At 39.1% G+C, this 144,179-nt stretch overlaps 3 protein-coding genes across 3 annotated transcripts; 2 read left to right on the top strand and 1 right to left on the bottom strand.

Moving 5' to 3' along the window:
• The first annotated feature begins 20,846 nt into the window (after positions 1-20,846).
• On the top strand, positions 20,847-42,273 carry LDHB (lactate dehydrogenase B). The gene is made up of 8 exons (XM_030321914.1): positions 20,847-20,944; positions 24,029-24,163; positions 31,509-31,626; positions 32,850-33,023; positions 34,680-34,853; positions 38,638-38,755; positions 40,211-40,334; positions 41,901-42,273. The coding sequence occupies exons 2-8, from the start codon at positions 24,035-24,037 to the stop codon at positions 42,066-42,068; spliced, it is 1,005 nt and encodes a 334-aa protein (XP_030177774.1). The 5' UTR covers positions 20,847-20,944; positions 24,029-24,034; the 3' UTR covers positions 42,069-42,273.
• Positions 42,274-72,227: 29,954 nt separating this feature from the next.
• Positions 72,228-128,256, top strand: GYS2 (glycogen synthase 2). The gene is made up of 16 exons (XM_030322088.1): positions 72,228-72,628; positions 86,259-86,440; positions 90,588-90,779; positions 92,916-93,098; positions 99,522-99,666; positions 103,108-103,225; positions 103,637-103,757; positions 106,891-106,997; positions 107,899-107,958; positions 108,894-108,972; positions 109,726-109,839; positions 119,198-119,324; positions 122,634-122,729; positions 123,900-124,063; positions 125,785-125,865; positions 128,038-128,256. Exons 1-16 carry the CDS (start codon positions 72,508-72,510, stop codon positions 128,254-128,256), a joined length of 2,109 nt encoding a protein of 702 aa, XP_030177948.1. The 5' UTR covers positions 72,228-72,507.
• A 4,830-nt stretch (positions 128,257-133,086) lies between these two features.
• On the bottom strand, positions 133,087-142,102 carry SPX (spexin hormone). The gene is made up of 6 exons (XM_030322236.1): positions 142,097-142,102; positions 141,617-141,697; positions 141,394-141,451; positions 140,698-140,760; positions 139,615-139,698; positions 133,087-134,429 (listed from the first exon to the last, which is right to left on the bottom strand). Exons 1-6 carry the CDS (start codon positions 142,100-142,102, stop codon positions 134,383-134,385), a joined length of 339 nt encoding a protein of 112 aa, XP_030178096.1. The 3' UTR covers positions 133,087-134,382.
• Positions 142,103-144,179: the final 2,077 nt, after the last annotated feature.

Genomic DNA, 144,179 nt, shown 5'->3' with positions numbered 1-144,179 from the left:
TAATCACCATACTCTACCTAAAGAAAAATATATTTCATAAATCAATATAATCCATGAGATGATAATTCATTCTTGGGGTGTTTTAGAAGGGAAAAGAAAATTAAGTTGATAATAAAGGTTGTTTCATAAATACAGGCAAGCAAAGAGGAAAGGAAGATTTTACCAAAGAAGAAAAGTGTTTGTTCATTACAATGGAAGGCCGTTATATTCTTCTTTACTATGGTCTCTTTTAAAATTAAACTATCCATTGTACTATTTTCTTTCTGTCTGTTTCATTTCAGGACAAATCGAATCACAGTAAACTTGAAGTGCTTGGACATGATTAACTGACTTAGTAAAGGAAGAACATAAGAATCAATTAATTTAGGAAATGACCTGTGCTCATTATCTCTCTTGGATAATGCATTTGTCCATCTCATACACCTTTTCATTTCTCCTTCCCTGTAGGTGCACCATGTTATGGAGAAAAACCCAATCTTCCACTAGAAATAATACTGTAATTTTTTTTTTTCAAACTAACAACAACAAAAAACCTGAAAGAAACAAAAAGTGCTTTTTTTTTTTTTTTATTCTCAAGTTAGTTAACATACAATGTACTTTTGGCTTCAGGAGTAGAACCCAGTGATTGATCTCTTGCATATGATACCCAGTGTTCATCCCCACAAGTGTGCTCTTTAACGTCCATCACCCATTTAACCCACCCCCCACTTCTCCCATCAACCCTCAGTTTGTTCTCTGTATTTAAAAGTCTCTTATGGTTTGCCTCCCTCTCTGATTTTATCTTATTTTTCCTTTCTTTTCCCTATGTTCATCTGTTAAGTTCTTCAAATTCCACTTATGAGTGAAATCATATGATATCTGTCTTTCTCTGACTGACTTATTTCACTTAGCATAATACCCTCCAGTTCCACCCATGTTCTTACAAATGGCAAGATTTCATTTTTTTTCATTGCCAAGTAGTATTCTATTGTATATATAAACCACATCTTTTAATCCATTCTTCAGTTGATGGACATCTGGGCTCTTCCCATAATTTAGCTATTGTTGATAGCACTGCTATAAACATTGGGATGCATGTGCCCCTTCGAATCAGCATTTTTATATCCTTTGGATAAATTCCTAGTAGTGCAATTGCTAAAAAAAATAGAAAGTAAAAGTAGAACTACCCAAAAAGTGCTATTTAAAAAATTGGCATTGAAAGAAACTAAGTGTCATCTAGGCTGGAAAAAAATAAACTTTTGACCTAATTTATGTGGTACAATTTTCCTCCAAGATTACCTATTAACTCTTAAATATGTGCTATCAGGCTGAGTTTATGCAGCCTACACAGACTACACATGAGGTAGTTGCATAGGAAAGTCCCAGGCAGCCAGGAGGATTTGTGGCTGGGTAAAAATGACAGGGGTTCTGTGGGACCACGTAGCTCTACACCCTAAGCACCTTTAGATTCGAGGGTTTACATGCATTTGTGAATGGCTGTGAGGTAAAAAATAGTATTGTCTGTGCATCTGTACATCCAGGAAGTCCTAATCTCCCATTATGGAGCCACTAGAAATTTCCTTCAGATGGGCAAAGTGATGTTTACCCACTGCCAGCAGTTGCTCAATATTTGGGAATTGCTGGAATAAGTGTCTCAGGTCATGATCTTCAGAGTTCATGAGTTCTAGCCCCACATCGGGCTCTGTGCTGATAGCTCAGAGCCTGGAGCCTGCTTCAGATTCTGTGTCTCCCTCTCTCTCTGCCCCTCCCCCCTCTCTCTGCCCCCTCCCCCGCTGGCATTCTGTCTCTCTGTCTCTCAAAAATAAATAAATATTTAAAAAATTATTTTAATAAATAAAAGCTTATAACTAAAGATGTATTTACATTTTGAGTAGTGTGTGTGTGTGTGTGTGTGTGTGTGAGAGAGAGAGAGAGAGAGAGAGAGATTGTCAAAGAAAGAGAGAGAGACCCATTGGAAACTACTGATGAGATACTTGGCGTTCCTCCCTTGGAAAAATGTTCAGGTGCATGGACACACAATTTTATGTAAAAATTCAGAAACTGTATGGGTTTACTGAAAGGTTAGGAAATTTTACATTAACGAATACAATTTTAGGCAGTGTAAAAGGAAAAACAAACACTTTTCAGAAAATAGGGAATGTTAGGAAAGAGGATACTCCCTGGTTCAAACACAGACACACAGCCTGAGCTCCTGAATTGGGTTAAGGAAGAGGCTGTGTCTAAAATCACCATTTAGCTACCTCGTACTTCATGCTCCGATGACTCAAAATCACTTGCTCCAAGCTTACGCTCTGCCATTTCATGTCTCAGGGTCTTTGCCCTGATTCACTCCTCTCCCTCTCCCCTCTCCTCTCCTCTCCTAAGGTTGAGCTGAAGTTTATTCAACTCACTCTTAGAAGTGAAGACAGACCTACATTTTTTAGGAAGCTTTCCCAGAACTCCTAAAACCTCTACTCCTCAGCGAGGCCAGAAGCCCCAAATATCCCCTCTGGTGATCTCTAGACCTGAAGCGATTTGAGCCCAGGAACTCTGAGTGATTTAACTTTGTGTCTTCAGGTCTCAACACAGTGCCTGGAACTCAGAAGTGTTTTTGAATAAATGAATAAGAGCTTAAAGTTCAGACACGCTTGAACTAATTTTCAGAAGAACTTGAAACAATATCCCTGCCTTGAACAGGCTTGTTTTAAAAGAGCACGCACCCATGAATAAATTATCCTATCTTCTCTCTCACTTACAGCAAAGCATACTTTGAAAAGGAATGAGGCACCTCCTTCAAGGTGAGCTCCCAAGAGTCAGTTTTCAATAAGTGAATTTTTATAGTAAACATTTCTCATTCCTTTCATTACACTTTCCATGATTATTCCCTAAATAGATGTACAGTATATGGTATAAATTTTTAACAGCTACCAAAATATATACAGTGGAAAAAAACTTTTCTTCCCACCTCACCCCAGTTACTCAATCCCCTTCCCAAAAGCAACCACCATAAGCAGTCATAGTCTAAGTATATAAAAATATTTTCCATTACATTTTAAGACATACATTCAAGAGAAAGAATTTGCTCGTGGCTAAAATATTCTCAATCTCTGACAACTGCTGAAAGAAAAGAACAACATGGTCTAGAGGCCTTTCACAGATGGATGAGTGAGTCTGAGGTATCTGGAAAGGATCCAGGCAAATCTATCCGGGAGATGGATGGACACAGAGGTCCCAGTCCCAGAGAGAAGAGCTCTGGGCAGGAGATAAAGATCACAGGTAAGGAATTGTTGATGTCACTGGAATGATGCTAATAGCCCAAGCAGCACAGGTAGAGGGAGGTGAAATTCTGGCATCAAACTGAATCCTGGGAAGCACCAATACTAAGGACGATGCAAAGAGAGCTAATAACCAGATTCAGGAAGGACCAGTTAAGGATTATCATAGTCAGTTTGGGTTGCTATAACAGAACACCACGACTGGGTAGCATATAAACAACAGAAGCTTATTTCTCACAGTTCTGGAAGCTAGGAAGTCTAAGATCAAGGCACCAGCAGATCCAGTGCTGGTGAGAGCCCATTTCCTGGTTCACAGATGGCTACCATCTTGTTTCTGTGTTCCTCACATGGCAGAAGGGGCAGGGAGGTCCCTGGGATGTCTTTATTAAGAACACGAATTCCAGGGGCGCCTGGGTGGCACAGTCGGTTAAGCGTCCGACTTCAGCCAGGTCACAATCTCGTGGTCCGTGAGTTCGAGCCCCGCGTCGGGCTCTGGGCTGATGGCTCAGAGCCTGGAGCCTGTTTCCGATTCTGTGTCTCCCTCTCTCTCTGCCTCTCCCCCGTTCATGCTCTGTCTCTCTCTGTCCCAAAAATAAATAAACGTTGAAAAAAAAAATTAAAAAAAAAAAAAAAAAGAACACGAATTCCATTCATGAGAGGCTCCAAGCTCATGATCTCCCAAGATCCTCACCTCCAAATACCATCACACTAGGGATTAGGTTTAAATATGTGAACTTTGGAATTCAGTCCAGAGCAGTGATAAATTAATAATGTTTGATTTTGAAACATCAAAGTATCGGCAAATTTTGTACTGTGGACATTTTAAATTACATTGATACACACTACGAAAGCCAGCCCTGTAGGATACTGTAAATACAGAGATTCAAGAAAGTGTTATCAGCACAGTGAGAGATGCAAAATAGTTTAATCTAGCAAATATTCACTGAGTGGTTTCTGTGTGCCAGGACCATGGGAATATAACAATGAACGATACAGGTTCTTGTTCTGTCCTTCTGCAGATCCATATCTTGTTGCAATTGTAACTCTAAGAGAATGCCCTGAGGGGACCTTTCCTCCTCACGTTAGTGGAACATTCAAAGTGGAGACATATGTCTCCAGTTGCCCTGATATGTAAATCATCCACTTGAACTTGGGATGATTTTGAAAGTCCTGTAAACATCTACTGCCGGACCTGCTCAAAACTTGTGCCTAGAAAGCGAGATCAGGAGTGCAATAGGGAAAGCTTGCTACAACAATCCGAAGATGAAGACAAAGATGAAGATGAAGGAGGAAGAGGAAGATGAGAAAGAAGAGAGGAAAAAAAGCAGCAGCAGCAGCAGCAAGAGCAGCTCAGAGTGTCTGAGGCTTCCATGTTTTCATCTAATTTTCATTTGTGTATCTATTTCTTTGATTGTTTCTTTTAGAGTTTATTTATTTGTTTTGAGAGAGAGACAGAGTATGAGTTGGGGACGAACAGAGAGAGAGAGAGAGAGAGAGAGAGAGAGAGAGAGAGAATGCCAAGCAGGCTCCTCACTGCCAGCCCAGAGCCACACGTGGGGCTTGAACCCATGAACCATGAAATCACCACCTGAGCTGAAGTCAAGAGCTGGATGCTCAACCAACTGAACCACTCAGATGCCCCCATTCATGTATCTATTTAAAAGTAAAAAGAAATCATTATCTTCCACATTATGCCTTAAATTATTTTAGGCTCTGAGAATACAGAGATGAAAGATGGGTCTCTACAAGTTTGCAGCTCACTGAAATTCACAGGCTATACCTGTCGATTTAAGTACATAGTGTGAATAGATAGCACTTTTCCAGAGAGCCCCTTCCACATGCACAGCTGCACCAGTGCCACGGCCCACACATGCTCAAAGTAGAGAGGAAGCAATAAGAGGGACTCTTTCTCCTGTTTGGGTTAAGAAAAGACTTCAGAAATTATAGACCTGGGGTTATTAGTTCTCTCCTGGTTGCTGTTATAGGGATTATCCTGCACTTATTGTATCTACTTTCAGCTTCACAACAATCTGATGCCATTTTTATGTCCATGTTACAGAGGAAAAGCTTCATAAAGATTACTCTGCCTACTACCTTTGACATAGCCAATAATGGAAGACCTGGATTCAAGCCCAGATGATCTGAGAATGTACCCTTGTGATCATCACCCTTGTTGCCTCCTATACTTGCCTATCACCTTGATCAAAGCATTTGGCAATGAACTGTATATGCCTTCTTTTGGGAGTAAAGGACTCAAAGGTAAGCTCTGAGACTTTTTAGAGGTTTAGAACAGTTTTCCACAAAATGTGTGCTATAGAAACCTGTATCGGAGTCACTTGGATGTTCATTAAATACAGACTCTCCAACACCAGGCTTTACCTGCTGAAAATTCAAAATTCAGAATCTTCCATAATGCTTCTAAATATACAATGCCATGAATATCAGCCCACTCGTTAACCATTTGAAGCACCCATTTTATTCTGATATAGTAGGAAATTGAGAATTTTCCTCAGCCCTTGCCTATGAAGAGGATATGGGGCCACGATAGAGTAAAATGATTCTGGACTTGCAAATGTAAACAACTGGAAAACTAAACAAAACAGGAGAAACAACAGTTTTTAGACATTGGAAAATAGGGGCACCTGGGTGGCTTAGTGGGTTGAGCATCTGACTCTTGATTTGGGCTCAGGTCATGATCCCAGAAGCGTGGGATAGAGCCCCACATCAGGCTTTGTGCTGAGGGTGGAGCCTGCTTGAAATTGTCTCTTGCCCTATTTCCTCTCCCATGCTCATGCACTCTCTCTCTCTCTCAAATTAAAAAAAGTGACGGGGGGGGGGAGGGGCGGGGCGCCTGAGTGGTTCAGTTGAGCATCAGACTTCAGCTTGGGTCGTGATCTCTCAGCTCGAGAATTGGGGCCCCACATCTGGCTCTCTGCTGTCAGTGCGGAGCCGGCTTGGGATCCTCTCTCTCTCTGTCTCTCTCTCTCTCTGCCCTCGCTCATGTTCTCTCTATCAAAAATAAACATTTCTTTTTTAAAGAAAGAAGAAAAGACATTGGAAAATAGACATGACAAGAACATAATCTCTGAAAAACAGGAAAGAAGATGAACCATAGCATTGCCCTAAATTTCTTCCTGGAAGCATTTTTTGGGGTTATAATGTAAGTAGAGAGAGTTTGAGCAAAGCCTTGGAGCCCTGGTAAGTGGAAGAGAGAGGGATTGGCATTCAGGAAAGCTGAGGCAGCTGGAACACGTGGGGCATACATAAGATATAAGGTCAGCAAAGAAAATCTGCTATGGAAATGTAAACTGAGTGACTCCCAGAGCCCAAATGATATTTGGTGATAATCTGAATTCTGACCAGCCACTGTATAGGCATCCTGTTGAAGACCCCAGTCTTCATGGTATACCCCAGAAGTGTAACACATTATTAATATGTGTAAGCCAACCACAGAGTAAAATTACTCTAGAATTGCCCTAACAGAGCTTAAGAACAAGCCTCAACAGAATCAAGCTGATCCACAAGTGACTTAATTGCCTTCCAAACAAACTTCAACTCTCTCTATAGAATGCAACAAAATCTAGCCCCTTTAACATGACAACATTCATGGGGTGCCTGTGTGGCTCAATTGGTTAAGTGTCTGACTTCAGCTCAGGTCATGATCTCACGGTTCGTGGGTTTGAGCACCACGTTGGGCTCTGTGCTGACAGCTCAGAGCCTGGAGCCTGCTTCGGATTCTGTGTCTCCCTCTCTCTCTGCCCCTCCCCTGCTTGCACTGTCTCTCTCTGTCTCTCAAAAATAAATAAATGTAAGAAAAAAAATTTTTTTTAAAAACATGACATTCACAATTACAATCTCCAGCATCAAAAATAAAAAGCTAGATATGGGAAGAAGCAGGGAATTGTGACCTATAAGTAGGGGAAGAATATTAGTCAATACAAACAGAAGACAGAAATGACAAAGATAGTTGAACTTTACACACACACACACACACACACACACATACACACACACATACATACATACAGAAACACTTAAAGATGTAAAGGAAAATATGAATATTAACAAAAGAGCAACTTAAAGTATAAAAAGAACAAAGTGGAATTTCCAAAGATGAAAATATTATTTCTAAAATTTTAAATATACTGGGTGGGGGGCACGTGGGGGGGGGGTCAGTTAAGCGCCTGACTTCGGGTCAGGGCATGATCTCACAGGAAAGTTCAAGCCCCACTTCAGGCTCTGTGCTGACAGCTCAGAGCCTGGAGCCTGCTTCAGATTCTGTCTCCCTCTCTCTCTGCCCCTCCCCCACTTGCACTCTGTCTCTCTCTATATTTCAAAAATAAATAAACTTAAAAAAATTTTAAATATACTGGGTAAACTTGAAAGCAGATTAGAAACTACAGAAGAAAATTTCAGAGAATTAGAAAACATAATATAAAACTATACAAACCAAAGCACAGAGAGAACAAAAAGACTAACTTGTGGGACTTGGTCCAGCAGACTGGCACTGATGATTTCAAGCCCTCCTAACCTTGATTCTTAGCATCACCAGCAGCATCAAGTGGACTTGGCCAGTTGGTTTGAACTCTCTGTGCCTCAATTTCCCCAATTTACAAATAGGGAGAATCATAACACATGGATTAAAGCATTCTCATGAGAATTAAATTTAATATATGTTGATATAAGTAAGGTACCAGATACACATAATAATCATATACTGTGATGAATTTTAACAATTTTTATTAAATACCAAACAAGCAAGAGAAAAAATTGATCATGGAATTATTCCTAACTGATGACCTAAGATCTTCAGTATTTGAAATTGGAAAGTATAATTTGCTACAAGTAAAACAATTATAATGAATAATAAATAACTTACTTCTGAAAAGGAGTAGACTTTATTAGTCATGTTGTATGATAAAAAAATTTCAACTACAGATTTTCCTCCACTTATGATGGGGTTACAACCTGATAAACTCATCATAAATAGAAAATATCAAAAGCCAAAAATGCTGTTAATATACTAATCTACTGAACATCACAGTTTAGCCTCACTTACTTTAAATATGCTCAGAACACCTACGTTAGCCTGTGGTTGGGCAAAATCATTTAATACAAACCTATTTTATAATAAAGTATTGAATATCACATGTAGTTTATTGAATACTGTATGAAAGTAAAAACAGAATGGTTGTACAGGTGCAGAATGGTTGGCAAAATATATTGGTTTTTTACCCTTCTGATTGTGTGCCACTGCCCAGTATCATGAGAGAGATCATACTGCACATGGCTAGCCTGGGGAAAGCTCAAAATTCAAAATTTGAAATATATCTACTAAATGCTTATCACTTCTGTATAATTATAAAGTTGAAAAACTCTATGTCAAATACTGCTGAATCAGTATACCTTTTAAGATGTAGAGACAAAAGGATGCATATTAAGTTGTTAAGGGTAATTACCTCTAAGGAGAAGAATGGGAGATGGGGAAACTGAGGACTTTTGCTTTCTACTTTGTATATTTCTATATATTTTCAATACTTTCTAAAATCATGGACTCTTTATAGAATGAAATTAAGGGAGTTAAAAAGAGATGACCAGACAGTATAGTATTGATGAGGTATGAAAGCAGAAAAATGTTCACCTTTAAGCAGATATCCAACAGCTTCACACAGCAAAAGCGCAGCTCTTTCTGCCCAAGGGTCTTGTCCCTGTGCTACTCAAGTAAGCTTACTAAATTGCACAATACAACATCTCAAGAATTCTTTCTTGACCTTTGCACTCCAGAACCCCGCAACAGTATCAATTAGCCGGAATTTGACTGATGCTTTCTTCTGCCTCTGGCTTTACAATGGTTCTGTTGCCTCATTAAATTGTTACCTTTCTACCTTAAAAATTATTAGACAACTGTCTTAAGGTCAATATGCGGTATTGAGTATACTGTCAAGGTGACAGTGGGCCATTTAAAATACCAGTATCACATCTAGCACATAGCAGGTCTCAATAAATATTAGTTCCCTTATGTCCCTCTCCCTAATTAGTTCCCATTTTCATTTAATGAGCAACATCAGGATTCTGGAATTCAGTGGTTGCTTTTGGTGCACCTTTCTGTCTTTCTATATATTGGTTTTGTTTTTACTGTTGTTCTTTTCTTTAAAATTTATTTTTTAAGTAACCTCTACCCCCGACTTGAGGTCAGAACTTACAACCCCAAGATCAAGAGTGGCATGCTCTACCGACTGATACCAGTCACCCCCACATTTTTCTTTTTTTCTTTTTTTAAGATTTTTCTCCTATAGGCTAAGATCGGAGAAAACAAAATGAGAAATTAAAAAGGGGGCTTTTTTATATTCAAGTGCAGAGAAGAAAAGTATTCCTTCTGGTATTTTTGCCTAGGAAATACCAAAGAGCATTTGAAGTGAAGGGTAAACACAGCTGCAGGGAAATGGCTTTTCAAAAACCCATTAAGCTAACCGGTTTCAAGCACTGGTGATGGATGATTGATAGAAACAAATTCCTTTGTGGAACACAAGAACACTGCAGGAAATTGCATTTTAACCTGCCTTAAATAATGAGCAAGACAGAATAACTAACTTAAATACACAGTCTGCAGCCAAATGCCTGAGGCATATGTTCTCTGCAACATTTTCTATCGAAAAGTGAAAGAAATCCCTGAGTCCATAGACACTGCCTAAAAACCTACATAGTGCTTGATATATTTTAAAATATTTATACTGCATGTTTTCTATTTAGAAAAATGATCTTTGCATGTTGCACAAATTGTTTAATATAAATAAGTAAATTTAAAAGAAGTGTATATTTAAAGTATATATATTTTTAAAGAACATTTTACTCATATGAAAACTGGTGAAATCTGAATAAGGTCTATAGTTTAATTTATATAGTAGCGTATCAATTTCAATTTTTCATTTTTTTGTTTTTTGGGGGCTTTGGGGAGGCAGAAGGAGAAGGAGAGAGAGAATCTTAAGCAGGCTTCATGCTCAGTGGGGAGCTCTATGCAGAGCTCAATCTCATGATGGTGATACTATGACCATGAGATCACGACCTGAGCCAAAATCAAGAGTTGGGCACGTAACCAACTGAGCCACAAAGCGCCCCTCAGTTTCTTGGTTTTAATAGTATACGGTAGCTAAGGTGTTATTATTGAAGGAAGCTGAGTGATGGGAGTATGGCAACTCTCCAAACAATTTTCGCAACTTTTTGTGAGTCTAAACTATTTCAAAATAATAAGTTTGTAAAAATTCCTCGTACTTCTAATATTTTGGTTTTAAAATAAAAAATGACACTGTGATTTAAAAATAGGCAAAAGAATATGTCATTGAGGACCCTTTCTGTGGTCAGTGATCTCCATACCTGAAAAAGTCCAGAAGAACCTCAAATGTTATCACTTGGTCTCTCTCTGGCCTGCCTTCCACCAGTTCTTATTTCTCTTGGCTGGTTCCAGTTTCAGACAGGTTCTCTCCAGAAGCTACAGTGAGTGTATCTAAGGTGAGAAAAACATTAGAAAACAGAAAATTCTTGGCTGTTTTCACATCAGGTGAAGTTGCTAAGTGAAAAAAAAAAAAAAGAAAAGAAAAAGAAATATCTACTGTAGTAGATGAACAGATAATGGAAAGTCAAAAAAGAAAAAAAAGCAAGTGTTCTATAAATATTTAAAAGGTATAAGGTATAGATTTTTACCAATAATCAAAGTTATACAAATTTAGAAGAAAGTACCATTTTCATCTAACAAACTGGCAAAAATAAAACATCAAGTAAAACAAACATGGCTAGGAGACCTAAAAGGGTACAATTCTGGAAATTTGTTCCTATGGTTTGTCCCAGTAATCTCACCCTCAGAGATCCTAAGGAAGGAATAAAAAATACAGATGATGACTTTGTACAAGGATATTTATGCAATGTTATTTATCTCAGTAAAAACTATAATGTGTCTAAATATGGGAATAGTTAAATGAGTTATATTTCTGAATGATTGAATATTTAGTAACCTTCCTGACTTCTTGTAATACTTTTTAAAAGGAAATAAACATACATAAACCTGCATCTTAAGAATGACCTTTAGATTTTAAAACAGTTTTCTTACTAGTTATGTGATCTTGGGCAGAGAATTAACCCTCTGTGCCTAAGTTTCCTCATCTGTATAATGGTACACCTGGGTGGCTCAGTCAGTTAAGCGTCCTACTTCAACTCAGTTCATCTCACAGTTCATCTCACAGTTCGTGAGTTCAAGCCCTGCATGAGACTCTGTACTAATGACTCAGAACATGGAGCCTGCTTCACATTCTGTGTCTCCCTGTATCTCTCCTCTCCTCTGCTCATGCTTTGTTTCTCTCTCAAATATAAATAAACTTAAAAAAAATTTTTTTAATGAGGATAATAAGGATGCCTTATATATATTTTTAAGTTTATTTATTTATTTTGAGAAAGAGAGAGAGAGAGAGCAAGTTTGGGAGGGGCAGAAAGAGAGGGAGAGAGAATCCAAGCAGGCTCCATACTGCCAGCGCAGAGCCCAATGTGGGACTCAAGCCCCTGAGCCATGAGATCATGACCTGAGCTAAAGTTTCATGCTTACCCAACTGAGCCACCCAGGTGCCCCACACTTAGTACTTTTTTTTTTTTTTAATTTACATCCAAGTTAGTTAGCATATAGTGCAACAATGATTTCAGGAGTAGGTTCCTTAATTCCCCTTACCCATTTAGCCCATCCCCCCTCCCACAACCCCTCCAACAACCCTCTGTTCTCCATATTTAAGAGTCTCTTATGTTTTGTCCCCCTCTCTGTCTTTATATTACTTTTGCTTCCCTTCCCTTGTATTCATCTGTTTTGTATCTTAAAGTCTTCATATGAGTAAAGACATATGATATTTGTCTTTTGCTGACTGACCAATTTTGCTTAGCGTAATACCATCTAGTTCCATCCACATAGTTGCAAATGGCAAGATTTCATTCTTTTTGATTATCAGGTAATACTCCATTGTATATATATATATATATATATATATATATATATATATATATATACATCTTTATCCATTCATCCATCGATGAGCATTTGGGCTCTTTCCATACTTTGGCTACTGTTGATAGTGCTGCTATAAACATTGGGGTACATGTGTCCCTTTGAAATGGCACACCTGTATCTCTTAGATAAATACCTAGTCACACATGGTACTTTTTTACAGTAAATGAAACCAGTTGGTGCAGCATGCCTCTTTTGATCTCAGCGTGGTAAGCTGAAGTCCCACATTGGGTGTAGAGCTTACTTACGAATTAAAAAACAACAACAACAACAAATACACACACACACACACACACACACACACACACACACATCAGTGACAACACTTTCCTGGGCTTTAGCACTACAGTTCGAGAAGTCAGGAAGCATAAGTGGTTGCTCTGAGGATCCAGACTGGCATGAGAGAAAAGGAGAGGAGACTATTTTCATTCTATTTGATTCTTAATCTTTTCATTTGCTAAAAATAAAAAGTTAGTATTTTGAGGGGCATCTGACTGGCTCAGTTCGTAGAGCATGCGATTCTTGAACTCAGGGTTGTAAGTTCGAGCCCCATTTTGGGTGTAGAGATTACTTAAAAATAAAATATATTTTTTTAAAAAGTTCATATTTTGAAATGTACAGGACCAGAGCACCAAAAACTACTCATTTTCTTCATGGTCTCTAAATTAAGAGAAATATTTGAAGCTACTGAAGAAACTTGGCACCAGAAAGAATAAGAGGCCAGGGTTCCAGGAATGGAGAATACTGATGGTTATCCAGAACTTCTCACAGGGAAGATCTTTGTAATGTCCTGAGGGCATGGGGGATGGGCACATCTGTTCCCAGAAGCACTGCCCAGCCAACCTCAAGAACATCCCACTAAAAGCAATAGGAACGTTCTGCTTTCTTTTCTTTTTTTAAAAAATGTTTATTTATTTTTGACAGACAGAGAGAGACAGAGCACAAATGGGGGAGGGGCAGAGAGAGAGAGGGAGACATAGAATCTGAAGCAGGCTCTAGGCTCTGAGCTGTCAGCACAGAGCCCGACTTGGGGCTGGAACCACAAATCGTGAGATCATGACCTGATCCGAAGTTGGACCCTTAACCGACTGAGCAACCCAGGAGCCCCGAAAGTTCTGCTTTCTGATTGGCTCTGCTGGAGCCAGCCTACCTGAAGTTCAACTTTGGACAAAAATTGTGAACTTTAATCTGCTGTATATTTCACTGTGTGAACACTTTCTCCTCTATCACCCTGAGGACTGATCCCTTACCAAGACAAGGCTCACCTGAGGTATCTTACAAAGACTTAACATCTCCCCCAGTAGGCAAGAGCAAAAAGGCATTTTTTTCATGAGTGGGTCATGTTAGTCAAAGAGTTTTCCACTGCTGCTTTTTAGACACCCAGAGAAAACAGCCTCCAAATGAGTAGGGAAAGGGTTATCAGTAGGCAGGGATAGATGAGACTCTGGGGGAGCTGACTGCAGCTTTGGGTGGGAGGCTGCAGCTCCAGAGGCAGGTTTTGGTGGGGGGAGGATAAACCCGTTACAGACTGCCCATGCTAGGTGCCATGAACAGAGTCTCACAAACTGTTATCCAATTCCTGATAAGGTCCTAATAAAATGTCAAGGACAAAAATACTTGGCAGCAACCCAGTCAGGACCACTCTCGCTCTTGAGAGCTTGGTACTTTTGCTCAATAAAATATCACTTTGCTCACTCTCTGCTCTCTGCGAGATTTATTCCTCCACTCTGTGGGACAAGGACCAGTGTCTCTTCCACCTACCTGTAACACAAGGACAACAGAAACAAAAATCCATGCACACTCGGGGCACCTGAGTAGCTCTGTAGGTTGAATGTACAACCCTTGGTTTCGACTCAGGTCATGATCTCATATTTTCTTGAGTTTGAGCCCCATGTCTGGCTCTGCACTGATACTGCAGAGCCTGCTTGGGATTCTCTCTCTTTCCCTCTCTCTCTCTGCCCTTTCCCTGCTCTTTCTCTGTCTCTCAAAAAAATAAATAAATAACTGAAATTTTTTTTTTCAAAATCCATGTGTATTTTTTGACTTAAGCTCAGGAACTTTAGCACAGTAATTCTAAACATCTATCAGTCAGGCCCACCAGGGGCCTGATACCTCTTAGCACAGACTAGTCCATATTCTTCTCATTCCATCAGGGTCATTCCAAAACTCCTGGTATAACTCAGGATATCATTACCTCCCTTTAAAAAAGAGTAGCTAGGGGTGCCTGGGTGGCTCAGTTAGTTGAGCGTTAGACTCTTGATTTTGGCTCAAATCATGATCTGATGGTTTGTGGGATCAAGCCCCACATTGAGCTCCACACTAACAGTGTGTGGAGCCTGCTTAGGATTCTCTCACCCTTCTCTGCACTCCCCCCTCATCTCTCTCGCACTTGTGTATGCTCTCTCTCTCTCAAAATAAATAAATAGACATTTAAAAAATTAAAAACAGGGGCCCCTGGGTGGTGCAGTCAGTTAAGTGTCTGGCTCTTGATCTTGGCTCAGGTCACAATTTCATAATTCATAAGTTCAAGCCCCACAGTGGGCTCTGTGCTGATGGTGTGGAGCCTGCTTCTGATTCTGTCTCTCCTTCTCTCTGCCCCTCACCTGCTTGTGCTCTGTCTCATTCTCAAAATAAATAAATGAAACTTTAAAAATTTTTAAATAAGGGGCGCCTGGGTGGCTCAGTCGGTTAAGTGGCCGACTTCGGCTCAGGTCACGATCTCGCGGTCCGTGAGTTCGAGCCCCGCATCGGGCTCTGTGCTGATGGCTCAGAGCCTGGAGCCTGTTTCAGATTCTGTGTCTCCCTCTCTCTCTGCCCCTCCCCCGTTCATGCTCTGTCTCTCTCTGTCTCAAAAATAAATAAACGTTAAAAAAAAATTTTTTTAAATAAAAAGCAAATAAGAGGTGCTTGGATGGTTCAGTCGGTTGAGTGTCCAACTCTTAATTTCAGCTCAGGTCATGGTCTTGAGGTTCATGGGTTCCAGCCCTGCGAGCCCTGAGTCAGGCTCTGCACTGGTGGCTTAGAGTGTGATGTGATTCTCTCTCTCTCTCCTCTGCCCCTCCCCTGCTAGTGCACACGATCTCTCTATCTCAAAAATAAATAAATAAACATTTTTTAAAAATTAAAAAAAAATAAAAAGGAATAGCCAATATGTACACAGAAAAGGTACTCTAAGTTACAACTATCCAGTGAACAGCTAGACAACTAAACCTAATTATTTTAAAAGATTTCCAAGACATTAAACCTTCACTACTTTCTCCTCTAATAATTGAAGGCCTTGTTTGTTGTTGTTGTTGTTGTTGTTGTTGTAATTAATGATACCTACCAACATCAGTTTTTCATTTATAAGGAAACATTGCCATCATAGTTTCAACTTGAGTAACAAGTCACCCATCAGAGCTTGGCTTCAAGGAGCCTCAGCTATCTGCAATATATGTAAGAATTAGGAAATAAAGAACAGTGGGGAAAAATGCAAAAATCAACAAAGAAACAAACAAAAATCTGGTATAAAAGAATCTGTGAACCAAGAGATGCCTCTCAAATCCTAACTCACAGAGCTTATTTGCATATATTATGTCCTACGTTTCTGGGAGAGAAAAAAGTGTCTTGTCAGATGCTGTGTTACCTGAAGATATAAAGATGAATAAAATACGCTGAAGGAATTTACAGTTTTAATAAGATTAGCTAATCTGGTTTTATAACCACAGAACAACAAAAACGAAAAACCAATTAAAAGGATCCCCACAGGGGCGCCTGGGTGGCGCAGTCGGTTAAGCGTCCGACTTCAGCCAGGTCACGATCTCGCGGTCCGTGAGTTCGAGCCCCGCGTCGGGCTCTGGGCTGATGGCTCAGAGCCTGGAGCCTGTTTCCGGTTCTGTGTCTCCCTCTCTCTCTGCCCCTCCCCCGTTCATGCTCTGTCTCTCTCTGTCCCAAAAATAAATAAACGTTGAAAAAAGGATCCCCACAGGCACACAGGGGTGAGATCAAAACTATTTCTGGTTCTATTGGTAACACATAGAGTAATATGAGGTCAGGCACTCAAACACTGGGTATCATTAGGATTAGATTATGTCAGAGCTCCTATTCTGTCCTAAAACTCCATGAATATAGTTTTAAAAGAGTTGATAATCTGACAACAGGAGATAATATTTTTAAGGCATAAGATGAAGAAAGAAAGAAAGAAAGAAAGAAAGAAAGAAAGGAAGAAAGAAAGAAAGAAAGAAAGAAAGAAAGAAAGAAAGAGAAGAGAAAAGAAAAGAAAGAAAAAGAAAGAAAGAAAAGACCAGCAGTTTGGGGTAATTTACTATAGAAACAAAGCACTACCCCATAGAGTAGGCTTCATCATGGTTCATGAATATCGTTCACAGGGGGGTCTGGGTAGCTCAGTCAGTTAAGCATCCAACTTCAGCTCGGGTCATGATCTCAAGGTTTGTGAGTTCCAGCGTCACATCAGACTCTGTGCTGACAGCTTGGAGCCTGCTTCAGATTCTGTGCCTCCCTCTCTCTCTGCCCCTCCCCCACTGATGTTCAGTCTCTCTCTTTCTCTCTGTCTCTCTGTCTCTCTCTCTCTCCCTCTCTCTCTCTCTCTCTCTCAAAAATAAATAAATTAAAAAAAATTTTAAACAATATTGTTCACAAAGGCCCACAAGTAGGAGAAGAACAGACAGTGCAATTGTATATTATTATGTTTACAATCTGTATTCTACCATTTTTACAAACTTGTTTATTAACATGATATATACTCACCATTTGAGGGCATCTTGTCCATCTTGATCTCTGAAACAGTGCCTGTCACATATGTCTCAATAAATATTTTTTGAAAAAAATAATCTTCTCTTTGGATGGGTTTTTGACTTTTGCATTCAGTATTATAACCAAATTTCTGGGAACTATTTAGTTTTATCTCTAAATGAACTAGCTTAGCATTCACTGCTTCTGTTACCCACAACACCAAGCAATCTCCAGTTCTCAACAGACGTTGACCAGGTGTCCTACAAACTTAACTCATTCCTGACACTGTCTATGTAGAAATAGCATCACATTCCACAGGTTAAGTAAGGGTTCAGTGTCACAAGATTGTCCTCCCCCTCCTACTTCAGATACCAATCACATGTCCAGGTTGTCACCTGTGCTTCTGACTGACTGGCTATAAGTCACAGGTTCCCATGACCCCTTCCTTGGGTTGGATTAATTTCGCCAGAGCAGCTCACAGACTTCAGAGAAACACTTACATACAAGATTATCATTTTATTATTAAAGATATTGTAACAGATACAAGATGAACAGCCAGATGAAGAGATCCATAAGTGAGGCCAGGAAGGAGTCCAAAGCAGGAGTTTCTATTTCCATGGAACTAGGGTGCACCACCCTCTCAGCATGTTTACTAACTCAGAATCTGATAAAATCTTGTCCAAGAGGTTTTTGGTTTGTTTGTTTTTTTTTTTTTTTAATAGATTTAGTCTTCAATCTCCATTCCAGAGGTTGGTGCATGAGCTGAAAATTGCCCCCTTCTAATTACCTGGACTTTCTGGAGAACAGCCTCAGCCTGATGCTAGTAGGGACCCCACGTTAAATCACCAATTACCATAAACTCAGGTATGCTGTAAAGGTCTTGTTATGAATAAAAGATACTCCTACCATTTAAGAAATTATAGGGGTTTTAGGAGTTCTGTCCTGGGAACCAGATGAAGACCGAATATTTTTCTTATTATACCATACTGCCTATACTTTATGCCTTAACTTCCCCCTTTCTTGGATTCCTAATTTTGCTTATTTTTCAGTGAGTTTGGGATATAGCTTCTAAATGATTTCTTAAAGAATGGAATCATATGGGGTGTAGGGAAGGAGAAAGTTTTCCTTGACCCTGGTAGGGTCTCTGGCTAGGATGGAAAAGTTAACTGATAAGAGACAGATTGACAGGACAGAAACATGCAAATTTTATTATTTTTTTTTACACATACATGGGAGCCTTCACAAAAGAATGAAGATGGTAAGAAGTAATCAGGGCAGGAAGCTTTTATATCTTTCAGACAAAGAAACAATAAATTTGTGAAGAATTTCACAAGACAAAGAGATTTGAGGTTTAAGGGGTAGTAGATAGGGAAGAAGTAACTAGGAAGATAAAGGTTAGTTTAACAGAATTGTTTAACCAGATTTCTGGGTCCCAAATCTCTGTTTCTGGTGATAAGAATGTCTCTCTCCTGGCACAGGGAGGGTACCTTTCACGTGGGAGATTTATCTCCTGATTTCTGGAGTAGGGTAAGGGCAAGAGTGGATGGAGGTCAGAGTGACCTTCTACTTTTGCTGTTATCTCACACTTCTTCAGCTTAAGATAGATATTCAGTATGTCAAGGTGCCACATTTTGGGGTAGCATGTCCTGAACCCCATTAAGGGAATATATTGTTTGAATCATCGCATGTATAAAATTGTCTTTCACAATTCACACTTTAATTTTTTTTAATGTTTATTTTTAAGAGAGAGAGAGAGAGAGAGTCAGAGCACAAGTAAGAGAGGGGCAGAGAGACAGAGATGGAGACATAGAATCTGAAGCAGGCTCCAGGCTCTGAGCTGTCAGCACAGAGCCAGACCTGAGCCTGGAACCCATGAACCATGAGATCATGACCTGAGGCAAAGTCAGACACTTAACTCACTGAGTCACCCAGGCGTCCCTCACACTTCATAATTTAAAAATAAGTTATCTAGCTATGTAATTCTCAAAAATCTTTAAGACTGGTACTACGTGCTGTCCTGGTATCCAGAGTTGCATACTGGTGAACTCACTTTGATCAATCAGATTAAATGACTGATTGTGAGGGTACGAAGATGAGGCTAGAGGAAAGAAATAGAGACCTCTTCTTATTTTTTCCTGTCCCCTTTTCCCTCCACCCAAAGACACACACAGTAATAGAGATGGCAAGAAGGAGAGAAAATAGGGAGATATTTAGAAGTCTACAGGACATGTAGATTGTTTCAGAAAGTAGGTGAGAAAGAAGTCTTTCTAGGATGATTTTCAAGTCTTGCTTCAAACTTGGATTCAAGGTGAATGGAATACTTTTGAGATTATCCACCAAACTCTTCTTCTCCTTCATTACCCAAGTTTGAATTTCTAACTGGACCAGGAACTGGTTGCTATAATCCTGGAAAGTTGGAGATTTTTCAGTTCATCTGGACAGACCCCTTTCTTAGTGGCCTCTGTCTTTGACTTTTTTATTGTACTTTAACCAATCACATTGTAGTCTAATTGAAAGAATTTGCCTACTTGTCTCCTTTGAACTGGGAGCATCTCAGGGGGGCGTGGTGTTATATTCATCTTTGTACCTTCAATGCCTGGCACAAAATGAAATGCAAGCAGTAATTGGATTCATGATCATTTACATAAAAACAAACACAAAAAACTTCCCTTCACACACAGGGTGTTTGCTAAACCTGAAAGCATTTTATTTTTTTTAAAATTTTTTTTTCAACGTTTTTATTTATTTTTGGGACAGAGAGAGACAGAGCATGAACGGGGGAGGGGCAGAGAGAGAGGGAGACACAGAATCGAAACAGGCTCCAGGCTCCGAGCCATCCGCCCAAAGCCTGACGCGGGGCTCGAACTCCCGGACCGCGAGATCGTGACCTGGCTGAAGTCGGACGCTTAACCGACTGCGCCACCCAGGCGCCCCAACCTGAAAGCATTTTAAAACACACACACACACACACACACACACACACACACACAACTGAAGCTAAATCTTCAGGATGCCTTCAACTGCTCATTCATTCATTCATTCATTCACCAACACTGTATTGTACTAGGCACTGGGCTGGGTGTTAAAGACACAGAGATGAATAATAACACTCGCCTTGGCAGTTGCTCAGGGACTAACAGAGAAAAAGCATGGTACCCCATTATCTTTCCTTGAGGGCAAAGCTGCCCTTGAGAGGATGTACATTTCTAGAGGAACTTCAGAAGGCAGGCACCAGGCCTTACAGATCTTGTCAGCCAACTAGTAGGAAATGGAAGGATATTTCCTGAATTAAGACTGGGGGCTTGGGGATGAGGGGTGGGGGTGGGGGTGGGGGTGGGGGGTAGTCATTGTCGTAGCAAATGAACTTCATCACCAAGAAAGCTGAAAATTGAAAATGCAGCCTTTCTTTCTCTCTCTCTTTTCTTTTTTTCAGTTTTATTTTTAAAAAACATTCGGAAGCACCAATACTATTCCAGGGGAACGTGCCACCAACATCTTGGCTAAGAACGGCGGTCCTCTAAAGTTTATTTCTATTTGGACTAAATGCATCCAAACGAGAGCATGAGAGTCCAGAACAGCCAAAGATGGGCAAGTTGCAGGAATAACGGGGCTTCTGTGTTGAAGAGTCCGTAAACTGTGAGGCTGCAAAGAGCAGAGGCCGCCCTTGCCATCGGAAGGTGACCTCCTCACGTGGGGAGGGAGAGAGCGTGAGCACACTGGAGCCCTTGTCCTTGAAGGGGATTGAGCGAGCCGAGGGGAGGGGTAGGCGGCGATCGGGTTTCCAATCACAATAGAGGAAGCTAAGAGGCTGTGGGGCGTGTGGGCCCCGCCTCCTCCTCTCTCCTTGCAGATCCTGGGCCGGAGGAGACGCTTGCCTCTGACGGTGTCTTCTTCACGCGACCCTTACAGCCGTTTCTCTCTGGTAGGTTTCAGCCCAGGACCCCGAGCCCTCGCTCAGGGACACCGGGTGGGGCGTGCAGGGGAGTCCTTGCGTAGCGACACTAGGGAGAAGGACCAAGAAGGACTGCCGCTTTCTGGGGCCTTTCGCCCTGAGCATCCGGCCTGGGCCTTGCTCAACCCCAGGGCGCGGGGCGGCAGGCCGTGCCTTTCGCTGGGGAACGGGAAGGCAGAGCGAAGGGGCTGCCAGAGCCCCAGGCCTTGTCCTCACCGCCGCAGAGCTCGCCTCCAGCCTGCGCTGTATCAGGGCAGAGACTTGTTGCATTTGCAGCTTGCCCTTGACCGGTTTATGGCGGCCGCATCACCCCCAGTGCCTGCTGCTGGCCGGAGCCCGGACACGTGCTTAAGGAACTAGGGGCGGGAGAGGGAACCCGACAACAGTGAGGGCTGGCTGGGTATTGGAATCCTCCAGCCTGGGTATTGGAATCCACCAGCACGGTAATGGACAAATGCCCCTGCTTTTGCGGGGACGGGGGTGAAGGATTGGCCCTGCGCTCCAGTTTTCACCCGGCCACAGATCCAGGCCTTCTTGGCGATGCAGGCCTATTCTCTTCTTCTGGCCTCCTTTCTTCATGCTTCGGGTGCTTTGTTTACTTGGCCAGCTTTGGGTGTTGAGAGTAAGGAAGGGCTGGAATTTTCCCTAGAGACCTCCTGGGAGCTCTGTGTTTGCCGCCTTCCCTTGTGACCTGCTGCTCTCCGGGGGCCCGCGCGGGGAGGAAGAGGTGGCCTGTGGGCGGCGAGCGACGCAAGCTGCAATTAGGGCCCCGGGAGAGCTGGCGGGGGCGAGCGGGCGGGCTGGGGCTTGTCTAGTGGAGGAATTATATGGCAAAACATGGCTTTTTAACCGGCTAAAATGGAGGGGTGGCCTCCAAAAAGGACCTTTTTACCTGAACCAAAAGCTGTGGTTCATTGGCTCATTTCTAATGATTTATATGCGCCGGGAGGAGGTGGGGGTGGGAAGGATGTCCACCAGCGGAGGCGCTGGACCCGAGGTTGGGATGGAAAGGACGAAGAGTCAGCGACTGTTACCCTTTACCATTCTGTTTTTTATTATTATTTAAAAATTTTTAATGTTTATTTATTTTTGAGAGAGAGCATGAGCCGGGGAGGAGCAGAGAGAGAGGGAGACAGAATCTGAAGCAGGCTCCAGACTCCAGAGCCCCACGTGGGGCTGAACCCACAAGCCCAGGAGATCATGGCCTGAGCTGAAGTCCCAGGCTTAACCGACTGAGCCACCCAGGCACCCCAACCCTGTTTATCATTCTTTTTCCTTGCAGCCACCACTCAGATCTTGGCACAGACCTGCATATATAATAGAGAACATTTTCTTCTAATTTCTTATAACTCCTATTAAGGAAAAAATTTTAAAGCACTTTTCTCCAGCAAGATCTGAAAGAAAATATGTACTGGCTTCAGTCTCTAAACTGTAGTTTCTGAAGTTTCCAAAATTAATTTAAAAGGTTTGTCTGAACAACTAATCTGTATATAGCAACCGTTTCTGGGTTTTTCCTTCCCACCCTTACTGGATTCTATATACAAGGATCTTAAACCAGCTAGATGTAACGGAGAAAACATGAGTATTTTGTGTCTGTGTTCAACAAGAAAAGATGTGGTATTCATCAGATTCTGCTCAAAATGCAGGACGTGTGTGGATTTCTTTGTAAGACCATCCATTTGTGGAGACAATTGCACTAGGTTGACTATTTTTTCTTTAGCACCGGTGAGAAAACTGCAGATGTACTCTGCAAAATAATCACTAAATGTAGTTCCTACAGATGGGGTACAATATTTTGGGCAGGAAAAATAGCTATAGAACAAAATAGTTGTCACATAGTTGTCTTCCAAATTCAAGTACTTTATACCAACTTAGAGCCTTACGAACTCAATTACTTAACATATACAGTTACTAAATGAGGTGTTGTTCCTTAGTCCACTGCAGATGTGAAACAAAAAAGGAGACTGGAAAGCAGGGCACGGTTTGAAATAGTTAAATAGGTACAGTGGACCTGACAATCTAGCATAAAAAGTAAAGAGAAAACTAAAATAATAATGGGTTACTATTATAAGTGATTGTTGCACTGAAGAAAGGGCTTTGTTGAGACCTGTACTCTCTCTCTGTTTAAGAAGTCAGGGCAGAATATTTTGTGTCCTAAGTTGCCACAGAACTGGCAAACAATTACTGAAGTTTATTTCAGTAACTTTTGCCATTTTAGTTATCCAGAAAATGCCCCTGATTATCTGACGTCACAGATAAATTTGGTGTTACCAGATGGAGTTTTCCAACAGATTTTCCTTTCTTTTTCTTTCTTTCTTTTTTTTAATGACTGGAACAAAATTACAATTCAAAGGCTGATATTCTCCTAATGTGACTCCCTGGAAGGAAAATGTATTAAGCGTGTACCTGCCTTCCAGTTAGCTTCCAAGGTGCACTAAGCGGAATTGAGAGTAATATTTCTGAAGATTTTACGTAAACATTCATCACCCTTTTCCTATCACTGTATGGATGTCCAGTACACTGTAACAGGTTTTAAGTGAGGCTTAAAGTAGAAGAACCATTCCCTATCTTCAAAGAGTGATAATAATCATTAGCAGTAGGAATTATATTCATGACTGGCCATTAATTCTTTTAGACCAAGCTTACATATGGGTTAATATGGGACCCTAATTCCGTTTACATAGTTACATATAAATTCTTTATGAGGGGAATGGAAACAAGTAGGCTAATCTAAATGTAAATATTCATGTCTTTCAGCCAATAAATGAACAGCCACAAGACAAAATTGTTGCAACTTGTTAAATACTAGCACAGAATCACAGGCTGAAGAGAAGGACCCAAATTCTTATGGCTTCATGGAAATTTTTGTTTTAATGAAATTCTCTATTAAGCAGGCTACATGGTTCTTTAAATAGATTTTGTGTTGGAGAATGTCATTAGGGTAGTTTTCAACCATGCCATAGTTCAGAATTGCAACAGTAACATTTTATGGATTATTCCCATCTGGGCTTCACATGTGGGTGTATGTATAATGTTTTGATTCTTTTCTTACAGGGCACAATGGCAAGTCTTAAGGAAAAACTGATTGCACCAGTGGCAAAAGAAGAGGCAGCCATCCCAAACAATAAGATCACTGTAGTGGGTGTTGGACAAGTTGGTATGGCATGTGCCATCAGCATTCTGGGAAAGGTACATTTCAAGAACACCATGCATGATAATTTCAGCTTGTGTATACAGTCTCTTTAGGCACTTCATGATTTTATTGTATCTTTTAAAAGATTTTTTTTCCTGAACAATTTTAAATAAGTTATAGACCTTATGACACTTCACCTTTAAATACATGAACATGCATTTACTGAGAATGCTTTCCTTTTGTGACCACCATAGAATTACTATACTCAGGGATGTTAACATTGATACAATACTGTTATCTACTGCATAGTATTTGGAGTTAAAATTCTCCCAACTGTTTTATAGCTTCTTACAGTTGTTTTCACCCCAATCCCAAATCATATATTTTATATACTTGACATGTCTCTTCACTCTTCTTTAGTTTGGAACTGTTACTCAGCTTTCTTTGTCTGTCTTATCACTGACAATTTTGCAGAGTGCAAGTCAGTTTTGTAGAATGCCCATCAGTTTATGTTGGTCTGATGTTTCCTTGTAATTAGGTTCAGGTTAAATTTTGGGGTTATCATTAGGTGACGTCATCTTCTTCTTGGGGCATCACACACATCAGCACGTGACGATCAGCTAGTCTTATCACTGGAAGTGCCCAAGATGCCCTGGTTTGAAGTGATGAGTACAAGATTTCTCCATTGCAGAGGTCCCTTTACCCTACATAATTAATAAATAATCTGCACAGGACTTGGTGAGGTTATAGAAATAACCTTCTAAGTCCTTCAGAGTACATTTCCTAATAGGACATAAATTCTCGCATAATCAATACGGTTATCGGCATCAGGAGATTTAACACTGATGTCATACTGTTAGCACCTTCCACCCCTGCAGACTTTTCCCTATATACCTCCATAGATGTCTGGCTTCCCGTATATATACTCCAGGTAGGTCAGGCCATTGCTTTTTTTAGTCTCCAAGGACTTTTGAGGAAAGCGGTCTTTTCTTATTCACCTCACTGGATTGATTCCTTGAGCTTTCTGAAGGCTGCCTTAAATGTAGGAACCCTGCCCTCCCTAAAAAATGCTGCTTTGCCTTCAGTAGAGTACACTGTCCCTTTGTGTTATATCTGAAGGCTGCCCGAACAACCCTAGCCAAGTATGTTTCTGTTGCAAAGCTTAAATTCTCAAGGAACAATTGTATGCATTATCAAATAAAACAACTAAAATATGTAGTACACACCAATGAAGGTTTTCTGCTTTTATACTTTTCTAGGTAGTATTGACTTGGTGCCTGTTATTAGGATGGCTGCTTCCCAAATTGCAGGGAATTGAAGCAATCACAGTTTAGTGCTCACTGTTCATGCCAGTTAAAATGAAAAATATTCCAGCTTACATGTCTTTTAAAACATTTATCAAATATGTACCATATTGAAAGTATTTTCATAAAACCCCTCATTTTAAACAACAGCCTCAGAATGGGAGTTGTTCATATCCTGTTTTCAGATGAGGCAGCTGAGGTATAAAGAGATCAAGCAGCCTGCCTGCTGTCATAGAGCCGAAAGGTAGAGGTGTGTTTGTGTTTTGTTTTTTAATTTAAGTAAACTCTACCCTCAACGTGGGGCTCGAACCCTCGACATGGAGATCAGAGTCACATGGTGCACTGCCTGAGAGAACGCAAGTTGCCCCAGTAGAGATGTATTTTGAATGCGGGCTCTGGACTCTTGACCATAGCGCCTCCAGTTTCTTTTTATTCTGTGCTAGTATGTAGGCAGTTAAGAACATAAAGGTGTTAGTAAAATACGAGCTCAAGATGTTTCTTTCCTCCTGCTGATCGCAAAATTTGGACTTTTTGGGAAACAGCATCTGAGCCATCATTCCATGAAAAGTACCTCTGGTTTTCATTGCAAACTTAAAATCCCCTTCAGTCAATAGCTTGTGACTGTTTGCAGTTATGTAACACTTTGGCCCAGTTCTAGTGCTTGGGAGAACAGCCCCAGCTGCTAACACAGTAGGAGTCTTCTAATTTCAATGCTACGAAGGAGTGGCTGCCTTTATTCAGAGACCATTTTACTAATTAAAAATGTTTAAATCTCATTTTAGTGGGTGAGGATTAAAGTGCTTCAGAATTAGGATTCATAGTTGGTAAGGATTATAAGTGCCACTAATTTAATAGATGAAAAGAACGGTGCCTACTCTGTCAGGGGTTCATATATGACTTCATTTACTCCTCAAAAGCTGGTGGGGCATTGCCATCTCTGTATTACAGTTGGAAAGAAACAAACTAGAAAGGTAAGCCACTTGGTTAAGATCACACAGAGATAGTAAGTTCCTGATCCGGTTTTGAGTCCATCACTGGACTGGTGTGCTTTACAGAGAATACGCATTGCTTTCTCCCCAGGAAGTGAGCCAAGCTGCGGCATCAGAGATAGAGAGGTGAGGAGGCCCACACCTTTGCTAGGCCTGAGAAGGCAACTGAGGCTCCCTAGTACAGTGTCCCATTACCACCAAAAACTCAAGTTATTTTTTGCTTCTTTTGCTCACTTTCCCCATCTTCATTGCCTTTATATTAAATGTAGTAAGCTTTGATAAAAATTGTAGCTTCTGTACTTGAACTTTCCAGTAGCTTCACAGGACACAGGATACAGTTCTCAAAATCTGAAACTTCACAGAGCAAGTTGGTGGAGAGCACACACATCTCCAGGGGGTACCATTCACACACTGTTAGCAACACTTTTCCCATCTCTGAGTTTATCATTTACCATCTGTCATCTTTCTCCAAAATACCATGCTTATTTCTAAAACCCTTTTCCAGGAGTGCCTGGGTGGCTCAGTTGGTTAGATGTCTGACTTCTGCATAGGTCATGATCTCATAGTTTGTGAGTTTGAGCCCCACATTGGGCTCTATCTATGCTGGCAGCTCAGAGCCTAGAGCCTGCTTTGGATCCTGTGTCTCCCTCTCTCTCTGCCCTTTCCCCACTCTCTCTCTCTCAAAAATAAATGAACATTAAAAAAGAGAGAGAGAGAAAAAAAAAGAACATTTTCCTTCCATTTTCTGTCAGCTGGAATGTTCTACCCTAGACCATCAATGTTGACTTCTTCCTTTTTGATATGCCTTTGTAGGCAGGCAGTCCCTGACTATCCAATATCAAGTTAACTTCCTTCCCAGAAACTTTATTTTATTCATTTATTTTTAAATAATGATCCTAATTCATCAACTACAGTAAATTTTTTTTAACATTTGTTTATTTTTGAGAGACAGAGTGTGCATGGGGGATGGACAGAGAAAAAGGGAGACACAGAATCTGAAGCAGGCTCTAGGCTCTGAGCTGTCAGCAATGAGCCTGGCGTGGGGCTCGAACCCACAAGCTGTGAGATCATGACATGAGCTGAAGTTGGACACTTAACTGACTGAGCCACCCAGGTGCCCCCCTCTTCGCAGAAACTTTAACATCACCCTTCCTTATGGTCTTTTTTAAATGTTTTTATTTGTTTTATTTATTTTGAGAGAGAGAGAGAGAAACATGAGAGCGCCTGCAAGCTTGAACGGGGGAGGGGCAGAGAGAATTCAGAGCAGGCTTCCCACCATCGTGGAGTGAGGCTGGATCTCACTGTGAGATCATAACCTGAGCTGAAAGAGCCACCCAAGCATCCCTGCCTTATGGTCTTTATAGAACTTCACCCTCTGTTAGAAATCATCTCAAATTATTTGCTTAGTTCCTGTTCCCTTTCTGAGATATTCCATGAGAGAAGCGACTTTGCTGAATTTGTTCATTACTGTGTTCCTAATTAGTAGAATAATGTCTGGCACATTTAGTAATAAGTATGTATTACACAAAAATAAATGTTTCTGCTATTCCTAGTAATCACTTATATTTTGTCAAGTTTCAATCGTAGCTTTTCCTTTTCCATGGCTTCTATTGCCAAATAGAACTCCTGCCCTACTGCCAATCACAGGCTCTCCATGTTAGCTGCCAAGGGGAGGCTGTGAATATTAACTGCATCATGTTGTCAGGGTTTTGGAGAACTTTCATTCCACGCAAGGTTATCATAAACCCTTAGCCTCAGTGTTCAGCTGCCGTGGAGTATCTTTCCTCACTTACAGTCAGCTAGCCGTGTTCTGGTGGTACAGCTACGGCCTGAGAAGTCTCCTAGGAGCAATGCAGTTACAGGCCTATTGTGAAGTAGTTTTAAGAGAACAGGACTTGACTTAAAAGTAGGACATCATTGGGGCGCCTGGGTGGCTCAGTCGGTTAAGCGGCCGACTTCGGCTCAGGTCATGATCTTGCGGTCCGTGAGTTCGAGCCCTGCGTCTGGCTCTGTGCTGACAGCTCAGAGCCTGGAGCCTGTTTCAGATTCTGTGTCTCCCTCTCTCTGACCCTCCCCCCTTCATGCTTTGTCTCTGTCTCAAAAATAAATAAACGTTAAAAAAAAAAAAAAAAGTAGGACATCATTAAAATTTGGTACTTGTATTAGACCGATGAATAACATAGACTGAAAGCCCAGAAAAAGGCCCAAGCAGTATTTATTAATATAATATAAGTGGCATTCCACGAATTACTGAATAAATGGTGCTTGTCCATTTAGTTCATTATTTGGAAAAAGTTATACCTTTTCCTCCCACAAAATTTCATGCAGATTAAGGACTTGAATGTAAAAATGCAACCATCAAATACCAAGGCATTGATGGCAAGTAATTTATTGGCTAAGAAGGTCAAGAGGCAAATATGGCCACCTCTGTCCACACAGGACTTTAGATTAAAAGGTATTTTTGTTGTATGTTAAACAAAGGGTCAGATTCATCAGTGATGTTCTTGCCTTCTACCTGACCTGTTCCCTTAATAAGATTACTGCTTTCGCAATTAAGCCTTGCTATTTCAAACTATTTTAAATATGTTAACAGCTTAAGTGAATTCATAGGCTTTATATTACAGGTTATTCCCTGCTTTTTGAAAGCTCCTGTTCCGCCATTTTGCTTTTACTGAAAGACCTCCATTAGTAGCTGTTTTCGCTAACCAAACGAAATCCCAAGAGGGAAACCCTTTTACCTCAAAAAGGTAAAAAAGCAAAAAGCAGTCAGTTTATTTTGTTACAGAGGCAGCACACACCCCAAGCAGTGAGTGACCCCACCAAGCTCCTTCTCTGGGAACCACACCCACTCAGCATCTCAGCCTCAAGCTGCTCAGCTTTGAACTGAGCATCTATGCTGTACCTCAATTGAATTCTGTGCATCTGAGCAAAATGTGTCCTGAGGTATCATAAAAGCCTAAGAGAGGCTATTTTGGGATTTGAGAATTCTCAAAATTTCCCCATATAAGTTAATGGTAATTGCTTCTGTTTTATGCCGTTTCTGCTTACAAAAGTGTTGATAGAACATTCTACTTTATGATAGCGGGGGAAATCTGTGTATGAACACAGAAGGAGATTTATTTCAGTCCAACAAGGGTCGGTACTTAGTCACATATCTTCTGTTTTGCCTGCCCCCACACTCGGAGGATATTCAGTCGTGCAGATGCAGCTAAATTCAGTGCTACGATTATTTTTTTCAAGTGTTGCATCTCTTCCTTCCTTGCCAGCTGAGGATGAGCTTCTCAGCCAGTTCTCTACACCCACTGGCTGAAACAAAAGACAGGATCTGAGATCCTGTGACATCCTTTTCCACTTAAGCCCGAAATTGTTTTGCCATGCTGACTTTAGCAGCACACATGTGGTGTTACTAAAATAAAAGTGATATTCCGAGTGCTTAGTACTTTGACAGAATATTATGGCTATTATTAATTTATAATGTATTGATTTAAGGTTTAAAAAACACAAATGAGGGTTTGTGGGATCTTGTCAGAGGCTGCAGAGGAACAAAACCATTTAAAAAGTATCAAAACCTATTTTTAAATAAAACTTGCTACCAATCAATGCCAGTATTTGATAGATGTGGAAATGAGAATATAGTTGCTCAGTAATCCCCAATTCACAAAATGGTTACTTCATAAATTTGCAAGTCAATCTGTTGCTTGGAATTAACACATTGGGAGGTTCAAGTCTCAGAAACCCTCACAAGCAAGCCTATTATAACTCACTTCTTGAGGCTAGCAAGCCACTGGGATTCTAGATACTGCACGGTGCTCATTTGTTGGCTTCTACAGGGAGCAGGACCTGCTTTGACTGGTAAACTAAAGGAGGTCAAGTTTTCTTACTGGTTTCTCCCTCTGCTGGCCAGCCCTCCAGACTCCCTGAGTTCCACCCTGGACTACTCTACCTTTCCCTTCAAAGTGCTTTCTGAACCCAATTACCTACCCTTTTCACTATCAACACCCCTCTCCTGTATATCTGATGACACTATCCTTAGAAGCAGTATCTGCATTTTTAAGTGGGCTTCAGTCTTGATATATCATATTAAGCGAATTCTTTTGCTAACAGCCCTGAAGACAGTAAAGGCAAGGACTCTAGTTAATTTTGGTGGGAGGGATAACTACTTTTTACAAAGGTTTCACAAATTTGAAAGCTGAAAGGTTGTTTGGATACATCTAGACTGACAACCTCCCCCCTCCTTACATTTCCAAGAAGAGATCAAGTTCTTACTAAAGTAAATATCATACATGTTTGATAAAAGGATAACCCAAGGCTTTGTTTCCTCCCATTCTTCATGTAAAGATATAGAGAACATGTAAACATAAAACATGTTACATATAAAACGTTTTATGGAATATAAAATTATGACACTGGATCAAGATTAGATAGTATATTTGTTGACTTAGACTTTTATTTTGAATGAGTAGCAGAGGATGACAATTGGAATAGAAAACAGAGCTTAGAGAGTGGGGAAGTTTGGGTTGATCACAGGAGAATCTGCTCCTCCTGGACCCTCCCATCCATAGGATGCCTCTTCCTTTCCCCCTCATGACAGGTCAGTTCAAGACAACCTGGGGAGTTCAGGCTCCAACCAGGGCTTCAAATTCTACTCTATGCTCAAATTATTGATGGTTTGAACCAAATTTTTCCTCTGAAAAACCCTCCAAACTGGAGGTGACTTTAGGGATGGACACTGCCCAGGGTTGTTTCTGGGTCTGGGTGAATCTTCACCACCCCTCACTAATGGGAAGTCTTGTATATTCTAAGACTACTGTTTAACTGTTGGTTTCATGAGGAATCTTTGTCTACATATGCTTAAAGTGATTTGTATCATGGTAATTGAATCCTAGTTGAGTACTAGAAGGTAAAATTTAGAAAAATCAATGTTTTAAATCTTAATAATCATAATTCAAGACTTTTTCATGCAGTTTAAAGAGCACACCTAACTCCATGGTAGAATTCTCAGGGTTTTTAGACACTTGGTACTTAGCCATTTAAAAGGTCCCTGTTGCGCCTCTGCTGAGGTGCCCTCAAATGGCTTAGGGTTATAACGCCTGTTCTTGTGTTTCTAGTCTCTGGCTGATGAACTTGCCCTTGTGGATGTTTTGGAAGATAAACTCAAAGGAGAAATGATGGATCTGCAACATGGGAGCTTATTTCTTCAGACACCTAAAATTGTGGCAGATAAAGGTAGTTGCATTTCATGCCCAAAGTGATCTAATAATAGATGCCCTTACTCTAATATAAAATTACTCTTCTATCCTGCTGAATCTAGTGTTGGTGGTTTTTCTTTCCTTCTCAGTTCAATTCATCCTCAAGGACAAACGCAAGTATTACCTCTATGAATTCTTCCCACATGATTTCCACACATCTGATGCATAACATTTTAGGAAATTGTATCATAACGCTTGTTTATGTGTATCTGAGAACAAGAATGTTTTAGACCCCCAAAAATATGTGCACAGAGTAATTGGAGTGCTTTGAAGAAGCAAAATAAAATTAATATTTTGTCCCTGTTCTGGGTTAACACATGTATGCAGTGACATTGCCACCATAGCAGTATCTAAAGACAGAAATGTGGGCCTCAAAATAATTTCTATTACTAATAGCTGCTCTTCATTGAATTACTAGTGTCTGGGTACTGTGAATTTTTTGAATATCACATTTTACCTCATTTTCCCAACCAGCCTATGAGAGATAGATCTTATTACCTCCTTGTTATAAGAGGAAACTGATAAAAATATTAATAATCATCAAAAGTCACATAGCAATACAGTTTATGATGTGACTCAACCATAGCTATTGAATCTAATGATCACAATCAGGTCAAAATGTCTACATTTTGGGAAGTGTGGCACACTTCCTTGAGGACGAAAATATTCTCCAGAGAAACACAGCTGCTAAAAGTGAATAGGCTTCCTCAAAATATTGAGTATTAGAAATTAGTTTCCAGCCAACGACAAATTAGTTTCTCTGCCTTCCTTCCCCTTCATAGATTGGATTAACATTACAAACCTAAAAGTGTCCTTAAGTCCCTTTTTTTGTTGGAGGGCTGCCTGTTGAACTTTGGACTCGCTGTTCCTGTTTTATCAAATTACTAGCAATCTAATATTCTCTAAAGTCAACAGCAGCATTTTGAATTTGTTAGCCAGAAACATAATTTAAGGCCTTCTTTATTTCCCCGGTCCGTTCTCCGAGCCAGTTGGATTGCTTCTACATAGCTCAAAGAGGAAGAAGTCATTTCTCTTGAGCATCGGACTTCAAATCCTTAAAATATTGAATTCTTGCATACGTAATTCTTATATAAGTTCTAGAAGCTTCTGTATGTTCAGTTTCTAGAGTATCTCATATATGATGTATTTTGATGCAGAATTGTATTAAAGTACCTTCTCTTTTTCCTCCTCTTCTTCAAGATTACTCTGTGACTGCGAATTCTAAGATTGTGGTGGTAACCGCAGGAGTCCGCCAGCAGGAGGGGGAGAGCCGGCTCAACCTGGTGCAGAGGAATGTTAATGTCTTCAAATTCATTATTCCTCAGATAGTCAAGTACAGTCCTGATTGTATCATAATTGTGGTCTCCAATCCAGGTATTTTATTACAGTGATGTCTTCAGGTTCATTCCTGTTAAGTTAAATGTCTTGGGGTTTTGTTTTATTTTGTTTTTTGGCTTAAAAAAATATGTTCTAGTATTTGACTAGCAGAATCAATTCTTGAAGTAATACTTGTGTCTTCTGTTATTGACCACAAAAGACTAGTGTTTTCAAAACAAATGGCAGAGTCCGAGGCCAAATGTTTAAAACTGTGAGAAGAGTTCTGTATAAAACAGTTGCATCTGTTTCTTTCATCAGAGTTTGTTGCAGCGTCTAGAAGCTTTTTAAATTTTCTAGGAAGATTATCCTGGGATTTGTAATGAAACATTGAAAGGTGGCTTCTATTTGTAAGAAACATTTTAGCATATTTGACCTTCTGCTGGCCAAAAAGTGTGTTCTAGTGGCATTGAATTTGAGAGTAGCTTAAAAGCCATTAGTCAGTCTAATTTTAAAGGTAGAAATAGACTATCTTGATGGACAAATACATGCTAATGCCAAATGTTACTTGCTTTTTTCGTTAAATCAACATTTGCAAAGTAAACATTAAAACTTCTGGTTAGAGAGAACTAAAACTTCTGGTTAGAAAGAATTGCATTATTTCATCTCAATAGTCAGAAGCCACTCTCTGTTTCACACTTGTGTCTATAATTTGCCACCAAACATACTGTTTATTGGTGGGCATAGTAGATACATTGATAAAATGATAAAACCAATGGTTTCTGACAGTTCACATTGAAAAAGATTGTGAATAAGAACCAGGGGAATCCTTATGGCTTAGGGAATATTGAGACTTGGGAATCAGCAAGGATAGAGATTCTATTAGTATTATTGTCGGCAATCCTGGATGGGGGTTACTAAATAGCTCACTCTTATATATGAAACTTGTTGCAAGTACATAGTGGCAGATAGGCTTGGAACAGGAGTAGCAGATAGCTGGCACTCAGGAAGTTGCTGCATCCTGTGCCTAACGCAGACATTATTAACTGGTTATACAACTTTCCAGGTATAGCTTCAAAGTCTTAACTCTCCAGAGAGTTACTCCCACCCAATCAAAGTTGCCAAGGAAGAGTTTATAATATCCCATCCAAAATGACCTTAAAATATCATAACCAAGGTCTATATATGTGTGGAGGTGGAGATTGCAAGATTAACCTCTTGCCTTCCTTGTGTGCACATTTTATCCTTTTGACAGCTTAGCCTGTAAGTGCTGTGCTCCTGTCTAGACCAGTAAGTTTTACTCTACGAAGTCTCAGGGCTGTGCCACATCAGGATAGAAGTTCTATCCTAGACGTCCTTTCATTAAATACTACAAAATGTAAATCCCTTGTATTATCACAATTGCTTACTGATTAGTATTTTGTGCCCAGGAAAATGTGTAGTAGTGTGTCTTAGTAATTTAGTAACCCATGGTTTTTGGGTTACGATGACATTTATTACTGTCATGGAACATTACAATCGGAAGAAATTTATGGGACGATCTGGTTCTCTCTTACCTCCATTATCCCCCAACTCGGTAAAGTCCATGTTCACATCTTTCTGGCTGCATCTCAGTTGAAGGCTGGAAAAGTTGGGGAGGAGGAAGCTCCTCCCCATAATTGATGTAGCAGTTGAAATCAGTTTTGATTTAGTCACGTTTTTTTTTAAACCTTTTAGTGGATATTCTTACATACGTTACCTGGAAGCTAAGTGGACTGCCCAAACACCGTGTGATTGGAAGCGGGTGTAATCTGGATTCTGCTAGATTTCGTTATCTTATGGCTGAAAAACTTGGCATTCATCCCAGCAGCTGCCATGGATGGATTTTGGGAGAACATGGCGACTCAAGTGGTAAAGAAAAAATCCATAATATTCTTATGTGTACTTATGGTATTATTCTTGCCATTCTGAATTTTTTGTTTTTCAGTTTAATTTTTCTATTATTTTCACATACTTCATGTTACAAATAAGTAATTTGTAGGAGAATATTTTGATAGTGACTAGGTAAATATGTATACATTCCTCATCAGTTTTTTGCCTTTTAAGTTTAATATTCATTGATAATTCTTTATTAAATAAATTGTTACTATAATTGTCAGACACAATATTCAATCATTCCTTCTCTATTTATTATGTTCTACTGTAAAAGAGAGCTTTACCTTCCCCAGTTATGTGTTCATTTACTTATATAGATGTGAACTCATATTTTTTTATTTTATTCCACAAATGTTCTCTTGCTGTCATCGTAATGCAGAAATTGTCCCAGATTAGGCAAGTAACAGGCTCTTCAAACTCGCTCCTGTGTCTTTTTGACATATCCCAGCATTTTTTGAGCACTTCTTTGTGTCTGGGACAGTAAAGTACACCATATTGGTGTTATACTTATTGGTGCTATACCTCCCTGTTCCCTGCATGTGCCGTGTTTCCTTCGAAGAGGAATGGTGTTTAGAAACCAAGATCTCCTAGGTTTGCTCATGATCCTGGTATGTCTCTGCTTCTAGGTCCTTTCAGTGGACAGAGGTGTTATATCCATTATTTTTATTGAAGGGGGAATAAATGGGTAACAAAAGCTTTTACATAACCAGTGTACTATTCTATAGTGTAAAATAAATCTTGCTTTAAATTAAACCTGATTTGGGGGCACCTGGTTGACTTTGTCGGTAGAGCATCCAACTCTTGATCTTGACCCTGAGGTCGTGAGTTCAAGCTCCACAGTAGGCATGGAGCCTACTTGAAAAAAAAGAAATGAGGGAAAAAAATGAAATCTGATTTTTAATAAGTCATTAATAACTGTCATTTAAGTAGTAAAAGATCATTTGGTAAATATCTCAAATATGTTTTTAGGAATTTAAAAAGAATTGTTGGACATAAATTAATCATTATAAAAAGACCAACATTAAAGTTATATTGCACTCCAGTTCTTTTATAATGCTTTTTTTGAAACAGTTAAAAAAAACATTTCTTTAAGTTAATATTTCTCCTTTCATTTAAGTTAATAATTCTGTTCCATGGGATACAGAAATATTAAATAAATAGGGCTGGTTCAGTCGGAAAAGCATCCAACTCTTGATCTCAGGGTCATGAGACCTGAGTTCAAGCCCTGCATTGAGCTCCACTCTGGATGTGGTGCCTACCATATATATGTGTGTGTGTGTGTGTGTGTGTGTGTGTGTGTGTGTGTGTATGTGTATACACACACGTGTCTATGTATATGGCATATACATGTGTGTATATATACATATACATACGTATATGTATCTAAAATATATCTAAAATTTATTTCTAAATTTAAAATTTAGATATATCTAAAATTAAAAATATCTAAAATTTAAAAATAGGGGTGCCTGGGTGGCTCAGTTGGTTGAGTGTCCGACTCTTGGTTCAGCTCAGGTCATGATCTCACAGTCCGTGAGTTTGAGCCCCACATTAGACTCTGTGCTGACAGTGCAGAGCCTGCTTAGTATTCTCTCTCTCTCTCTCTCTCTCTCTCTGCCTCTCTGCCCCTCCTCCCCTGCTCACTTTCTCTGTCTCTCTCAAAATAAATAAACTTAAAATTTTTAATTAAAAATTTAAAAAATAGTAAAATAAAATTTAAAAATAAACTTAAAACATTTTTAAATGAATTGATATTTCTATTCCAAACAATTTGATGTAAAAACACTTATGAACAATTCTGATTTTATCTTATAACTTTTAAGCCTATTAAACTAAAATACATTGTGTAGACTAATGGTGTAAAACTGTAAGTGTCCACAATACTTTAATACTGATGATCGTCTTTATTTTACTACATTCATATCTGCCCTATATGCAAGGAACTATTTTCTCCCTAAAAGGTTAAGGTATAAATTTTCTTTTGAATTTAGTGAGAGTATAATGTGATTTTAGTTAAGCATTTGCTTTGGTGTAAGAATTTGGACTTGTGACTGTTGTATTTGTGCTTTTTTATATAATCATGCTAATTATTATTCAGGCACCTTGTACCACTTCATTCGAGAGTTCCTTATATCCAAGGATTTGCTTGAATTTACAGCCTATATAAAAAACTCTCTAGTGTACAGTGAAAATTCAATCAATGCTAGTTATTATACTGTGTGGTTATTAGAACCACACATCTAGAAGTGATAGTATGTGTCCTACAGTTTAAGGCTTGCATCATAATGAAGAAGATAAGGCAAAGCAGGAGTAGTGGCTTATTAAAGATCCTTCAGCGGTTAGTGGCATATCCAAAAGTAGAATCATGGCTTCTGACTCCTATCCAGTCTTCTATTCACTCATCACTGTCATTTTTTCTGAAACACTTTTTTTTTTCTATTTCCACATTGGACCTGTATTGTGTACAACCCTGACATTGATTATGTAGATTTCATAGTTTCATCAAAAGCCATGAGAGTACCTTAGTTTTCCCAAGAATTAGCCTGAGTTCACAGAAGTGGTGGACTTAAAAGGGAGTCTTGTTTGGGCATGGGTAGCTTTGCCCTTCATAGCTAGTTTCAGCCATACTAGACTTCACCCATGCTTTTGCTCATATTTCCTGAGTTTACAGTGCTCTCCTCCAAAGGTCCCTGAGGAACCATACTTATTTCTCAAGCTCCTCTTCAAATGCTTATTTTTTGTAGCCCCCTTTTTTTAATGTTTATTTTTGAGCAGGGGAGGGGCAGAGAGAGAGGGGGATAGACGATCCGAAGTGGGCTCTACACTGACAGCAGAGAGCCAGATGTGGGGCTCGAACTCACGAACCATGAGATGAGCCAGAGTCGGATGCTCAACCAGCAGCCATCCAGGCATCCCTTTGCAGCCCTTTCTGACACCCTTTATCCTTAAATTAAAGCAGACTCTTATGTTTTATTATCCTTTCTCCATACTTCCGTGATAGCTCATCCCATTGCTTTACTTTCCTTTACCTGCTTCTCCCAGTAAATTCTGAGCTTGTCGACATCACAGAACACGTCCTCATTCATTTTTGTTCATCTACCTCTTTAATATAATATATACTTTTGGCTGGGTAAAGGTAAGGCTGGCACAGGTAAGGGTGTTCTTATGCATCAAGCCCTCCAAAAGATGTAGTCAGTCACTGATAGACCTTTGCTGTGCCTCTGGAGGCATTCCTGGAACTATTTGATCCAGTTAGGACCAGAAAAATTCACTGTGGTTACATGGAGTTTCGTTCAAGGGATGGACTAAAGTTGGGACATGAAAAGAGATAATTAGAGTATATTTGGACCTTATCATAGGATTTTTTTTAAACTTTGCTCCAGAAGAAAGAGGTTTATTATGTAAGAAAAATAAGTAGGAAGTTAACAATTTCTCAAATCTGAAGTTTAGGGTAGTCCTGAACTGAAACCCATTGTGATTTCACAAACCTAGAGGGAGGCAAGGAGTTTCATATTCTCTGTAAGTAATGACACAATAATTCTGTGTTGCACCAAAATGGTTGAAAGTTGAAATGTCAAATGTGTGGCTGTTTGAAAGCACATGTCTGCCTTTGGGGGAAAGTTTACCGGGCCAGTTGTCTTGGGAGCAGTTTCAGGGGGAATTCACTAACTTGCCTCTGAGGTGAAATCTGAGCTAAGAGAAGAAAAGAGGTTTTAAAATAGTGTCAGAAATCTATGAAATGTTTATCCTTTTTCTCCAGTGGCTGTTTGGAGTGGAGTGAATGTGGCAGGCGTTTCTCTGCAGGAACTGAACCCAGAAATGGGAACGGACAATGACAGTGAAAATTGGAAGGAAGTGCATAAGATGGTGGTTGAAAGGTAAGTAGAGAGGGGTGGATTTAAAATGGTTAGTTTCATCTTTATTCAGATAAAATTAAGCTGCCATATAAGTCCCCCTAGGGAAAGCAAATATTTTTCTGGAGAAATTCTGTTCTATAGGGAACAGGAGCAAAATGTGGAATTAACAAGTGAGAAGGGAGAAAGGCTTCCCAATTGTCTCTTATCGATAAATAACGTTGACTTTACCTAGAACCTGGACACTGTCTTGTCATTGCCTAAAATGAATGCTTTCTGATTGATTGCTAAAAGTATGAAAGCTGTGCTGTATTTACCTTTCCACACTTAACTAAAGAGGTCTCCCTCTTTTATCTCTCTCTCTCTCTCTCTTTTTTTTTTTTTTTTTTAACTAACCATCTTCCCTTCTGTGACCTTCATGCTTATAAAATAAGGTTTCATTCTGGAATAGAGTAAAGGATTATGAGCTTGGATTCAAATCACGACACTGGCACTAACTACAGTCTTGCACAAGCCATTTAACTTTGAAGTTAAATCTCAGTTTTGTCCCCTGTAAAGTCATATGGTAATAGAATTATTATAAAAATTGAGTCACAAACACATACATAACACTGGTGAGCATTTAATAAATGTTGGCTGTTATTATTTGCAGAGAATTGCTACAAGACTTTCTCAAACATGGAATTGTTTTGCTTAGTTTAAATGTAATGATTTTTTTTTTGGAGGAAAAGATTATTTAAAACTGTGAAAAGATTATTTAAAACTTAGCATTTCAGTTAACGTAATCCCTTTATTTTACAAATGAAAAAACTGGGACTCACCCTGGTAATATAACTTGCACAAGGTCTCCTAGCCAGTGATCGCATTAAATGCCAGTTTCCTAAATTCTAATCTTGGTTACTCCTGCTACACCATGACCAGAGCCATTGTGGGTTTCAAGGTGTAAATTTTAAGCTCAGAAAATTGCCAAGCAAGGTATTGTCTTCACTGTGCTGTTACCTTAGTTAGTCATAGTATTCTAGGTGACAGTAAGTGGGACCTCAAAATCAAGGTATATTTTGTCCTTGGAATATGAAGGTCCTTTTATTTTCATTGTTTCCTGATTTCCTTAATAACTTTGGGAATATTTATGTTTATGAATATGAAAACTTGTTGGAAAAAATATTTTTACCACTGTGACTTTGTAAATATTCATGCATATAATAAGCTGTTTAAATTTATTGAAACATTCATATAAGAGCCTTCTAGGTAGTGTTTATAACTTTAAACATTTTTACATGTATGTTAAGTCATTTAACAAACTTGTAAAATAGATACCATTGTTATCTTCATTTTATAGAAGAGGACACTGAGATAAGAAAGGTTTACTGAAGATTGCACAGTTAATAAGAGACAGAGCAGAAGCCAAATCCAGAGTCCAGTTTCAGTAGTTATTAAGTCTGATTTCAATGATCTCTTTATGATTCTTTCTTTCCTTAGTGCCTATGAAGTCATCAAGCTAAAAGGATATACCAACTGGGCTATTGGATTAAGTGTGGCTGATCTCATTGAATCCATGTTGAAAAATCTATCCAGGATTCATCCAGTGTCAACAATGGTGAAGGTAAGAGAAACTAACAAATATAATATAATTTTTAGTATTATATTCTATGAATAGATTTATTTAAAGAAGGACAAGATAGTCTCTGATTTTTTCTGAATCTCAAAAGTTTTATGGAAATTTCTCTTTTTTTCCCGTTGTTATTAAATATTAACTGTGAATCTTTTTTGACACATTCTCAAAATGTATAATAGCTCAAGTTGACATATTAATCTATAGATTGCCTTTGCAGTATCTGATACCTTAGCAAATTTAGTTCAGTTTAAAAGCTATGATATACCTCAGTAGAAAATGATTATTTTTCAATGAAATTAAGATTGTATTAAAACATTGTGTGACTTAACTGATTCATTTTCCACAAGTTAGTGGCAGGGGTGAAAACATAAGAGGAAAATGCAGTAGATTAAAAGAAATATGCAAAAGAGAAAGATATAGAAGTATTTAGTGGTAAAATGTGGTATCAGGTGTTTGTGGTTTTTTTAAATACTATAGCAAAACTTTAAAATAAGTATGGCAAAAATTTGATAACTCCATTCAGAGTTGGAGTGCATGTTTGGAATTTGTTTATCTCTATTTTGATGTATGTTCAAAAATGTGTTTTTATTTATTTTTTAAATGTTTATTTATTTTGAGAGAGAGAGAGAGTGTGAGTGGAGGAGGGGCAGAAAGAGGAGGGAGAACCCCAAGCAGGCTCCATGCCACCAGCACAGAGCCCAACACAAGTTTCAATCTCACAAACTGTGAGATCATGACCTCGAGCCAAAATCAAGAATCAGATGCTTAACTGACTGAGCCACCCAAGTACCCTGTCTATACAAAAATTTTGGAATTAAAAGTTTAAAAAATAGGATCACCTGGCTGGCTCAGTTGGGAGAGCATGTGACTCTTGATCTTGGGATTGTGAGTTCGAACCCCACGTTGGGTGTAGAGATTAAATAAATAAACTTTTTTTTAAAAGTTTAAAAATATATATAAAAGTAACTTGTTTGATATAATTAAATAATCCAGTTAGTTATATGGTTAAATTAACCCTGTGAATAAATTGATTGCTTTATAGAAACTGATAAAGTATTTTGGAAATTGTACTATTTTTTAAGCAACTCTTGGATGTTGCAGAAATCTTGCCTCTGAGTGGCTTCCAATTACTTCCAATTACTTATTCTTGGTCAGCTATCATCTGAAATTCCTGAACTAAATAATTTTTAAAAATTTAGGATTTCATGAAAAGCAGCCCATTAAGAAACACATTAGAGTGCAATTTAATGTGAAGACATATATGAAATTTTATTAAAGTATATCTAAGCAGAGAGGGATGTGTCAATAAATGTAATAAAGTACTTACTACTTTCTTAGAAATTTCTAGTTTTATCCTTTATTTTGTATATTCTTTGTATAAAATCAAATTCAAAATGTAAGTATTTAGAAAATATAGGCCTGTAAGTGTTGAAAATTAAAGGATGAATTTGTGTTTATCTTAATTCCTACATTTCTTTCTGTTTAAACATAGGATCTGTGATCATTCTTATCTGTGGTTTCATTTCTTAGTCTGTATTTCTCTTGTTCTGGCAGGGAATGTATGGGATTGAGAATGAAGTCTTCCTGAGCCTCCCATGCATCCTGAACGCTAGGGGATTAACCAGTGTTATCAACCAGAAGCTGAAGGATGATGAGGTGGCTCAGCTCAAGAAAAGTGCCGATACTTTGTGGGACATCCAGAAAGACCTAAAAGACCTGTGACTTCTGGCTTCTAAGCTATAGAAATTTAAAACTACAATGTGATTGGCTGTGAGCCTTTAGTTTTTCATCCGTATACATGGATCACAGTTTGCTTTTATCCTGCTAAATATGTGAATCTGGGCTCACAGAATCAAAGCCCATGCTTGGTTTAGTGCTTGCAATATGAGCCCTTGAACAAATAAAATTATCTTAGTGTGCTTCTGTTTCTGGGATTATTTCTTTAGTGACTTCTGAAAGATTTCAGTCAATATTTCAAATAATTCTTCCCCCCTCATAAAATTTCCTAAATTTGATCATCTCACTCCATTTTCTACATTTGTTCCTCCAAACAGCATGCTCTTTGTTACAATATATGACATGATTTTGTTACTGTCATCTTAAGAATATGATTACCCTTTTATTTTTAAAGACATATTTTTTTTAGAGCAATTTTAAGTTTACAACAAAATTGAGAGGAAGGTATAGTGATTTCCTGGATAGATGATTCCGGACTGCTGTGCATTGTATGATGGTTAACAGCATCCCTAGCATTTGCCTATGAGATGCTGGTAACCCATCCCTCCCCCTAGTTGTGTCAAACCCAAATGTCTGCAGACATGCTAAATGTCCCCTGGGGAGCACAAAATCACTGCTCTAAAGTATCTGGATGCTCATTGTATAAATGAGGAAACTGAAATATCGGTACACAGATGGGCGCTCAGCTACTAAGTAGCAAAGAGTTGGGATTCAACCCACGTATTATAGCTTCTTAATCCCTCCCTGATCACAGTGTACTATACTGCAGTAAATACTAGTTACTGTTACATTTTTATATCTTTAGGGTTTATAAAATAATCTCAAAATCATTCTCACATTTAATATTCCAGCATGTTATGAAGGTATTCTGTATTACAGAAAGGTAGACAAGGAGTTAAATTCCTTTGCCAGTCACATTTCCAAAGTGAGTCAGTCTTGGTATAATGATCATACAGATGTAAGAAGAAAGGTGTTAGAAGGTGAGGGAGAGACAGTAAAGTATTCCCCAAACTGAGAAGATACTTTGAGACCAGAAAACAAAGGCAGTGACTTTATACAGTTTATACAGTTTTATTCAGGGTGACTTACTATTGGCGGGGGGGGGGGGGGGGGGGGGGGGGGCGCTCCAAGCAGAGGATGATCCACAGCAGCTGCATAACCATTCTTTGTAAGATCTGGACCTTAGTCCTCTGATTTAATAGAGCAAGGGGACACACAAGAGCATTGTAGGGAGATCAAAGGGTTCACACACACACCTACCTTTAGTTAGGTCTTGTGGTACCACCTGTGCTTCAGGAAGGGGAAAGACATTGATTGTTACCTTTAACAGATTCGTGGGGGACCAAAACAAGCCTCCCCCATTCTGGACCTGGCAGGCATTTCTGAGGTACGTATATTAATCTCCAAGGGGCCTGGAACTTAGAACCCCAAGAGAGGTCATTGAGTGAACATGAACAAGATGGAGGGCCTGATTTGGAGTCAGAATTGTCAGCACTCCTACAAAGGTTACACATTGTTCCAGTTTCTATGTGAATGCTGAATTTATAATAAGCCAGAAGTTTCCAAGCTTAGACTTCATGGATCGGTTTAAAAATTTAATTTTGTGGAGTGCCTGGCTGGCTCAGTCAGTGGAGTGTGTGACCCTTGATCTCAAGGTTGTGAGTTCGAGCCCCACGTTGAGGGTAGAATTTGCCCTCACATGAGTATGTGTGTTGAGTGACGTAGGGCATCTCGACATGTTTGCCAACTTTTTATTTTGCCAAATAAGGATGTGGAGGAAAAAAAATACAACCATATAATCTCACCATCTTACAGACAGACATTTTAATGCCAAAAGAATGGAAAGGCCATAATCTCAAATTTATCAACTGTCATGGACCATGAACAGAAAGGCAAAACCATTGGGATGCAGAGCCAAAAGCGGGAAGGAGTCTCGGTCCTTGGTTTTCATAGAGATGTTATACCAGCTATGCACTGTCTGCTCCAAAACTGCTTTTACATTAGAAGTAAATAAACTCCTAGCACTGTTATTTTGGGTATCTCTTTCGGCTAGCCAAAGCTCATTCTTAATGACAAACTCTGTAAGACTTTATTGGAAACAGGCAGTGTACATGTTAGCAAATAACTTTGTATCTAATGGAGATAGACACAAATAAGAATAGCAAAACAAGGTGCTTTATTTTTTACTTTTTTATTTAAAAAAATTTATGTTTATTTATTTTTGAGAGAGACAGAAACAGAGTGCAAGCAGGGGAGGGGCAGAGAGGAGGACACAGAATCTGAAGCAGGATCCAGGCTCCAAGCTGTCAGCATAGAGCCTGATGCGGCTCGAACACACAAACTGTGAGATCATGACCTGGGGCGAAGTCAGATGCTTAACTGATTGAGCCACCCAAGTGCCCCAAGGTGCTTTATTTTTTAAAATATTTATTTTGAGGGGGGCGCCTGGGTGGCGCAGTCGGTTAAGCGTCCGACTTCAGCCAGGTCACGATCTTGCGGTCCGTGAGTTCGAGCCCCGCGTCGGGCTCTGGGCTGATGGCTCGGAGCCTGGAGCCTGTTTCCGATTCTGTGTCTCCCTCTCTCTCTGCCCCTCCCCCGTTCGTGCTCTGTCTCTCTGTCCCAAAAAATAAATAAACGTTGGAAAAAAAATTAAAAAAAAAAAATATTTATTTTGAGAGACAGAGAGAGACAATGAGCAGGGGAAGGGTGGAGAGAAAGAATCCCAAGCAGGCTGTGCTGTCAGCACACAGCCCGACTCGGGACTCAATTCCACGAGCTGCGAAATTCTATCCTGAGCCGAAATCAAGAATCAGATGCTTAACTGACTGAGTCACCCAGGCGTCCCAAAATAAGGTACTTTAAATCAAGAAAAAAAAAAAAAACTGAGTTCTCACTTGTTCGACTGGGGTACTTCAGTTATTTTCTTATTCTCTGGGGAAATATGGAAAATGGAACTGCTAATATTCTCTAGGAATAGAGTAACAAGTAGTTAATACATGGGTTCAGATATTCCAGAGGTCAATATCCAAAATGCAAAACTCACCACTGTTTGGGACCAACATAGTATACTCATAAAGGAAATGTTATCCCATATAATTTTAACATTGGAGGTACCCGTGTTGCAAGTTATTTTACGAAGGAGAAACTGAGACCCAAGTACGAACCTGATTTGCCTAAATGCAACCAGGTTAGTCTGTGGATTTATTGGCTAGTACTTCTTCAAACCGGCCAAAACCAAATACAAAAGAGGAGGGAGAATTTATTGGTGTACCTCACTGAAAAGGTCACCAGAATTACCAAACTTCTCTCCAACTCCCTGCTTAATTCTTGTCTCCTTTGTATATTTAGATTCTCAGGTTCTGCGGTGAATTGTTTATAACAACTTCAATCTCATATCCTCTTGTGTTCAGCTTTCCTAGAAACTCCAGAAAAATATCTCATTGCATCCTGTTTATCTCACTGATTAAACGCACATTCTTGAAACTATCTCCATGGCCTGGGAGGGACACTGTTCTTACTAATAACTTGATTTTTCTGGAGCCAAATAACTGAGAAAGGTAGAGGGGGTGGGTCCCAGCAGAAATTTAAGTTACCAGACACTGTGAGAAATAACATGCTAGTTGAAACAATAACAACAACAGCAACAAAAACAATAAATGTCTTTCAATCTTGACATTCCAATTTCTGATCCTTTCCATTCCCCCATTTTACTGCCTAGCATTACTGTCCCCCAAATACCTATGTAATAACTGCTTTCAATTTTATCTGGATTCTGCCTTAAGTGAAGTTTTTTACACCAAATGTAGACCTTTTGAGGGGAAAACCACTACATTTTGCTTCCTAGAATCTGGCTTAACTTGGTTCCTGTTATTGAAACTCCCACATAGAAACATTAGTCATGGGGCGCCTGGGTGGCTCAGTCAGTTGAGCATCCGACTCAGCTCAGGTCATGATCTCACAGTTTGTGAGTTCGAGTCCCGCATCAGGCTCTGTGCTGACAGCTTGCTCAGAGCCTGCAGCCTGCTTCAGATTCTGTGTCTCCTTCTCTCTCTCTGCCTCTCCCCTGTTCATGCTCGGTCTCTCTCTGTCTCTCAAAAATAAATAAATGTTAAAAAAAAAATTTCAAAAGAAAGAAAGAAATACTACTCATTACTTTCGAAAGCTGAGAGACGAGAGGAAAGTAGGAATCTTGTATCTAGTTTTGGAGCAAGCAGGTCTATGTGAACATAATTAAGCAGAGAATTAAAAGGGGAAGTCATAAAACACTAAGTCAGCCAATAAACAAATATTTACTCAGTGTTTGGTATAAATAACTCTTCTAGTTGTTGTGGGAAGTCAGAAGACACAGTCCATGTCTCCAGGAAAATAAAACCTTTAGAAGTGCAGTTATATGACATTTGTGCGTTGAGTACAGAACACAGAGTTATGCCTGTGTCCTAACATTACACTTACTGAGTCACGGCTCTTCTTCAAATCTTTGTGATCAGAATGTCAGATTCTTTTCTTAAAATGTAACGAATAGGGGCAGTTAGGTGGCTGTCAGTCAGTTAAGTGTCTGACTTCAGCTCAGGTCATGATCTCACGGTTCATGGGTTTGAGCCCCACATCAGGCTCTGTGCTGACAGCTCAGAGCCTGGAGCCTGCTTTGGATTCTGTGTCTCCCTCTCTCTGCCCTTCCCTCACTGGCTCTCTGTCTTTCTATCAAAAATGAATAAATGTTTTAAAAAATTTAATGTAATGAATAAAGATATAAATGAGATTACGTGTAGAAGATGTCTTTGTAAATGATAAAACCCAGGGTGCCTGGCTGGCTTAGTCAGAGGAGACCATGCAACTCTTTTTGTTTGTTTGTTTTTTACTTGTTTGTTTGTTTTCAGAGAAAGGGAGCTTTGGTGAGGGGCAGAGAGAGAATCCCAAGCAAGCTGTGTGCTGTCCATGCTGTCAATGCAAATCAAGAGTCAGACACTTAACCAACTGAGCCATCCAGGCACCCTGGAGCATGCAACTCTTGATCTTGGGATTATGAGTTCGAGCCTCATGTTAGGTGTAGAGATGACTTAAATAAATAACTTTAAATAAAGTATAAAACCCTACACAGGCACATTATTTTGATAAAAGTACAGTGGTAAAATCCCAAGTGCCATGGCAGTTCTGAACAGTAAATCTTTGTGAACTGAAAGACGCTTTATGGGGATGATTTAGAAAAAGAAGATAGAGATATGCAGAAAGAGTTATGAATAACCCAATAGCATGATTGAAAAGGAATTGGTGTTTGTGCCTCACACTTTGAACTAGAACAATTTTTAAAGTGAATCAAATTTAAATGCAAAAAGAAAAAAATACATTAGTTATAATGTGTATATATACACATATGTATATATATGTGTATATACATAGACAAATTATATATGTATATGTATATATATGTATATATACAAATTATATATGTATACACATATACACAAATTATATATGTATATACATATACACATTATATATACATATGTACTACATTCCTTTACTACCTGGACCTTGGAAGCACCTTTAAAACTAAGTCTCCAAATCCAGAGTCATTAAAAAAAAAAAAAAAAAAAAAAAAAAAAAAAAAACTTGTTCAATTCAACTACAGAAAAAAAAGAACTGCCTGCCTGGAAAAACAACATAAGAAAAGTCAAAAGGCAACAAAAAGCTGGAAGGAAAAATATCAACTCATAAACAGGCACAGGGTGAATCTCCCGATAAGGACTTCTTAGAAACTGAATTCTTAAATTCCATAGAAAAATAATTGAAGTTATATGAATAGACAGCACAGGTAAAAAGGAAGAAGATAAAAAATAAATAAATAAAAAGAAAGCAGATTACTATGAAATATGTGAAAAAAATTCTCAACTTCTTTCATAAGAAATACAAGTTAAAAATATTTGGACATACAATCTTTTACCTAATAGAAATCAAATGTTTGATAATATACTCTAATCCCATGCCTGTGGGGAATGGAGCTCATACATTGCTGCAAGGAGCATGAATTGATATAACCCTTATAGAGGGCAATGGAACAATAGTTATCAAAATTTAAAAGCAAATGCTTTTCATTCAGAAATTTCATTTTGGGGAATGAATTCTACATGTTAGCATAAGAATGACATGATTGTATGTTTTAGTTTAGTTGGGCAGCATTGTTTATAATAGTACAAGACAGTTAACAATTGAAATGTCTATCAATAGAGGACTATTGGGGCGCCTGGGTGGCGCAGTCGGTTAAGCGTCCGACTTCAGCCAGGTCACAATCTCGCGGTCCGTGAGTTCGAGCCCCGCGTCAGGCTCTGGGCTGATGGCTCAGAGCCTGGAGCCTGTTTCCGATTCTGTGTCTCCCTCTCTCTCTGACCCTCCCCGGTTCATGCTCTGTCTCTCTCTGTCCCAAAAATAAATAAACGTTGAAAAAAAAAATTAAAAAAAAAATAGAGGACTATTGAAGTATATCTACACACTCAGTAGAATATTATTCCATTGTGTAATAGAATGACCATGTTTTCCACATAGCAAGACAGAAAGATGGATTGATAAGTGAAAAGAATAGCCTGTAGAAAATGGAGGGAGAAAAAAAACCACATTTTATCCTTAATGGTATGTACATTGAGAAACTATGAAAAAGCCAATGTAGCTTTACAGCTAATGGGTGGTAGTTGGGGAAGAGGGTGTGGTGAGAGCTGGGCATGAGGAAGGGGACATTTTAGGGTATAATTTTTATTATTGATGGTTTTCGAAGCAGGCAAATGTATTACTTATTAAAGTTTAAAAAAAGATGTTGGATGCATGGATCGCTCAGTCAGTTAAGCATCTGATTCTTGATTTCAGCTCAGGTCATGATCTCATGTTTCATGGGTTCGAGCCCCACATCAGGCTCTGTGCTGTTTGGAGCCTGCTTGGGATTCTCTCTCTCTCTCTCTCTCTCCTTCCTCTCTCTCTGTACCTCCCCTGCTGAAGCACTTCTCTCTCTCTCCAAATAAATAAACTTTAAAATATTAAACATTGCTTTTAATGTAAAAAATAACAGCAAGGACATTAAAATCTTCAGAAATTTCGATGGGTTAATTTTGTCTGTTTCACCTTTTCCTCAGCCTCTGCAATGTGGAAAAATAACAAAAACAACTTATTTCATGAAGTGTCCTTTGCAGACATTTTAAATGTTCTAGTAAAAAATTTCTTTTAATGTTTTCACCTGCATCATAAAGTAAAGCAACCCATGCCAATCAGGTCATTAGACTGTACAAGCTATTTACTATTGTTCACAGAAGTCAGATTTCACAAGCTTTCTCAAGATCTATTATTTTCTCTTGAGAAAGTTTGAGATTCTACTAAATTACACTGTATAAGATATTTTCATTGTATAACACAGAATAAGCATTATTATAAGAAGTAAATTCTATGTCCCTTTTCAAGCCCATGGTACAAGTTTCTGAATATACACTGTGTTTCAGGGAATCTGAATCTAATATTGAGACATGTTTCCTTATCTCCAGATTATTAGCTTGAGACCCATAGGAGCTAATGATGAAAGAACCACCATTCCTTTTTATTTTTTTAATTTAAAAAACAGTTTATTCATTTTTGAGAGAGAGAGAGTAAGAGCATGAGCAGGAGAGGGACAGAGAGAGAGGAGGACAGAGGATCCAAAGTGGGCTCTGCACTGGCAGCGATAAGCCCAATGTGAGGCTCGAACTCATAAACCATGAGACCATGATCTTATCTGAAGCCGGATGCTCAACCAATTGAACCACTCAGGCACCCCACCACCATTCTTCTTAAATGCCCTATATTACTTCTTGCTCAGATAATAAAGGACAGGTGTTACAATCTTAAAACCAATAGATTTAACTGGGTGATATGGAGGAAAAACAAATTCTTTTTTTTTTTTAACGTTTATTTATTTTTGAGACAGAAAGAGACAGAGCATGAACGGGGGAGGGGCAGAGAAAGAGGGAGACACAGGATCCGAAGCAGGCTCCAGGCTCTGAGCCACCAGCCCAGAGCCGGACGCGGGGCTCGAACTCACAGACCGCGAGATTGTGACCTGAGTTGAAGTCAGATTGTGACCTGAGTTGAAGTCAGACGCTTAACCGACTGAGCCACCCAGGCGCCCCAGGAAAAACAAATTCTTAGATCCCTAGAAGACAGATTTAAATTTTTTTTTTCAACGTTTATTTATTTTGGGGACAGAGAGAGACAGAGCATAAACGGGGGAGGGGCAGAGAGAGAGGGAGACACAGAATCGGAAACAGGCTCCAGGCTCTGAGCCATCAGCCCAGAGCCCGACGCGGGGCTCGAACTCACGGACCGCGAGATCGCGACCTGGCTGAAGTCGGACGCTTAACCGGCTGCGCCACCCAGGCGCCCCACCTAGAAGACAGATTTAATTTAACTTCTTTTAAACCAACCAAGAAATTGTATTACTAAGGAACACAGAAGAACAGACATATAGGTGACGAGATCATTCTGAATCTGGTTTGGCATGAAAACAACTTTCTAAAAATTATAGAAAACCCTGAGGTTTTGAAGGGTTAAATAACACGGGGAATTTTTCTCCCAAGGGGAAAAAAAAAATCAGACAGTGATGACAACTCACTTCTCAGGTTATCTCTTGTTTGTTCTACTGACATGGTATTTGCCACTCACATTACAAAACATTCATGGTTACCGGGCAAGTCCTCTTAGCAATGAGGATCTAGAAGGCTGCCTGGAAATTGTGACTCCCACCTGACAGCAGGCAGCTGGTGCTTTCAACTCATGCCAACATCGTAAATGGTCCTTTCTAATCAGCTACATAATTCTAAGAACAATGCACAAGATATTTTTAACAGTAGACAAAAATAACCCCTATATATTAGCCAAGGGCTTTGCAAGGCAACATCATGAGCTTACTTCAGATTTAAAAATTTATTACTCTTTGTTTCTACCCTAATAATAGTGTGGGGGGATGGGAGAGGGAAGTGTGCTAGCATAATGTGTTTGACACAAGCATACTTTTCATGCAAATTAGTTCAAAAAAAAAAAAAAGAAAATTAGTTCAACTGTGTATTTGCAGAACTATTTTTAGGTTAAAAGACCTATTTTATACTTTATTGTATTTATGCAAGATGCATAAGAAAACATTTTTTTCTGTATGTTAATCTTGAATGTGTTGTAAGCTCAGTAATATATTTACATCTCATTTTAAAATTAAATATCATTTATTTACTTTAAAAAAAGGGGGGGTGCTTGGCTGACTCAGTTGGTAGAGCATGAGACTCTTGATCTCAGGGTCGTGAGTTTGAGCCCCAAGTTGGGTATAAAGTTTACTTAAAGTACGTAGATAAATAAGTAACTAAATAAATGTCACTTAACACTTTCCTCCATGCCTCAACCCATATAATAAATAGTAAGGTCATTTGAATTTTAATAATAAAAATATATTTAGGGGCCCTGGGTGGCTCAGTCAGTTAAGTGTCTGACTCTTGATTTAGGCTCAGTTCATAATCTCCTGGTTCATGAGGTTGAGCCCTACATTGGGCTCTGCTGGTAGTGTGGAACCTGCTTGAGATTCTCTCTCTCTCTGGGCCCCTCCCCTGATTGTACTCGCTCTCTCTCTGTCTCAAAAATAAATAAACATTAAAAAAATTATATATATTTATAGGACCATAAAATCCTTTTAAATGTAAAAAAATTGCTTTTGCTGCTTATTTTGTGAACATTAAGAATGGAATAAGAGCAAGGATGGTCATATTTGAGACAGGTCCATACTATAAGAAGTTTTACGGCAGAGAGAGGGAAGATGGCGGCGTAGGAGGACGCTGGGCTCACCACGCGTCCTGCTGATCACTTAGATTCCACCTACACCTGCCTAAATAACCCAGAAAACCGCCAGAGGATTAGCAGAACAGAGTCTCCAGAGCCAAGCGCAAACGAGAGGCCCACGGAAGAGGGTAGGAAGGGCGGCGAGGCGGTGCGCGCTCCACGGACTGGCGGGAGGGAGCCGGGGCGGAGGGACGGCTCGCCAGCCAAGCAGAGCCCCCGAGTCTGACTTGCAAAAGCGGAGGGGCCTGACGGACTGTGTTCCGACAGCAAGCGCGACTTAGCGTCTGGGAGGTCATAAGTTAACAGCTCTGCTCAGAAAGCGGGAAGGCTGGAGGACAAAGGGAGGGAGAGCTGCTGAGCCCCCGGATGACAGAGCTCAGTTTGGCGGGGAACAAAGGTGCTCGCCAGCGCCATCTCCCCCGCCCATCCCCCAGCCAAAATCCCAAAGGGAATCAGTTCCTGCCAGGGAACTTGCTCGCTCCGCGCAAACACCCAACTCTGTGCTTCTGCGGAGCCAAACCTCCGGCAGCGGATCTGACTCCCTCCCGCTGCCACAGGGCCCCTCCTGAAGTGGATCACCTAAGGAGAAGTGAGCTAAGCCTGCCCCTCCTGCCCCCGTGCACCTTGCCTTCCCACCCCAGCTAATACGCCAGATCCCCAGCATCACAAGCCTGGCAGTGTGCAAGTAGCCCAGACGGGCCACGCTACCCCACAGTGAATCCCGCCCCTAGGAGAGGGGAAGAGAAAGCACACACCAGTCTGACTGTGGCCCCAGCGGTGGGCTGGGGTCAGACATCAGGTCTGACTGCGGCCCCGCCCACCAACTCCAGTTATACACCACAGCACAGGGGAAGTGCCCTGCAGGTCCTCACCACTCCAGGGACTATCCAAAATGACCAAGCGGAAGAATTCCCCTCAGAAGAATCTCCAGGAAATAACAACAGCTAATGAACTGATCAAAAAGGATTTAAATAATATAACAGAAAGTGAATTTAGAATAATAGTCATAAAATTAATCGCTGGGCTTGAAAACAGTATACAGGACAGCAGAGAATCTCTTGCTACAGAGATCAAGGGACTAAGGAACAGTCACGAGGAGCTGAAAAGCACTTTAAACGAAATGCAAAACAAAATGGAAACGACGACAGCTCGGATTGAAGAGGCAGAGGAGAGAATAGGTGAACTAGAAGATAAAGTTATGGAAAAAGAGGAAGCTGAGAGAGAGATAAAAAAATCCAGGAGTATGAGGGGAAAATTAGAGAACTAAGTGATACACTAAAAAGAAATAATATACGCATAATTGGTATCCCAGAGGAGGAAGAGAGAGGGAAAGGTGCTGAAGGGGTACTTGAAGAAATTATAGCTGAGAACTTCCCTGAACTGGGGAAGGAAAAAGGCATTGAAATCCAAGAGGCACAGAGACCTCCCTTCAGACGTAACTTGAATCGATCTTCTGCACGACATATCATAGTGAAACTGGCAAAATACAAGGATAAAGAGAAAATTCTGAAAGCAGCAAGGGATAAACGTGCCCTCACATATAAAGGGAGACCTATAAGACTCGTGACTGATCTCTATTTTGAAACTTGGCAGGCTAGAAAGAATTGGCATGATATCTTCAGTGTGCTAAACAGAAAAAATATGCAGCCGAGAATCCTTTATCCAGCAAGTCTGTCATTTAGAATAGAAGGAGAGATAAAGGTCTTCCCAAACAAACAAAAACTGAAGGAATTTGTCACCACTAAACCAGCCCTACAAGAGATCCTAAGGGGGACCGTGTGACACAAAGTACCAGAGACATCACTACAAGCATAAAACATACAGACATCACAATGACTCTAAACCCGTATCTTTCTATAATAACACTGAATGTAAATGGATTAAATGCGCCAACCAAAAGACATAGGGTATCAGAATGGATAAAAAAACAAGACCCATCTATTTGCTGTCTACAAGAGACTCATTTTAGACCTGAGGACACCTTTAGATTGAGAGTGAGGGGATGGAGAACTATTTATCATGCTACTGGAAGCCAAAAGAAAGCTGGAGTAGCCATACTTATATCAGACAAACTAGACTTTAAATTAAAGGCTGTAACAAGAGATGAAGAAGGACATTATATAATAGTTACAGGGTCTATCCATCAGGAAGAGCTAACAATTATAAATGTCTATGCACTGAATACTGGAGCCCCCAAATATATAAAACAATTACTCATAAACATAAGCAACCTTATTGATAAGAATGTGGTAATTGCAGGGGACTTTAACAGCCCACTTACAGAAATGGATAGATCATCTAGACACATGGTCAATAAAGAAACAAGGGCCCTGAATGAGACATTGGATCAGATGGACTTGACAGATATATTTAGAACTCTGCATCCCAAAGCAACAGAATATACTTTCTTCTCGAGTGCACATGTAACATTCTCCAAGATAGATCATATACTGGGTCACAAAACAGCCCTTCATAAGTTTACAAGAATTGAAATTGTACCATGCATACTTTCAGACCATAATGCTATGAAGCTTGAAATCAACCACAGGAAAAAGTCTGGAAAACCTCCAAAAGCATGGAGGTTAAAGAACACCCTACTAACGAATGAGTGGGTCAACCAGGCAATTAGAGAAGAAATTAAAAAATATATGGAAACAAACGCAAATGAAAATACAACAATCCAAACGCTTTGGGACGCAGCGAAGGCAGTCCTGAGAGGAAAATACATTGCAATCCAGGCCTATCTCAAGAAACAAGAAAAATCCCAAATACAAAATCTAACAGCACACCTAAAGGAAATAGAAGCAGAACAGCAAAGGCAGCCTAAACCCAGCAGAAGAAGAGAAATAATAAAGATCAGAGCAGAAATAAACAATATAGAATCTAAAAAAACTGTAGAGCAGATCAACGAAACCAAGAGTTGGTTTTTTGAAAAAATAAACAAAATTGACAAACCTCTAGCCAGGCTTCTCAAAAAGAAAAGGGAGATGACCCAAATAGATAAAATCATGAATGAAAATGGAATGATTACAACCAATCCCTCAGAGATACAAACAATTATCAGGGAATACTATGAAAAATTATATGCCAACAAATTGGACAACCTGGAAGAAATGGACACATTCCTGAACACCCACACTCTTCCAAAACTCAATCAGGAGGAAATAGAAAGCTTGAACAGACCCATAACCAGCGAAGAAATTGAATCGGTTATCAAAAATCTCCCAACAAATAAGAGTCCAGGACCAGATGGCTTCCCAGGGGAGTTCTACCAGACGTTTAAAGCAGAGATAATACCTATCCTTCTCAAGCTATTCCAAGAAATAGAAAGGGAAGGAAAACTTCCAGACTCATTCTATGAAGCCAGTAGTACTTTGATTCCTAAACCAGACAGAGACCCAGTAAAAAAAGAGAACTACAGGCCAATATCCCTGATGAATATGGATGCAAAAATTCTCAATAAGATACTAGCAAATCGAATTCAACGGCATATAAAAAGAATTATTCACCATGATCAAGTGGGATTCATTCCTGGGATGCAGGGCTGGTTCAACATTCGCAAATCAATCAACGTGATACATCACATTAACAAAAAAAAAGAGAAGAACCATATGATCCTGTCAATCGATGCAGAAAAGGCCTTTGACAAAATCCAGCACCCTTTCTTAATAAAAACCCTTGAGAAAGTCGGGATAGAAGGAACATACTTAAAGATCATAAAAGCCATTTATGAAAAGCCCACAGCTAACATCATCCTCAACGGGGAAAAACTGAGAGCTTTTTCCCTGAGATCAGGAACACAACAGGGATGCCCACTCTCACTGCTGTTGTTTAACATAGTGTTGGAAGTTCTAGCATCAGCAATCAGACAACAAAAGGAAATCAAAGGCATCCAAATTGGCAAAGATGAAGTCAAGCTTTCGCTTTTTGCAGATGACATGATATTATACATGGAAAATCCGATAGACTCCACCAAAAGTCTGCTAGAACTGATACATGAATTCAGCAAAGTTGCAGGATACAAAATCAATGTCCAGAAATCAGTTGCATTCTTATACACTAACAATGAAGCAACAGAAAGACAAATAAAGAAACTGATCCCATTCACAATGGCACCAAGAAGCATAAAATACCTAGGGATAAATCTAACCAAAGATGTAAAAGATCTGTATGCTGAAGACTATAGAAAGCTTATGAAGGTAATTGAAGAAGATTTAAAGAAATGGAAAGACATTCCCTGCTCATGGATTGGAAGAATAAATATTGTCAAAATGTCAATACTACCCAAAGCTATCTACACATTCAATGCAATCCCAATCAAAATTGCACCAGCATTCTTCTCGAAACTAGAACAAGCAATCCTAAAATTCATATGGAACCACAAAAGGCCCCGAATAGCCAAAGGAATTTTGAAGAAGAAGACCAAAGCAGGAGGCATCACAATCCCAGACTTTAGCCTCTACTACAAAGCTGTCATCATCAAGACAGCATGGTATTGGCACAAAAACAGACACATAGACCAATGGAATAGAATAGAAACCCCAGAACTAGACCCACAAACGTATGGCCAACTCGTCTTTGACAAAGCAGGAAAGAACATCCAATGGAAAAAAGACAGTCTCTTTAACAAATGGTGCTGGGAGAACTGGACAGCAAAATGCAGAAGGTTGAAACTAGACCACTTTCTCACACCATTTACAAAAATAAACTCAAAATGGATAAAGGACCTGAAAGTGAGACAGGAAATCATCAAAACCTTAGAGGAGAAAGCAGGAAAAGACCTCTCTGACCTCAGCCGTAGCAATCTCTTACTCGACACATCCCCACGGGCAAGGGAATTAAAAGCAAAAATGAATTACTGGGACCTTATGAAGATAAAAAGCTTCTGCACAGCAAAGGAAACAACCAACAAAACTAAAAGGCAACCAACGGAATGGGAAAAGATATTTGCAAATGACATATTGGACAAAGGGCTAGTATCCAAAATCTATAAAGAGCTAACCAAACTCCACACCCAAAAAACAAATAACCCAGTGAAGAAATGGGCAGAAAACATGAATAGACACTTCTCTAAAGAAGACATCCGGATGGCCAACAGGCACATGAAAAGATGTTCAGCGTCGCTCCTTATCAGGGAAATACAAATCGAAACCACACTCAGATATCACCTCATGCCAGTCAGAGTGGCCAAAATGAACAAATCAGGAGACTACAGATGCTGGAGAGGATGTGGAGAAATGGGAACCCTCTTGCACTGTTGGTGGGAATGCAAATTGGTGCAGCCGCTCTGGAAAGCAGTGTGAGGTTCCTCAGAAAATTAAAAATAGACCTACCCTATGACCCAGCAATAGCACTGCTAGGAATTTATCCAAGGGATACAGGAGTACTGATGCATAGGGGCACTTGTACCCCAATGTTTATAGCAGCACTCTCAACAATAGCCAAATGATGGAAAGAGCCTAAATGTCCATCAACTGATGAATGGATAAAGAAATTGTGGTTTATATACGCAATGGAATACTACATGACAATGAGAAAAAATGAAATATGGCCTTTTGTAGCAACGTGGATGGAACTGGAGAGTGTGATGCTAAGTGAAATAAGCCATAGAGAGAAAGACAGATACTATATGTTTTCACTCTTATGTGGATCCTGAGAAACTTAACAGAAACCCATGGGGGAGGGGGAGGAAAAAAAAAAAAGAGGTTAGAGTGGGAGAGAGCCAAAGCATAAGAGACTGTTGAAAACTGAGAACAAACTGAGGGTTGATGGGGGGTGGGAGGGAGGGGAGGGTGGGTGATGGGTATTGAGGAGGGCACCTTTTGGGATGAGCACTGGGTGTTGTATGGAAACCAATTTGACAATAAATTTCATATATTAAAAAAAAAAAAAAGAAGTTTTACTTATGATGGCATCCAGTTTTAACTTTATTCCTAAGTATCCTTTATCCATGTTCTTATTATTCTTTTTTTAACCCTTCTTCAAAATTGTGGTATTTTCCTGTTAATGAATGTATCATTGTAAACCGTTTGAAATATTGTATAAAAATGTATATCATAAGTAAATACAACTGCATAAAAGGCCACTGCAAGCAAAACCTCCAGAATTCTTGACAATTATGCTCCAGATATTGTGCTCGGGACTGGGATTCAAAGATGAAAACAAGACAGTGCCACTTTCGACAGTCTTGTTAAGAAACAAGACTTGTTATGCAAACAGAAAAATGTTATAAAACGCAGTATGACAAATGTAGCCAGAGAATCGGCACAGGACATTAAAGAAGCATCAGGGAGGAATAGTTACCATAACCTAGGAAAGTGGAGCCTAAAAAAACGTTGGTCTAGTGACACCTAGAGGTTGAGAGAGGAGTTGGCCAAGTGCAGAATGAGCAGGGGACTCACTAAGCCAGCCAGAGGAGAGAGGAACTGGAAGCACACAGGAAAAGAAACAGGTCACATCACTGTGCGGGGGGGGGGGGGGGGGGGGTGGAGGGGGGGGAGGGGGGGGATTGGGGGGGGCTTTGAAGTGCAGCCTGGTGTCGCTGGAGCATCAGATTCCCAGTTCTGAGTGTTAGATGAGGAGACGGGAGCCAGTGGCAGGGGCTTACTTCCACAGAGATATTCGCTACAGGAAGTTGTGGTGGTGCAACGCACTGAGCATCTAGAAGTCTACAGTGAGGGGCGCCTAGGTGGCTCCTTTGGTTGGCTCCGGTCATGATCGCACCGTTCTTGAGTTCGAGCCCTGCATCAGGCTCTGTGCTGACAGCTCAGAGCCTGGAGCCCGCTTTGAATTCTGTGTCTCCCCTTTCTCTCTGCCCCTCCCTCGCTTGTGCTGTCTCTCTCTCTCTCTCAAAAGTAAACATTAAAAAATTAAAAGAAAGAAAGAAAGAAAGAAGGAAAGAAAGAAATCTACAGTGAATGCTGACAATATTTAGGCTATTTGAATAGTTATGATCTTTCAGGGTTTTTGGATGTAAGAATAACATACTCATTAAACTCTCTAAAGAAGGACATTCATTGACATAAATATGTTTTATAAAGATAAGTAATCTCTCGCCTCCTCTTCCTCAATTCCTTAACCTGAGAACTGACTGCCATGATGCTAGGATGTATGGAGATGCTTGTCACAGGGAAGAAATGCATCATTTCCTGAAGGAGGGATTGTCCCCAAGAAGGCAGAGTTTCTTGTCCTGAAAAGTGCGTTCGACTTTCTTCCATGATAGGGCTGGGTTAGAAAGCCTTCTTTCCCTTCTTCTTTCCTTCAATCCTTTCCAAATCTTCTATCTTTTCCTTAGAGAAATACTCAGTATTTTTGCAACTGTGACATTTCAACATTTTACCCATGCTTGATGACTGAAATTTTCCTAATCTTGCTTTAAGTGCCTAAATATGAAGAATTCTGCCTGTGCCCCCAGAAACAGGTACACATTCATGAATCTAGTCAGTAATTTTGATTGAGTGCTTATGTACCATGCACTGTGACAGGCTCTAAAAAAAGAGTGGAAGGCAACAGGCATGAAACATAGTAGGGAAAAAGACACTAATCAAATAATCACACAACTAGAAACATATAATCACAAACTGTGTTAAGTATTATGAGGGAAAATTGCAGGATGCTAACAAGGACTTTTAACAGAGGAACCTGCCCTATTTAGGGAACCACAGAAAGCTTCTCTCTGGGACAGTTACATTAGATCTGATGGTGAAAGAGAAGCAGAGCATTCCAGGAAGAGAGCACAGCATGTACAAAGGCTATGAGGTCAAAAGGGTCATGGCTTATTCAAGAAACTGGAAGAAAGCCAGTGTAGCTGGGATTCAGAAAAAAAAAAAAGAGAGAGAGAGAGAGAGCTGCAGAAATACGCATTTACTATATTCTACAAAATCCTGTCATACAGGTTTAGGATCTGAATACTTAGTCTAAGAATTTGGAGGCAATCGAGTGTTTTGAGTCTGAGTATGACTTGATCGGATTTGTATTTTCAAAAAGCACTTTGGTTCCCAAGTGGCAAGAGTGGATCCTGGAAACTATTACAAGAGATGATTGTAACTTACCCCGGGTTGTGGTGATGGAGAAGTAGAGAAATGGGAGAAGGCTGGAGATATTTGCAAGGCTGCACTGATAACACTAAGAGCAATGAGCAGGGGTTAGGCCACAGTGTCAGGAGTGCAGATTCTAGAGCCGGACTGCCTGACATGAATCATGGCTCTAACACTTGTCAGCATGACTTTAAACCAGTTCATTAACCTCAGTCTTGATTTTCATTTCTGTAAAATGTGCATGCATATTGGTACTTCCCACCAGGATTGCTATGAGAACAAAATATTCAAAAGACGTAAACTATCTAGCACATTGGCTGACACAACCAAGTTCTTTAGAAATGTTTGATTCTATGAGGTTTGGTATGGGGAATGTAGATGGAAAAGAGGAGGAGTCAGGGAAGACTGTCAGTAATGATATCCATTGCCTTCAAACCTGGCTGAACTTGGTTTAGAATGAATCATTCAGTGACATGAAATTGTTAAGCTCTAAACTAGTAATAATCAACAAAAGATGATTATGCTTTTGCCCAATGGGAGAATCTTTTTTTTTTTTTTAATGTCAGACCCCAGTGAGGAAATTATTCTTCTTTCAAAAAGTGATCCATTTTTGCCAAGGAGTGTTGAACACAAAAATGGCAAAATCACAAGAAGCTGCCCAGATATCACAGAGCACACATATTAAAATTACATAAGAAAATGTTCCTCGGACAATAATTAGCCGCAAACTCTTTAGGAAGCTATGGAGACCCTCATTCATCTGTTATTTCCGGAACTATTTCTGGAGTGCCTATAATAGGTCAGGTGATTTGCTAGGTGTAGAGATACAGAAGTGACCACAACAGATAGACATTAGATATTTTATGTTCCTGGGTGGGAAGACAGCATTGTAACAATATCTGTTCTTCCCAATATGAAATCACCTGAACTCCTAGCAGAATCTCAATGAATTGATGCTTTTGTGTGGTGGAATGAAGGTTTGAGGGGGTGGTGGTTGTTTTGGTAGTGGTGGATTTATCCTAGTATGTTAGAATTAGAAATTACTGCCTAAACGTTAATGTGGAAGACTGATGTTATTGTTATTGTTATTACTGTTTTAGAGAGAGTGTGGGCGCTCACATGTCAGAGAAAAGGAGGAGCAAAGGGAGAGAAAGTGCTGGGAGCTGATCCATTAAGCTTTCCTGATGGCACAGCCCGGGTGGTTGGCAGAAGGGCAATGCACAGCGCCCCTCCGAATGGGAAGCTACTGGTATCCCTCCTGTTACTCATCATGGCCATCCCCGTGGTCCAATTGACACTGATGATTCAAAATAAACCCATGGGGGCAAACTCGGGGATATTTTCTGGGGACGACCCCCAGGACAAAAAAGAAACCTTATATCCAGCCGGTGCCACCCCGCCTGCCCATCCCCTACCTAAAGAAGGGATAGCCCCCATATATTTCCCAGCCAAGGAGGGGGACAAATGGGTTCGAAATCCCCACTCCACCAACAAAGGAATGTATCCATGGATAAAAGTTACTCCAACCCCTAGGCCCACTTGGCCCCCAGGAGACATTCCAGATGATAATTGGACCTGGTGGGTGAAGGTACAGAATGGTTCATTAGTTCCTAGGTATACATTGTCTCTGGGAATGCATAAGGCGTGGGTTCCCAGGGCCCTCTTGGCTCCCTCCTGGCACCCCAGACCAAAGAGAATACTTTTGTTCCTTGTACCGCAAATGGTTCAAAGGAAAAATTAAGAAGTCATGTCCCTGTAAATGTTCCACTTGAGGTGTTGAGAGCTAGATGACCTTTCATGAAAATAGCAAAGCAAATGCCTTATAAACTATAAATAAATGTAGGTACATAATGAAAATAATATGAGGAAATTAATCAATAAACAAAGAGCAGGAGGGAATGTTACAAAGAAATAACCATGAAGTTCCTTAATGGGTGATTACACAAAGGAACATTTTTAGAATTAGGTAATGCCGAGAAACATAGATGACACACGCTACAAGGAAATTGCTAACAAACATAATGCCACGTTTGCCACAATAAAGCGGCCAGTCTAACACACTGCTGTTGTCTGTGTCCATTTGTTATTTTCATGGACACCATTCATCCTTCGGGAACCCCTGGACCTACTGGAGCTGGACTCTGGCAAGAAAGAATCTCTTTTTCTTTTTTTCCTAAGTCTTATTTATTTTATTTTGAGAGAGTGCGCATGTGCTAGCAGGGGAAGGGCAGAGAGAGAGAGAGAGAGAGAGAGAGAGAGAGAGAGAATCCAAAGCAGGCTCCATGCTGCTGTTGCAGAGCCCCACGTGGGGCTGAATTTCACCTTGGTGAGATCATGACCTGACCCGAAATCAAGAGCCCATTGCTTAACCAACTGAGCCACCCAGGTGGCTCTGGAAGATCGATGTTAAACACAACCCAGGAAATTCTTTAAAATAAAACGCTGTATCTGAAATTAACAAATTGAATAAAAGAAGCAGAATTGATACAGTAAAAATAAGAGAAAATTAAGTAAACCTACTCAACATGAAAAAGGCTATATTTTACAGGTCAATAGCAAATACTATATTGAAATACTAAAAGTAGTGTCATTAAAGTCAGTAAAACATTATAGATGTTTGTCATTGTTATTTGGCAATGTTTGGCATATTCCAGCTATTGCAACCAAACAAAAATGAAATGGGTTATAGATACTGGGAAGGAATTACTGTTTTAGATGACTGCCTACCTAAACAATCCAAGAAGCAGCACTTAAAAACCTATCAGTGCTAATATGACAATTGAATAGGATGGCAGATACAAACTATATAAACACTGATGGCTTTCTTTTATCCTAGAAAATTCAAAATGGAAGTGAAAAAAACCCTCCTCTCACATGTCACACTAATGATAAAGGCTTTAAAATACATATGAATAAATTAAACAAGAAAAGCAAAATAAAAGTAAAATCTCGTATAAAAATTATAAAATTACTATTATAAATTATAATGGAATAATTTTATGTTACAAAATTTACCAATGAAAAGACTTGAACACAGAGATATTTTATATTCCTGGGTGAGAAGACAACATTGTAACAATATCTGTTCTTCCCAATATGAAATTACCTGAACCCCCAGCAGAATCTGAATGAATTGATGCTTTTGCGTGGTGGAATGAAGGTTTAAAGGGGTGGTGGTTGTTTTGGTGGTGGTGGATTATCCTAGTACATTAGAATTAGATGAGATGTTGCAATTTTCCTATTAAAATGATCACTCTAGTTGCTGCGTAGAAAGTAGGTTGTGTGTATGCTACAGGAAGAAGAGCTGACATGATGTGTGTGTGTGTGTGGGGGGTGTAGGTGGGAGGAATAAGAAGTTAACAGGTTATAACTGAGGGTGACTTGGACCATGGTAGCAACAGAGGCAGCAGAGAGAAACAGGCTCTTGAGAGACGTAATGATCCCCAGTAGACAGTATCATGAGAGTAATTGATAAGAAACTTTAGGGAAAGCATCAGTAAAACCCAGGTATCTCAAAAGAAGATCTAGAAATAATGAGAAGAATGACTTTTCTACCAGCCACAACTACCTAAGGGTTTCAGCGTTTCTTGCAAGGAAGAAACTAGAAACTAATAACAAAATTATCATTTGTTTTTGCTGTATAGATTAGGCTTCAGTTAAGTGTTTAAAAATTGTTCATATTATTAATGGCATAATGTGAATTCACTCATTCTTACCTAACCCTGTTTTCTTCATTAAATCCTAGTTAGGGAAGCCCTCCAGAGGTTGATAAGCATTACGTATCTCAACTGGGTCAATGCTGTTTGATTTGCACTCAGTCTTCTGCTATCCAGAGTAAGGACACTGGGTTAGCAGTCTTTCTCAGAGAATTTTGTTTTCGCTAGTCCAATTGCGGTGTCATTTGCTGACTCTGGAGAATAAATTCATTGCACCAGGAGAGATGGATTCCTTTCTACCTGATCTTTCAGACAGTTTTAAGGTCAAGTCTCCATGAAGATGTAGTTCCAAAAATATCATTCTAGCAAATAATTATCAGAGTAAAAGCCTAGCCGTTAGAATCTTCTGAAGTCCTCAAAAAAAAAAAAAAAATCAAAAGAGAAAGAAATGTGTTTAGGATAGATAACTACTTTTTCTTCCTGTTATTCTACGAACTTCCCTGTTCCTTCCTGAAGAAGACAGCATTTTTTATTTTAAATGATGCATTTTGATAAAGGTGAGTTTCTAATAGTCTACAAAAATTAAGACAAAATTGTATCCCATAGACTGATACATATATCTCAGTATGTCCCCAGAGCTCCTGTGGTGTGATGAACGGTGCCAGATATTGAACCAGTAGTGAGCAAAAACTAAAAAAAAACTAAAAACAAAACAAAACAAAACAAAACTTCTTTGTAGAATTCATTTAGTTGCAAACATGTAGACTTTTTGCTTTATAAAATATTTAGATTTTTAAAATTCCTAATTAAGATTTGCATAGTGTGCAACTAAATAAACTTTCAAAACAACTTTCAAGGTCTTTTTCTATTTTTCCACAAATCTTCTTGTGAAAGCTGTATGTTCTATTCTTTTTTTTTTTTTAATTTTTTTTCAACTTTTTTTTTTTTTTTATTTATTTTGGGGACAGAGAGAGTCAGAGCGTGAGCGGGGGAGGGGCAGAGAGAGAGGGAGACACAGAATCGGAAACAGGCTCCAGGCTCCGAGCCATCAGCCCAGAGCCCGACGCGGGGCTCGAACTCACGGACCGCGAGATCATGACCTGGCTGAAGTCGGACGCTTAACCGACTGCGCCACCCAGGCGCCCCTGTATGTTCTATTCTTGAATCAAGTCCTAATTTTAGCCAGTTGTAAAGTTGAGATAATAAATGCTTTCAGAAAATAACAACAACAACAACAACAACAACAACAACAGTATCTTTGAATTTCAATCCAGACATTAATTTGGTCTAGGACTTAAGGACTCAACATCAGTTGTTTTTTAAAGTTTATTTATTTTTTAAAAATCTCTGTCCCCCATGAGGGGCTCAAACTCATGACACTGAGATCAAAAGTTGTACATTCCACTGACTGAGCCAGACAGGTGCTCCTCAACATCTGTTTTTAATTGCATAATCTAACTTGTCTCTGTCTATTTGCCCATCTCTCCCCTGAAGGTAAGAACTGCTAGTCTAATTGCCAGTGAGATAACAGATTGCTTTTAATTTTTAATTCTTCCTGTTTACCTTGGTTATTTCAGAAGATACTACATGCTGGGGCACCTGGCTGGCTCAGTCGGTTAAACAGTTCACTCTTGATTTCATCTGAAGTCATGATCTCACGGGTTCCTGAGATGGAGCACCATGCATGGGGCTCCCCAAGGACACAGCCTGCTTGGGACTCTTTCCCTCTCTCTGCCCCTCCCCGACTTGTGCTTCTGTGCTCGCTTGCTCTCTCTCCCGTGCTCTCCTCAAAATAAATTAATAAATTGAAAAAAAAAAAAAGAAAAGAAAAAGAAAAAAGAAACTGCATGCTGCACACTTTGCGCTGAAGCCAGCTTCCCAGGGACTGCTCCCAAGCCAATCACTGGTCACAGCACCTTCTTCTCGGGAGACACAAGATTCCTCTGAGGTTGGCCATAGACTGCATAGTGATCTTCCTCTTCTCTGTCTCAGGGTTGAAGTTGCCCTCCCTGACTTCTCCAGATCCCTCCATATTTCCCCTCACCTTTGTTTTGCCTAATAAAATCCTTACACACTTAATTCTGTCTTGGCACGTGCTTCTGGGAGTACTCAGACTGACACACAAAACATTCATCTAATAAACGGAATAATTCCTAAAAAAAAAAAAGAAACTGCATGCTTTATATTCTGATTATTAATTTCCTGAACTTACCTGAGAGATACCTGCTGGTACTGCAGTTACTTTGTATTTCCTGATTGGTTCACCCTAAGGAATATGTTACCCTTTATATAAGAACTACTATTTATCTAATTATGGTATTATATGATATATTTTCACGGAGAAAATATTATTTATGAATTATGGCATTTGGGGGAAAACTGAAGTCAGGGACACAAATCAATCCGTTCACCTTCCTTTGGTAAAAAATTAGTTGCATGTCTACACCTGGTCTGCAGAAAGCTGAGAAATGTGTTCTCTGTCAGGTGGCCATATTCCCAGGATTAATGGGAAAACCAATTTAGTACATATTCTAAAAAGGAAGCTTTCTATTTTTTTCACGTTTATTTATTTTTGAGATGGGGGGTGGGAGGGACAGAGAGAGAGGGATTAGAGGATCTGAAGCAAGCTTTGCACTGACAGCAGTGAGCCCGAGGCAGGGCTCAAACTTAAGAACCAAGAACCATGAGATCATGACCTAAGCCAGACACTCAACTGACTGAACCACTGAGGTGCCCATAAAAAGGAAGCATTTTTAAAGTTTGTTTTTATTCATGAAATGAACTTTTGGTTCTTCAAGCAAAGCTGATCTTTCTAAGTAACTCTCTAAAAAAATATGAAAGAAAATGTATTTCTTTTCCCATAATAAAGTTAACATGACCTATTAAGTAACAGAACAGCATTACCTTTAATCAACCATTCATTAATTTATCACTGATTTATTCAATCATTTGTGGATTTAACTACATGGTTATACACATGTTTGATGAAACACTGACTTCATTTAAAGTAATTGCCTGGGATCTCACACACACACACACACACACACACACACACACACCAGCCCGATAATCAAACCCATGCTCTGAATTATTAAGATATCAGTAATGATGAAGCATATACTCCCATGCATACCTATCTTCATTGCACTGTGTTAGGAAGAGCTGTTAAAACAAATAGAACATATTTGCCATCTGTAGGCTAGTGCATGGGTTTAGAAAGAAATCTTTTGGCATTCTAATACCCTTCTATACCCCTTTCCTCTTCTTCACCTTCCAGTCTACATCAACACCAATTTTTTTTAAAGTAGTCTCCATGCCCACCATGGAGTCCAACACAGGGCTTGAACTCATGACCCTGACATCAAGGCCCGAGCTGAGATCAAGAGTTGGATGCATAACCAACTGAGCCACCCAGGTGCCCCAATACTAAAGAGTTTTATAATCACTTATCAGGAAAATGACTCTACAGTATTCCTTAGGAGCCACTTCAGTGTTAAAAGAACAACTTGTTTTCTAGTCAAAGTGCAAGTGGAATTGCCAACTACATAAAGTAACACTTCTCTTCCAAGTGTAGTGATTGAGAAACTCTCTACTGGTCTTGTGAAAGATACGATTTAAAAAAAAAAAAACTTTATTTTTTTTTAATTTTTTTTAATGTTTATTTATTTTTGAGACAGAGAAAGACAGAGCATGAATGGGGGAGGGTCAGAGAGAGAGGGAGACACAGACTCTGAAACAGGCTCCAGGCTCTGAGCCATCAGCACAGAGCCTGACGCGGGGCTTGAACTCACGAACCGCGAGATCATGACCTGAGCTGAAGTCGGACGCTGAACCGACTGAGCCACCCAGGCGCCCCCCCAAAAAAAACTTTAAATGTGAATATAATCTAACATTAAATTTTAAAATCTGATTTTCCCATGGAATTGTGTTTATAAACAGGGCGAGGTAATGTCTATGACCATTATGACTTTTCCTTTTGTTCTGACTCCATCAAATCCAAGACTTGTGTTTAATGAGAACAAGATCTTATGCCTTCTGCACACAAAATGGAGATTTATTAGGTCGATATAAATGGCTAAATCAAAAAAAATATCTGATCTCAAGGAGACATCTGATGAACATTGATGGTAAAAGAATTAATTGGGGTCTCATGTACTGCTGGTTTCATCAAGTTGTGTATGTTTGCCTAACTACGCTGAGCCTTGACAAGGAAGGGAAAGTGGGTGATTACTAACAGGTGTTCTGCCCAGCAGAAACTGATCTAGTGCAATGGCCGTACTACCATTACAGTTTCTTTCATTATATCAAAAGCAAACAAACAAATAAATATTACTAAATCAACTATTTCCATGACACCGTTTGGGAAGGAAATTCATTTAACATCACCACATACATTATTTGTTACCCTTGTCATTTTGACATTTACATTTATACACACACACACACACACACATATGTATATGTATATATATATATATATATATATATATATATATGAGCCTTGGCATAGTATACATATCTGTGTTTACTATAAAATTACTATGTAAAAATATTTGCCAATATTTTACATCCTGAATTGGTGGAGATTATCAGAAAAGTAAGCCCATAGTTAGAAGACCATTAGTTGGCTGCCATTAAACTCCCTTTCCTCCAAGCTCTACGTAGATGCAGGGACACTGGTGTGGAGGTTAGAAATATTGAGTTGAGACCAGGGCAGGAGGGAGAGATTAGCAGCTTGAGCTGGGCTGTCATCAGTCAACTTCATGCATCTAGATTGCAGTCTCTGGACCCTGAGAAGCAGGATTTTGAAGATATTGTAGGAGAGACATGTGTACATTCTCTTATCTAATCCTCACAACATCGTCAAGAAGTAAATATTATCACCCCTATGTTACAGGCTAGTAAATAGTCCACTTCTCACTGAGATGAGCCCAACTCCAAAGCCCTCATTTTTAACAATTCCACTATGTTGCTCTTCTACCAACCTTCTGGTAAATATACAGCATCTGTTTCCTGCTCTTGGCAGCTTTTGCTCCCATCCTCACAAACCTTTGCTCCAGATTCTGATTTTTTATCTGATTTTTAAAAAAACGCTCATATTGATTTTACTGAAAATTTACTGCGAAATGGAGGAGGGGTGTTCATTGACATATACATCACAAAATGTGATTGAACTTCTCAGGGTGACTGTTTCCAGAGAGATATCTCTGCCTCCTCTCTTGCTCAAAATCTCATTCTTTCACCTCTTTATTTAAAGGGGCTAAAGCTACCCTTCTGAATATCTTTATCTTTTATACTCTACTCAGTTAAAGAAGAGATTAAAATAAAACCAGAGAAGACAGCACAGTTAAGCAAAAAGTCTACACTAAAAACATGTCCTGGGTGTCTGAGTAAGACTCTGTTTATGCTGTCTCTAAAAAAAAATCTCAACAGTCAAAGTTAAAAATCCTTCTCATTGTCTTGAATATGATGGGTGGACATTGTCCATTTAGATTACAATGTTAATTTAACAATTATTACTTCCTCCTTCTTTGGCCATTTCCTGATCATCAACTCCAAATATGCACAGAAAAAAAAGTGAATCAGAAGTTAAGATTCCTGTGTTTCTAGAGATGTGACAGGGTAAATGAGTGAAATAGCCCCATGGGACTAAGGTGACCCTGATGGCAGTTAAAAGGACAGATTTACTATAGCAGATTGTTGTCTTTGTCAAAAAATAGGAAAAATGGGTTTAGATTTTGTTTTCAATGAGACATAGAGATCCAAAGTTTTGTGTGAAATCCCCATTTCTGAGAAATAATTGTACCTTTTATGCAGTGCTGTATGTACCAAGTACAACTCAGAGCGCCATATCATCGTCGTTGCCATAAAAGTTGAACTTTCTGGAACAATGTACCCTACTCTTCCTGGCGGATCTACCCTACCCACTCTGCACTCCCTCTTCCTGAGATCTCACTACTCCCGTGGCTTCAGTTACCAGCTGTGTCCCAGACTTCTTGTCTGAGGTTCTGAGGAGGCAAAAATATCTAACTTTCTACATCTGGCTGGTATCTCAAACTTGCCATTTCTAAAATTGAAGTCATTACCTAGTTTCTCAAATAAATCTATTCTTCCCCCCATATTTCTTACTTTAGTCCACTACCTAACCATCTGCCTTCTTTGGTAGGTACCAAACTACCCTTACTTTTCCACACCCAATCAATTCCACGTTCTGCCGACTGTTACCCATATCCCACTACCTACTTCTCTCTACTTTCACTATTACTACTCTACTGCAAATTGCTACTATCTTTTACATAGAGTTAATTGGAGCCATTTTTACTGAGGTTGGATTCTATAGCCATTATACAAATGGAAAAATGTATATCAAACCTCAGTAACATGAGATACTCAGCCAATGAGATACTCAGACTATGGAAAGACCAAATGTAGGAAATGTGGTTTCCTAGTTCCCCCTCATCTGGGGCATCCTCTCTCCTCATCACAGGGATCCTCCCAAGCTATTTAAATTGTTTTCTCTTGTTCTTTCTGTTTTCTTTTTGTCTAGAAGATATAATTGAATTTTCAGAAGTTAAATATTCATATGATGCACTTCCAAATCCTACAAACACATCATCTTTAGTCTCAACTAATGCAAATAATGTTGTAAAATGAACACAAAAATGCTGATATCTTTTTGAGTTAGTGATTTCATTTCCTTCAGATAAAAACCTAGAAGCAGAATTGCTTGATCATATTGTAGTACTTTTTTTTTTAATCTTTTGAGAACCTCCATACTGTTTTCCATAGTGGCTACACCACTTTACATTCCCACCAACAATGTGCTAGAGCTCCCTTTTCCTCCAGATCTTCAACATTTTGCCTCTTTCTTATCCTTTGTGTCTCAATTCAAATATCATTTTCTCAGAACAATCTTCCAAGCACTCTCCAGCTAAGACACTCATTTCTATTGAATAGCACTATCACTTTGCAGTTTTTCTTCTTCACAAAGTGAAATAATATTGTTCACTTGTTAACAAGATTGATGCCTATCTGTCCACATGAAGGCAAGGACTTGTTTACTGTTTATTAAAATACCTTCAGCTTCCAGAATAATAGCACATAATAGGTGTTCCATAAATACATTAATTGACTCTTTCTGGATGTGCAGGTAAAGGCTAATCAAGCCTTCAATATCCTAAAGACTTACAAGAAGATTACATGCTGTCAAAACAAAATGTGTGGTTTTCTAAACGTATCTAGTGACCTCTGCTGGAATACCTACTAAGCAAACCAAACAGAAGTCTTCCTTTTTCCCTAATTGTCCTCTTACCTCATTTTCTTTGAATGATAAAGTGTTAGTGTGAGTTTGAAATTAGAGATCAGGACTTTTGAGACCTTCTGCCATCTTGGAGAAATTCCACCTGCCTTTCTGTCTGATTGACTGTTCTCTTTCCACTCCCAGCTCAACATTTGATGTTTTTATTATTTTATTAAAAAAAACTGTTTTTAAATTTTTTGTTGTGGGGCGATGGGGGCAGAGAGAGAATCTTAAGCAGGCTCCACACCCAGCACAGAGCCTGATGTAGGGCTCAATTTCACCACCATGAGATCATGACCTGAGCTGAAATCAAGAGTCGGATACTTAACCCACTGAGCCACCCAGCTGCCCCTCAATTTGTGTTTTCAGCACAAATCTTTGAAGAGAATATTCAAGGAAACAGAAAGCAGAAAACTTTTTCTGATTCCTCTCCAAATCTTATTACATAAATTACTGTCTCTCCTTGCCTTCCCTCCCTGCTACACATGAAAGAAGAAGATTCATCCACATAACATGGATAGATGAAGATATATCCCATGGACATATTTTGTATGATTCCATTTATTTCACTCCTCTTGACTCAAGGAGAAATTTTTAAAATGGCATTCACCACAGAAAAGCAAATAATTGGCAAAGGGGGTTCTTCTGTTAGGAATTACAGGATCAAAAGAGTTACGTAAGTCTACTTGAAGGGTCATTAGGAGATGATGTGTTGTTGAGAATGCTGGTACTTGAAGCAAAAACCCCAAATGAGAATTGAGGACCAGGAATTTCAAAAAGAGTAATGAGCTGAGGGTGGGACTAAGTGAAACAATCCTGAGGTGATCTGATTAAACTTTTGGAGATAGTTTTTTACTTTTTAATCATCATTGATCAGTCAAAGTTACATTCCTTGCATGTTGTACTCAAAACCACCTGGGATTTATACTTTTTCATAGGGAAATTTTTGAGAAAAGTAATTAAGAGAAGGGGGAACCAAGATCTATGCCTAACATCAAAATTTAGATTATAAATGTAGACTACAAAAACTAGGATTTTTTTTAATGCTCTAGAAATAAGACTCAAAGAATACTTAGGAAATCTAAAAGGATTGAAAGTTTGTAAATGGTCCCAGTGAATTCTATGTGTACTCTAAAATGGTCTGCAACCCTAATAAGGGGAATTGCTAATCTTGGATCACTCTGGAAGTGATGAAATAAGCATTGATGACTGAATGAGTCTAGGAGTTTGGCCAAAAGGACAAGGACTAAAGGTCGGGACTTGTGTCGTGCTCAGCCTATGAGGATTCCACCATCTGAAGGGGTGCTTACCTAAGCCCAGAACTTGAGGATTTTATGTATGATTGAGTTGGTCAGGTTGATACTGATTGGAGATACTGTCCTCACTGGACCTGCCCAGAAAGACCGTACAGAAGGGTTCCTCCTTCAACTGAGTTCTCTGGGAAGCACATGAGATTTCATTTGACTGGTTTATACCTATAATAAGTTCCCCAAGCCTGAGATCTTCCAGCTCTGACCCTGCAAGGCTCTCGACACACCGCTACTGGCATCACAGTTTATTGAAAAAGGGATTCAAAAAAGTTTCAGAGGACCAGAGAAAGAATGCTCCGAGGCCGATCTCTATCTGTGACATCCCTGAGCGGGCTTCCTCGGTGGGAAGTGGAAGAACTTCCTGTGGAGGATTTACTGCTGTTTGAAGTCGCTTGGGAAGTAACCAATAAAGGTTTGTACTGCCCTAGAAAGTGGCTCTTTGGCAGATTGTTGAAGAATGCAGATTAGGATTTCACAGGGGACTGTAGTGAGAATGAACTGACAGTGAGTGAGGGAAGTATTCAAACTGAACATAAGTTTAGGTTACATTTAACCTTGTCTATTTCAACAGACAATGATAACTTAGATGGGGCTGTGTGGAAGGGAGACAGTTGAAAGCAGTCGTTGGAATGTGCATTTAAATTAAATTTGACATGCATGTTATGACAAAACAGGAATAATAATATATTATATATATAATTATATATATTATAATATAATAGTAATTTACTTTTTTGGTTTTATGATTTCTCTCAACAAAAAAGCATAAACAAGTATTTTAAGGAAAACCATATGTGATCAGGACCAATTGCAAACTTTAATGCCAAGCACTTGAATGCACTGCTAAAGATTGTGTGAAATACTTAATAATGTTTCTAATAACTCAAGATCAGCTTATAGTTAAAGTTTTAACTTAGAAGCTGCTCAGAATGTATTATATTGAGCTCCTATTAAGAAGAATGAGAGTATTTCAAACTTAGAGGAATTATATTTGACATATGTTCTTATTTTCACCTTATGCTAAGTGTTCAAAGTTCTCATGTGTGTACATTCATAAAATTCATAAAATAAAAATAAAAAATCAATTCTGCTTAAGTAGAAATGCAAGAATGAATGTGAGAGAACAAAGTACATTCTTCCTCTCTGTAGTTTAATGAGATGGAGGCAAAGAGGACAGAAATCTTATTATGGAAAAGTGTTTTATGAAGAGCTTTTTCTAATGTTCTTTTTCCACTCACAAGGTGTTTGAATGTGCCCAAAGTTCCCTGGAACAGAGTCATCTCTATTATACATATCCTAGGCTATGACCTGAAATTAAGGTTTTTTTCTCTACAGAGTAGGTGGGAACTCAAGGATATTTCTTGTTGGAAAAATTGGGGGGATTCTTTAGCACCAGGAATCAGTTCAGAAGACCCCTGTGTGAGTTCTAGCACCTGAGCAGAGCCCCCTCTTCTTGCTTCTTTCCTTCTTTTCTCTCCACTTAGCAAACATTAATGGAGCATTGTTTCCTGGCGCTGGGAACACACTGGTGAAAACTGTTATCCTTTACATCTTGGTGACGTGTGTGCTGATCTCAGGACCTAGAATGGTACCGGTACACAGAAAATGCTCAATGGATTTTTTTTTCTTTTGAATGAAGGAATAAATACATTTTGTTTTTAGCCCTAAGTTTCCTTGAAACCTGTTTTCTTTTGTTTCCCATGCAAAGGAAAGAAAAAAAAGTTTTTTTGGTGGAAAAGGGAACCACAATGTGATTTACCAACATTGACATCATCTCCATCATATCTTTATTTTAATATTTATTACAGCCTAATTTTTTAGAAATTTTTATATAAATGGACAGTTATTGTGTTCATCCTTGGCAATACACTGATATTATATATGTAGGTTTTCTTTAAATTTACTTTGAACTTTTACTTCCGTGTAGCTCATGGCAGTGATATGAGGCATCTTAGAGATCAATGATCCAACTTCTCTATTTCAAAGATGAAATGGGTATCTAAGGCATTAAATGATTAAGCAAATGGCAGGGTTGGGACTAGCATTTAGGTCTTCTTTAAGCTCATTTCTCTTTTTACTACCACATAAGAATGAAAAATTAAAACCATTGCCTAAGGAAATGTCCTCTAGATGAAAGAACACAGGACTTATGGTCAAGGGACATAGATTTCTAAGACTTTGAAAAAACATCCTTTAAATTACCTGAATATCCATTTATTCATGAATGAAGTTAATGTCATACGCTCCTGGTATCTCACAATGTTTTGTGGCAAGCAAGGAAATCTATTTACATCCAAGAAAACAAAAGATTTATTAGAGGGAAAAAATCCCTCTCTGCCAGAATTTTGCCAATGAACAATGAATATGTGTAAAATATAACAAGTGAGAGAGTCACAGTTAAATTATTGGATGTTAATTCTCAGACTTCAAAATAACACTTTCCCCTTGTTCATATTGCCCTTGACATTCATTGCTTTTATTCATTTATCCATTTATCATTGCTCTTCATTTATTATTCATAAAGATTCATCAAGTGTTTATTAGATGTCAGGCACGGGGAAATGAAGGAGATAGAATTTAACAATACAGAATTGATTCCCAGTCTTCCAGTACTTACAAACCTGCAGGAAGATAGACATTGAACATGCAATTGTAGTCAAATGTGATGACAATAAGAATAAGAGAACAGTGGCTCTTAGACTATATGTTGGGGGCAAGGGAGGGGAGGTTTCTACCTGGATTGGGGTTGGGCGGGGGGAACCTCTGTGAGAAAGACACAGTTGAGCTGACACCTGAAGGATGAATAGCCATTGGGTAATGGTGATGGAGGAAGGATAAAGAAGGATGAGGGAACTGTATGTGCCAAGATGCAGAGGTGAGAAAGTGTACTCTGTTCAAAGATCTGAGAGAAGCTCAGAGAGGGGAAAGGAGTGGAATGTGAGGGCAGATGGGAGATACCAGCAGGGGGCAGTTCATGAAGTTTAGGGTTACTTAATAGCCTTAAAAATTCTACCTCCAATGCGTGAATGGTGGGAAGGCACTGAAGTTCTAAACAGCAGAAAGTACTAAGTAGTCAGGTGTGTTTTTGAAAAAATGGTATTACTAGTTGGGTGAGAGGATAGCAGGAAAGTAAAAGACAAGTTAAAGACTGTGATGTGGTCTAGGATAGAGAGTTTTGCCCAGATGTAAGAAACAAAATGGTTTACTTTCTCCTTTGTTCAGGCAGGCCTCACTACAATCATTTCTTCTGCAAAGACCTGCCCAAATCATGGTAGATTAGGACCAATTATTATGTTGAGAATATTTAAGATCATTAAAAAGACTTGAATAAATATTGTCACAAATAATGTTGCTAATTTAATACATGTGAGCACTTCTGAAATATAGTCGCTAAATGAATGCTTCTTAAAAATTTACTAAAATCAATACATTTTAGTCCTAGGCCAGTATGTAATATAACATATTTAATACTCTACTTTCTCCCTTCTCAAACTGGGCATCAACGCTCTAGGTCACATGGTGTGAAAGGCATAGGGAGAAACTAAGAAACCTACAGTCAAAACGGTGTGGTAAAAACTGATTGTAACTGCAAGTCTGCTCTTCTAAGGCAGGAGTTTGGAAGGTGGGACCCTGATAAAAGAGGACCACAAGGAGTTTGTAAACCTTTAAAACTGTATCTGAAAATGGAATGTATAAGTCCTCTTAGAGAAGAGTACTGAATGCTTTCATCAGATTTCCAAAAGCCTTAATGACTGATGTGAGGACCACTGCTCTAAAGTTCCCTAAACCCTGAGTTCCTTTTTGTTAACCCAAAGCGTCAAGAGACAAAATAAAAAAGCTGTTTCCTCTAAGTATTGTTTTCCAAATGGATTTTCTCTAAGGCAGAATAGAAAGGATTCCACTTTTCCCAAGTCTTAGATATTTATCTTTTTGTGATATTGGTCATTTTCTTCCTCTGTCCCTCCCACCCATCACTTTTAAAAATCCATCAATATGTTGTTCCACACAGTTTCTTACAATCTTGCTGTCTACAGCCTGTGGGCTCTGGAGTCAGACTTCCTGGATTGGAATCCCAACTCCATCATTACCTGTGTGATGTTGGATCAGTCTCATAGCCTCTTTGTGCCTCAGATTCTCTATTTAAAAATAAAGATAATGATAGCACCTACCTATAATGGTGTTGTGCAAAGGAAGAAATACCAATTGAAAATCACTTAGAACAGTGCCTAGCATTTAATAAATGCTCTGTAGGTGTTAGCTTATTCTTATTTCTTCATAAAATTTATTCATAATATGAGGAAGTTGGATCATTCATTTTCATACTGCCTTTCACTTTGAGCAATTCCATGATTCTATTTTTAAATGCAAAAGCAGAGAGGGGGAAGGGAAAGATATGGATCTGGGTTACAGTAATTAGGGTTGAGGTGCCTTTGCCCAGTGTGGATATGCAGTGGCTGTGTCAGTGGCATCCCAAGCCCCACCACATGGAACACAATCTATGCAAAAACTATGCTTGACACACACATAGCTTCAAGATGAGCACTAGTCTCCTCACTTCCTTTTCATCCAGATTACCATGTCTGAGCCCTCCTGTATAAAACATTTGGAGTTATCATTGTGGAATATTCAGGGTGGGGAGTGTCTAAAGTCTTGCTTTGAGTGTATTGTCCTCCATTGCCCCAAACTGCATATGCTTTAATTTAAACCACAGGCCAGCAAAGCTCTGGACACATAACCATTTGTTGACCATTGTCACCAGTAACTCTTTCCCATCAGACCTGCTGCCCAAAGAATGATGTCTAACTGTATAATGACTTCCCCTGCTCTGCAACTGTATCTTGGAACAGGAGGGTCAGGTTAGTAGCTATGCATACAGAAGTCATATAACTTCCAAATTCTGTAAACTTTAAACAATTAAAAATAGTGAAGATTCTCCCAATATGTAAAATACAGTGGACCCTTGAACATTTTGAAGTATGTGGATCCACTTACATGCAGAGTTTTTTCAATAATACAGTACATCACTGTAAATGTATTTTTTCTACCGTATGATTTTTTAAATAAACATTTTCATTTTTAAAATAAACATTTTCTTTTCTCTAGCTTGTTTTATTGTAATAAGATAATATAAAATACATATAACATGCAAAATATGTGTTAATCGATTGTTTATATTATCAGTAAGGCTTCAGGTCAACAGTAGGCTATTAGCAGTTAAGTTTTTGGGGAGTCAAAAGTTATATGTGGATTTTTGACTATGTGGGGGGTTGGCAACCCTAACCACCACATTGTTCAAGGGTCAACTATACCTCCTTATTATATAAAACATATATATCCTTGTTGTCTATAATATATTTAGCATAATAACATATAACTTATTATATAGAGACAGCAACTTATTTGGCTGGTGTCCATATTCCATACTGCTTTGGAATCCTGATTTTAGCAATATAAGCAGCGTTTATAGATGAAAATTTGGGGTTTTAACTATCTCCATGGCATATGCCATGGGATCTCATCTTTTCTTTCTTATGAAAGGCCTGATACTTTGCCCTCACACTAAAGATAGCTCCCATGTTGTTTCAGGAAAATATAGATCAATAAAATACAAAGTACATGTTTGAAAGTGAAGGGTGAATCCAAATTCAGTGACCTATGCTGTGGCAAAACAATAATTCAATAAAAAATATGTGTTGGGGAATGTCTGGTTTATGCTCCAAATTTGAAAATAGGAATGATCCTATTTCTATGCCATCACATTCTCCTGTAGTTATTTTGCCAGGAGAGGAATTTGGGGTAACGTGTGGCATTTAGACAAAGAAAAAGCTGAAGGAAATTAGTTGGCATCTAAATATGAGGAGGACAGTGAGGGGCTAAAACGGAGCTTGAATATATGAAATAGTGGTGAGGTGACCTCCCCATGAATAGACGCACAGGAAGAAGTCAAGGGGGAAAGATTCATTTTAAATTAGGCCCCAACCAATACAGGATTGCCTTTTTTTTAATTTTATGTTTTAATTCCTGATAGACTGGAACAGCATATCCATAGTATTTATGACAGTCTAATGCCATTTGGGGACTATCCCCATCAAAGTTGAAATGGGAAAAAGAAGTAGCAAATTAATTAGCAATGTTTAATTTTGCATTTCAATTCCCACATCTAATCATTCTTTTTTTTTTTTTTAGTAAAGATTTTCTCTTCTCCTTTTTGTACTTTGGCAAATAAAAATGTATTTGCATTTACCCAAGTGTATTTGAACTTGAAACACATAATCTAACAAACAAGGATGTCCTAAGATCTCTGGGCAAGATACATAGTTGCACATAAAAGAGAATTTTCAAGAGTAGAGATGTGAGTAAGGCATTAATAAATGTGTGCCATTAGAATCCTATAGCTCCTGATAAGATAAAGATGAAGGAAATAAGTCTACAGAAGAAATTATTTGAAGATTTTGTCTTTTTATGGATAACAAGTGTGAATAAAGCTTATATATAAGTACGTTGCTACGATGTGACTCTTTATTTTTTTTTTTATTTTATTTTTTTTTTATGAAATTTATTGACAAATTGGTTTCCATACAACACCCAGTGCTCATCCCAAAAGGTGCCCTCCTCAATACCCATCACCCACCCTCCCCTCCCTCCCACCCCCCATCAACCCTCAGTTTGTTCTCAGTTTTTAACAGTCTCTTATGCTTTGGCTCTCTCCCACTCTAACCTCTTTTTTTTTTTTTTCCCTTCCCCTCCCCCATGGGTTCCTGTTAAGTTTCTCAGGATCCACATAAGAGTGAAACCATATGGTATCTGTCTTTCTCTGTATGGCTTATTTCACTTGGCATTACACTCTCCAGTTCCATCCACGTTGCTACAAAGGGCCATATTTCATTTTTTCTCATTGCCACATAGTACTCCATTGTGTATATATACCACAATTTCTTTATCCATTCATCAGTTGATGGACATTTAGGCTCTTTCCATAATTTGGCTATTGTTGAGAGTGCTGCTATGAACATTGGGGTACAAGTGCCCCTATGCATCAGTACTCCTGTATCCCTTGGATAAATTCCTAGCAGTGCTATTGCTGGGTCATAGGGTAGGTCTATTTTTAATTTTCTGAGGAACCTCCACACTGCTTTCCATAGCGGCTGCACCAATTTGCATTCCCACCAACAGTGCAAGAGGGTTCCCGTTTCTCCACATCCTCGCCAGCATCTATAGTCTCCTGATTTGTTCATTTTGGCCACTCTGACTGGCGTGAGGTGATACCTGAGTGTGGTTTTGATTTGTATTTCCCTGATAAGGAGCGACGCTGAACAACTTTTCATGTGCCTGTTGGCCATCTGGATGTCTTCTTTAGAGAAGTGTCTATTCATGTTTTCTGCCCATTTCTTCACTGGGTTATTTGTTTTTCGGGTGTGGAGTTTGGTTAGCTCTTTATAGATTTTAGATACTAGCCCTTTGTCCAATATGTCATTTGCAAATATCTTTTCCCATTCCGTTGGTTGCCTTTTAGTTTTGTTGGTTGTTTCCTTTGCTGTGCAGAAGCTTTTTATCTTCATAAGGTCCCAGTAATTCACTTTTGCTTTTAATTCCCTTGCCTTTGGGGATGTGTCGAATAAGAGATTGCTACGGCTGAGGTCAGAGAGATCTTTTCCTGCTTTCTCCTCTAAGGTTTTGATGGTTTCCTGTCTCACATTTAGGTCCTTTATCCATTTTGAGTTTATTTTTGTAAATGGTGTGAGAAAGTGGTCTAGTTTCAACCTTCTGCATGTTGCTGTCCAGTTCTCCCAGCACCATTTGTTAAAGAGGCTGTCTTTTTTCCATTGGATGTTCTTTCCTGCTTTGTCAAAGATGAGTTGGCCATACGTTTGTGGGTCTAGTTCTGGGGTTTCTATTCTATTCCATTGGTCTGTGTGTCTGTTTTTGTGCCAATACCATGCTGTCTTGATGATGACAGCTTTGTAGTAGAGGCTAAAGTCTGGGATTGTGATGCCTCCTGCTTTGGTCTTCTTCTTCAAAATTCCTTTGGCTATTCGGGGCCTTTTGTGGTTCCATATGAATTTTAGGATTGCTTGTTCTAATTTCGAGAAGAATGCTGGTGCAATTTTGATTGGGATTGCATTGAATGTGTAGATAGCTTTGGGTAGTATTGACATTTTGACAATATTTATTTTTCCAATCCATGAGCAGGGAATGTCTTTCCATTTCTTTAAGTCTTCTTCAATTACCTTCATAAGCTTTCTATAGTTTTCAGCATACAGATCCTTTACATCTTTGGTTAGATTTATTCCTAGGTATTTTATGCTTCTTGGTGCAATTGTGAATGGGATCATTTTCTTTATTTGTCTTTCTGTTGCTTCATTGTTAGTGTATAAGAATGCAACTGATTTCTGGACATTGATTTTGTATCCTGCAACTTTGCTGAATTCATGTATCAGTTCTAGCAGACTTTTGGTGGAGTCTATCGGATTTTCCATGTATAATATCATGTCATCTGCAAAAAGCGAAAGCTTGACTTCATCTTTGCCAATTTGGATGCCTTTGATTTCCTTTTGTTGTCTGATTGCTGATGCTAGAACTTCCAGCACTATGTTAAACAACAGCGGTGAGAGTGGGCATCCCTGTCGTGTTCCTGATCTCAGGGAAAAAGCTCTCAGTTTTTCCCCGTTGAGGATGATGTTAGCTGTGGGCTTTTCATAAATGGCTTTTATGATCTTTAAGTATGTTCCTTCTATCCCGACTTTCTCAAGGGTTTTTATTAAGAAAGGGTGCTGGATTTTGTCAAAGGCCTTTTCTGCATCGATTGACAGGATCATATGGTTCTTCTCTTTTTTTTTGTTAATGTGATGTATCACGTTGATTGATTTGCGAATGTTGAACCAGCCCTGCATCCCAGGAATGAATCCCACTTGATCATGGTGAATAATTCTTTTTATATGCCGTTGAATTCGATTTGCTAGTATCTTATTGAGAATTTTTGCATCCATATTCATCAGGGATATTGGCCTGTAGTTCTCTTTTTTTACTGGGTCTCTGTCTGGTTTAGGAATCAAAGTACTACTGGCTTCATAGAATGAGTCTGGAAGTTTTCCTTCCCTTTCTATTTCTTGGAATAGCTTGAGAAGGATAGGTATTATCTCTGCTTTAAACGTCTGGTAGAACTCCCCTGGGAAGCCATCTGGTCCTGGACTCTTATTTGTTGGGAGATTTTTGATAACCGATTCAATTTCTTCGCTGGTTATGGGTCTGTTCAAGCTTTCTATTTCCTCCTGATTGAGTTTTGGAAGAGTGTGGGTGTTCAGGAATGTGTCCATTTCTTCCAGGTTGTCCAATTTGTTGGCATATAATTTTTCATAGTATTCCCTGATAATTGTTTGTATCTCTGAGGGATTGGTTGTAATCATTCCATTTTCATTCATGATTTTATCTATTTGGGTCATCTCCCTTTTCTTTTTGAGAAGCCTGGCTAGAGGTTTGTCAATTTTGTTTATTTTTTCAAAAAACCAACTCTTGGTTTCGTTGATCTGCTCTACAGTTTTTTTAGATTCTATATTGTTTATTTCTGCTCTGATCTTTATTATTTCTCTTCTTCTGCTGGGTTTAGGCTGCCTTTGCTGTTCTGCTTCTATTTCCTTTAGGTGTGCTGTTAGATTTTATATTTGGGATTTTTCTTGTTTCTTGAGATAGGCCTGGATTGCAATGTATTTTCCTCTCAGGACTGCCTTCGCTGCGTCCCAAAGCGTTTGGATTGTTGTATTTTCATTTTCGTTTGTTTCCATATATTTTTTGATTTCTTCTCTAATTGCCTGGTTGACCCACTCATTCGTTAGTAGGGTGTTCTTTAACCTCCACGCTTTTGGAGGTTTTCCAGACTTTTTCCTGTGGTTGATTTCAAGCTTCATAGCATTGTGGTCTGAAAGTATGCATGGTATAATTTCAATTCTTGTAAACTTATGAAGGGCTGTTTTGTGACCCAGTATATGATCTATCTTGGAGAATGTTCCATGTGCACTCGAGAAGAAAGTATATTCTGTTGTTTTGGGATGCAGAGTTCTAAATATATCTGTCAAGTCCATCTGATCCAATGTCTCATTCAGGGCCCTTGTTTCTTTATTGACTGTGTGTCTAGATGATCTATCCATTTCTGTAAGTGGGGTGTTAAAGTCCCCTGCAATTACCACATTCTTATCAATAAGGTTGCTTATGTTTATGAGTAATTGTTTTATATACTTGGGGGCTCCGGTATTCGGCGCATAGACATTTATAATTGTTAGCTCTTCCTGATGGATAGACCCTGTAACTATTATATAATGTCCTTCTTCATCTCTTGTTACAGCCTTTAATTTAAAGTCTAGTTTGTCTGATATAAGTATGGCTACTCCAGCTTTCTTTTGGCTTCCAGTAGCATGATAAATAGTTCTCCATCCCCTCACTCTGAATCTAAAGGTGTCCTCAGGTCTAAAATGAGTCTCTTGTAGACAGCAAATAGATGGGTCTTGTTTTTTTATCCATTCTGATACCCTATGTCTTTTGGTTGGCGCATTTAATCCGTTTACATTCAGTGTTATTATAGAAAGATACGGGTTTAGAGTCATTGTGATGTCTGTATGTTTTATGCTTGTAGTGATGTCTCTGGTACTTTGTGTCACACGGTCCCCCTTAGGATCTCTTGTAGGGCTGGTTTAGTGGTGACAAATTCCTTCAGTTTTTGTTTGTTTGGGAAGACCTTTATCTCTCCTTCTATTCTAAATGACAGACTTGCTGGATAAAGGATTCTCGGCTGCATATTTTTGCTGTCTAGCACCCTGAAAATCTCGTGCCAATTCTTTCTGGCCTGCCAAGTTTCAAAAGAGAGATCAGTCACGAGTCTTATAGGTCTCCCTTTATATGTGAGGGCACGTTTATCCCTTGCTGCTTTCAGAATTTTCTCTTTATCCTTGTATTTTGCCAGTTTCACTATGATATGTCGTGCAGAAGATCGATTCAAGTTACGTCTGAAGGGAGTTCTCTGTGCCTCTTGGATTTCAATGCCTTTTTCCTTCCCCAGTTCAGGGAAGTTCTCAGCTATTATTTCTTCAAGTACCCCTTCAGCACCTTTCCCTCTCTCTTCCTCCTCTGGAATACCAATTACGCGTATATTATTTCTTTTTAGTGTATCACTTAGTTCTCTAATTTTCCCCTCATACTCCTGGATTTTTTTATCTCTCTTTTTCTCAGCTTCCTCTTTTTCCATAACTTTATCTTCTAGTTCACCTATTCTCTCCTCTGCCTCTTCCATCCGAGCTGTGGTGGTTTGCATTTTGTTTTGCATTTCCTTTAAAGCGTTTTTCAGCTCCTCGTGACTGTTCCTTAGTCCCTTGATCTCTGTAGCAAGAGATTCTCTGCTGTCCTGTATACTGTTTTCCAGCCCAGCGATTAATTTTATGACTATTATTCTAAATTCACTTTCTGTTATATTATTTAAATCCTTTTTGATCAGCACGATGTGACTCTTTAAAGAAAAAAGTTTGGGGCGCCTGGTGGCGCAGTCGGTTAAGCGTCCGACTTCAGCCAGGTCACGATCTCGCGGTCCGTGAGTTCGAGCCCCGCGTCAGGCTCTGGGCTGATGGCTCAGAGCCTGGAGCCTGTTTCCGATTCTGTGTCTCCCTCTCTCTGCCCCTCCCCCGTTCATGCTCTGTCTCTCTCTCTCTGTCCCAAAAATAAATAAATGTTGAAAAAAAAATTAAAAAAAAATAATAATAAAAAATAAAGAAAAAAGTTTTAGCTACTCTTGCAAATTATTTCTCTAAATTTGTTTTCCTCAAGAAATGGTTTTAACAGTTCATAAAATTTTCTGGAATTTGGAGAAATATTTAGGCATATTTGGTGCTGGCCTCAATGTATGTCATCTCAGATTCATTGTTGATGGTAAGTGAATCCCGTTGGTCCTGGTCCAGTGTAGAAGTCTCTGATGGCAAGGTTTACAGGTTGTCTTCATGTGTTCCATGCTATTCTCATCACCTGGCATCTGAAATGTGATTGATAATGTCCTTACCATTCTCTGTTCAAGTTAGTTTCAAATTTCTCTAAATTTTCTATAGTCATAAAGTCTTTTCTTAGAGACGAAGTTCTTAAAGACAATAAGTTTATGTAGACTCATATGAAAATTACTTGCATATAATATTTACATTTGGGAAATTATATTAACTCTTCTCTTTTGTGAATTAATGAATCCTGTTGGTCTCATATAATAGTACAAACATTTGCATTATGTGTCTCACCTCTTAAAAATAATGTAACCAAAAGTATATTTTGAGGTTCAGGTGTAAAGAAAAATTTGCAGATGGTAATTCTACCTTTTGGCCATAGATTGTGACTACTGGTAAGATTTATTATTTAAAGCCTAAATTACCGAGACAATTTAAGAGATGCAATTGCTATCGAACGCTCTATCCTGATGAATTGAAATAACTTATGAAAACCTGAGATGAAAAATAGGAATCTCTCTTTTTAATATACAAGTAATAAAATTGCTCCAGGAAGTAGAGCTGAAGACTGGTGCCAGGATCTGTGTTAGCTTTGTGATTTCTCACGGCATTTCTTGAGTTGTTTCCTCACCTATAGCTCATGGACAAAGAATTATTCAAGAAGTTGGTTCAGACTGTTTTCATATTCTCATACAACATGATTGCTTACAGCCAGCACCAGATATCCTGCCTGAGTTTACGAAGGTCGTCTTCCCCTTGGTCCTCCCTATTCCTCCTACCTACCTGCCTCTCAAACCTTTCCTTTTGCATCCTGTTACTCTCCCCTTGCACGCTGTGCTGTCAACTTAGAGCCTTGGGTGTAACTCTTCTCTTTGCTTAAAAAATTCTTCCCCATGATAGCTGCTTGCCTAATTTCTTCACCCTTTTCAGTATTTACTCAAATGAGCCCTAGTTTGGGATACTTCTGCTACAACCTGCCTTCTGCCCCCAAGCTAAGTAATATTTTATCCCCACTGAACAGAAGAGCTAACTGAGCCTTAGACAAGTTGAATTAACTAGTTCAATTTAAGTTGTTGCCAATTTTTTTGCCACAGTAATGCTTCAATAAATATCTTAATAGACATCATTTGGCACTCTTCTTATTTCCCAGAACAATGTAGACATGCTGGATCCAAGAGTGTGCATATTTCCCAAGAGTGTACATATTTTTTTGGCCCTGTGTCTTAGTAGTCATGACATCAGTGCCAGAGGAGAAAAATGAAATACCATGTGAAAATTTGTGTCATTGGGTTCGACACGAGGTTTGGGCCAAGCATCCCACCTCAAAATCTATCAGCTCTTTTCTCTAACCAAAAGGTACCTTGCTAGTTACTTTTGAAGGTAAGTGGTTCTTTATCTTGAGAGACATGGTCATCATTTCAGCAATGGCTGTTACATGGACATACTCTGGCCTCTTGGACCACTGCAAGAGTAAAAGTTGAAAACTGTTGCTGAGGGTGTGTGTCGTGACAATGGCTATGGGAACCAACTTTGACCCTTCAGTGTGGATAGAGCTTTAGGCTACATACTGCTCTATTCCAATCATCTCTTCAGATTTCCTTCAAATGTTTGTAATTCTCTGCTGCTGCCAACCTACTGCTCTCTGACATGCACCCAGAAAAGGCTTTAAAATATGCATTGAATTGAACGAAATAGTAACTATTTGTTGGTGTCCTTTAAAAATTTTCTTTTAAGGGGGAAAAAAAAGTTACAGAGAGGGAGGGAGCCAAACCATGAGACTCAAGGACTGAGAATAAACTGAGGGTTGATGGGGCATGGGGGGAGAGGGGAAAGTGGGTGATGGGCATGGATGAGGGCACTTGTTGGGATGAGCACTGAGTGTTGTATGGAATCCAATTTGACAATAAATTATATTTTTAAATAAATAAATAAAACTTTCTTTTAGAAAGTTAAATAAACTCTTGTGCTTGATAAATCCTAAATGCTAACTTAAAAACAAGGACTCATTTCCATGCCTTCATCACTTAAAATGAAATACTAACCTGAATGATAAACAGAACCGTTCCTTTTCAACAGTTGGTGGCATCTATACTGTGATTCAGACGAAGGCCAAAACCACAGCAGATGAATGGGGAGACAATTATTTTCTGATTGGCCCCTATTTTGAGCATAATATGAAGACTCAGGTGGAACGGTGTGAACCTATAAATGATGCTATCAGAAGAGCAGTGGATACAATGAATAAACATGGCTGCCAGGTAAGGGACACCGACTGACACTTCACCCAGCAAGACCTAGTAAAACTGTTATGCGAGAACAGACCACCATTCACATGACCTCACAAGAGAAGACTATCTCCTTAGGGAAAAGGACTGGGTTTGTGAGAAAGATGATCAATTTAAGTGTAAATAGGTTACATTTGAGGCACTTTGTGAAAACCATCAAGAAATGTCCAGTAGGGTTATAGGTTTGGAGCTCAACAAAAAGTATAGGATAGAGATGTTTGGGAGAAAGTTATTTGTGTTTAAATTGTAGTTGACATTATGGCTGTTGACAATATTATTCAGTAGAAGTTTATAGACTAAAAGCAGATGTTTTGAGCCAAACCTTGAGGGGAGTGTCAACATGTTAGAACATCTATATTAAAAAACAAAACAAAACAAAAAAAAACCCCACAACTCAGAGATTGTAAAAGTAGAAACACAGCTAGTGATACAGAAACAAGGATGTACAAGTCCTAATCCTCAGAACCTGAAAATATGTTACCTTATATAGCAAAAGGATTTTGTATATTTGGGGCCCGAGGTGGGGAGATTACCTTGGATTATTGAGGTGGGCCCAATGTAATCACAGGGGTCCTTTTAAAAGAGAGTCAGTAGGGGCGCCTGGGTGGCGCAGTCGGTTAAGCGTCCGACTTCAGCCAGGTCACGATCTCGCGGTCCGTGAGTTCGAGCCCCGCGTCAGGCTCTGGGCTGATGGCTCAGAGCCTGGAGCCTGTTTCCGATTCTGTGTCTCCCTCTCTCTCTGCCCCTCCCCCGTTCATGCTCTGTCTCTCTCTGTCCCAAAAATAAATAAACGTTGAAAAAAAAAATTTTAAAAAGAGAGTCAGTAGAGTCAGAATCAGAATGAAGATGTGCCAGTGGAAGGAGAGGTTGGCCTAATAAGTTTTGAAGATGGAGGAAAAGGCCACATGCCAAGGGATGCAGTAGCCTCTAGATGCTGGAAAAGGCCAGAAAACAGACTCCCCTAGAGACTACAGATTGACTGCGACTCTGCCAATGTGTGGATTTTAACTCACAAGACCTATTTCAGATTACTGACTCCCAAACATGTAAGGTCATAAATTTGTGTTGTTTTAAGCCACTAGGTTTGTGGTAATCTGTTGCTATCATAACAGAATAGGTCAAAACAAGTGAGGAGTAAGTTTCAAGTATGAAGAAGGGATTAAGTCAATGAAAGATTAAACCAGGGTAAATTGGGTTTGGCAACATTCAGGTCTTTCATGGTAATCTTGTGAAATATAGCTTCAGGAGAGAAGAGGGTTAAAGCAGATTGCAGTGGGTTGAGGAATGACTGAATTGGGAGGAAAAGGGTACAGAAGCTGTGTCAATGAGAGTTTTCTATGAGAAAAAAGGATAATTAAGTAGTTTGCAAATGGCATTGCTTTGAGAATTAGTGTTTTATTAAATGTGAGACCTGATCATATTTATATGCCAAAAGGAAACACCTAGCAGACAGGAAGAAGTTGAAAATTCATAAGAAATGGACAATTGAAGAGAGTAAGATCACTGAGAATTGGAGAGGGAACACAATCCAAAGCACTATCGAGAGGATTATTTTCCCGCTTTGACTCAAACAGAAAATAAAAGGATGAATGCAAATAGAGATAAGTTGATCAAGAAGCAGGATGGTCTCATTTTTGATGATCTTGCTGAAGTAGGAGTTGAAGGTCATCTTGTATGAGTTAGGAGGAAAGTGTTAAAATAAGATCATTTGAGGAAGAAGATCTGAAAAAGGAAGATGAAAGAATTTCTGGACACCTTGAGGTATACTCATAACTTTTTAGCGGCACAAATATACATGACTGTGACTTTCTCCAGCAACCAGTAGCCTGAGGGTAAGTAAGTGCAGGAAGTTGAATAATTGGGGATTCAGTGATGTTTAATTTCAGCAATGGGATGAGGTGGCACAAGTCCTGGAGGTAATTAAGCAATTGACTGAATTAATGGTTGAAATTTATGGACAGTTATATCTAAAATGGATAGGAAAAGGAAGCAAAGTCAGAAAGGAGGCAGTGATATAGGAAAAAATGGAAGGTTCCAGGAACTGGAGGTCTTGAAGAGGAAAAAAAAAAAGAACATACACACTGGGAGAAACAGAGTGAGAGAAGTGCAGGTATAGACATTGTGGGCAAGTAATAATTCCATTATTATTATACCAGAGGAGGAATAGTTTGGGTTTTGACAAGGATAACGATGCAGCCATGAGCTTGGGTGGCTGAAATGCCATGGACATGAAGCTCTTTGAAGTTAATAAAGTCAGATAACTATGAGGTAAATGTGTAAGATAAAATATTGGATTTTGAAATTGCCCAGAAAAAGATGGAAAAATAACCAGATGATTAATAGAACAAGGAAAGGTAGTATGTTTGAATACCATAAATTTCAAAGATGTCTTTATACACAAATAATAAAATTTCAGTGTAATGAAAAAAATCCAAACTTCCTTCACACTCATCCCAGGAATATAGTTTCTGGGGGTGGAAAAATGAGAAGCCCTCATTGAGATGTCCATGTGGGTAGCAGCATCTACAAGTTATATGCAAGGCTTAAGATGCAGAAGATTTAAATGAAGGGAACTTGAGTTCCCACAGAGCACCAGGGAAATATATCAGTGAGTGTAGCATAGAGAACATAAGAAAATAAGAGAGGGATGCCTGTTGTACTATTGGGGTGAAATAATAAGACTCTGGAAGGGGCTTGCATTTAAAGCTCTTGTGAAAGAAGAGGGAGATGAAAAGCATAATGGACTGATTGATCTCAAGGTTCTAAATGTATTTCTGATGTACGGATGTTTCTGTTATAGCCAAGAAGTCACTGGAAGCCGATACAAGCTAGCTTACATTCTCTAGTATCAACACTTCTCTATGACCCTAGCTCACTGTATCATATGTCACATATTAGGCACTAGTCATTGAATGAATACATAAATCAATGAATGTGCCAAAGAGAAAACTATTCAAAAGTTGTTTGGGGCTCAGGAAAACTCAGTCTGAAAAGGGAGGAATGCCATGATAAATGCTAATCACAATGGGAGCAACCGACAGATAATGGGGGTCTTTCACAGTTGTCCAAGGCTAGATGGGAGAGAAATCACCATGCATTCCTGAGTCCTGTGCAACAGAATGATGATCAAATGGGCTTTCAAGCTCTCCAAATTCAGCGTTGGGTGGAGTCACAAGGGTCAATATTTAAACATGTGGACACATTCAGTTTACCCAATGAGAGGCTCTTAGTTTTCACCAATTTCCAAGAAGCGCTTGAAGTGATGTATGGAGTTACATACCATGAAATAGGAGAATAAACATAAAATAAAACTCAAGACAAAAGAATGTGTAAATTACTGTAGAAAAAATAGAGGCCAAAAAGAAAGTTAAAACTTACATATACAGTGATTATATAATTACAATTGGAAAAAAAATGAGAGCTAATACATTAAAACTTGTACAAAATAAAATAGGAATAAAGGACTTCAATTTGAAGAATGTAATAGGATTAGACTTTGAGCTGCTAGATTAAAGAGATAAAGTATCTTGGGCAATATATTTAGTTAAGACATCTGGCAGCAACCTATTGGGAAACACTTTGTGTCACCTTTTTTTTTTTTTTTTTTTGATAGAAGGAATGAAAGAAATCGTATACATTTGTCCACAGAAACACATTTTTCTAGCATGACCTATTATTACAAGTCCTGTTGCATATAGGGAAATAAGTGTCACCATAGACACTATAACCCACTACAAGTTAAAGATACAGACCAGTTCATCTTATGACTCTATCATAAAAACATAGACCATGATATTAAATCCTAAAACCATGAACTCAAGGTCACAGGAGGGTAATCAGAAACAGATGGACAAAGACCACATGATCTAGATACTTGGTTTTTAAATGACCACATTTAATGAAGAGCAAGAACTTGGAGGTTCTAGATGAATGGATGCAAGCCCATTCCATCTTCAGGCTCAAATATCAGATGCTTTGGGTCACCACTACAGCTTCCTATACAGCTTGGATCATCTGCTGTTGAGTTCTAAATAAAGTGTACATACTCTAAGCATAAATACCTTTTTCTCCCTTGCATTGCCTGTTATTACTGCAAGCCCATGTGTTCCTTATATGGCAGGTGTACTTTGGAAGGTGGCTGATAGAAGGGAGTCCTTACGTGGTGCTATTTGACATAGGCTCTTCGGCTTGGAACCTGGACAGGTGGAAGGGAGATCTCTGGGAAGCGTGCAGTGTCGGCATCCCTTATCATGACCGAGAAGCCAACGATATGCTAATATTCGGATCTTTAACCGCCTGGTTCTTAAAAGAGGTATAGTTTATCATATAGTCATACAACAGAGGAGGAACATGATTGTGGTCTGTGCCCAGCAATGATCCCATGATTTTGAGATTAAGCTAAATGCAATGATGCCATCATGATTGTCCGAATACATTTCAAAAGAATCTGAGAAAATGTTAGTTTTCCTCTAACTAGATACTAGCCTTTGGGATGGTTGATGATCATGCACTATGTACATGAATTCTAGACTTATGGGAGTAGAAAGTAGCTTGAAATATTTGGTTTTGTTTATGCACGAGTACTTGTGCAGTTGCAGTGGCTTTTAGATATTTTCATCATTTTCTAAGGGCTGAAGTGATCTCAGCAGGTGCTAAGGAGTCCACAGTAGTGCAATATCCCCAAAATGAAAAAAAATTAAAAAATAAAAAACCAAGAGTCTTAGAAATCAATTCCTGTGAAACAAGCCAAGCCTGCACTTTCTTAAGCTCTCAAAGAATGGCAGGAGGATTTTTTTTTGCATTCCTTGCATTAACTCAAAATGATTATGCCTAACTTAAAAATCAGATGGTGAAGGAAGAACATCCCTAGCAAAGGGGGGTGTAGTCTAAGGACAAATCACAGAACTGCATGCTTGGCAGTGTGTCCCCTTGACCAGTCTTTCTTACCAATGAAGTCATATTCCAATAGCCACAAAAAGGTTGCCTTGAAGTCAAGGGGAAGGTGAAGGGGCAGTCCCGTTGCTTGTGTTGGTGACAGAATTAGGAGAACAGGGTGAGGGTACTGACAAGATCTGGCTTAATGACAGTAAGCAGTTTTGTGTTATCATCAGTTGGTGGAACCAACTCTCCCTCTGAAAACTGCCTCCCTGAGCCACTGCCTCCCAGGACTGAGGTCAGCTTCCGTCTGTGCGTGTGTGTGTGTGTGTGTGTGTGTGTGTGTGTCTGCCCTCTTCCTTTCTGTTAAAGAGAACTGGAGAGGAGAGAAGCAAGAAAATAAAGCCCCAATATTCTCTAAAATAAAGCCGTTTCAGAAACAGAAATTTTCTTTGATTCAAAGGGTAAATAAAGACATTGACAAAAATCCCAGGCTGCTGGGCAAGCCCTGTTTCTGCAGTCACCTCTTGGATGCTACCAATCTGTGCAACTGCTAATAACTGTGAGGAAATTTTGAAGAGCAGGTACTCTGAAATACAAAGGTCCTAGCCTAAGTCAGTGGTTCTCAAAGAGTATTTCCATGGGCCACCAGCAGCATCGCCTGCAAACGTGTAAGACATGAGAGCTCTTGCCTCCAGCCCAGAATTATTGAATCAGATTACCTGGTGATGGGACCCAGATATCCATGATTAACCAGCCTTCCAGGTGATGCTGATGTTCTCTAAATGTGAGAACTGCCTCCTTGGGTAAACTTTCGACTTCCCAATTCTCTGCTCAGTTTTCTTGAATGCACATGTTTTGCGTTATCAATTCTACTCCCTCATTGAGGAAATAGGCAGTCATAATGGCAGTGGGATGTAAATATTAAAAGTAGAATGTAAAGGGTGAAACAAGGTAAGTTTAAGGCAAAGAAACTGACACCTCCCTAGTTTTAGATCTAGACCGGGATTAGACCTATGTTCTCAGGGTCTTACTAAATTAGGATTTGCTTCTAAACAAGTTATTAGTCCCCTTCTGCCCAGTTCCATATTCTTAAAATAATATGTCAGTTAAAATGTTTTTGGGTGCAAATAACAGAAAATCCAAATAAGATGGAGTTAAAACATGAAGTCATTTATTGTTTGTTTCAAAAGAAGCTTGTAAGAGGGTAGTCCCAACTGATTCAGCTGCTCAGCGAGATCTTCAAGAATATTATTGCTATTATTCATTCATCCATTCAACGAATATTTATTGAATGCCTCCTGTGCATTTGTTCTATGAGGCCCCGCTGTAGATACAAAAAATAAATCTGATCCATTACTGCAAGGAAGGATTATACCATAAAAATACATAGGTTTTATGAACATGCAGCTAAATCCTATAAAACAATTCTGCTTGCTAAATCTGTACACATCATGTTTAACTCTCTTTAAATTTTGCTAAAATTAACAAGTATAATAACTTTCCTTATGCTGTGGGTCATGGGCAAGGTCAGGCTTTACCAACTGTTTTAAATGCTTCTTCTCTGATGTAGGTGACGGATCATGCAGATGGGAAACATGTCATTGCCCAATTCCACGAATGGCAGGCAGGAACTGGACTGATCCTTTCTCGAGCTCGGAAGCTTCCTATCGCTACAATATTTACCACTCATGCCACACTGCTTGGCAGGTATCTCTGTGCAGCAAACATTGATTTCTACAACCATCTCGATAAGGTAAAAAGTCCTTCCTCCTTCCTCCCTTACCACCTTTCTTTCTGATCCTTGAAACTGAAAGATGAGAAGTATTGATCTTTACATTTCATCTGCCAGCCAGATGGCAGAAATGCCCTTTTAACTAATCAATATTCATGACAAAGCCTCCCCTGAGGTGACAACTGATTCAGTTTAACTTTGTTCAGAGTGCAGTAGAGTGTTGTGGTGACAGGCCGATGTCTACCTACTTTGGAGCGACAAACCCAAGATCCCAGGAGGCATGGTGGGTGTAGGTGGGTTGGACTCCTGTCTACCCTGAAGCTGGAGAAACACGGTGAGAATGCTAGATCCACACGAGCTCTGAGCGGCAGCTACAGATCAAGGGTTCTAGGCATACAGCTTGCACTATGGGTCTTCCTCTCTCCTTTGAATGAATAAATGGTCAGGTTTCTCCTGTAACTCCGCAATGTGTAGGTGGAGTTTTGTGGGAGGGTCAAGTAAGACAGGTTATTTAGAACAGGGATGTGGATCCTTGGTGATCAAACAGTTGGGTTTCCTTATCCTAGTGGATTGCCCAACTCTAAAGAGGACCAAAGTCATTCAGTCTTGACTTTTTTCTTTTGTTTTCTGTCAGTTAAATCAGATTAATAAAAATATATCTTTTATATCATCATGTCAATAATATCAACAAAGTATCTGAATACCACAAAGTCAGGCTTTTACAAATTTGGTATCTATATTGCCAATGAAATCAACTTAGCATTTTAGGGTCCTATTTACTGTCAGAAAAATTAGGAAGTTGGAAAGTTGATTTCTAAACACTTCCCCAGTTTAAAAAAGTCCTAGGATTCTGTGGAAATAATATGTGCATGTGTGAGTGGTGTGTATGTGTGTGTGAGAGAGAGAGGGAGAGAGAGAGAGTTTGTAATACATGAACACTTAGATAACAGTGGTGGTAAGCTGTCCTACTATCCCAAAGACCTCTGAGTGCAGGAAAGTTCTTTCTGACAACCTTTAACATTTGAAAATCAATTTGTGGTCTTAATGAGAGTTTTTCTATAAAAAGGTCAGACTAATCTAAAGGTCAGATTGTAAACATAAGATGTACATTCAAAATAAAGTCAGATCAGGGAAATTTCCTGATGGTATGTACTAATGGTAGACTGATAAGGGCAAACCAGTGATCTGTGATAAGCTCAGAAACCTTATTTCCCAGAAAAGAGCAGACTTTGGTTTTTGTGAAAGAGAAAATATTGGAGAAGCATATCAAGTATTTTACTTCAGTATACTTAAGACCATTATATAGTAACAATTAATAAAAACAACTAATAAATTCATTGGATATTATTAGTTGCTTTTAAGTAAAAAAATGATTACAGTATATAGTTACATAATTCAATTTATCCTCTTAATAAAATATCCTTTTATATCATACTTGTTTCAAATAGGATATATCTCACCAGCTTAAAGCTCTTCACTGGTTGAAATATGTGAGCTTAGTCAGCCCCAGCCTGTCTTTCTAGTAAAATATCCTTCCCAGCAGTGTGAGTATAGATCATAAGTAGTTAGGAACTAGATTTTGAGTTAAACTCCTAATCATTTTTCACAGAAAAAGCCCCCATAATCATTTTCTACAGCAGATCCCCCCACCTCATGCTCACAATAGGTTCAGAATTTGGATGTTGCATAATAACAACAAATTGTATACATGAAAATTTTTTAAAAGTTCAACATAAGAGATGAGTCATAATTTAGTCTTTGATGCAAGACCCAGAATCAGGTAAGCTCTGAATCTGGCAAATAAATATGGGGGAGAAATGGGAACAAGAATAATAGTACCCAACTGTTATAAAAACAGAAAGAGTAGGAGCACCTGGGGGGCTCAGTCAGTTGAGCCACTGACTTCAGTTCAGGTCATGATCTCACAGTTCATGAGTTCAAGCCCTGTATCAGGCTTGCTGCTATCAGCACAGAGCCTGATTCAGATCCTCTGCCCCCACCCCTCCCTGCCTCTCTCCTGCTTGCACTCTCTCAAAAATAAAAATTAAAATTAATTTAAAAACAGAAAGAGTAGAACTATTTCACTTAAATTTTAATTGCTCACTGAAAATGTTTAGTTAATAGCCAGTTCAAAAGGACTTTGATGTCGCTTTAAGTTTTTAGTTAACTCTGTTAACTAAAATAGCATTTCAACCATTTTCAGCCAGCATATCAGTCTTCTGAGACTCTCCAAGAAGATGTTTCCAAATTCATTTTTATTGGTCTAGCCATTGATCGATTTTCCCCTCAATTATAATGGCTACATAACTACTGCTTTAAAAAAAGGCCATTAATTTTCTTATGCTTTGGATTCTCTTTCTTTGATGATATCAGGATTTCCTGGGTGGAAATGTAAGGACAGTGTTGTCTGGATGGAAATGAACAGACAGTGAAAGAAACCATAGACAATTGCTTGATGGATTTTAACTCTTCCATCTGACCAAGTTTTGAGCTCATCACCTTCAATCACAGGATTATCATCCTCTGTCACTAGACTGTGCTTTGCTGACTTATCTATGCTTTGCCTCACTTTTTGTTCTTTTTTACACATTTTCCTGAATTCAGGAAAAAGTAATGAGATATACAAAAATGTAGGAAAGTAAGATCCATGGTCAAAATATCCAGGGCCAGATATGTCCTAGATGTTGGAATTACCAGACAGAGATTTTAACAGGCTATCATAAACATGCGGAAAAGTGGACAATATGTATAAACACCTAGAGTTGCTGTAAACCACAGATGTGGCAAGCATACTGCAGGCCTGGAAGGTAATGGACCCCACAGGACCAGGAAAAGTCACATGCCTGTCTTCGTGGAGACCTTTCACGGGATCACGAGGCCTCTACTATTCTCCCTTTGTATATCTGCGTACTTGGTGTGCTCATCTAGACATCCTATCTTCTTATCTCTAAATGTCCAGATGGTAAACCCTTCCCATATATGAAATCTTATTACTTTCTACAATACCAACAGAAATAACAATAATGATGATGATTATAGGTAAAGTTATTGAGCACTTTCCATGTGCCAGGTGCTTTTCTAAACATCTGTTATGTGTTATCTCATTTAATCTTCACAAAAGCTCAGTAACAGAAAACATTTCATACTTTTTCCAGAGTTATTTTTTCTAAGCATAGACCATCTTTATCATATGTTTAAATGAGCCCTTTTAGTGCTTTCCACTGTATACAGGACAAAGGCTAACTTTCTAGCCTTGTCTATTGCCTTACTATGTCTCCTAATTCTATACTCTCTGCTACGGTCACATCAGATGCTATTTTTCTGCACATGCTATTTGACTTTATATTTTTTTTACTTAAAAAATAGTTATTCATTTGTTTTGAGAGAAAGAGAGAGAGAGTGAGCAGGGGAGGGGCAGAGCCTGACATGGGGCTCGATCCCATGAAGCATGAGATCAGGACCTGAGCTGAAATCAAGAGTCAGATGCTTAACCGACTGAGCCACCCAGGAACCCTATTTGACTTTATGTACTTATTCTTTAGGGCAGTTAATTTTTCAATCCAAAATAACCTTTCCCCAAATTAAAGTTTCATGTCCCAGTTCAAATGCCATTTTATTCACTACATCTGATCCTTGAACAATACAACTTGGAGGTACAAAGATTAATAAATCATGGTCCTTGCCCTTGAAAATCTTACATTCTGGAAGTGATACTGACAATATAAACACTTGCATAGTATGAGCTATGTTTCCCTATTCTCAGTCCCACTCTGTAAATCAGTTTCACTCTGACTCTATGCCTTCCTTGAAAGGCACTTACCTATTTCTGCCTAATTTTAACCTGTTTTCTCACTAATTTATAAGCTCTTTGAGGGCTACAGAAACAATAAATTACTCAACAAATATTGATTGAATGACAGATTTGATTGAATAAATGAGACCAGACATATAAGCCTTTGGGAAAACTTCAGCTGATCCAAGGATGCCATATAGAGCCTGATTCAAACATTTTCAGATAAATAGTTGCAAACATTACAGACAAGAAAGAACCCTCTAAGACTTTCTTTGTTGTAGTCTTTAGAATCATCTACTTAGTCTTTTTCAGTATTTTCCTCTATATGGGACAGTAGTTACTGGGACTGACTTGGTCGAGCTGGAGTCTAAATGTTCTAAAAGCAGGAGGTAGCACAATCTTGGAGTCAGACTGATAAAGAATCAGTTTAGGGCTCTGCTAAGACACTTAATAGGAATGTGGTCTTGGGCAGATTTCCTAACCTCTACAAGCTTCAAGTTTCCCCTTCACAAAATGAAGACACAATACAAGCCTTAGTGGTTTATGAGGATTAAATATGACATCATGCTTAGAAGAGAGCTTGATGAGTACTGTTGAGCTTCTAATACTCTTTATTATGGAAAACACCCTGCTAATATAATACCAGAAACTTGATATACTTTTCTCTCTTAAACACAGCTAGTTTCATCTGCAGCTATGTGAGACATAATATTCAGCAGCTAAGCAAAATGGCAAAAGCCCATAACCGTTGCTAACTATTTAATCAATTGTTTGGTGTTTGGCTTGTTGGTTTTTAAAGTTGTTTTTTTTTTTTTTTTTAAGTTAAGATACCCAGAATAAAGGATTATTGCACAATTTAACACACCATCCAATTAAAGTAACCATACACCTCTTGAAATTATACAGTGGTAGGAATTATATAACCCTGGAAAATCATTTGTCTTTTCTCTTTGTCAGAAAGCTTTTCAGTGAATTAAGGGTGATAATAATTATCCTTATTTTCAGTATCGACTTTACTGTCGGCTTTGTTTCTTTGCTTATGGGGAAAATATGATAAGGTCCTCGGGGAAAGTAATTAGCTCAATGTTTATAAAATGTAAGGTAAGTTAATATAATTAAGATATCAAGGGGCGCCTGGGTGGCGCAGTCGGTTAAGCGTCCGACTTCAGCCAGGTCACGATCTCGCGGTCCGTGAGTTCGAGCCCCGCGTCAGGCTCTGGGCTGATGGCTCAGAGCCTGGAGCCTGTTTCCGATTCTGTGTCTCCCTCTCTCTCTGCCCCTCCCCCGTTCATGCTCTGTCTCTCTCTGTCTGAAAAATAAATAAACGTTGAAAAAAAAATGTTTAAAAAAAAAAAGATATCAAAAATTAAAAATTCTAAGTAATTACAGCAAAGTAGAAATATTCACATGAGGATTAAACAGCAGTTTAGAAGCAGAAATGAACAATACTTTTTAAAATGTTTATTTATATTTTGAAAGAGGGCGGGGGGAGGGGCAGAGAGAGAGGGACAGAAAGAATTCCAAGCAGGCTCTGTGCTGTCTGTACAGAGCCTGATGCAGGGTTTCATCTCAGGAACCGTGAGATCAAGACCTGAGCTGAAATCAAGAGTCAGGTTGGGGCGCCTGGGTGGCGCAGTCGGTTAAGCGTCCGACTTCAGCCAGGTCACGATCTCGCGGTCCGTGAGTTCGAGCCCCGCGTCAGGCTCTGGGCTGATGGCTCAGAGCCTGGAGCCTGTTTCCGATTCTGTGTCTCCCTCTCTCTCTGCCCCTCCCCCGTTCATGCTCTGTCTCTCTCTGTCCCAAAAATAAATAAACGTTGAAAGAGTCAGGCGCTTAACCGACTAAGCCACCCAGGTGCCCCTGAACAGTACTTTTTAAAGCATGAGTGGCTGGGGGTGCCTGGGTGGCTAAGTGGGCTAAGCGTCGGACTTTGGCTCAGGTTATGATCTTGCTGTCCATGGGTTTGAGCCCCACGTCAGCTCTGTGCTGACAGCTCAGAGCCTGGAGCCTACTTGGGATTCAGTCTCTCCCTCTCTCTCTCTCTGCCCCTCTCTCACTCATGCTCTGTCTCTCAAAAATAAACACTAAAAATTTTTTTAATAAAATAAATAAATAAATAAATAAATAAAGCGTGAGTGGGTATACATTTTAGTAATAGGTTTAATAAAAAGTTACTACTTTTTTCTGGTCATAAAATTTTACACAGTCTTGAAGAAAAACAGTATGAATATATGTGATTTTGTTTTCCTTGTGTAAATGGATCAGTACAGCTGATCCTTGAACAATACAGGTCTGAACTGCACAGGTTGACTCATGCACAGATTTTTCTAATAAGTACAGTACTATAAATGTATTTTCTCTTCCTTATGATATTCTTAACAGCATTTTCTTTTCTCTAGCTTATTATATTGTAAAAATACAGTATGTAACACATATACAAATATGTATTAATCAACTGTTTTTGTCATTGGTAAGGCTTCTGGTCAACAGTAGTCTACTAGTAGTTAAGTATGGGGGGAGTCAAAAGTTAATTGCAGATTTCTGACTACACAGGGGGTCAATGCCACTAACCTCCATGCTTTTCAAGCATCAGTAGTATGAGAAAATGTGTTTGTGTTTTTGCTTTTTCCTTCTTTTTTTCTTTTAAACAGTTTGACATAGACAAAGAGGCTGGGGAAAGGCAGATTTACCACCGGTATTGCATGGAGCGAGCCTCTGTCCATTGTGCTCATGTGTTCACCACAGTATCTGAAATAACAGCAATAGAGGCAGAACATATGCTGAAGAGAAAGCCTGGTAATTATTATCTCTGAGTTTGTCAAAAATCTTTCAGTCCTAAATGACATTGAAGTATAAAAAATTTGTTTAAAACAAAGAAAAATCCATAAAATAATAGAGGAAAAATTGCATTCACTATTACCACCCAGATCTTTACACATATTTTAATTCTCAATTTCAGTAGCTTTGTAATAAAATGAACACTAAGCTATATCTACAACATAGTAGTGTTCAATCTGTGCTTGTTGAATGAATGAGCTATGCTTGAAATAGGCCTATGTCCTAGGGTTGTCACAGTGACTTGGTGGGTGTAAGCAAGTTAACTTTTTTATTTTAAGGAAATAAAAGTTCAGAAAATATCAGAAATTTGTGTGAGATTATGTCAGTCCTACATCTTATGACATTGCCCCATCAGTCCTGTTTAGTAGAAACATACTGTTTTACTTCTCCCAAGACCTTGAAAGCTTTTCTGGGAACTATCTCCAGATCCATCCAGAGGTTGCAATGCCAAGAGGCATGTTCATAAAACATAACTCTAGGTGCTTGGGTGGCTCAGTAGGTTAAGTGTCCGACTATTGCTTTTGACTTAGGTCATGATCTCATGGTTGTGAGATCAAGCCCCTCTCTGAGCTGACAGTTTGGAGCTTGCTTGGGAGTCTCTCTCTCCCTCTCTCTCTCTGTCCCTCCCCTGGTTGTGCTCTCTCTTCCTCCTTCTCAAATTAAATAAATAAACTTTAAAAAAATTTGACTCTATCACCTGGCCACAGCAGATTGGTCCAGAGGCAGATACCCAGCATAAACCAGGCCAATCAGAATACTCCCACAGGAGGGAGTCTAAACAGATGAGTCTGTATGAATGCACTCTTGTATAACAGAAATGTCAGCTTTGAGGGGCATCTGGGTGGCTCAGTTGGTTGAGCGCCCAACTCTTGATTTTGGCTCAGGTCATGATCTCACAGTTGGTGAGATGGAGACCCACTGTCAGCACAGAGCCTGCTTGGAATTCACTCTCTCCCTCTTTCTCTGCCCCTCCCCCACTCCCTCTCTCTGCCTCAAAATAAAATAAATAAACATTAAAAAAAAGAAATGTCAGCTTTGAAGCTGTTGGCAGTGCCCATTTTTCTTCTATGTTGTATGGGATGCAAAGAAGGCTAACCTACAGTGAAGTACAATGAAAAGCAGAAACAGACTCTAGATTCTCCACAGTGATTTAAACTAATGGTTTAAACCAATTCCTGAAGCCCAGAGAAACCCTTGCCATGAGACACTAGCATCCTGTGAATAAATTCCTCATTATTATAAACCAGGGTTAGGACCTATTCACACAGTGTTAGCACTGGGTCTGTTACTTGCGACCAAACAGTCCTAATTAATATATCCTCTTTCTTTAATCCCTGTGATCTTGTCTCTGGTTGTCTTTCTTCCAAATATAGGTTGTTGAATGTCTAGAGGAAGTATTTCAAGGTGCCAGATAATTAAAAAAAAAAAAAGAATCCAAGAAATTTGAATCATGGCAGAATAAAGAGCCTATTCCTCTTTTGTCTTTCCAAGTATTCTCCAGCATTCAGTTGGATTATCACTGTCATGTCCCTTACAGAAACGTACTCCATCACCACGCTATTTCTTTCTTGCATATTTCCTGTTTCTTGCATACAGTATCTTTTTCTGAGCTTACAAAAATACTTGTGGGTTTTTTTTCCTGTTTTAAAATAAAACTTTCTCTTAAAGCTACTATCCTATCTGCACAATCTCATCCTTATATAGCTTTGTTTGTGAAACAATGAAAAAAAAATTCCAGAGGAAATAGAGTCATAATAAGGAGATATTCATATACATTTTGGGCTTCTATATCTTCTTGGACAATACAGCTGACCACCACAGTGGATAAAGGCATAGACCTCAGAGCCAGGCTGCCTTGTTTTTAAATCCTACCTCTGTTACTTTGTAGTTACTTTGATCTTGGCCAAATAACCTCTCAACAGGCCAGTTTCTTCATCTGTAAAATGAGGATAGCAAAATAACTTATACTTCCTGTGGTTTGACAAAAATTAAATTAATATTTATCAAATATACTAGAGTCTAGCACAAGGTAAGCACTATATAATGTTATGGAAAGATAAATACATTATAAGGGAGGATTGTCTACTATCCAGATCACTCTATACATTTCATCTAGGAATTATTCATGAGGGCTTTTACTAGAAACCTTGGCAACCTAAAATCCACTCTGCTGTGGGGAGGTATGCAAAGGAGTATAGCATTTGCCCAATTACTTAGTAAAAACTCATAAGAACCATGAGTTGTTTATATGAGAAATGACCAAGAAGCCTGAGTTGATTTTGTGGAACCATTTCAAAAGGGAGTTTGTTGGAGCACCTGGGTGGCTCAGTGGGTTAAGCATCTGACTTTGGCTCAGGTCACGATCTTGCGGTTCCAGCAGTTTGAGCCCTGCATCAGACTCTGTGCTGACAGGTCAGAGCCTGGAGCCTGCTTCAGATTCTGTGTTTCCCTCTCTCTCTCTGCCCCGCCCCCACTCACACTTTTTGTCTCTCTCTCTTTCTCTCTCTCAAAAATAAACAAACATTAAAAAAAAAAAAAACTTAAGGTAGTTTGTTAACTGTAAAATATCCTTCAAAAATAATGGCATATTTATAATTTTAACTCAAATCTCAAACCTAGCAAAAATCTCCAATGCCATATGTTAAATTTTTTTGACATAGCTTCCTTTTTTTATCTCATTTGTTTTTACTGCTACTAAATGCAACAACCCATGTATTCAAGTCAGTAGGTAGCTCTAATTTTGTACTCCAAGTAGTCTCTATCTTTCTTGTCACAGACTAGTATTCTGGAAAACAAAAATGTCTTCCTGCTTGAGTAAAATCTTCTGGGAATTAGAAATAAAGGCTTGCCTTTCCAGTTTTCCAAGTGGACAGAACATTTCCCACATAGTTGGTCAAAATAAGTTGCTAAGAGGTAGTTCAGTGTACAAAATGATTAAGACACAACACGTGGAGGCAGAATGCATGGATTCTACTCCTACTGACACTTGTGTTCTCGGACAGATTCCTTAACAACTCTGTGCCTCCGTTTCTGTCTCTGAAAATGCAGATAAGAACACCTACTCCATTGGTTTTTGCAAGGATTAAATGAATTACATTTTAAAGTGTTTAGAACAGTGCCTGGTGCATAGTAAGCAATCAATAAAGGAAAATTATACTAATCATTATTAGTGCTTTTAATTAGATGTTTCATTGTACTAGTTAATATTGTTTTGGTCACACACTCCTGATTTCCTATATCAACAATTTATTGTGGAGTGTTACGAATTTTTAGTTCTATGCTAGAAACTAGAAATGTTAATAGACATCTAATTTTATATATTTAAGCACACTATTTTTCTACAATGGTACCCTCTCCCAAGAGAAGATATTTATGGTGATCTTATTTTTGCTTTTCCAGATGTAGTTACTCCAAATGGCTTGAGTGTTAAGAAATTTTCAGCAGTACATGAGTTTCAAAATCTACATGCCACGTACAAGGCCAGGATCCAAGATTTTGTTCGAGGTCATTTCTATGGGTATGCTTTTCTTTATTAAAAAAAAAAAAAAAAAAAGCACAGGGGCACCTGGGTGGCTCAGTCAGTTGGGTGTCTGACTTCGGCTCAGGTCATGGATGGATTCGAGCCCTGTGTCAGGCTCTGTGCTGACAGTATGGAGCCTGGAGCCTGCTTCAGATTCTTGTTTCACTCTCTCTCTCTCTCTCTCTCTGACCCTCCCCACTCACCCTCTGTCTCTCTCTCAAAAATAAATGAACATTTAAAACATTTTTTTAAAAATAGCACATGTTTTAGGGACCTATGACATAGAGAAAACAAGATTGTTATAGTAAATGTTTACCTTTCTCAGTCCCATTAAATTTTAACAGAATTCATTTGTACATTTTGTTGCTGTTGTCTTATTTTATTTGAAACTGTTTTGTTTTGTTTTAGTCATCTGGACTTTGACCTTGAAAAGACTTTGTTCCTTTTCATTGCTGGGAGATATGAGTTTTCAAACAAAGGAGCTGACATCTTCCTAGAAGCCTTATCCAGGTTAAATTTCCTGCTGAGGGTAAGAACACCCTAGGTGGTACACTATGTACTACTTTTATAACAGGACTTCCTTCTGTGAGAAGTAAAGAACTTTCTGGTTTCTTAGGATGTTTTCAAGAGAATACATGATTTTGATTACTTAAAATGACAACCTTATTCTAAAAATGACTCTGGTCTTTCAATTTGCTTATTGGGATTGCTACATTGTTCACCTGTATATTTACCAGATCAGATATTTTTTTTTTATATATATTTTTTTTCAACGTTTATTTATTTTTGGGACAGAGAGAGACAGAGCATGAACGGGGGAGGGGCAGAGAGAGAGGGAGACACAGAATCGGAAACAGGCTCCAGGCTCCGAGCCATCAGCCCAGAGCCTGACGCGGGGCTCGAACTCACGGACCGCGAGATCGTGACCTGGCTGAAGTCGGACGCTTAACCGACTGCGCCACCCAGGCGCCCCTCAGATCAGATATTTTTTAAAGAGAGCCACAAGCTTATGGTGTTATGTTTTAAGATGACATTGTAACATTCCTTCTCCTGTCCCAAGAGTTAATCGATTGAAAGATAAATATGAGGAAATCAAGAAAACGCAGAACAAAATTTGCAATTTTTAAAACCAAAAAAGTCTTTAATGGAAGATGTGGCTTGGTATATGACACCAATAGGCTTCCTAATATTGAACTTGCTATTAGACCTCGCTATCTCATCCCATTGCCCTCTTCCCCCAACCTAAGAAGGCCTTCAGAGGAACGTGTACCATGCACAGCTGGCAACCAAGCCTTTGCTCTCTGTACAACTGGGCAGACATACACAAATGCTTTTCCTCTCCCTATTCATCCGCCATGCCTCCCCCTGAGATTAAGAGTCTTGAATTGTGAAACTAGGAGATGTCCCACTACAGGGACACATGAAGGAGGGGAAAGGAGCCTCCCACTTCAATGTGGAATCTTTTTTTTTTTTTTTTTTTTTTTTTTCTCAGGAAGGTGAGACTTAATATAGGTTCCCAGTTAATCCAGCAATAAAACTTGTGCCAGTAGAAGCAGCTATACAAAATGGTATCATGTAAAAGCTAGTGATGAAAGTTACTGGCTTATATTCTAATTCTATCATGTAGAAATATAGAATAAATAAGAGTACATTATAGGTTATGGGTGTAGAATTTCAATCTTACTGAGATACCAAGACAATCTAAACTTTACTGAGCTCTGAACCACTGTCCAGTTAATTTTTTTTCTTGCACATAGATTTGTTTTTGCCTTAGAGCAGATATTGTACTAAGTATCCTAAAAGATTTCCTGATACCACATTAATAAGGAAGTAATACAATAATAAAGACCAGATGGATTTTTCTAGAATAGGCTGGAATAATCTTATTCCATAATATTCCTAGTATGTATCTATTCAACAAGCTTTATAGATGGAGTCAAAGCTATATCGAACATATATCATGTTTAGGGACATTATTAATCAATTTATCTATACATTTATTTAACAGTCACTTTAAATATATATATATATATATATATTTAATAATTTATTGTCAGGTTAGCTAACATACAGTGTATACATTGTAGTCTTGGCTTCAGGAATAGATTCCCATGATTCATCACTTACATACAACACCCAGTTCTCATCCCAACAAGGGCCCTTCTCAATACCTATCACCTGTTTTCCCTGCCCCCCCAATCCCCCACCCCCATCAACCCTCAGTTTATTGTCTGTATTTAAGAGTCTCTTATGGTTTGCCTCCCTCTCTGTTTGTAACTTATTTTTCCTTCCCTTCCCCTATGGTCTTCTGTTAAGTTTCTCAAATTCCACATATGACTAAAACATATGATATCCATCTTTTTCTGACTGACTTATTTCACTTAGCATAATACTCTCCAATTCCATCAGCATTGTTGCAAATGGCAAGATTTCATTCCTTTTCACTGCTGAGTAGTATTCTATTGTGTGTGTGTGTGTGTGTGTGTGTGTGTGTGTGTATATATGCCACATCTTCCTTATACATTCATCAGTTGATGAATTTGGGCTCTTTCCATTATTTGGCTATTGATAGCACTGCTATAAACATTGGGGTACATGTACCCCTACAAATCAGCACTCCTGTATCCTTTTGATAAATTCCTAGAAGTGCTATTGCTGTGTCGTAGGGTAAATCTATTTTTAATTTTTTGAGGAAACTCCACACTATTTTCCAGAGTGGCTGCATAAATGTGTGTGTGTGTGTGTGTGTGTGTGTGTGTTTAATGTTTATTTATTTATTTTGAGAGAGAGAAAGAGAGAGTGCAAGCAGGGGAGGGGCAGAGAGAAGGAATCCCAAGCAGGCTCTGCACTGTCAATGTAGAGCCCAATGCGGGGTTTGAAGTCATGAACTCCAAGATCATGACCCCAGCCAAAATCAAGAGTGGGACACTTAACCGACTAGGCCCCCAGGTGCTCCTAATAGTCACTTTATTTTTAAGTGTGAAGAAAAAGCCAATTGCTATTTTAGACATCAAAGATAATTATAATACTTGGAGAAATTGAAAGAAAGCATTCTTTCAGATAGTACATTTATTCTTCTCTAATACAGTGGCTATTCCTGGAGTGAGTTTCCTATTCTATGACTTCTGTAGATTTTTTTTTAATGTTTATTTATTTTTGAGAGAGAGACAGACAGAGCACAAGCTGGAGAGGGGTAGAGAAAGATGGAGACACAGAATCACAGAATTCGAAACAGGCTCCAGGCTCTGAGCTGTCAGCACAGAGCCTGGTGCAGGGCACAAGCATGAGATCATGACCTGAGCTGAAGTCGGACACTTAACCAACTGAGCCACCCAGGTGCCCCTCCTATGACTTTTTTTAACCCCAGAAAAGCACTGTAATTAACAATAGCAGTTGCTCTATATTTTAGCTGGTTAATGAAAATATTTTATGTGTGAATATTCAAATTGTTAGTAAATCTTGACTGAAAGCCCAAATAAAATAATATTTCGGAGTCAGCTTCAGGAAAGTGGGTATAATTTCTCTGTCAATCATAAATAAGTATTCCTTTTATCTAAAGATAATGTAAAACACTATTTTTTTTTTTAAGTTTAAGGTCCATCTGTTGATGTTTTCTTTTATCTGTGGTAGTTGACTGGTTGTGTTTCCTAATCCCTCATTAGATGCATAAAAGTGACGTCACAGTGGTGGTGTTTTTCATTATGCCTGCCAAGACAAACAATTTCAATGTGGAAACCCTGAAAGGCCAGGCAGTGCGGAAACAACTATGGTAATCTCATGTCCTATAAATGTTCTCAAGCAATAAGTGTAGAGATTTTTTTAACATGCATAATTTCTGATACATCTTTTTGGACTGTTGTGTTTTTTTTCCCCCTTAATATTATTATAGCACAAATGCTACTCACTTCTCATTAGGCTATTATGTCAGATTATGGAATGCCTATTGGACTATGTTACTGTAAAAGCTTTGGAATGAACCACTGTGGAAGGATAAAACCTCTGTAGAAATCTTTACTATTTTTTTAGACTTTTTTTTTTTAACATTTATTTATTTTTGAGACACAGACAGAAACAGAGCATGAGCAAAAGAGGGGCAGACAGAGAGGGAGACACAGAATCCGAAGCAGGCTCCAGGCCCTGAGCTGTCAGCACAGAGCCCAATGCAGGGCTTGAACCCATGAACTGTTATATCATGACCTGAGCTGAGGTTGGACACTCAACCGAGCCACCCAGGTGGCCCTAGAAATCTTTAAAGATGGGTTGAACTTAAAAAAAAAAAAATTCTTGTGAAAATTTAAAAATGAATGCGAAGAGATTAGTATAATGACACCCTACATGCCCATAGCCCAGATTCAACAATTATCACAGAATTTCCCCATCTTGTTACATCTGTACTTCCAGCCACACCCCCTCCCTGCCCTCCACCCTCGCCTGAATGTCATCAAGCAAAAAAATGTGAAGCTCTGTGGGCCGCTCAGCGCAGTTCTGCTGCCTCAGCTCTGGAGGTTTTAATTCAACTAGACTGGCAACCAGGAAAAACAATAGAAGAGCTTGTACCAAAGGACCTATAATTTCAAAAAATACAGTGACAAAAACATCAGCATGACCATAGCAAAAAAAGATTACAAATTGTGACACTGTTTAAATTCTAAATCTTTCAATTTATACAGGGACATTGCACATTCTGTGAAGGAAAAATTTGGAAAGAAACTCTATGATGCATTATTAAGGTAGGTGCTGGGAATCCTGACCACTTCAAACATTTTAGGGCTCCACTGTTCAAATTTAACAATTTACACTATAATGTGTTTCCTTTGTTCAATATAAAGGAATTAGTAGACTTTGAATATGTATTATGTCATGTGAACAGGTTTTGTTTTCTCTTTCATCTGGCAAATAGTTATAAACAAGATGTACAAATGAGAACATATTTACATAGGTAAATAGGTTCTAATTCAATGGAACTCTCATTAAGGATTAATATGTCAATGTGAAATGGAGGGAGATTTCACAAGATGTTTGAGTCAAAAAATACATTGACTTTATATATTAAATACTTATATTTACTCACATATTAAAATATTTATTAACATTAAGTAATGTTAATTAATCTATATTTACTTTATGAATGATAAACATTAAATACATAATGAAATAAATGAAATATATAAATTTATAAAATAAAATCTAAATAATCAAATCAAATTAAAATGTATTATAAAATAATAATATATATAAAATATATGGATTTTATTATAATATGTAGAGAAAGCTGTGTTATCTTCTGATCGATGGTGGCAGGCATGCATCATTTCCTTTTACCAGTAAAAATATTAACTCATAGATGGACAGTTATGGCCACTTTGGAACATGGTACTCAAGACTAGGCAAAATATAATGAAAATGTCCTCCTCATGGTCAACATTAATGTTTAAAAATTTTTCATTTTCTTTTATGCTATCAAAATTGTTCTTTTATTTTTCTTCATCCTTTAGGAATTTGTCTATAAGCTTCATGAGGAAACCATATGTTTTTATATTTATATTTATATAAAACCATGTTTTATATTTACTTTTGAAGTGCTTGGAACAGAGTCCAACACATAGGAAACATTGAATTAGTGCCAGTTATTTTTATTTTGTTATTAACATGGTTTTCCTCACAGAGGAGAAATTCCTGACATGAACAATATTTTGGATCGAGATGATGTAACAGTTATGAAAAGAGCCATCTTTTCAACTCAGGTAACAAGGACAAGAGGCCCATCACTTCCCGAGATTGTTAAAATCAATTTAGATCAATATTTGAATTTATTGGAATGGGCTAGTTTGGGAAATGTTTAAGCGTAAGAGCTAGAAAAGTCATTTTTTATGCATTCACCTAAATAACAACTTTGCTTGTTTAATGGGTGCTTGTCAGGGCTCTTTTGAACATTTTCATGGAATGTATCTTGTATCCACTTAAAAAACTTGTTTGGAATGAATATATCCATTTGAAAAACTGTATATATTGTAATGATGATAAAATCATCCCTAAATTTTTCGAAAAGCAGAGTATTTTGAGTCATGATAGAGAAACGGTGACTGTTTCTCAGTTGAGTGAACTTATTGCAAAAAATGGAAGCTAGGTGTCACATCTTGTCACAGTAGTGAGGCATCAGGAACCATCAGAGGTCAGCCCTGCTAGAAGGATCCAGGAAAGGCATCCATCTTGAGTCAAGATTTCAGGACACCTTCATTCTAAATAAATCCTGAAAGTAGTCAAGAAGTCTAGGCCTTTCACATAGTGGCTGCAGGTGAAAAACAAAGGTATCATAATATCTGAAGGAAGTTCTTCAACCCATTATCCTCCTCTGAAACACACACAAAACTTAGTCATCATCATTACTGTCATTTCATAAGACTGAAGGCTGATGATGTGTTGCCAATGACCTATTGTTGAAATTAGTCACACTCATTCTTTCCACAACTGACATTTTCTTTCCTCTATGACTTCAGCGACAGTCTTTGCCTCCAGTGACCACTCACAACATGATTGATGACTCCACTGATCCCATCCTCAGTACCATTAGACGGATCGGACTTTTCAACAACCGCACAGACAGAGTCAAGGTACAACTAATTGTTTACATAGGGCATTTCAAAATGACATAGAATATATTTTTGAGAGTTTATTAGAAGCCTCCCGTGTTTGTTTTGACACCTATCAGAACTATTTCAGATGATATTTCTTTAAAAAAATTTTTTTTCATTTCATTTCATTTATTTTTGAGAAAGAGGGAGAGAGCATGAGCAGGGGAGGGGCAGAGAGAGAGGGAGACAGAATCTGAAACAGGCTCCAGGCTCTGAGCTGTCAGCCCAGAGCCTGGCAAAGGGCTCGAACTAAGGAACAGGGAGACCATGACCCGAGCCGAAGCTGGATGCTTAACCAACTGAGCCACCCAGGCACCCCTCAGATAATATTTCTAAAAAAATAATTATATTTCCTGTCTTGGGTGATTAAAATATAATGACTATTTTAGTATCATTCTTAACGTTGTACAAGACTGGCAGTAAGAATGAGGAAATTGCCTCATTTTTAATGATACAAATATAATCTAAGAATTACTTTAATTAGTGAATCTCTGAGATGAGCATGACTTTTCTTTGTTTCTTCCTGATAAAGTTCAACTTTAAAGGGATAATACGAGAAGCTTCCGGTTTCAGAGAGTGTGGCTAATGATATTTTTATAGAATTTTCTATAGACCAAGTCATTCTTTTTGACCATTGAGTTTCTACAATGATTAAGCACAGTGTTCATTGCATGAATAAGACCTGGTTTCTGCCACTGTGGAGCTTAGTCTATAGGACGTTTACCGAGGGCCAAATATGTTCCAGGTACAGTGCTTGGTGCAGGGCACAATGGTGAACATGTAAACGATAGTTGCTGATCCCTACTCAACCCATTCACCAGTATTCCAGATGAAGTTGTCATAAGCTTTTACCAATCTTTTCAAAGGTCCCACTTTTTCTTCTTTCTTTCACCTTATCAGGTGAACAGAGAATTCAATGAGATCTAAATTCCTTCAGTACCCCTCAAATATAAATCTTGACCTATTATTATTTCTTTTCCTTTAGGTTCTGAGGGTGTTCTGGGACCTCATTCCCCTGTTAGTCCTCCCTTATGCTCCAGATTTACTAGCTCCTTCCCTTGCTGTCATTCCTTAAATATTCTCACATTAATAAGCAAACAAGCTTTGCCTTAACCTGTCTCCTCTTGATGTTTTTAAATGTTTCTGTCTTTTCCACACTTCTCTGCAAAATTTCTTGGAAAAAAAAAATAGTCCATTCGTATATTCATTCCTCATCTTGCATTCACTCCTTGGTACCAGCATGAGTGGGTGTGGCAGAGGGAGACAAGTTAAGGATGCCCCACCAAGTACAGCTGAGAGATGATAAGGGCCCTTTACAAAGGCCATGCCGGAAGTGCTGGAGAGGACGGAACAATGGTGGTTGCCTACAGAAAAGATCACACTTAGTGACCCATGGTCATTGGGAAGGAAAAAGAGGGTGAAGGCAAGGATGATAGCTTCATTATTTAATCAATACTTTCTAAAATCTAAGGAAAGGCATTATCAGAAGCTTGCTTGAGGGTCAGGTCACATCATGAATTGAGTTCTGTTTTTGATAGATTGAGTCTGAGTTACATGTGAGCTATTCAAGTAGAGATGTTTCGTGTGTACTTAGAAAACAGAGTCTGGGTTTAGAAGGGAGCTATCAGTGCAGGGGCAGTAGAGGATACCGGGGAATGCCAAACCTGCTGTGCTGGAAGACCAGCTTGAGTGAGCAGAGAAAAGTGTTGACCCAAGAAAACTTCAAGATTTAAGAGATTAGAGGAAAAGTCCATGGAAGAAAGGAGCAAGAGTTAGAAGAGGAAAAGTATCTCAGAAATTAAGTCAGGAGGAATTTTCATGATAGTAGATAGTAACAGCTCATAGTGCAGAATTAAATGATAGAAGCTGTTTATAAAATATCCCATGCGGTGTTACCCATCCAATTTAAACACATTCTGCACACACACACACACACACACTCATGCAAAATATGTGCTATAGAATTATGGGTGACTTATTTTTTCATTTGTGTTTCTGCATTTCCAAAATTTTTACCTGTAGCACACATCACATAATAGGTAGGCTACAAATTTTTCCCTGAAAATGCAGGGATGTATCGCCCAAGGGTGCACCATCCTTTACGTTTTTCAGCACGATTGGATCTGCAGAAACATACCTTACTTCAGAGTGTATCAGCACTAATTTGACCTCGTTTTCATGTAATTAGACTGGTCCTTCTCAAGTCCCCCCCCCCCCCCGACCTTAAAAAGGAAATAGTGGCAGAAGGAAAACTTATGAATTTCTTTTCAGCTTTACAGAACTTTGTATGTCACACTTATATTTAAATCTGTGGTTCTTCCCCTGAGGACTTGTTGGGTGCCTGGCACGTGATATGTATAGTAAATACAGATGGCATAGGAAGCATGGAACCATGGCTGTGGTTCATGCTTCCTTTGCTCTTGGGAAGACTGAGCCTGGAAGGTCTCTTGAAATTAAGAGCTCTGAACAAAGTATGCTTTGCTGACCTGTGTTGTTGTTTTTTTAAGTATGGTAGAAGTGAAGCAATTTCTCAGGAATGGACAAGTACATATTTCTTAAGTATGTCAAATGCTTTCCTAACTCTGTGTCTTTGTTTTTGTTATTCTCTCTTTCTCAAGTGCCCTAACTTCAGCCGCTCTAACAATTCCTTTGGGATCCAACCTAGAAGTCATCTCTTCCTTTATTTGTTCTTAACATTCATCTACTCCAAATAGAACAATTGCCTCCTTATGTGCATCCTCAAGATGATTTCTATCTACTGCAAATTAGGAATCATCACACTGAACTATTTGTATTTTTAAAATATTTATGTCCATTCCTCCAGTGAGACTGGGAGTTCTTTGAGGCAGCGATTATGTCTCATATGAATTTTCTCAGTTTTCATTCTCTGAGAGGCAGACACCAAGACAGGATTAGATGTGGAAACACTTGTTGGTGAAAATGCCTGTGAAGGATAAAGAGGTTGAAGGCAAAGGCAGGCAGGGAGGGGTAGTCAGACAGGTGGAGAGAGCGGGGAGGAAGGATGAGGAGTAAAGACCCACAGACTACAGCCCAGTTGTAAAAATTGCTCAACCTTTTTTTTTTTTTTTTACAGAAAGGAAAGTCAAATGTCATTAACAAAAACTAGAATTAATAAAAATTCACAAATAAATGAAAAATATGCACACATAGCAGCACTATGTAGTGACTCATGAGGAGGAAAAACAGACCATTAACATGGCTGGTCAGTTAGGGGAAGGAAACACACACGCGCGCACTCACACACACAGAGGCACATGCACTCCTGTGCCCACACACAAAAATAGTTTTCAACAGTACAATCTATAGCTAACACAGATTCAGAATTATTTTACAGTGCTTCCTTTCTTAATACAAAAGATGCCCATGTGAGGTGTGTGTGCGCACACACGCGTGTGTGATTGTGGTTTACTGTTGACTTATTTAAAATATGATAAGTGTTACTACATATGTCTTTTCCCTGTTTCTAAACCTTTCCTTTATGTTTTACTTTGACAAGTTTTGTTCACCTACCAGTTTCAGGTTGGTAGGCAGATGGGTGCCTTGCGACAATTTTAATAGGGATTCCTATTCACAGTAGGGATTTTTCCAAACAAATGTCACCCATTTAAAAAGTCATTGGTTGGGCAGAAATGAGTTGGCCCTTGTCCCCACCTCTGCCAAGTCTATAGGCTAAGAGCAACTGCTCTTAGTTTCTCCACAGGGGAGGCAGTTGGGGCTGTCAATCAAGATCCCTTGTCTGGCTTTAATCTCTGCCACTTAATCAGTTTGTAAAATGACATAATGGACTTCAGTCTTCTCATCTGTGAAACGGTGGTCAAATAAACCCACACTCACAGAACTGTTGTGAGGATTAAATAAATGATGGATGTTGCCTTTAATGCAGTACCTGGTGCATAATAATGCAGTATAAATGTTAGCTTTTATCTGTACTTAGCCCCATACTAGCAAATCCTGGTACTCAATGACTCTTAGAAAAGAGGTGTAAACAGTTTGATGAGAGTAGAGAATGGAGGACTTATCTTTGCCTGGAGGACTTGATAACGTTTTATAAAATGGATGACCTGTGAGTTAGATCTTGATTGAGGAGCCAGCGGGAGTTTATCATGCTGGTATCAGTTGATCATGAAGATAACAGGCAGAGGAAGTAGACGAAGAGGCCCAGAGATATAAAAGCACATGGCTTATGTAGAGTGAATGGGGAAGGAAGTTTGTCTCATACAAATTATGTTTATACAGTTACACTCATGAATCTTTTGAGACATTCATTGATTATTATCATAAAGCAAACACTGACACAAGAAATAAAAGAATAACTCCTTCATAACAATATACACTCAAAGCACTGAGATGGATTTGGGTCAATTCAGAATCAGGTATTTTATTTTATGAATGGTATCCTTTAAAAGCTTAACACTAACCTTAAAAGCTTAACTAATGTAAGTGCATATTTGACCACCCGAATATTTATAGAACTCTATCGAGTGATTCTTAACCCTCAGAGTGGAATGATGAGCTCTCCATATGACTGTGGCCATTTGATTCAGGAAGTGTTGCAGATTATTTTGAATTTGAATTTATCATCAATTCTGTCTCGGCAGTGTGTGTAGTGGGGAAACCCCACAGTGCAGATTCCAGGTCTTGACCCTGTGCCACCACTCAGTGAAAGTAAATTAACTTCCTGGGATCTTGATTCCCTCACAGGATGAATATGGTCAGGCAACGTTTTGGTTTTTATTTGTTTTCTCCCTACTGATCCAAGGCCTGCTGTGAGCCAGGTTCTCTGCTAGGGGCTTTTGTACACAGGATCTCATTTAATCCTCCCTATGACCTTGGGCTGACCTCAAACATCCTTTCCTCTGCCCTGGGCCCTTGTAATTGGCTGTTTAGGGCCCACAGCAGCTGTTCTCTTATTTTAGTTGTGCTGTCATTCTGTTTGGCTGGAAACAAAACGAATGAGCCATGATGTTTTCATGTTCCAAAATGGTCTTTGGAGAGTACAAATTTTCCTAGGCTTCCAAATGCCAAAGTAGACACAATGAGTTTTGAATCCCTGTTTGCTGATATTTACCAGGAGTACAGTGGGCTGCCCATTTGATGACTGCCTGGACACAGTCAGTATCTGTGTTTTTGTTGCTTTTCCTACTGCAGTATTTTGCACATGATAGGAACTCGGGTCTTGCTTTATGGAGGAAAACATTTTACCTATTTTTACTTTGCTATTTGTGTCAATTTTGGATGTTTTACCATTTTATTTTTTAAGTTTAACCTATTTCCTGTTTATGGATCTCCTGCAATATAACTAATGTATATAATTTATTTCTAATGTTTATAATTTATTTCTAAAATTAGGGTAATATCGGGTGCCTGGGTGGCTCAGTCGGTTAAGTGTCCGACTATTGATTTCAGCTCAGGTCATGATCTCACGGTTCATGAGTTTGAGCACCACACTGGGCTCCACTCTGACAGTGCAGAGCCTGCTTGGGATTCTCTCCTTCTGCCCCTCTCCCACTCATTCTCTCTCCCCCCACCCACCCCTTTCTCTCAAAATAAATAAATAAACTTTAAAATAAAATAAAATAAAATTAGGGTAATGAGAATATCATGATTCTGCTAGGATTAAGTGAAGTGATATATGAGAACATTATTTATAATATAGAACATATTATATAACTGTTATTGTTCTTATATATCTAAATTAGGGTTTTTCTTGAAAGTAATCTCTTTGGAAAAATATAGAAAAATTTATCTTTGGAAAAATATATACTTATTCTTAATTATATTATATTATGTATATAGGTATGTATATTATGTATATATGCAATATAAACACTATATATTTATATGTATATTATAATATATACACATTATAAGCATATATATATTATAAGCATATATATATAAGCATATATATGTTATATATTATATTATGTGTTTATATATGTTTGCATATGATATATATGATGTATATATACACAATATAAATACTATAATATATAGTATATGAATTTTATATATATAATTATAATCCCAATACTTTAAAATCAGATTTTATTTTCTAAACTTTTTTTCTTTTTTTTAAAGTGTATTTACTTATTTTAAGAGAGAGAGAAAGAGCACAAGTTGGGGAGGGGCAGAGAGAGAATCCCAGGCAGGTTCTGCACTGTCAGCTTGGAGCCAGATGTGCGACTCAAACTCATGAACTGTGAGATCATGACCTGAGTTGAAGTCAAGAGTCGGACACTCAACCAGCTGAGCCACCCAGGTGCCCTCAGATTCTATTTATTTTTAATAACTACTTAACTATGGGGAGAAACTAACAAATTACCTAATAATGATTCAAGAAAAATGTTAATAAATAGGAGAAATAGCAGAGTTCTTTCATCCAAATGACCAGTTAAGTAGCTTTTCTATTCATAACTTTCTAATGATAGCCATTGTCCCCCCTGTCCCTGCCTTTGCATAACATTACAGGTAGCATAGTCCCAGTAGTGGCTCATACCAGCCCATGAGAGCCAATTGCTAAATTTTCAGAAATTTTGTGAGCCAGTTTTAAAAACAGATATTTAAAAAAATTAAATTATATCAACTGGGGCCTGGGTGGCTCAGTCAGTTGAGCATCTGACTTTGGCTCAGGTCATGATCTCACTGTCCATGAGTTCAGGCCCCGCGTCAGGCTCTGTGCTGATAGCTCTGAGCCTGGAGCCTGCTTCAGATTCCGTGTCTCCCTCTCTCTCTGCCCCTCCCCCACTCATGCTCAGTCTCTCTCTCTCTCTCTCTCTCTCTCTCTCTGTCAAAAATAAATAAACATCTAAAAGTAAAATTAAAAAAATTTTTACTTAAAAAATATTAATCAAAAACTTAAATTATATCAACTTAAAATATAAATCAATTATATTAAAATGAAAGGTAATGCTCAAAAAACATCACATACTTATTGTTTATTACATTCTATGATTACCTATGCACTTGAAGTTATTTATGGCTATTGTGCCCACACGGTGGAAATATTCTATAAGGACGTGCTACTGCCCTTCCTATTTCTGGTTCAGTGACATCACATTGATAACTTGGAACTGGCCATGGTGGGAGTCTCTAGAGAGTGAAGACAGTGAACACTACCCATCATGGCTTGATTAATTGTGTCTCGATTGTCTAGACTTAAGAAAGGGATAAAGTATTAACAATGCAGATTAAGCTTAAAAGGGTTGTGTTTAGGAGCGCCTGCATGGCTCAGTTGGTTAAGCAGCCGACTCCAGCTCAGGTCATGGTCTCACGGTTCATGGGTTCAAGCCCCACATCGGGCTCTGTGCTGACAGCTCAGAGCCTGGAGCCTGCTTCCCATTTTGTTTCTCCCTCTCTCTCTGCCCCTCCCCCACTCATGCTGTCTCTCTCTCTCTCTCTCTCTCTCTCTCTGTCATAAATAAATAAACTTAAAAATTAAAAAAAAAAGGGGGGGGGTTGTGTCTATGGTTGTTACACAAAATTGTGAGTGGCACAAAAACATGAGGAGATATTTTTCCAGTATTCAAAGGCTAATGTCCAACTCAGGGAAGAAGTCACTCATGTCACCGATGAACCTATGGAGTTCTGACATTTATCTCACGTCAGAACTACTACGTTCAGGCATTGAAACCATGTACTAGTTCTGAATACAAGATTTTGGCCAAAGTCAACAAAAGCATTTGGGAGTATTTAATCATCTAGAATTTATAATAAGGGGTACATTACATATATATTTAATAGACTTTATTCTTTAGATAAGTTTTAGGTTCACAGCAAAGTTGAGCAGAAAGTACAGAAAGCTCCCATGTACTCCTTACCTGGGAACATATGTAGCCTTCCCCACTATCAATATCTCCAACCACAATGGTATATCTGTTACAATTGGTGAACCTATATTGACACATTATTACCTACCAAGATCCATAGTTTACATTGTTTGTACCTTCTGTGAGTTTTGATAAATGTATGACATGTATCCATCATTACAAAATCATACAGAATAGTTTCACTGTCCTAAAAATCTTCTGTGCTCTGCCTATTCAACCCTGCCCCCATTTGAGCACTGATCTTTTTATTGTCTTCATAGTTTTGCCTTTTCCAGAATGTCATATAGTTGGAATCATACAATATTTAACCTTTTCAGATTGGCTTTTTTTCACTTAGTAATATACATTTTTTTTTCCACGTACATTTTTCTTCATCGCTTGCTAGCTCATTTCTTTTTAGTGCTGAAAAATATTCCATTGTCTGGATGTACTGCAGTTTATTCATTCACTCACCTATTAAAGGATATTTTAACGGCTCCCATGTTTTATCAATTATGAATAAAGCTGATACAAACACTGTGTGTAGGTTTTTGTGTGTACATTTTTTTATTATTTGGAAATTGTATGCTGTACATCTTTTATATCAGTAAAATGTGTAGTAAATTTATGTACGAATATATACTTATATTTTGATTTTTCATTCTTAAACATTTACCTGGACACCACTGCTTTAAAAGACCATGGTAAACACTTTGGACTTTACTCTGAGTGAAATGGGAAGCCACTGAAGGATTTTGAGCAGAGGAGGGGTTGGCATTTTTAAAGGTTCCCTCTAGTCGTTGTACTGAGTAGACACCTTGCCAGAATAGAAACAGGGAGATAGATTAGGAGGTGATTACCTCGAGGTGAGAGAGGATTGTGATTTGGGTGAAGGCTTCTAGTCTGATCTAATTTAGATTAGATTCCTAGTATCTCTGTCTCTTAGCTCTGTTACTCTGGGCTAACTCATGCCTGGGGCAATGGAGAATGGCCTATTACATAGCTCTCCTCTTTCCTGCCTGAGGTAGGAGCAATTGAGAAATAAGACAACAGTCAGCCACTAGAAAACAAAATAAAATCTTTATTGTTGGGATGCCTGGTTCGCTCAGTAGGTAGAGCATGTGATTCTTGATCTCAGGGTTGTAAATTTGAGCCCCATGTTGGGTGTAGAGATTACTTGGAAATAAAGTCTTAAAACAATACCCTTATTGTCAACGAAATCTGGGTTGAAGGATGTAGTTCAGCATGAGAACAAAAACGGGCACATTTTTCCTCCAATCTAGGCCTTGGAACCTGAGGGAAAGTAGGTCCACAGACTAGATACACAGAATGGAGAGAGAGAGAAAAGCACCCACACTTTTTTCTTTTTCTTTTTACTCCTCTCTCTCTCTCTCTTTCTCCCTGAATCTAGAACACAAGGATTCTACAGTATCAGAATACCAAACGGTAGATTTTTTGCTTTAATTTTTTCTATTCTTTTTTTCTCATTAGAATTTTCCCTTTTTTAGGTGATTTTGCACCCAGAGTTCCTATCCTCCACCAGCCCCTTATTACCCATGGATTATGAAGAGTTTGTTCGAGGTTGTCATCTAGGAGTTTTTCCTTCATACTATGAACCATGGGGTTATACTCCAGGTATATGGCTTGTATAGATTGGGGAATGTTTTAAATTTTATTAATATTTTATGCATATAGATATAATATTCAAAGCTGATATGTAACTCCACTAAGGTTAAATTATAATAATACATTATATTACAAAGAAAAAGAATGTTTTATAAAGATTACATGTTATTGAGTTATCTCTACCAGTCCCAACTATCCATGTAAAGGAGAAATTGACTGCAAGTAAATTTAATATGAAAAACAATGGTCCAGCAAAAGTATTCTCTAAAACTTATTTCAAAGTGGGTTTTTTAAAAATTAATGGATGTATTTAATTTTTAGTAGGGAACACATTCACATAGTTAAAGAAATAAATAATATAAGAAGGTGTACAGTGAAAAGTTTTCTTCATACCCTTGTCATTCAAAAAAGAGGTACTTTTAAGATAAAATGCCAATTCAGTGGTAGGTATTATGACCAGTGACATCCTTCCATTCAGGCCCTTTTACCTCTTCATCCTCCTTTTGTTCTTTTCTCTCTAGTGGTGGATTCTTGGATCCACTATCTGTTTTCCATTTTTGTCCCTTATGAGCATGGTTGTCATTGGTATCAAGAGCACTCAATTTGTATTTGTACAGAAATGCCTATTAAAAAGGAAACAAGTACTTTACATATATGACAATGGAAAGAATGTAATACTAACTTTTCCTTCTCACATTGGCAATCAGAGATTTTCCTTTTTATTTAAATATAATTCCATTTAGAATTTTAAAAGAAAAGGTTCAGAAAATGTTTTTACAAATAATTAATACATTTTGCTTTCTGATCTCAATGTCATCATTGCCCAACTGAGAGGCGGCAGCAGTCAAGGTTAGGGAGATCATAGGTTGAATTATGTAGAGGAAGAATTTTTCTAATCTTTGTATTCTGATCCCAGAATTTCAATATAGATTTTAAAATTCTATATAGGGGATACCTGGGTGGCACAGTCAGTTAAGTGTATGACTTTGGCTCAGGTCATGATCTTGTGGTTCGTGAGTTCAAGCCACACATCCGGCTCCCTGCTGTCACTACAAAGCCCACTTTGGATCCTCTGTCTCCCTCTCTCTCTGCCCCTCCCCCACTCGTTCTCTCTCTGTCTCTCTCTCTCTCTCAAATAAATAGACATCTAGAAGGAAAAAGAATAAAATTCTATATAAATAGGATCTTACTTTACAACAAGAGCAACATGAAGTCTCTGCATCTTTTGACATAAGGCCCTATTCTATCATTTTAAGTTCCACCAAGAATAATTTGCCAGGAGCTGTAAAAACATGAAAACTTTTGGGGGGAAATAGATAAAGGATTATCCCCTCCTGAAATATGGCACAGAAAAGCTATTGATCTAACTCCTCCAGCTATCACTCTTGTAGTTCTAAAAATTGTTATGGGTATCAGTTCACTTCTGTAAAGATGATATCTCCTTATGAAATGCCCACATGTCATCTTAAATTGTTTATAATAGAGTGTCTATCCTTTAAGATACATGAAATGCACATTTTACTGGTGGACTTCACATTTTGTTATTGACTTTTGTTCCTTTTATTTCTAGGAAGTAACATACTTTATTATCAAGGAAGTTTCAAAAATAAAGAAGCACAAAATCAAAGCATGAGTGACTGAGGGATATGGGAAGTCATTTATGTTGGGTAAAGAGCATGTTCTATAAATTACAGAGGACTTTCCACCAAATGTCATTTTATAGGACAAAGATAAACTTAACCCAAATGATAGAGGAGATACATCTAGTGTTTTAAGATAAAGGCCACCAAAGGTGTTATAAAAGATAAGTAGATAGGAAAAGAAGGTTGAGAAATACTCCATAGTGAATGAGTCATTCTCTGTTTTGAATTACCCAAAGAAAGTTGGCCACCCTTCACCTAACCTATAGTTACAGGAATAACAATATCTCTTCTGTGGTATAAGTTTGGTGTTAGCATGTTAGATAACTCTATTTGTTTTAGAATAACTTTTTATCTGATACTAAGTTTAACATACTCCAGAAAGTATTCATTTAAGTCTGTGTTTTGTGTTTTGAGAAAATCTAATGAATATTAGCACATGCTCCATTAAATTCATTCAATGAACATATACTAAGGTTATGGGTACCTGGTATTTCAATACATGTGTGTTAATGAGTATTTAATAAAAATAAGGTTCAGTGAACTTGTGTGGAATTGTAGGCAAAATTCCTTATACATATATGCATAAGAATTTTTCTGGGAAGGAAGTCCAGGTTTGCATTAGATTCTTGTATGAGTCAATAATCCCTGTCTCATTTTCTCCTCCACCAACCCCTCTCCACCAAATTAGGAAACCACATCTCTCTAGAGGAAATACTTGCAGAGCAGAAGAGAAGGAAGGGCACTGTCTAAATTGTATTACTTCTTGAATAGTGGGGAAATCTTTTTTTTTTAACCCCAAACTACCAGTCAACCAAGAGTGATTCCATAAACAAATGTAAATTCCTTGTTAAAAATGAAGACATCCTTGTGAGCAGTAACATTTCTTTTTCTAAAAACGTTTATTTATTCATTTTAAGAGAGAGAGAAAGAGAGGGTGTCTGCTAGGGGGGGAGGGACAGGGAGAGAGAGTTGTCAGTGCAGACCCTGACATGGGCCTCTGTCCCAGGAACTGTGAGATCATATCCTGAGGCGCTCAACTGACTGAGCCACCCAGGCATCCTGAGAAGTAATACTTCTTTAAAAACAAACAAGAAAACCAAAACCAAAACAAAACAAAACAAAAACCATATCTGCTATTTTATGAAAAACAAGTTTTGACTAGAAGGTGAGAGAGGACTACCTTCAGGGACCACTTGGAAAAGGGGAGGGATCTGTGGCATGGCAGATTAATTTGATAGGAGGAGGTGCTCATGTCCAAAGTCTATTTACTGACACCACAAACTCACCACTTACTTTGAGACATGGCTTAGAATGGAGCAAAAAACAAAACCAGCTGGAATGAGAGAGGCAGTATAGAGTAGCAGTTCCAAACGAGAGCCCTGGAGCTGAGCGCCTGCCTTCAAATCCCAGCTCTACCCCATTCCCTGGCTTTATGACATTGGGCAAATTATTTAACCTCAATTTCTTCATCTGTAAGATGGAGATAATGACAGTCTCACTTCACACGGTTGTTGAGAAGATTAAATGAGTTAATACATGTAAAGAGCTCAGTACTGTGCCTGGTACAAAATAAACATCACTATTACTAGGCAGACTTGGGCTTTTGCCCCCTCTGCGTGCATTAGAGGATATAGGGACTGGTCTGAAGCCAAGCGTTTGTCTATTTCCCCGGCAGCTGAATGTACGGTGATGGGTATCCCCAGTGTGACAACAAACCTGTCCGGCTTTGGCTGTTTCATGCAGGAGCACGTGGCTGATCCTACTGCCTACGGTGGGTGAGGTTTTTCATCATTCACCCAACACAGGGAGAAGTGACCTCTAGGCAAACAAAGCACAGGGTCTTTATGGAGCCTAACTCTAAAGCTATCCTGATGATTAAAGTAATGTTTATACTTCTTGTTTAATTAAAAGTAGATTTAATTATGTGGTTCACAGAAAACATAAAAATGCTGTTAATATTAAATATATGGTCCAAAAGACAAACCATAAAAGGCATGCTAAACTTGGACAAGTCTGGCCCTTTTATCTTTTTATTTTCTGAACTGGTTTGGCTCTTTACTGTCTAGAAGTGACATTACAGTAACCATGGCCTTAGAGTATGTAGATTGGTCAGTGTCATTATTTTTTTTTTAATTTTTTTTTTACATTTATTTATTTTTGAGACAGAGAGAGAGCATGAACAGGGGAGGGTCAGAGAAAGAGGGAAACACCGAATCTGAAACAGGCTCCAGGCTCTGAGCTGTCAGCACAGAGCCCGACGCGGGGCTCGAACCCACAGACTGTGAGATCATGACCTGAGCCGAAGTCGGACGCTCAACCGACTGAGCCACCCAGGCGCCCCAGTGTCATTATTTTAAGGGTCTGTGCCAAGTTAGCAAAATTCACTTAAATTGTTTAAGATGGCGGGAGAATTTGCATACCACCATCTCTGTGTCCATGTTGCCCAGCAGCAAGAAAGGGAGAGGGGATAGATTGTCTGCCCACACATTGCCAATTTCCTGGTCTCCTACCCTTGCATTGTCACGGTTCTCTTTCCTCAGGCTACAGCTGTGGTTCTCAGCCAGTGGTGCATGGTGGGAACACCAAGGGGCCTAAAAAAATCACTGACACCCAGGTCTCACCCCAGAGATTCTGGTTAGTGAGCAGTCCTGGGGAGAATCCCTGATCCAGGGTTTTCCTCTGCTGCCAAATTTTTTAACAAGATCCATTGTGTTGGCTGTGTGTTGGTGACAGTGGTGAACCATTAGGAGGAGATCACGGGAGAAATACAGTCTTGGAAGGGGAAAGATGACACAGGCAGTGGGGGCTGTCAGGGAGTGGGTAATGCATGTGGCGGTCTGAGATAGAATGTAAGGAATGGGAGAAGAAATATTCCGAGGGAGAAGAAATATTCCAAGGTTAGCCCTACGTTTATCTGTGCTTTGGTTTTTGTGCCCCTCAGGCATTTACATTGTTGACAGGCGGTTCCAGTCTCCAGATGATTCCTGCAACCAGCTGACTCAGTTTCTCTATGGATTTTGCAAACAGTCCCGCCGCCAGAGAATTATTCAGAGAAACCGAACTGAGAGGCTCTCCGATCTTCTGGATTGGAGATACTTGGGCAGAGTAAGCAAGTCTGTGATTAAGAGAGCCACTTTAAAAATCCCACTGAGGGGCGCCTGCGTGGCGCAGTCGGTTAAGCGTCCGACTTCAGCCAGGTCACGATCTCTCGGTCCGTGAGTTCGAGCCCCGCGTCGGCTATGGGCTGATGGCTCAGAGCCTGGAGCCTGTTTCCGATTCTGTGTCTCCCTCTCTCTCTGCCCCCTCCCTCGTTCATGCTCTGTCTCTCTCTGTCCCAAAAATAAATAAACGTTGAAAAATAAAATAAAAATTAAAAAAAAATTAAAAAAAAATAAAAATCCCACTGAACTATAAAAATCGAGATTCTTGTCATAATCTACAAAGTCAACTTAGTACCATCATTGTTAAAATCTCCAGTAATGTTTTCACGTACTTTTTTACTTACTATAAACTCACAAAGTCCTAACTTCAAATCTTCATATTTAGTTTGAGCTTATAACAGCAAATCCGTCAGGAGCTAGCTGTGATCTTACCAGTTACTCTATTGTCAGTGCTTAACTTGATGCATTACAGGTATTGGTTCATGAATATGAGGAAAACATCTAAAGAAACATTTGTATCTTGTTTGACTCTAAGCCATAACATGACCATATGCCTCAAATACAGTGGGAATGGGAATAACTTTGTTTTTCAAATGACAAGTACAGAAAATACCTCCTTTCAATTATGCAATAGGTTTGTAAGTACCCAGAGGTCTATATATCTTAGCACTGGATGATTTAATAAAGAATAAGTTGACTTTGCCTTCACATAATAGATCTGTTTAGATATCGCTAAACTCTCCCTGAAAAATGATAGATGTTCCATTTGCAGACTGTCTACACATGCTAATGACAGTGCCTTACAATCCTGGGTGATTAATTGTACTGTCTGCATTTTGTAATAAAACCAGAATGATAAGGCTATTACAAGTTATGTTTCTTACCTAAGGTCTGAAGCAGAATTTAAGTCCAGTTTGTCTGATTATTCAGACCCCACCTTTTCCCCATGTTATACTGCTTTTCTATGGAATGAAGCCAGTGTTTTCAGTCCCCTTAGTGCTCAATTCAGAGTTTTCAGTAAGGTCAGTATGGCTTTTCCCTCCAACATTTGTTTTAAGTTTATTTATTTATGAGAGAGAGAGAGAGAGAGAGAGAATCCCAAGCAGGCTCTGTGCTGTCAACATGGAGCCCAATGCGGGACTTGAACCCATGAACTGTGAGATCATGACCTGAGCTGAAACCAAGAGTCTGATGCTCAACTGACTGAGCCATCCAGGTGCCCCTCTCTCCAACTTTTTGTAGTATTTCTTTACCTATTCACTGGAAAATAATAAAACTATAAACTCATTTTTTTCTGTTTTTAAATTTAGGGTGAATAGGTTTTACCACTTTATTTTTTTTTTAATTTTTTAACGTTTTTATTTATTTTTGAGACAGAGAGAGAGAGTGAACAGGGGAGGGGCAGAGAGAGAGGGAGACACAGAATCTGAAACAGGCTCCAGGCTCTGAGCAGTCAGCACAGAGCCCGACGCGGGGCTCGAACTCACAGACCGTGAGATCATGACCTGAGCCGAAGTTGGACGCTTAACCGACCGAGCCACCCAGGCGCCCCGGTTTTACCACTTTAAAAATGGATTTTATAACTAGGAGAATAAGATTTTACATAATAACTTAGTTACTGAAATATATAATTTTTTAAACCTGTGAATTGGTTTTCTATCACAGTATTATCAACATGCCAGGTACCTGACATTAAGCAGAGCTTTTCCAGATAAATTCCATATGGAACCTACATCACCACCAACGGTAAGTGTTTTATGTATTGTGGATTTGTTTTGAAAGCTAAATTTCTTATGTATGGTAAGTCCTACCAATACCTTTGAATTTAGAAGTAGTTAAATACACAAACTATTATACTTTTTTCATAATTTTGCCCTAAAGCAAAGAATAGAGGAACCAACAGATCAGACCAAGTCAAAGCCCTTGATTCAGAGTTAGCCTTATGCAGATGGGCAGACAGTCAACTAATTCATGTTGTTGAAGCACCCCCACATTAAAACTCTCCCTGCTTTAGTGCTTGAAACTGCTTTGTTAGACCCCCATTCTCTTGAGAGTTCTTAAGAAATGAACTGCCCTGCTTTCATAGCCAGTGAACTCACTATCCAAGGAAATGTTGAGATACAGGTGACTACTTGGCAAGAGAAAGAGTGAATTCAGGAACCACAGGAGGAGTTGGATTAGATGAGTATTCATGTACCAGTCAGCAGTGCCCCCAGGAGTCTTCTTCTGAAGTTCACTTAGATATCTATATTCATGAGACCAGCATAGGCTACTTGTCACCACATTCTCTTAGAAGGATGTAAGATAGGAAACACAGCTTGAAGTAGGGCAGCATCAGACATTTCTCTTCAGTGGGATTCATTCTTACAGCCGTCTACATAGCAGTCCAAAAGTTACACTTCTTTGCCACCCTATCCACCAGGTAAAAGCTTAGGTGTAAAAAAGATGAAACCTATATTATTAGGTATGAGACCTATCTTAGCTTAGTAGTTTTATGCCTCCCCACCCCCCGCCCCCACCCAGGAGCCAATATCTCACAGCTTCCATGATCTCCACAAAGAATATGTACAGTTATAAGAGTCATCAAATTCAGGGATTCCCCAAAGCTATAATCCTTGTCAAGTATTTATAAATCCTCTGAGTTCAGATGTAATCTCCCAGTCAGGAGTCACTTTTACCATAATCAATTTTGCTTAATAATACAACTTATGGTCTACCTCCATCAGGTCTCAAGGGAAATGGATCTAAAAAGTTAACCCAAGGTAGAATTTGCCCATATGGAAAATGACAGGGTTTTTAAAACCCTTCAGAATACAAATTCCAACTCTCATGTTCATGATTTTAACAGGGTTAATTGCTTAGTTTATTTAGAGGCAGTCACTCTACTTGATGGTAATTCACCTATATTCATCCATTTATTCAGCGTATTCAATTAGTAAGTATTGAGCTCCTGCTTTGAGCCAGGTCCTAAATGCATGACGCAGCTCGTTTTTTCTTTTCTTTTTTATTGCTTTCAGGCAAAATATCTGAACCTTGCAGTGATTGTATAGGTATGACATGATAATAATGTGCACAAATAGTTGACATACAGAGTGACGAGGGCTGCAACTATTTTATACAGTTGTCCTCCCTGGTCAAGCATGTGTGCTGTTAAAGGGCAAGAATCTTGGTTTTCATCTTTGTTTCCTCAGTGACCTTATGGTGCCAGACCCATAGTTGTGCTTAGCTCTTGTTTAACAAATGAGTTATCTGAGTGAATCTTAGGTAGAAGGGCAATTTGATTAAATCTAGTGATATTTACTCATTAACTGAACTAAAAGTAACTGGTGGAATTTCAGGGTAAACTAAGTGACCTGGCTTCCAGGATTCTTTCTAATGGTGGCTGTCCATGCATGTCCAGAATGCCGATATTCTGCAATTTCATTGAGCAAATCTGAAAAGTGACACAGAGACTGAGAATATCAGCAGCGTAACATGACAGTTAATATTAAAGGATCTGGAGCGATCATAGCCCTGATACAAATCTTTGCTCTAACACAGGGTCATGCTGTGTGACCTTGGGCAAGTCATCTGACCTCTCTAATCCTCAGTTGTCTCTGTATGTGGGAAAAACAAATTTATTGGTGTTGTTACTAGGAATAAGTAAGAAAACATAGGTAGGTAGGTAGGTAGGTAGGTAGATAGATAGATGGCACCTGGCACATTTCAGTGCATAATAAAAGGAAGTTATTTATTTAATGAATCTCTCCTGAGCTTGCTGGTATCAGAATCAAAATAAATCAAAGATAATAGCTCATGAACAGACCATAAAAAATATCCAACTATGCTTTTTTATTAAATGCACATGCAAAGTGTTTACAGCATTGGAAAACTCAAGAAGTCATTATAGTGTTTGTGACTTATTTTTGTCTTTGGCAGACAGAAGGATTTAAATATCCCAGGCCTTCCTCAGTTCCACCTTCCCCTTCAGGGTCTCAGGTCTCTAGTCCTCAGAGCAGTGATGTGGAAGATGAAGAGGATGAGCGCTACAATGAGGAAGAGGAGGCTGAAAGGGATCGGTTAAATATCAAGTCGCCATGGTCTCTGGGCCGTGTTCCTCGTGGGAAGAAAAAGCTGCATGGTGAATACAAGAACTGAATTCCACGCTTGTAGAACAGAACTAATGTAGTAAGAACATAGTGAGAATGATTACTTATAGACATGAAAATGCTACAGATTTCTTTTTCTTCTTCCATTACAACAGGATTTATTCTCTGCCTCCAAAGGGGAGAAAATTAAGTGAATGGCAATTTTGTAATTTTAATAAAGTCCAAGTTATTTTCCCCTACTCCTTTTTCCCCAGTAAATTTAGGCACGAGGAAGAGTGTTCATTAAAGGAGGAAGACTAGATGTGGGGTGTTGTTGTTGTTGTTGTTTTAAGTAGGCTACAAATGTGGGACTTGAATTCACAACCTTGATATCAGGACCTGAGCTGAGATCAAGAGCCAGATGCTTAACCAACTGAGTCACCCAGATGCTCTTAGAAATGTTTTTAAAATGGTTATTGTCAGCAATAAGAATTTTCATTTGCTAGTGTTTATTTTTAAGTGATCATCACCATAATCCTTTGCTTAGTATTTATACAGCTTCCATAACTACCAAACAAGCCTCCCAGTTTCCCCACAAAGGATTCTGATCTCAGCCCTGAATGTCTACTACAAACATATTTTAATTAACTCAGTCTTTAGTGATTATTTCCATGTTTCACATGAGTCAGAACCATGAATTTCTATCTAGCTTTGTAGATAATCAAAATCCGTAAGAAAACAAGCTACCTTAAATCCAGATCCTGATACCTATTCGTGCATATTTACAAGGTCACGTCTCAACTTAATGATGGGAAGATGTTACCATCTGTACTATGCCATCTGACTGAAACAATTTTTCTGTTCTTTAAAAGGAAAGCTTTTTCAAAAACTTGGTCAATCAATCAGTCTTCTATAAATGATGAATTGTTAAATCCAAGTGAATTAGTATGTCAATATCAACATATCAATTAAGCTTTCATTGATGTCTTGTAAATAAGACATTTAATAAGATAACTTGTAGAAAGCACCTACTATGAAATAGTGCCTTGTAAAGGATAACATTTAAAACTGTCTTTTAAAAAATTAGCAAAAAGAAAATATAGAGTCTACTTAATTATAATAAGAACAATGTTTCTAAACACATCCATGATGTGCTTAGGGACATTGTTGAGTGATTGTAAACATATCTTTGCTTTAAATGTAATTAAACCTAAGAGCTCCTGGGTGGCTGTCCGTTGAGTGTCCAACTCATGGTTTTGGCTCATGTCATGATCTCACGGTTTGTGGGATCGAGGCCTATGTTGGGCTCTGCGCTGAGCACAGAGCTTGTTTAGGATTCTCTTTCTCTCTCTATCTCTGCCCCTCTCCCACTCTCTCTCAATATAAATTTAAAAACTTTAAAAAAATTATTAAATGTAATTACTTCTAAATAGGCAAAAAAAAAAAAAAAAAAGAAAAGAAAAAAAGAAACCACCTTCATTCTTGGATTATTTTTTTTTTCCCCACAACTTGAGTATTGTTACATTTAGATCACAGTGAAAACCTTGGCTGGCATATCAGTTCACCTAGATCTGCAGAGCTTTTAAAAAAGTTTTAGTCTGTTCAGTGTGGGATTGTTGATGGCAACAAGGGAAGAATAACAACGACCGTGGTGGGTCTGGGTTGAATGGCTCAGGACTGGGGGAAAACTGTAATCTAGCTCTCCACTGCTTGCCCCATTGATGAGAATAAAGGCAAGAAAAATGCAGTTTATGTTAAATCTCCTTACAGCCTGCAGCCCACTGATAGATGCAGGACATGACACGCCTCAAGGGGTTCACGGCTGCCTTAACGCCTTAATGTTTATATTTCATTAAAGACTAAAAGCAACCTTATCTTGACAATAGCTAAATCTTCAAGGTGCTGCAAGACCCTGCTTTCAGCTTACAAAAATTTCTTGGAAATTTATGTTACCTCTACCCCACCCCCCTCCACAAACTTAAAATATATAATCAGTCATCCCTCATATTTGTAGATACAGCTCTTTCTGCCCATGGGTCCTGTCCCCATGCTATAATAAAATCACCTTTTTGCACCAAAACTATCTCAGAAATTCTTTCTTAGCTGTTCGCTCTCAAACTGAAACTTCAAATCGCATCACTATTGTTAAGAAAAAGTAGATGAATGGTGGATATATGCCATAAATCAGGTCACAATGGAAGATGATTGCAAACTCACCTCATTTAGGGCCCAGGAGAAAGGGAAATAAATTACCTAAAGCCTAATCCTTGAAATATGTCCTGTGCATGCCAAATTAACCCAACATCTGCAGAGCAGTTTGGGAAGGTCTGCACAGAGAGTCAGAAAATAGGAGATGGATTTGTATTATAATGTAGATATTCACTTGCTGAAGTGCCAGAAAGATCTCATTATAAAAAGGGGTTTCAGTGTTACAATAACAATGAAAATATATTCCTAGTAAGGGGGCACAATATGTCTATTCAAATGATACCCTTGGTTGGTAACTGGTTAGTCTATTGTTATTGAAAGCATGAGATTTCCTCCATAAAATAGCTTCTTAATAAAACATTTTAAAATTCAAGTGCTTTTTTTTTCTGAATGAAAGAATAGTTCTCTGATTAGAAAGGAGTACAAATGATAGAGTCCATGGAAATACACTGACTTGCAAACACCTATTTTTTTTTAATGTTTATTTATTTGAGCGAGAAGGTGTGCACACACATGCGCGTGCACACACACACACACACACACACACGAGTGGAGGGGAAGAGACAGGGAGAGAGACAGAGAGAGAGACAGAGAGAGAGAGAGAGTCCCAAGCAGGCTCTGTACTGTCAGCACAGAGCCTGACACGGGGCTGGATCCATGACCCTGGGATCATGACTGAACTGAAATCAAGAATCAGACACTTAACTGATGGAGCCACCCAGCGCCCCAGCCAGTGCAAAGCCAGGCATGTTTCTACCCTGGACTCGGTCCTCTATTCAGACAGCTGCTGCCACTGGACTCCATCCCCTTGCTCCAGTCATTTACTGTCCTTTCCCCAAGACTGACAAAGCCAGGTGAAGATCAACAAATAGGGCTGTTAGTAGGTGACTCTGTTTCTAGCATAGTGCCTTATACACAGTTGTTGCACAAATGAATGGTCTTATTGGGAGAAACAGAAGTGCAAGAAAATGGATGTTTTTCAAGAATGTATGTCTTCATAAATTGGAGTACAGGAACCATAGAAAATAGTGTGTGCCTGACCAGCCATCAAGACATGTTTCATGCATTGCACCACCCTTCCTTCCATGTCAAGAGTTAGGGTGCGCAGAGCTGGTTTTATATATACTGATGAGACTAGAACATGTGACAAGTGCTCTGCTAATAGTTTCCCACAAGGAGGACTCAGGAGAGGGACTGGTCAAGGTGCTTGGAGAGGTCCAAAGGGTGAAGATATACTTCTATGAAGACATGTGAGGGATACAAAGAAGAGGTCATATTAGAAATAAACTCTTACTAACAGAATTTATAGTCCAGTAAGAGGAAACCAACAGGTGACATCCCCACTTCCCTTTCTCCTGGCGCTGAAGCAAAATAATGTAACTTATTTTGATTATCCAATCAAGGTTGATAGGATACAGATGTTTATTTCTCATAACCAGATAAAGGGGAAATGCTAGTTGGAGGCTGGTTTTACCATGCCAGGGCCTCTGCTGTCCCTCTCCTCATGGGATCATTATGGTGCTGTTGGGGGAGAGGAGGCACCCACTGGGGAAACCCAGGGGAAAAAAGAGTAATTGAGAGCCCATGCTGGGGGCCAGATGGCAAAAGGTGAGAAAGGATACAGAAGCAAACAGGGAAGAGCAGTGGACACTGTCCTGTCCAGTGGGAGCTGTCCACCTGAAGGAAGTGGTATTCTAGGACATGGATGTGACTTGCAGGCAGGTATTTCCCAATTTTAAAATATAAGCCATACAATGTGAACATTTTTTGTTCATTTCAGTTTTGAAAAAGATAGAAATAAAGAGAACTGAAAAATATCCCAAGACAGACAGAATGTTATAGCAGCTGGGCAGAGGGGCCTGTATGCAACTACTATGTTAATCAGCACATCTGTATGGCAGAACAACATTCAAGGAATTCAGGCGCCTATAATATACTTGGTATTCTATACATTATTAATAGTATTATAACACTGTATTATTTTAACAGCTGTTGGTTATTTCGAAGGTTTTTTTTAATGTTTATTTATTTTTTTTTTCAACGTTTATTTATTTTTGGGACAGAGAGAGACAGAGCATGAACGGGGGAGGGGCAGAGAGAGAGGGAGACACAGAATCGGAAACAGGCTCCAGGCTCTGAGCCGTCAGCCCAGAGCCCGACGCGGGGCTCGAACTCACGGACCGCGAGATCGTGACCTGGCTGAAGTCGGACGCCCAACCGACGGCGCCACCCAGGCGCCCCTTTAATGTTTATTTTTGAGAGAGAGAGAGAGAGAGAGAGAGAGAGACAGAGCACGAGTGGGGGAGGGGAAGAGAGAGAGGGAGACAGAATCCGAAGCAGGATCCAGGCTCTGAGCTGTCAGCACAGAGTCTGACGTGGGGCTTAAACTCACGGACCACGATATCATGACCTGAGCCAAAGTCAGATACTTAACCAACTGAGCCACCCACATACCTCCTGAAAGTTTTTAAAAACTCTGTTTTAGTGTGAAATACTTGAGGTTGTTCTGCTTAGTTGTGGGAAGAATTATTTCACATGATAGGGTTTTAAAATATTCTTGGAATAAGCATGATGTTTAAATAGCCAATATGTATAAGTCTATGTCAGATGAGTAAAATCTCAATATACTGGATACAAGCACTATCTAGAAAATCTACTTTAAAGTCAATTCATAATAAATGACAGGTGCCTATATAATACCACATAGTTTTTTTAATGCTAGCATATTAGTTTTTGCAAGAGATCCGTGTTACATTAACTTGAATATAGTTTCATTATTCAATTATGAAACAAGATACAGACAAATCTTATAAGCAAGGTTTTGACTTCATAACACAGTGAAACTGTAATCTCAAGGTACAGATACATTCACATAAAGGTATTCTTTAGCTACTGAATAATGGCTATATATTGATGACAATAAGAATTAACAATGTTTTCCACTTATGACATTTATCAATAATAGCTCTCAATTAATTAGGTCAAAAAATTAACATGGTGATCACATTCCAATTCCAAAAAAATAGGTTATTATGCTTGCTGTGGATATGTGTGTGTGTGTTACTGCATGTGTGTGTTTTTTTCAGACAGTTTTGAACCTAAGTTCAAAGTTTTGAGAAGAACCAGATTGGGCATATCACTCTGTACTGATGTTATCAGGGTGTTTTATGTAATGTTTTAAGGTAAAATAAAGCCTAGAACTCTAGCTAATTAGAGTAAGCAGACTCTTTGAATCTGTTTAGCTGTGAAAAATGAGTTACCTCTGAAAAACTGGTTTGTTCCTTTTGTACAATGTACACAGGGACAGAGTGTGTCTCCATCTGCTTATTTCCCAGTAACTCCCAGAATTCAGGGAGATCCCCAAATAACACAAAGGGAAGCTCTCCATTGTGGAACCTTCCACCAGCTTCAGAGATCATGCCCTCTTTCAGCAACTACACTGAAGTGTTCTTATCACAGGGCTTCTTCCCAGTCAACTCCTTCCTCTTCCCTTCTTAATTTATGTCTCCTAGATGAACTATTAAGAGAACACTCTACTCTTTCCCATCCTGCCATGCCTCCCCATCCCCCCACCCATGAAGATGGGAAAAAGGCAGAAAAGGAGAGGGAGATCTGCTGCTGAGTGACAAGACAATGCAAGGGGTAACAGAATGAAAAAAAAAAAACCAACAACTGAGAATCACTAGATCAAGATAGACTCGTTTTAACAAAAAGAAAGCACACTCTAAAGAGTCGCTGGCCTTATGCTTAATTCTAAAGGGGACTAAGACACAAGGTGACCTAAACAGGACCAGAAGCAATGAAAGAAGGTGATGCTCTCAGCTAAGAACTCTACATTACCTTTGTTGCTGGAAAGAATGAAACTGGTTGTGCATGTTCCTAAGATTACAACTGAAGTAAAAAGCCTCCAAAGGCTTTATTTACATGGCTCATGTTTTCAACAAGAACAGAACTGTATTTGAATGTAATTTGGTCTATTTTCCCCAGGTTAGTAGTCTTCTAGGATTCTGGTTTGATCAAAGTTTTCTTCTCCAGCTGTGAGAAAAAAAAATACATAAAATAAACATAATTCTCCGTGTTTTAAAAGGAGAAAAGATAAGATAAAGAGAACTTTAAAAAACAAACATTTAGCCTCCTAGATTATGTTAACTCCTGCACTTTGCTATGGAGAATCAAAATAAGTGTGTTTTGATCGATTTGGTTTAAAATTTTTTCCCCTCATATCTACACACATAGGGGAACTCACATGTCACATGTCACTCTCTAGAATGAGTGAAACTATAATATGGTATGTTTGGTAGAAATCTGAAAAGGCCACATATCTTGCTCTAAGTGTGCCACATGTCTAAAATATCCACCATTAGGGATGCCTGGGTGGCTCAGTTGGTTAAGCATACAATTTCAGCTCAGGTCATGATCTCGGGGTCCATGAGTTTGAGCCCCACGTCGGGCTCTGTGCTGGCAGCTCGGAGCCTGGAGCCTGCTTCAGATTCTGTGTCTCCCTCTCTCTCTGGCCCTCCCCTACTTGTGCTCTCTCTCTCTCTCTCTCAAAAATAAATAAACATTAAAAAAATTAAAATAAATAAAATAAAAAATAAAATAAAATATCCACAATTAGAACCATTAAATTGCATCAAGGCACTGTTTCCCTGTTTCCTATTAACAATGCATCCTACTTGGAAAGATGACATGGGAATACTTTTGCACATATTCTCTTATTACCTGAGCTATACTAGGCCTGGGGAAGAAATGAAACAAAAAGAGGAGACACTTGTTAGCTGGATGGGATTGCAAAACTTTAGAGCATGAGGTATCACTTCCGGGGCAGGATAGCTAAGAAGTCAGATGATAGCAGGTTCCTGGGACTGTAACAACGGGGCAGAAGAGCTAAAACTTACCATGGTGTCAGGACTGGGAGTTGCCAGAGGAAAATGCATCTCCTAACCTTCCTTAAGATTATTTCTAGATAAAATCACATTCCTTTAGTTAGTTACAATATAATTCAAATGTCTGAGTTACATTTTAACTTGAATGGCTAGCACATTTTAGAATATTACAGATGATGGGCTGCTCTTTAAAGAGAAGGGGGAAAAAAAAACTCTGTAAGAAGTGCATCCTTGTATATCAATTACTAAAATAAAAGTTAACTATATAAAATAAGAGTCTACCAAGTAATACTTAGGGATTTTAGAATAAAAATATTAAAGGCAGCTAGTAACGAATATATCGTATGTAAATCCAAAACTTTCTCATCAATTCAAAGTAATAAAATTTTGTTCCCTTATTTCATCATCAGAAACAAGCTACTGTGGAAACTTCAATGACTACAAAATTACATTTATTTTCCAGGGAGCCTGGTGGTTCAGTGGGTTAAGTGTCCAACTCTTGATTTCGGCTCAGGTCATGATCCCAGGGTCATGGGATTGAGCTGCATGTCAGGCTCTGCACTGAGCATGGAGCCTGCTTGGGATTCTCTCTCTCTCTACTCCTCTCCTCCACTCGTGCTCTCTCTCTCTCTAAAATAAAAAATTTTAAGTTATATTTATTTTCCAAAAAAGACTTGAAATTGGGACCTATAATCACACACCCTTTCCTAAAGTTTCTAATGAAGATTCTTCTTCCTCTCTTTAATTTTTTTTTAATGTTATTTATTCTCGAGAGAGAGACACACACACACACAGACACAGCGTGAGCAGGGGAGGGCCAGAGAGGGAGACACAGAATGCAAAGCACACTCCAGGCTCTGAGCTGTCAGCACAGAACCAGACATCGAACTCATGAACCGTGAGATCCTGACATGAGCCAAAGTCAGATGCTCAACCGACTGAGCCACCCAGGGGCCCCTTTCTTCCCCTCTTTGAAATTACCCCCCCCCTTTCATTCTAGCTCACTTTTTATTTATTTATTTTCTTTCTGGCTTCACACATCTTCCCAAACACCAAATCAAAAATGTCTCCTTCAATCCATCTTCGCCAGCGATCTCCTAACACATTTCAACAATCAGTAAGCATGCCTGCCGAATGTCCAATTTAGTAAAGGTCATCTTGGATGCAGCATCCTCTATCCATGATCCAAATACTTCTCACCTTTTCATTGCAAGAGTCCTGAGAGCCAGGACAGGTAGCACTGCTTACTTCTTGTCCCCAGTTCGCTCTCAACAAGGTTTCAGAAGGGGCATGGCAGTGGCAAGTAGTATCACTGGGCAGGGGCTGAGCTAAAGTCCTGTGAACTGCTATTCAGTGACCTGTCCTAGCCAACAGGATCTTCCTTTCCATTGATTTCTGTACTCTTACTAACCATTCTGCTCCATGTGATGCTTTAATCACTCCTTTCTTGGAACTCTCCATTCTTGATTTCTGGATATGCTGTTATTCTGGTTCTCCTCTTACATCCCTGCCTTCTCCTTTAAAAGTCCCTTCACTGATATGACTTTCCTCCATTCCCCTTAATCTCTAGGTACTCTCCAAGGCAAATCCTTTATTGTCTGCCCTTCTCCTGTTATATCTGAGGCCTAGAAGAGATTTCTATTTTCATGGTTTCACTCTTTATTAACTGGCTCTGAATTCCAGTAGTTCCCATATCTGACTGACCATCAGAATCATTTGGGGGAACTTTCCAAGGATACAGATTCTGAGGCCTCATTCAAGTTTTACAGAATCAGAATCTCTGGGTCTAAGGCTGAGCCATCTGTATTTTGAGGACTCTCTCCAGTTAACTCCAATGGAACCAGTCCATAGATGGATAATTGAGAACCACTGACCTACACTCCTTTACTCACTGGACTGTCTCTGTCATCTCAAACTGAACTTCCATTATATCCACAGAAATTTTCATTCCTCACCAGCATAACCATTTCAAACTCCCATAATACCACTTCAAAAATGTGCTTGTTCTGGATTCCCTTTTATCCTTTCGGTGAATAGTTACTTATTCTTCCTTCCAGGATACCTCGGAGTGGAGCCTCTCTGTCCATTCCTGACTGCTCCACCTCATCTCCTCACTCCTGTGGTTTCCTTTCACTTTCCTTGGCTTCTCCCTGATCCCCATCTGTGGTCTTTCCTGTTCGATACAATGCATTTGAGAGACAGCAAGATATAATGGAGAGAGCAGTGGAATCACTTGGACCTGAGTTAAAATCCCAACGTGGCTTTTTACCAATTGCATGACTTTAGGAAAGTAAACACACCTCATAAAGGTTCAGTTTTCTCAGCTATAAAGATTAGCATTCATATCTGACACAGGCAGATGTTCCTATATTGTAGATATTGTTACTGTTCTTGTTACTCTCTGAACCATAATCATTGTTTTATTGTTACTCTGTGTGCCATAATCAGATTCATCCTCCTTCACCATGTCATCATTCTGCTGTGAATCCAGAGGACTTCTTACTGATTCTCAAACAAAGACAAATTATCTTCATTCTTCATCTCGGTTCTAGTAAGTACCTGCTATGTAATAGTGGGCAAGCTACTTAATCTTTTTGTGCCTCTATTTCCTCACCTGGAAAGTGTGGATAATAATGTCCTTACCTCCCAGGGTTACTATGAGGGCTAAAAGTATTGACCTATATCATATGCTGAAACAGCACCTGGCCCCCTGCATTATAGTAAGCCCTCAACAACTAGTAGCTCCGGGCAGTAGTAATAATAGCAGTAATGGTCGTCCTAGCTCTAACATAACCACTCCTCCTGCGTTCTGCTATTCCACTGACTGCTCACCCTATCATTTTGCTGCAAAGATTGTCCTCATTCCTGCTTCCCCTTAATCTGCTTTCTTCTCCGCCTGCCAGTTAGCTGGCGCCTAGCAGGCATAAATGCATATTTGCTCAATTAAGTATTATAATCCCCACTACCCATCCACGTTGACCTCGGCCTTGCACTGAGTTCAGAAGACCTCCAATCCCACTCTCTTGCATTTGCTTCTCATCAGTATTTTTTTTTTCCCCAAGAAAACCATAAGCTTGAAGCTGGAAAATACGTTTTGCTCTTTTTTCCTCCTCATATGGCCCATCCAATAGTAGGCACCAAGGATATGTCTTCTCCATTAGCATACGTGTCAGAGCACAAGGCCAGCAGCCTGTGCTTTGATCACCAGACCACTTGCTATATATATATATATATTTTTTTTTAATATTTAAAAATTTAAATTATGTCACAATATGGCATCATTACAATTTTTGAGAGGGAACATTCTAGGTCTGAATAATGCTTTGATGACCTCTATTGTTAATAGTAACTAAAACTATGTACCTTGTTCCAACTGGCTCTCATAGCAACCCTGCACATGGGTATCATTATTCCATTTTACCAATAAGGATACTAAGACTCAGGGTCATCCAGCTAGTAAAGCAGCAGAACAAGGATTTGAACCCAGTCTGTTACATACTCCAAAGCCCTGACTTACCTAGTAGCAAGATGCCTTAATTCAACTAGTGGTTTCAATGCTACATGGACAGAGTGTCTCTATTTTTAAAAAAATTTTTGAAATGTTTATTTATTTTTGAGAGGCAGAGCACGAACTGGGGAAGGGCAGAGAGAGACACAGAATCTGAAGCTGGCTGCAGGTTCTGAGCTGTCAGCACAGTTCGATGCGGGGCTGGAACTCACCAGCCCTGAGATCATGACCTGAGCGAAGTCGGATGCCTAACTGACCAGGCCACCCAGGTGGTCCAGAGTGTCTCTATTTGAAAATTATACCTAATCTTCATATAGAAGCAGCTGTATAGGATAATGAAAATTACACAGGCTTAGAATCTATTAGGATCAGCCGTAAGATACTGCTACATATGCAAGTAAAAACTATTTCATTGTCAACAATTTCATTTGGCCCAGTCTTTAATAGTGAGCAATTGGATTTAACATTTTTAAACCTCTTTGGCTTCAATTCAGTTTTATTAACTGTATATAATGAGGTTGAACTTTGAACATTTTTAGTGCTAGAGTTCTAAGTGAAAATAAGGTCACAATAGGCTCTGGTTTATGAAATTAATATGAAATTCCCCAGTGTCCTCAAGGAAATGTTTTCATGTTCTTGGGGACTCACGTTAATGAGAAATGTGCTAGTGTTTATATAAGAAAGATGTATGAATTGTTTGTGGAGGGGGGCAACTGTTAATTATATTCAAAAATCTGAACAAAGGCAACTTGGTATTCAACACAGAATCCCAAAAGTGATCAAAGCTTCCCTGTCCCGCAGTTGAAAGCAGTCACTATATTTGTACCTTCTTGTGGTCTCTGCAAGGAAGCCAGTAGCAGAGCTGCTGTCTCTGGAAGAGTTAGTAGTTGGGGATTTGGGCTTCGTCTTTCTGGAGAAATAAAAGTGTATACACATTCTTATTAGCATTTAAATATTCCTGTAGTAGATAAACCCTATTCTGATATACTATAAATAGAAAAACCCTTATAAAATAGGTTTTTGATGCCTTAGCCAAGGATGCCCCTTCCACAGAGGACTGATTTTTATGAATTGAAACATTTCACACTTCTCTTGGACGTTACTTACAATTGGTTTTGCTGTGTATTACATATATGGAAAGGAATTTAAATATACTGCAGACAATGCCATGAAAGGAGAGTGCATTAGGATAAAGGACCCTGAGTAACTTTTCCCTTCAGAGCTTAACATGGGATGTCTGGGCAGAAACATCTGGATGGGATGGATCCTCCTTGGAGTCTCGACTACTTCCTCTCTCATTCGTTCAAAGCAGTTTGAAATAATAATCTATATTCTTGGCCACACATAAGTAAAATAACAGTCCCTGGCCCTACTCTTAATGGCCCCTGCCTATGAACTATTTCCGGTTTTGAGCTGCTTTAGAGCCCTTTCTAGTAATGAATAGGAGCGTACATTTGAAGTTTCCGGGAAAAACACTAGTTTAATAACAAGAACATTGAAGAGGAAACCGTGTAAAGGTCTTGCCAAAAGCGGGGAGGTACATTTAGGGGCAGTTGCACAGTTCTCACTCCTCCTCCTCCTCCTTGACTCCTCGAACGTGAAGTCCAGGTCTGGCCTGTCCTGGATAACCCCCACCCCCGGGGACCTCTGCACACCCGTCGGCCAGAGGGAGCAGCCGAGGCCCAGTTCAGCCTCGGGAGCGTCAGCCCCAGCCTCAGCCGCGCACCAGTGCGCGGTGCCCTGGCTGCCAGCTTGGACTCAGCCCTGGCTGGCTCTCCCCCAGGGTGGCCCCGGAGCCACGTCCCTCCCGGGGCGGAGCCGCAGTTGTTCGGCGCCTGGCCGAGCGCGCCCTGCCCGCTGAGTCCTGCTGCCAGTCTCCGGACCGCCCCCCTCTCCTTGGCTCACTCACCCGGGGGCGGCCGGTCCGAGAGGTCCTTCTTCCGACTCTGGTCCGAGATGAAGCGGCGCCCCTCTGCAAAGGCGAGACGCGGGGCTGAGCTGGCCGGCTAAACACTCAACAATCGCGGTTAAAATGGGCTCCGCGCCGCGGGTCCCCAGGTCAGGAGGGGTGGGTCCGCGGCGGCGGCCTGGGTCCGCGCGGGACAGCCGGTTTTCGGGCGCTCGTCGCGCACCCCCAGACTGCACCAAGCGCCCTTTACCAGCGCCCCGCCCCTGCGCTGCCCGCCCCCAGACGAGCCCTGCCCCCACGCCTGTCTGCGCCGAGCCGGGACCGGCCCGAGCACTTCCTGCACTTGCTGCACCCAGCCGGTACCTGCCCGCGCCCGGCCCGCCGCGGCGCATGGGCTTTGGAGCGGTGGTCGGGTTCACAAGCCCGTGGGGTGTTTCCCAGGCCAGTCTGCAGTCTTCCTGTGCGGCAAGAGCCAGCAACCCTCCACTTGAGGATGGAGAATTTCTAACAATCAGGGAGTCTTTTTCTTCCGTTGCCACACCCCCCCCCACCCCCACTCTGTCCTGCAGGATGACCTCGGCTATTAAGGGAACACACTCGATATTACTTTCTCCCCACGCATCTATCCCATGGATTCTTACACCCCTAAAGATCTTCCTTTATTGATGTAGGGAGAGCAAAGTATTTGGAACGTACGTGCACCCTTCAGATAGAGCATAGATTGGGGAGTCCAGTTCCTTCTCTCAAAGAGTCCCTACAACACAGGTAGAAGAGAAAAGCGGTTAATAACACAATGTAGCCCAGTCCTCTATTAGAAAAAAGAAGGAAAGAGGGGGAGGGAGGGAGGGAGAAGAGAAAAAAGAAAAGAAGGAAGGGAGGGAAAGAACATCCAGGAGCCTCGGTGTTTGCGTTTGATTACCTGTGGCGCGCTGCTGGAATTTCCTATGAAAGAAAACACTAGAAAAAGAGCCAAGGTTGTTGCCACCACACTTCTGAGTCCCTACAAGAAAAGATCAAAGAAAGTAGTTTCTGTGCCTATAGGATCTTCTACTCCATTACACCCGAACAATTACAAACCTCTTACTTTTCGACGTGCTCTATTTTTGATAATTATTTTTAATAACACTTAGCATGTGGGGGAGAGGGCGATTCCCTAGTCTACCTTGTAATTAATCCGCAAGGGAGTTCTCTTTGTAAGAAAAAGTAGAAATATGTTTTTTCCATTAATTCACTCAAATGACTGATTTTTTTGAAGTAAAATCAAATGATTTTTATATTTTAAGGCATATTGTTTAAATATCCGTTAGCTTATAAAATGCTTATTAAAGATAAAATGGGTAAGAAACTATAAAGCGTTTCATAAAATAGCTTAAAAGTCTCAAGTAAAACTTCTACTTACCTTCATGTTCTGCTCCTTTCCAGAACCTGAGGTAACTACAACTTTGCCTGTCAGTTTTCTAATCTTGTTCTGAGAGTGGGGCTTTTAAATCTTAGTGTCTAGGACCCCTCCGGATCTTCCGCAGAGTTAGGGAGTCCATAGGGACTTCTTGTCAGTATTCAAGATTGAGAGGATCTGATGATTTTTCCAGGGAGATTCATTTGCAGGAAGTAGAGAAATGATTGATGAGTGGGCATCACTTATTTAGATACTGACCACATCAGCCAGGAGATATCCTGAATATATCAGAATCATCTTTTTTTGCTTTTCCCACTAGCTTCCCAAAGTAGTTATTAGTAGTAGTAGAGACAATGATTAACAAGCCCAGGCTGAATCAAAAGTAAATGAATACAGTAAGCAAACTTGTTTTGGGTAGCTAGCTATCAAAGCTATCACTGATGACTAAAGATGAATCCTTTGGGCAGAAATGAAAAGGTTAGGGGATCTCAATGGAATTTTACATCAATCCTTCACCTAAGTATCCATTCGATTCTTTAACAAACATTTATTAAAAGCCTACTATGTATTGGACATTTCTTCTTTTAGTTCAAGGGACACAGCCATGCATTAAAAAGACACCTTCTCTGCTGTGATCAAGCTTATCTTCCAGTCAGGGGAGAAATACCGTAAACTAGTAAACAGGTAAATAAGGTAATTCAAAACTGTTTTAAATGCTTTATAAAGTAAAAATAAGCTAGGTGATGTGATAAGGTAAGTGGTGGGCTGGTTTAGGGAAGGCAACAATTGAAGGGGTCTGGAAGGATCAGGTAGAGTCAGACATGAGATGAGTTAGAGTGAGAATTAGTGTAACAGGCAGAGTAAAGAAAAGCAAAATCTTGGGATGACAAAGAGCTTGGCTTGTTTGAGGAATAGGAATTGGCTTGTTTGACCAATGAGGCCAAAGCTAAGTTGGTCACTGGGTGATAGGCGAGAGCACTTGGAAATGAGGTTGGAGAGGAAGAATTGGACCAGTTCATGTGCAAACATGGTTATAAGCAAAAGTGATGATGGCTTAGATTTGGGTGGTACTTGCAGGGAATGGAGAGCTGTAAATGAATTTGGGATAGATGTTAGAGATAGAAAATGTAGAACCTGTGGATAAATGGGATATGAGAGTATAAGAAAAATAAATCAAGGATGAATTTTGGGTTTTTGGCTTAAACATTGGGTATGATAAAGCCATTACTGAAATTGGAGACTTCATAAGGAGCCAGTTAAAGAGACGGAAATTAAATTTGAATATTAAAATTAAAATATGCATTAAGCATTCAAGTTGAAATGTTAAGTAGGCAGTTGGAAATGCAAAACTCTACAGAGCTCAGCAAAGAGGTCACCAGCCTATAATTTTTTTTAATGTTTTTTATTTATTTTGAGAGGAAAAGAGAATATGTGAAAGGGGGAAGGGCAGAGAGAGAGGGAGACAATGGGGCTCAAACCCACGAACCCAGAGATTATGACCTGAGCCAAAGTCGGATGCTTAACCAACGGAGCCATCAGGCACCTGCGTAGTACAACCTTTTAATAAAGCATGAAGCCTGTTTACCAATAGACACAAACATCTTTAGTGTCTCTCCAATAGGAATCCAAAGCTCACTCACCTAACCAAGTAAGGCACCCAAACGCCCCGAGACTTTTTTCTAAAGGCAGAATTCAAATTTAAGAATTCTATGAATTTTAAGGAAGGAAAAGGATTGGAATTGAACAAGAACACCTAGAGACTAAGAGGAGTTACAAAAGAGAAGCAGGGGGCACCTGGGTTGCTTAGTCGGTTGAGCATCCAAATTCAGCTCAGGTCAGGATCTCATAGTTTATGAGTTCAAGCCCCACATCTGGCTCACTGACTCACTGCTGTCAGCACAGAGCTTGCTTCAGATACTCACTCCCTCTCTCTCTGCCCCTCTCCTGCTTGCACTCTCTCAAAAATAAATTAAAAGAAGAAGAAGAAGAAGAAGAAGAAGAAGAAGAAGAAGAAGAAGAAGAAGAAGGGAAACAGGGACAGAGCTATGAAAACAAACATACAGAGATAAACAGGAGGAGAGCCAGC

This window comes from Lynx canadensis, chromosome B4 (assembly GCF_007474595.2).
Source record: "Lynx canadensis isolate LIC74 chromosome B4, mLynCan4.pri.v2, whole genome shotgun sequence".
Lineage (NCBI taxonomy): Eukaryota > Metazoa > Chordata > Mammalia > Carnivora > Felidae > Lynx > Lynx canadensis.
Note: the sequence above shows the minus strand (reverse complement) of the source record. Positions and strands in the feature narration are given on the sequence as shown.

Coding starts and splice junctions, on each gene's coding strand:
- LDHB (XM_030321914.1), top strand. CDS start 24,035: ATGGCAAGTCTTAAGGAAAAACTGATTGCACCAGTGGCAAAAGAAGAG. Junction 24,164..31,508: donor CCATCAGCATTCTGGGAAAG/GTACATTTCAAG, acceptor TTGTGTTTCTAG/TCTCTGGCTGATGAACTTGC. Junction 34,854..38,637: donor AGAACATGGCGACTCAAGTG/GTAAAGAAAAAA, acceptor CTTTTTCTCCAG/TGGCTGTTTGGAGTGGAGTG.
- GYS2 (XM_030322088.1), top strand. CDS start 72,508: ATGCTCCGAGGCCGATCTCTATCTGTGACATCCCTGAGCGGGCTTCCT. Junction 99,667..103,107: donor TATGCTGAAGAGAAAGCCTG/GTAATTATTATC, acceptor TTGCTTTTCCAG/ATGTAGTTACTCCAAATGGC. Junction 119,325..122,633: donor ACCATGGGGTTATACTCCAG/GTATATGGCTTG, acceptor TTTCCCCGGCAG/CTGAATGTACGGTGATGGGT.
- SPX (XM_030322236.1), bottom strand. Junction 141,452..141,616: donor ATTCCAGCAGCGCGCCACAG/GTAATCAAACGC, acceptor CCTGTGTTGTAG/GGACTCTTTGAGAGAAGGAA. Junction 140,761..141,393: donor GCTCTATCTGAAGGGTGCAC/GTACGTTCCAAA, acceptor TCGCCTTTGCAG/AGGGGCGCCGCTTCATCTCG.